This window comes from Perognathus longimembris, chromosome 15, assembly GCF_023159225.1.
Source record: "Perognathus longimembris pacificus isolate PPM17 chromosome 15, ASM2315922v1, whole genome shotgun sequence".
Taxonomy (NCBI): Eukaryota; Metazoa; Chordata; class Mammalia; order Rodentia; family Heteromyidae; genus Perognathus; species Perognathus longimembris.
Window position 1 is genome coordinate 27,614,747 of NC_063175.1, and position 128,273 is coordinate 27,743,019.

The window sequence follows — 128,273 nt, forward strand, 5'->3', positions numbered from 1 at the left end:
AGGCTAGCACTCTACCACTTGAGCCACAGCACCACTTCTGGCTTTTTGTCTATATGTGATGCTGTGGAACCCAGGGCTTCATGTATATGAGGTGAGCACTTTACCACTAGGCCATATTCCCAGCCCAGGCACAGTGAATTTGAAGCCAGCCTGCAGAGCTATATGGCAAGACAAAACAAAAGCTAGGATGAAAATAAAAGGGAAAATATGACACTGTTGAAAAACTGGAAGTACTCATCTGATTTATATAACTGTAATCCTGGGGCTGGGAATATGGCCTAGTGGCAAAAGTGCTTGCCTCCTATAACTGTATAACTGTATAACTCCTATCTTCTGTACATCACCTTTACAATACAAATAATAAATAAGTATATAAATGGTAAAAAAAAAAAAAACAGCCATTAACAGTTTCTTCTGGGGCTTGGAATGTGGCTTAGCAATAGAGCAATTGCCTAGCATGCATGAAGCCCTGGGTTCAATCCCTCAGCACCACATACATAGAAAAAGCTGGAAGTGGTGCTATGGCTCAAGAAGTAGAGTGCTAACCTTGAGCAAAAGGAAGTCAGGGACAGTGCTCAGACCCTGAGTCCCAAACCCCAGGACTGGTGAAGAGAGAGAGAGAGAGAGAGAGAGAGAGAGAGAGAGAGAGAGAGAGAGGAGAGAGAGAGAGAGAGAGAGAGAGAGAGAGAGAGAGAAAGGAAGGAAGAAAGAAAGAAAGTTTCTTTTGGGGTTGGGAATGTGGCTTAGTGGTAGAGTGTTTGCCTAGCATGCACGAAGCCCTGGGTTAGATTCTCAGTACTATATACACAGAAAAAGCTGGAAGTGGCACTGTGGCCCAAGTGGTAGAGTGCTCCCTTGAGCAAAAGAAGCTCATGGACAGTGTCCAGACCCTGGGTTCAAGCCCCAGAACTGGAAAAAAAAAGATCCAGTCTAATCTATAAGACTCTTATCTCCAATGAACCAGTAAAAATTCAGAAATTGAACTGTGACTCAATGGTATAGTGCCAGTCCTGAATGGAAAAGTCAAGCATGAGTACAGGCCCTGAGTTCAAGCCTCAGTACTGGCACAAAAAAAAGTAAAAATAAAAAAGGAAGAAAAAAAATGAAGAAAGCAGGCTGAGTATATGGCTAAGCAGTAGAGTGCTTATCTAACATGCTTGAAGCTCTGGGTTCGATTCTTCAGTACCACATACATCGAAAAATCTGGAAGTGGTAGAAACCACAGTGTCCAGGCCATGAGTTCAAGCCCCAGGACTCTCTCTCTCTCTCTCTCTCTCTCTCTCTCTCTCTCTCTCTCTCTCTCTCTCTCTCTCTCTCTCTCTCTCTCTCTCCAGTCTTGGTCGGGACTCAGGGCCTGAGTACTCTCCCTGTCTTCTTTTTGCTCAAGGCTACCATTCTACCTCTTGAGCCACAGTGACACCTTGGCTTTTTCTATTTATGTGGTACTGAGGAATTGAACCCAGGGCTTCATGCATGCTAGGCAATCACTCTATTGCTAAGCCACACTCCCAGCCCACAAACAGTTTCTTTTTCTTTTATTATTTTTTCTTTCTTTCTTTCTCTCTCTCTCCCTTCCTTCCTTCCTTCCTTCCTTTCTTTCTTTCCTTCTTTCTTCCTTTTTTTTTTTCTTTTTGCCATTCATGGGGCTTGAACTCAGAGCCTGGACACTGTCCCTGAGCTTATTTTGCTCAAGGCTAGCATTCTACCATTTGAGTCACATCACTACTTCCAGATTTTTCTGTTTATGTGGTACTGAGGAACTTAGTCCAGGGCTTTATACATGCGAGGCAAGCATTCTACCACTAAACCACATTCCCTGCCCCAACAGTTTCTTAACCACTTGGTTCAATCAATAATTAATGAAGTGTTTCCCCAATATTGGATATAGGAGAATGAGTTATACAGTGCTCCATTAGTAATTCAACTGGATATACCAGTGCCTCATGCCTATAAGACTTCTCAGGAGGCCAAGATCTGAGGATCATGGTTCAAAGCTAGCCTGGGCAAACAAATCCTTGAGACTTATCTCCATTTAACCAGCAAAAAGCAAAGAGTATAGATATGATTCAAGTGGCAGAGCACCAGCCTTGTGTAAAAAACCAAGAGTTCAACATCTTGAGTCCAAGCCTTAGTACAAACACAAAATAACAAAATAAAAAGTATTTTAAAGAGACCTTGTGCTTAGAATGCTCCACCTGGGGTAAAACCATAGGGAAGAAAAACAAAAGAAAAAGGCATAATTTCACAATTTCACATAGTACATTGAAAATAACAACAACCCCCTCTCCCCCCAAAAAACCCACTTAGTTACCTAACTTGGAGTTCATTTAGCTTAGCATCATCTTATGTGTTCATATATGTATATAGCTGTTGAGCTATTGTAATCAGCTAATGTTGGTACCCTGGATATTGTATATACATTTATCAGAACTAGGGAATGGAAGGGGAACATCTAAATGGAGAAACAAAGGGAAATAGACAAACCAATGCAACAGCAATGTTTATAAAACTATATGCTGGGGCTGGGAATATGGCCTAGTGGCAAGAGTGCTTGCCTCATATACATGAAGCCCTGGGTTCAATTCCCCAGCACCACATATACAGAAAATGGCCAGGAGTGGCGCTGTGGCTCAAGTGGCAGAGTGCTAGCCTTGAGCAAAAAGAAGCCAGGGACAGTGCTCAGGCCTTGAGTCAAGCCCCTGGACTGGCAAAAACAACAACAACAACAACAACAACAACAAAACTATATGCTGTAAACTCTTCACTTTGACAATAAAGGGAAAAAAAAGAATTACTAGGGACCACTAAAAAAAAACCTATATACTGTAAACTAACTGCATAACTCATGGGAAGGGGAGAGGGAAATGGGGAAGGGAAAGGGGAATGAGGGAGGAGGTAAATCAACAAGCACCTAGAGAAGGGCTCAGCTTACACGTGGAAGGCCCTCACCTACTTGGTCGTGCTGCCTGAGGTAGGAGTGAGCATGCTCAGTGTCTTCCACGAAGAACACAGCAGGCATGAGTGAGTTCACCACCTACCCCCATCTGGGCACAGGACCAAGCTCTTTCCCTGGAACTGGCAGCCATACTCTATTCTATAACCCTCATACAAATCCTCTTTCCACTGGCTATGAAGATGAGTAAAGAGGATCTGGCCCATCATCCAGGCACCCATGACCACAGCTGTGGTTTGTGCCATTCCTCTGAACCTGGACCAGAAAAGTATATGGGACCTTAAGCTCACCTTCCTTTCTTGTATCAAATGACAAGTAAACTGCTTTTGTATCCCTTTGCTTACAGCAGGAGATGGCTCAAATAAATAGTTTAAGCTTAGGTTGATTTAAAAAAAAAGAAATGTACTCACTGCCTTACATTGAAACTGTAACCCCTCTCTACATCACTTTGACAATTAAAAAAACTAATGTTAGACCTGCAAGTTTGGGTGAGATTAGATCTGTAATTAGAGAGACAAGAAGACTTCATTTTTACTTAGTCCTTGGCATTATATGTACATTTGCTCATTTTCAATATCAATAACAGGGCTGGGAATATGGCCTACTGGTAGAGTGCTTGCCTCACATACATGAAGCCCTGGGTTCGATTCCTGAGCACCACATATATGGAAAAAGCCAGAAGTGGTGCTGTGGCTTCTGTGGTAGAGTGCTAGCCTTGAGCAAAAAATGAAGCCAGGGACAGTGCTCAGGCCCTGAGTTGAAGCCCCAGAACTGGCAAAAAAAAATCAATAACAATTTCAAAATCAGAACTTGCAATGGGTTGGGGATATGGCCTAGTGGCAAGAGTGCTTGCCTCGTATACATGAGGCCCTGGGTTCAATTCCCCAGCACCACATATACAGAAAGCGTCCAGAAGTGGCGCTGTGGCTCAAGTGGCAGAGTTCTAGCCTTGAGCAAAAAGAAGCCAGGGACAGTGCTCAGGCCCTGAGTCCAAGCCCCAGGACTGGCCAAAAAAAAAGAACTTGCAATGACTGAACAATGAACAGTGGGTCTATTTAACAGCGATGCAAGTAAAGCCAGATGTATTCAGTTGCTGATTGTTCTTCCCTGTGGCTGACATAATCCTATGACACCTTTACCTCTGAACTATATTCTAGGATAAATCATAGCTGAAGCAAAATTATTCAAGCTGAAAGTACAGTTTTGGATTCTTGTGAATGCTTGATCAGTGTGGGAAAATTTCCCTCAAACTCACTCATGAGTGCTTTATATATCTTGCCTATAAAACCAGTATATCCAGTTAAGTTACTAATGGAGCACTATATGACTCACTCTCCTATATCCAATATTGGGGAATTACTTCATTAATGATTGATTGAACCAAATGGTTAAAAAACTGTTAATAGCTCTAGAGGCATGACCAAATTCAATAAATCCATCTTATCCTTAATTACTACCTCAGATCTCAGCCCTATACTTAGACCATTCTTATTTAGAGACTAGATATGACCCAATTCAAACCAGGAGAAAAGTTTTGCTGAGGATTTTTTTAAAGTATCCATACATTGAATATCTAATAATCATTCAACTTCCAGGTGATCCTCATGAGCTTGAAAATCTATCATCTTCAGGGGAAAAAAGGTTCCTTAATAGGTACAAAAAAAATAGATAGTTACAGACTTTTGTTTGTTTGTTTGTGGGTTTTTTTTTTCTTTCTTGCCAGTCCTGGGACTTGAACTCAGGGTGTGGGCATGGTCCCTGAGCTTTTGTGCTCAAGTCTAGCACCTACCACTTGAGCCACAGTGCCTCTTCCAGCTTTTTCTGTTTATGTAGTACTGAGGAATCAATCCCAGGGCTTCATACATGCTAGGCAAGCACTCTATCACTAAGCCACGTTCCCAGCCCCAATCCTTCTTTCTATTCCTTCCAGTAGCAGGGAAATAGGCATGTATGACCACACCCAACTTATTCATTGAAATAGCTCTCTAAAGTTTTGTCCATGCTGTCCTTAAACAATAGTTCTGATCGCAGCCTCTCAGGCACCATTATACCGGCTCCAAATTTAAATGAGTTATCTGTTCTTTCAATACTGGAGTTTGGGGAGGTGATTTATCTTTCAGACATAGGCCCCCAGAGGAGCATATCTAGAACTGATAAAGATAATAGCACAATACCTAAATTGCTGAACTTGGTACTGGTGGCACATCCTGCCTGAATGCCTCTCACCAAAATGACATCATTTATGAGGATATAGGTAGTGAATGTTGCCATGTACCACCTATATTCTCCCCCTTCCAGACACTCATTTCTGCAAGCCACCTAGAAGGATATGTGCTAATGACTCATAGCCAAGTCCTAGTCTAGGAATTGCCCAGTCTCTGAATCACTTCTCTCTTTAGAGAAGCTTGTACCCCACTCCTGGGAGTTACTTATGGGGGTCAGAGGCATGAGGGGCGAGGAGGCATAAAACCTCAGTGAAGCACAACTGAGGGTCATCCCTAGCTGAGCGTGGTAAATGATGCCTCCTCAATCAGGAGTATCCAGGCCCAAGGCCAGTCTGGGCAGTTATTGAGACACTATCTTAAAAGAGCACAGGCATGGAGCACTTGCCTTTTGTTCCGTCTCCAAAACTTAAAAGTCAATCTTGCTCCATTTCCCCCTGAATAACAAAGGCTCCTCAACACACATCAAAAACTCAATCTTGCTTTGAGAAAAAAAGTGTGACAGGGCAGCAGCTGCTAATTCAAGAAACAGAGCAACCTCAGGCATCCTGGAAGCACAACAAGCTCTATTCAGATCCATGTATTGCTTTTCAGTAAGAAAGAACACACATAGAGATGTTAGGGGTGAGTAGACATTGTGGTAGAATCTCTATTAGCATGGTGTAGTGATATGTGCCTGTAATCCCAGCACTTGGGAGAGTCCATCAACTGTTCTGCCCTAAGGTTAACAGGCAGCCATGCTTTTCAGGAAGTGATCTCACTGAATGTCCATCTTGCTTTCTAGCTGTTGCAATCAACGTTCTGTGCTCTGGTCACAGGAATTATGAATGGGGCCAGTGAAACTTTGTGGGGGAATTTCTGCCGTCTTAAGCAGTGGTGATCTTATCATTTTCCAAAGGAGAAGGCAAGCAAACAGAACATGAAAACAAGAAACAAGAACATGAAAACAGCTGAGAAATGGTGCTGAAAACCTTGGATGGGCAGCTGGCACTGCAGCTGGACTTGTGGCCACCTGAGCCACTATTTCTATACCATTGGAGTCAGTGTGAATCAGACTGTCTTTGCTTACAGAAAACAATGGAATGGTTGCAAATTTGAAACCAATTAGAGTCTTTGGGCTTGAAAAATACAAGTGCCAACTTCAGGTTGTTGTGTTTTTTTTTTTTCTCAAATTTTTATTATCAAACTGATGTACAGGAGGTTACGGTATCATACGTTGGGCATTGGATACATTTCTTGTACTGTTTGTTGCCTTGTCCCTCATGCCCCCCTCCCTCCCCCCCCCAGGTGTTCAGTTCACTTACACCAAACAGTTTTGCAAGTATTGCTTTTGTAGTTATTTCTCTTTTTTTACCCTGTGTCTCTCAAATTTGGTATTCCCTTTGAATTTCCTACATCCAATACCAGTAAACACGGTTTCCAATATACTCAGGTAAGATTACAGAGATAGTGTAGGTACAACCATAGGAAGGTGATACAAGAACATCATCAATAATAGAAACTACACATACACATAGGACGTTGAAAGTAGTTACAACTGTGATATATCACTTGTTTCCATAACATGGAGTTCATTTCACTTAGCATCATCTTATGTTTTCCTAAGGGTATAGCTATTGGGCCTTGTGATGCTCTGCTATGGCTTGCCTAAACCTGTACTAATTATTCCCAATAAGGGAGGCCATAGAGTCCATGTTTCTTTGGGTCTGGCTCACTTCACTTAGTATAACTTTTTCCAAGTCCTTCCATTTCCTTACAAATGGAACAATGTCATTCTTTCTGATAGAGGCATAAAATTCCATTGTGTAAATGTACCACATTTTCCTGATCCATTCATCTATGGAGGGGCATCTGGGTTGGTTCCAGCTTCTCGCTATGACAAATTGTGCTGCGATGAACATTGTTGTGCTGGTGGCATTACTGTGATTTTGTTTGTGGGCTTTTGGATAGATACCCAACAGTGGGGCTGCTGGGTCATAGGGGAGTTCTATATTGAGCCTTCTGAGGAATCTCCATACTGCTTGCCAGAGTGGCTGAACCAGTTTACATTCCCACCAACAATGAAGTAGGGTTCCCTTTTGGCCACATCCCCTCCAACAATTGTTATTATTAGTTTTCTTGATATATGACATTCTTGCTGGGGTGAGATGGAATCTCAATGTTGTTTTGATTTGCATTTCCTTTATGGCCAGTGATGTAGAGCATTTTTTCATATGTCTATTGGCCATTCTCATTTCCTCATCAGAGAAGTTTCTTTGAAGTCTTTAGCCCACTTGTTGAGGGGGCTATTGGTTCTTTGCGGTTTTGTTTTGGAAGAAGGTAATTTTTTTAGTTCTGCATATATTTTAGAGATGAGGCCTTTGTCTGTTGAATGTCCGGTAAAGATCTTCTCCCAGTCTGTGGGCTTTCTGTTTATCTTGAGAGCTATGTCCTTTGCCGTGCAGAAGCTCTGGAGTTTGATGCAGTCCCATTTGTCCAACCTTTCTTTGATTTGTAGCCTTTCAGGGTCTTTGTTAAGGAAGTTCTGTCCTGTGCCAAGGAGCCCAAGTGTTTCTCCTACTCCTTCCTTTAGTGTTTTCAGGGTGCCTGTTTTTATTTCAAGGTCTTTAATCCACTTGGAATTGATTTTGGTGCAGGGTGATACATAAGGATCTAGTTTTAGTTTGTTGCATGTGTTGAGCCAGTTTTGCCAGCACCACTTGTTAAAGAGGCTATCTTTCTTCCATACTATTGTTTTAGCTCCTTTATCAAAGATTAAGTAGGCATAGTTCTGTGGGTTTAATTCTGGGTCTTCAATTCTGTTCCATTGGTCTTCAGGCCTGTTCCGGTGCCAATACCAAGCTGTTTTTATTACTATAGCTTTATAATACAGATTGAAGTTGGGTATTGTAATTCCTCCAGCACTGTTCTTTCTGCTTAGGAGTGTTTTTGCTATTCTAGGTCTTTTATTGTTCCATATGAATTTCTGGATTGCTTCCTCTATTTCATTAAAGAATGGTGTTGGGATATTAATGGGTATTGCATTGAATTTGTAGATAGCCTTTGGCAATATTGCCATTTTGATTATATTAATCCTCCAATCCAGGAGCATGGGAGGTTTTTCCATTTTCTTAGTTCTGACTTAATTTCATTTTTCAAGCTTTTAAAGTTCTCTTCAAAGAGGTCTTTCACTTCTTTGGTTAAGGTTATTCCTAGGTATTTTATGTTTTTGGGGGCTATTGCAAAAGGAGTTGCTTTCCTGATTTCAGCCTCGGTCTTCGGGTTGTTAGCCTAGAGAAAGGCCGTTGATTTTTGAAGGTTTATTTAGGTTGTTGTGTTTTTTGTTCATTGATTGGTGTGTGTGTGTGTGTGTGTGTATCTGTGTGTGTCTGTGTGTGTCTGTGTGTGTCTGTGTCTGTCTGTGTCTGTGTGTCTCTCTGTGTGTCTGTGTGTATGTATGTATTTGTCAGTGTTTTGAGACCAGGTCTTGCTATGTAGCCCAAGCTGGCCTCAAACGTAACTGGCCTGCTTTGGCCTCCCAAATATTGGGATAATGGGCCTCCACCACCAGCAATTGAGCAAAATAAAACCTTTTTGGAAAATTAGACTATTTCGCTGACTGCAAGGTCAGAGTTACACTTATCCTCAAAATATGTCAAACATGACACATTATATTGAAGAGCATGGGTATATCCATATCCAGCTTTTGAATTGTGGATGTTAGAGCTAAGACCCAGAGAAATTAATTTATTTTTCTCTCTCTCTTGTTTCTTCCCTTCTCTATCTTTTGAAATCTTCCTGCCTGCATTTTGAAATTTCAACAGAGTAGACTTAGTCCAACTGGGGTCAGATAGCTGTCCTGAGCTAATAAACCGTGATTGGTGGTGAGGGAGGGAGGCTGGGTTCAAGGCCACTTCTAGGAAAGTGTTTAACTCTGTGATCTGAAGGGACAGAGTGGGTGAGAGGAGAACAGTGAGAGGAAAAGACAGTTCAGCAGGATTCCCATGGGTGTCAAAGCAAGGGAGTTGGAGAAGATAAAGACATTTGTCAAAATTGTGGGATTATTTATGGATCATTCTTTTAAATGCAGTGTTTTAGAACAGAAAATAGAGTGTAACAGTTAGGAAGGGAAACTTTGCTGCCACACACATTCTTGCCCACATCCTGGTTGTCCTATTTATAAGCTGCAGAGTTATTTAACTTCAAATGGAGAGAATAACACTTGTCTGACAGTGAAGGATGAAGTCAGCTGAACTGTGGCAAGCTTTGCACCATCAACTGCCCTATGAGTAGGAGCTGATAATATGTATACTTTTTTCTTTTTTTTTTGGCCAGTCCTGGGGCTTGGACTCAGGGCCTGAGCACTGTCCCTGGCTTCTTTTTGCTCAAGGCTAGTACTCTGCCACTTGAGCCACAGCACCACTTCTGGCCATTTTTTATATATGTGGTGCTGGGGAATCGAACCCAGGGCTTCATGTATATAAGGCAGGCGTTCTTGCCACTAGGCCATATTCCCAGCCCCAATATGTATACTTTTAAAAAATAATTTTATCGTTGTTAAGGTGCTGTCAGGTAATGAGTAAATTTCCTTTTTTGGACAATGTCACCCCTTCTTCATTTTCCCCCAGCTTCCCTCTTCCATCCTTGCCCACAAGTTGCATAGTTCATTTTCCACATGGTGTCCACTGCGCACCATGACTGCATTTGTTCACTTTTCCTCCCTCCATTTCTGTATAATTATGTACAATTTTTTAATTTGTTAAAAGATCATTTTAAAAAGTGTTTGGCTTAAGTAAGCCCCTGGGGGTAAATCCTCAGCACTGAAACAACATAAAACAAAAACAAAACTTAAAAAAAATTGGGGAGAAAAGGGAGCCCATAGGGCTGGGGATATGGCCTAGTGGCAAGAGTGCCTGCCTCATATACATGAGGCCCTGGGTTCAATTCCCGAGCACCACATATACAGAAAACGGCCAGAAGTGGCGCTGTGGCTCAAGTGGCAGAGTGCTAGCCTTGAGCAAAAAGAAGCCAGGGACAGTGCTCAGGCCCTGAGTCCAAGGCCCAGGACTGGCAAAAAAAAAAAAAAAAACAGAAAAGGGAGCCCATAACTCACACTTATAATCCTAGCTACTTAGGAGGCAGAGATGAGAAGATTGTGGTTTGAAACCAGCCAGAGCAGATGAATTCTCAAGACTCTTTTCTCTAATTAAATAGCAAAAAAAAAAAAAAAAGCCAGAGTGGAGATGGGGCTCAAGGGATAGAGTGGCAGCCTAGAGTAAAGAAGGCAAGTAAGGGGGCTGGTAATATGGCCTAGTGGCAAGAGTGCTTGCCTCCTACACATGAAACTCTCAGTTCGATTCCCCAGCACCACATATATGGAAAACAGCCAGAAGGGGCGTTGTGGCTCAGGTGGCAGAGTGCTAGCCTTGAGCGGGAAGAAGCCAGGGATGGTGCTCAGGCCCTGAGGCCAAGGCCCAGGGACTGGCCAAAAAAAAAAGAAGGCAAGTAAGAGCATGAAGCCTTGGGTTCAAGCCCCAGTACGGGCACAAAAACAAACTAAAAACATTGGGGGGGGGGGTGCAACAGTACTGAGATTTGAAGTCAGTGTTTCTCTTTTGCTAGATAGGTACTTTCTCACTTGAGCTATGCCTCCTGCTAATAGTAAATTTTAACAAAGTCAAAATGAGAAGGGTTGGAAATTCTTGCTGCTTTGTCTGAACCAAGCCAGAGATCATTGGCCCTGTGACCAACAGTGTGCCATCAGGCAATATTGTGAGATGTCAGGTGGCTTCCTGATATGGAGAGACTGTAGTACTTCAGTGGTATATTGATCAGTTGCAATGGAATGTTCTCCACCGGCAATCTGACAACAGCAGAACCATTAGTGACTTCTCCTCGAGAGCCATCTGGCATTGATTTTCTACTGTACTTCCTGAGGGTCGGCACTGTGGAGATTTGAAGTAAACAACAGTGGCTCTTCTCGTGCTTCTGTAATTGCTGACTGAGAAGCATCTGACTTTTCTACATTCACTTTGACAACACAAACATAGCTAGGAAGAAGTCTCTCCTAGGACATTAAAACAGTCGTCATTGTTGACGACTTTTCATGTGTTAGGAGTTCAGTGGTTCAGGTTTAAATTTTTTGTTTATGATTAAAGCCCTGCTCATTGTTAGAGCACCGGTGCTATGAAGTTCTGGGTTTTATCTCCACCAGTGCCAATTTTAAAAAATTAATTGGTTATTTTGTTTGAGCTGGGTGTCAGTGGCTCATGCCTATAATTCTAGCTACTTGCAAGTCTAAGTTCTGAGGATTGAAGTTCAAAACCAGCCCTTCCTTCCTTCCCTTCCCTTCCTTCCTTCCTTCCTTCTTTCCTTCCTTCCTTCCTTCCTTCCTTCCTTCCTTCCTTCCTTCCTTCCTTCTTTCTTCCTTCCTTCCTTCCTTCCTCCTCCCTCCCTCCCTCCCTCCCTCCCTCCCTCCCTCCCTCTCTTCCTCCCTTCCTTCCTTCCTTCCCTCCCTCCTTCCTATGTTTGTTTTCTTTCGTTCCTGGGGAGCAAACCCAGACCCTTAAACAGGCTAAGCATGTGATCCTGATCTACTACTGTGCTGCACCCCTACCCTAATCAGTTTTAATTAGTATATTAAAAAATTCTACACATTTATAAGCTACAGTGTGATGTTTCAATAGGTGTTACGTTCAAATTGGGGCATTTTGTTTGTTTTCTTTTTTTTTTTTTGGCCAGTCCTGGGTCTTGGACTCAGGGCCTGAGCACTGTCCCAGGCTTCCTTTTGCTCAAGGCTTGAGCCACAGCGCCACTTCTGGCCGTTTTTCTATATATGTGGTGCTGGGGAATTGAACCCAGTGCTTCATGTATATGAGGCAAGCACTCTTGCCACTAGGCCATATCCCCAGCCCCGTGTTTGTTTGTTTTCTGAGACCAGCTCTCACTGTGTAGCTCTAGCTGACTTCAAACTTGTGGTCTCAAGGTTGCATAGGATCCCCTTGCTTCAGCCTTCTGAGTGCTAGGATTATGGGCATGGAGTACTGTACCCAGCAGAGTGAATATATCTATTTCCTCAAGTATTTGTTATTTCTTTGTGTAGAGATGCTTTACCTTTAATTAACTAATCATCTTTGATGTTGCTCATACAAATATTCATAGCTTTCAATTTGACTATTTATTGATTTATTTTGAAGTTAATATATACAACTTGACAGTTTATATCAATATATTTTCTAATAGCAAGGTGCTCAGGCTCACACTGGTGGTTTGTGCCTGTAATCCAAGCTACACAGGAGGCTAAGGTCTGAGGACTATGAATTGAAGCCAGCCATGGCAGGATGTCCAGAAGACTTTTATCTTCAATTAACCACTAAAACTCCAGAAGTGGAGTTTTAGCTGTAGCACAAGTAGTAGAGTGCTATCCTCGAGCAAAAAGTCAAGGACAGTGCCCTGAACATACAAAAAGAATAAGAAAGAGGAATAGGAGAAGAAGGAGGAGGAAGAAGAAGAAGAAAAGGATGAGGAGGAAGAGGAGGAGGAGGAGGAGGAGAAGGAGGAGGAGGAGGAGGAGGAGGAGGAGGAGGAGGAGGAGGAGGAGGAGGAGGAGGAGGAGGAGGAGGAGGAAGTTGCTCAGTATAGTTACATTGGCATTTTAATAGTCTCTGGTTTATATTATATGATACAAGGGAAGCCAATTTTGTATTAGGATCAATACAAGAAGAAAATAGGTTGATCCAATTAGATCACATTATGTACATAAACTAAAACACAATTACTATCATATATTATCATATTGGATCCAATTACCCAAGACTTGAAGAAAGATTTATGGACTTAAGTTCCCTTCATAAGATCTTTCATATGTCCTTGGATATTGTGTTTTGTTTTTATTTTTTGATTATGTGAGACAAGGTCTTGCTATGTAGTTCTGGCTTACCTTTGGCTTGTAATCTCCCAGTGTAGGCCTCCCAAGTGTGTGCTCCACCCACCCAGGTTAGAAGTTGTGCTTCTATTGTCAATGATGAAACATTGCTTTCTGTGTAGTGAGCTGAAGTGAGGAAATGTTACACTTTTCTTTCCCTACTCCCAGTTGAAGTCTTAAAATTACTAAGCAGGATTCCAGTGTCAATTGATCTGGGATGTGGCTCCCTTCAACATATGCTGTCAGTTACAGAGGGACAGGGAATGACCCTAACTAGCTACTGAGCCACCTAAGCTGCAAAGGCACCAGTTATGAGAAGGCAGTGTTTTCCTACCATGGCATCTAGAGAGTTGCCACACAGTGAGTCATTGCTTCATCTAGACACGAGTTCATGGGTCACCTAAAAGTGGATTGTGTCTCACCACTTCCTCTATTCTGTCCCTCTTTTCCTGGTAGTATAAAGAAACAAAGGTCTAAATGTTAACAAGGAAGAAAAAAAAAGGTGGAACATAAGGCAGTGCCCAGTGTCCAAAATGTATTGGCTTTAACAATTTCTTTTTACAGTGCTGAGGACTAATTTCAAAGCTCTGTACAGGATAGGCTCAGCCTCTAATGATTTCTTACAGGCAATTGTTTATTTCAACCACTGAAGATAACACATGATAAGATATGGAATTTGATGTAATATCAAAAATGACACCCATAGATCTTAACACCTCCTTTCCTTCCTTCAGTACTTTATTTGTTCATTCATTCCTTCCTGCCTTCTTCCCTTACCCCTTCTATCTTTGTTTCCTTTTGCTGTAATAGGGATTGGAACCTAGGGCTTTATGCGTGCTAGGGAAGTGACCTACCACTTCAGACAAAGCCCCAAGCCTTACCTTTGTTCACTTATAAAATGGGTATAATATTTATATCCATTTTATCATAGGGATATTTTTAGTAATGTAAAATGTATGTGTTTTTCTAGGATTGAGCACTGATTATGCAGTAGTTTTGGACAACAGAAGTAAAATGGTTCTTTCAAAAACTGGATTGGGGGGCTGGGGATATGGCCTAGTGGCAAGAGTGCTTGCCTTGTATACATGAGGCCCTGGGTTCAATTCCCCAGCACCACATATACAGAAAACGGCCAGAAGCAGCGCTGTGGCTCAAGTGGCAGAGTGCTAGCCTTGAACAAAAAGAAGCCAGGGACAGTTCTCAGGCCCTGAGTCCAAGCCCCAGGACTGGCCAAAAAAAAAAAAAAAAAAAAAAAAACTGGATTGGACTAGATAATTGAGAAGTGGCAACACAAAGCTAGAAAATCAGATTTTTAAAAATCTGATGGGCCAGGCACTGGTGGCTCATACCTATAATCCTAGCTACTCAAGAGACTGAGATCTGAGGAGCTCAGTTCAGAGCCAGCCTAGGCAGGAATATTTATGAGTCTCTAATTAATCTCCTGTTAACCACCAGACAACTGGAAATGGCTCTGTGTGGCTCAAAGTGGTAGAGTGCTAGCCTTGAGTGAAAAACTCAAGGACAGCACCCAGGCTCCATGACTGACAAAATAAATAAATAAATAAACAAACAAATAAATAAATAAATAATCTGATTGGGTAGAAGCTCAGTGAAAGTGGAATCAGGGAGAAATTTTTGTTTTCCTTTTCTCTTTTGTGCCAGTAGTGAGCATGAACTCAGGGTCTTTTCTTGTTTAGTTTGTGCTCAAGGCTGGTGTTCTACCACTTCAGCCTCACCCAGCTTTTTGCTGGTTAATTGGTGATAAGGGTCTCACTTTTCTGCTGGAACCTTGATTCTCAGATCCCAGACTCCTATGTTGCTAGGATTACAGGCATCAGCCACACACTGGCACAATGGCTTTTTCTTTTCTTTCTTTCTTTCTTTCTTTCTTTCTTTCCTTCCTTCCTTCCTTCCTTCCTTCCTTCCTTCCTCCCAGTCGTAGGGCTTTAACTCAAGATCTAAGCACTATCCATGAGCTTTTTGCTCAAGACTAGCACTCTACCACTTTAAGCCATGGTACCACTTCTAGTTTTCTCTTGGTTAATTAGAGATAAGTCTCATGGACTTTCTTGCCTGGGCTCATTTCAAACCACAACCCTTAGATCTCAGCCTCCTGAGTATCTAGGATTACAGGTATGAGCCCAAATGGTACAGTGGCTGTGTTTTTCTTTTAGAGACATGCATAATTTCTTTCTATCTTTCAACTACCCCACTGATCTCTGGGTCCTTTTTTCCTGTCTCATCCCTATTCCCAGTACTAACCAAGTTTTTCCTAAACCTTGGAATGGCTGGCTCCATTTCATTCTTCTGAGCTCTGCTCTAATATCTTCATCCAAAAACCCTTCTCATTCCCTGTTTTTATCTTCTTCATGGTTCATATCTGAAATGATCCTGTTTATTTCTTTGTCCATTACTTACATTTTGTCATTAAAAGTAAAGACTGAGCTGGTGACTCATGCTTATAAAACTAGTTACTCAAAAGACTGAGTTCTAATGATTGTGTTTCTAGCCAGCCTGGGCAGGAAAGTCCATGGAGATTCTTATCTCCAATTAACTACCCCCAAAGCCAGAGTGGTATAACTATCCCTGAGTTCAAGTTCCAGGACTGGCACAAAAAAGAAAGGAGGAAGGAAGGAAGGAAAGAAGAAAGGAAGGAATGAAGGAAGAAAAGAAGGAAAGCAGGCAGCCAGGCAAATGGATGAACTTTATAAGATTATTAGGTACTACATGTGTTATTGTATTCTGCATCATTGCATGTAGTACTCATTGTATATGTGAGTTGTAGAATATGTATCACTATTTACATCTCCATGTGAATCTACATTTAACTCAAACTTTTTTTCCTTTTTTTGAAGTACTGGGATTTGAACTCAGGTTATTAATCTTTGTGATTCTGAGATAACTGGAATTTTGTTTGTACATTGAAAGTTGTTCTCACCAGACCAAGTCTGGCCCAAGTAAGCCTTCCTTATTTGCAGAGATCAGTGGATGATATACAATAGTTGATCCAATTTAAAAGGAGGCAGGCAGAGTAAAGAAGAGTACTCAAGCAGAGGAAAATCGAAGGAAACCTGTCCTGGGGTTTGAATTTGGGTCCTAGAAACTCTCCCACAAGGGTCTACCTTTTCCTTCGTGTAGTTATTTGTATACATTTTGAAGTAATGATAAGCAGTGTGTAGGAAGGCTCACCCCACAACCCAGCCCACCTACTTATCTTGTTTTGGAGGCTTGATAAGGATCTTTGCCTAACAAGGAGATCTTATCTAATTCCAATAAAGCTGGGCCACTTTCCTCAACTTGTGACAGTGGAGTAGGAGGCCAGGCTAGCTAGTCTTGAAGATTCCCAGGGCCCAGTAGGAGAGGTTTCAGGTTTCAGTTCTCCCAGGACTTCAGATCTTGCAGCCGGCTGCGTGCTCCATGCAGCCTCGGCCTCTGCCCCCGCGTGCCAACCCAGAAGCGCCCCAGTGAGTGCATTTCAAACCTTGGGCGGCGCGCTGGGCCTGCCCTCCACTGAGGTTGGGCGCGACGGCGGAGGAGGAGGCTGGCTTGCTAGGCTGCACTCGCTGGGCGAGCTAGGAGGCGACGATCACAGCTGGGCCTGGACTTCCTTCCTCCAACTGCAAGACAACACACCACAGCCGGCTGCCAGCAGCTGCCAGAGCCAGACAAGCAGCGATGGGCTCCCTGCTGAGCAGCGACAGCGGTAAATCCGCGCCCGCCCTCTGTCCACGGCCCCCACGGCCCCTGGAGCGCAGCGGGGACCCCGAGCTGCCCATCACATCTTTCGATTGCTCCGTGTGCTTGGAGGTGTTGCACCAGCCTGTCCGGACCCGCTGTGGCCACGTGTAAGTGTCAGGGCAAACTGAGCTTTTGTGCGCCTACACTTTTGAGGGTGGTGACCCAGGTGCAGATAGGAGTAAACAAGCCAGAGCTTTAGGAAACTGCTGCGGGATGGGGGTGAGGTGATGGGGGACCGGGTGGGGGTGGGGGGAGAATGAACCTGCAGGGGTCACGAGCCAGCCACTTGGAGGATGCACAATCGGAAGGTTATGCTGTACTTTGGGAAGCCTGCAGCGAGTTAGAACAGCCTCCTCCTGAAGCCCCCAGGTGCAGAGCTCCAGAGAAGAAGACCTAGGGGCCCTAGGACAGTGGGCTCCCTCAACCCCCTGATCCCGCTGGTCTGGGTTGAACGGGCTGAGTTTCCTTCTCCCTCCGGAACCTGGGTGGATTTTGTTTTGCTGGTGCTTACACATGTCCCAGAACTCCCCTTGAGGATGGTCTTGGGCAAATAGGATCTGTGCAAACTATCCTTACCCTCCCACCTACCCCTCCCTTCCGCACCCCTTTGCCTATACCCCCCCTCAAGTCAAGCTTAGAATCCTAGTGACTTTCTGTAGTCCTTAGAGTTCAACAACTGGTTAGGGTGGGGCACTGGACTGAACATTAGCACTTAGCCCAGCCACAAAGTGACAGGAGGTTGCATTCTACCTGCTTTGGGAACCACTTCCCCAAGCCCTGAAAATATACATGAAAATAACCTTCTTCAAAATCACATGCTCTTTAATTCAAGCTTGCTGTGAGCACAAAGCAATGGGTGGTTTCTAAGAAGAATTTAAGAAGCAAATTCCCTATATAAAACTGCCATGTACTGCCTGTTTGTGAATGACTGGGTGGGAGGTGAGTCTGAATTCATGGTCACTATTTACTTAGGTTGTCTTTGTGCTTCTGTGAGCGTTGAGTGTGTGTGTGTGTGTGTGTGTGTGTGTGTGTGTGTGTGTGTGTGTGTGTGTGTGTGCCTACTCCACCTCCACATAAGCACTCATACATAAATCAGGAGCTTAGCCAATTTAATGTCTAGACTGGGCAGGGGACTAACTTGCTTGCAGGGGCAATCAAAGCAAATGCACAAAATGCTTTCAAACGGGGTTAGGTGGTAGCTTTGGGCTTGAGAAGCAGTTTTCACCACTGGCCATGAGTGAGCTAGGATGAGAAATGTACCGCCCACATGATGTTTAAATAAAGAGTGCTCTGGGCATTATTTTTTTGGGTTTATTTTCAGGGTCTGTTTTGTTTTGTTTTTCCAACTTTGTACTTTAAAACTCAAGTCTTAAATGTATCCCTTTTATAGTTGCTGCTGTTGCTGCCCTGCTGTCTCGAGGTAGCACACTGACCTAATATCCAAAGGCCAGGAGAGCAGAGGTGCTATTGAGTAACTGGATAAGATGTATTGATTACTTAAGAGTAATGATAACCTAAGGACAACTACATTGAAACTTTGTTTTGTTGTTGTTATGCTGGGGATTAAACTTAAGACTGTTCATATTAGACAAGCCTTCTACTATTGAGTTTCATCTACAGCTTTTAGGTTTAATCTTTACTAGCATTAAACTTTTTAAACTTGTACCAAACATGAACAGAGTCTTGAATAGTCTTCCTATAGAATTGGAATGGGCAGCTTTGCATCACATGAGATTGTAACTTATTGTTTATAGTCTTGTTCCTCCTAAAGGATAATATAAATTTGCAAAGTATTACATGTTTTTGCTTAATCTTTCTTCTTTGTTAGAGTGAATAGGAAACTAGCCACTGGAAAAATAGTCATAAAATAGCATAACAGGGGCTGGACAAACTGTCTTCCCTCACTTAACTGTTCTTTGTTTTGACAAAGCTGTGTCCATTGTTCTGCCTGTGGGCAGAATTTCCATATTCCTCCTTTGGCAGTTACTTGGGCCGCTTCCACTTTATAAATGTTATCCAGAGTCCTTTTTCACTAGAGACAGTGAGTGTTGCTAACACTAATTGTACATTCTAAATGAATTACTTTTTCCTTTGGACTTAAAAGGAAAATTAAGCAATGAGAATGGAAGCTCTATTTTAGATTTGAAATAGGTTGTTTATAAACTTATTTCAAAGTGAACAAGCCTAATAATGACAACAATACCCTGAATGAATATGTACATAATAATTTATCAATTGTGTTGCGATGGTAGAAACTGAGTATGACAGGGAACTGGATTTGAAATTCAACTGTGAAGCTAGCCAGCTGCGTGTCCAAGTTGCTTAATCTCTTTGACTCTCAGTTTCTTTGTAAAAATGAAATTTTATAAACATTTATTTTATTCTCTTTGTGTGCACACACACGTGTGCGTGTGCACACACACACATACACACTCACCAAAGAACTAAATACCCCTGGCTGGCCTTGAACTTGTAGTCTTTGTGCCTCAGCTTCCTGAAGTTACTGGTGGTACTGGGAATATGGATGTGTACCACCCCATGCCTGATTTTTTTTTCCAGTCCTCAGTCTTGAACTCATGGACTAGGTGCTGTCCCTGAGCCTTTTTGTGGTCAAAGCTAGTGCTCTGCCACTTGAGCCACAGCACAACTTCCAGCCTTTTCTGAATAGTTTATTGGAGATAGGAATCTCACAGATCTTTCTGCCTCAGTTGCCTCAGATCTCAGCCTACTGAGTAGCTAGGATTATAGGTGTGAGCCACTGGAACCCTGTTCTGATTAAAAATTTCAAATATAGGAGCACATAATAAAGATTAAGGCTGGGGAAGTGTACCTCAGTGGCACAGTATTTGCAGCTTGCATCAAGATCCTGAATTTGATCCACAGCTCCAGAAAAACAAAATATTTTAAACAGGAAGAAAAGAAAGCCTCAAAATGAGTTTTCTATTTCCTTTAATCATTCCACAAACAAAGCACTCGTGAACAACTATTATTTCTTTTATGTCCTTCCTTCCTTCCTTTCTTCTTTTTTTTGTCAATCATGGTACGGGGCACTGTCCCTGAGCTCTTCAGGCTCAAAGCTAGTGCTCTACCACTTTGAGACACAGTATGACTTGCAGTTTTCCGGTGGTTAATTAGAGATAAGAGTCACATAGAGAAAGTGGTACTGTGGCTCTGGTGGTGGAGTGCTTGCCTTGAGCTGAAGAGCTCAAGGAGACAGCATGAAGGCCCAGTTCAAACACCACGACCGACCGACAACCTCCCCCCTAAACACACACACACACACACACACACACACACACACACACACACACACACACACAAACACAGAGTCACACAGACTTTCTTGCCCTGGCTGGCTTTAAACTATGATCTTCAGATCTCCTGCTGAGTAGCTAGGGTTAGAAGCATGAATCGCCAGAGCTCAGCTAAGTATTATTTCTTATGTATAAATTTATTTTGGAAACACACAGATTCACCAAAGATTAATCTATTAATTTTACTTATTTATTGGCACGGGTACTGGGGCTTGAAACTCCGGTATGGGGCACTGCCCCTGACCTTTTTTGCTCAAGGCCAGCTTTCTACCACTTTGAACCACAGCTCCACTTCCAGCTGTTTTGGTGCTTAATTGGAGATAAAAAGTCTCACAGAGTTTCTTGCCCAGCCTAGCTTCCAATGGTGATGCTCAGATCTCACTCAGCCTCCAGAGTAGCTAGAATTACAAGCATGAGCTACTGGGTACCTAGTTGTCATTTAGCTTTTAACACCAAGACCAGTACTCTACCACTTAAGCCACAGTTCTATTTGTGGCTTTTGCTGATTAATCAGAGATGAGTCTCAATGACTTTCCTGTACCAGCATGGTATCAGGCTGGCTTCCAACCACTATTCTCAGGTCTCAGCCTCCTGAGTAGCTAGGATTATAGATTTGAGCCATGGCCTCCAGCTAATTTTAACATTTCTAAAATGCCTCTGGTAGCCTTACTCTTTATTTACTTGCTTTTTTTTTTTTTTTTTGCCAGTCCTGGGCCTTGGACTCAGGGCCTGAGCACTGTCCCTGGCTTCTTTTTGCTCAAGGCTAGCACTCTGCCACTTGAGTCACAGCGCCACTTCTGGCCATTTTCTGTATATGTGGTGCTGGGGAATCGAACCCAGGTCTTCATGTATATGAGGCAAACGCTCTTGCCACTAGGCTATATCCCCAGTCCCCTTACTCTTTATTTAGATCTTTTATCTCCAGTGGGCTCTTTAGAAGTTTCATTTTTCATGTTCTTGTCTATTCATATCAACTATTTGTTGTTGGGGAAAGGACTGCCTATATTCTTATTTTCTGTTGTCTGAGAACTGGGCCCAAAGGAGGTAGATGGATTGGTTGAAGTTCTGTGAATTGAACTAAAGGAATCTGACTTAACAATTAGAAGAAATGGTAAACAGAATTCGTTGTCAGATTAGATATGGTGGATACATTGGAGAAGTAAAAAAACAACTTGGATATCTGTTTTGTTTTTGGCTGGTTCTGGGGCTTGAGCTTGTGGCCTGAGCACTGTCCCTGAACTTTTATGCTCAAGGCTAGCACTCTACCAGTTTGTGTCACAGCTCAATTTCCAGCTTTTTGGTAGTTTATTGGTCTCATGGACTTTCCTGCTGGGGCTGCCTTCAAACCATTATCCTCAGATCTTAGCCTCCTGAGTAGCTAGGATTACTGGCATGAACCATGAAGCCCAGCCAACTTTGTGTGTGTGTGGGGGGGGGGGTGTTAAAGATGATAAAGAGAGACTGTGATTGACTCAGGAGGAAGTTTATGAATTCAAGAATGAGTTTGATAAATACAACCGTAAACTGATTAGGAGATGTACAAAGGGAACTTCCCCAAAGCTCTGATTTGGGGAAATAGCCAGCGGGTAAAGGAATTACCTCAAGATTGAGAATGGATCTAAGTACCACAAGTCCTGTTAGCCCCAAAAAGACAGCTCTTCTATGTCACAGGATGTGCCTAATTTTCCATAAATGAAACTCTGTTAAGGGCAATTCTAACATTTTTTTTCAGGTAAGTAGATTAAATGTTCCATTTGTGGTCAAGTAGGAGCAGTAAAGCCTGCCTCAAATTGCTGGTTGTCTAAGTAGAGTCTGACACGCTTCCTGATGAGTAGTAAAGGGATCCAGAAATACGCACCAGTGCTTTCAGATTCTCTTTCCCTCCCTCTCCCTCCCAGTCCCTTTTTTCTCTTCCCTCCTCCTACTCTCCCTCTCTCTCTCTTTCCCCAATACCTCTCTTCAGCAAGAGCCTCTATCCAGCGTGCTAAGCAAACACTCTGGGACTCCCAGTGTTTTCATTCTTGTACATGTAAAATCTTTTTTAGACTAAGATTGAATCTTCTTTTCTATTTATTCATAGGTGCTTCTTGCCTTATCAGATTTATCTACTATCAGAGAAACCATAACTTGCATGTCTGTATTTATGTGTATACGTATATCCCACCCACCCCCATCCCCATGTTACTTGGGCCTACAAAACTGACAAGTTAACAGGATAAAAGGCACACAAGTTTGTTACATGCTCATCATAGCATCATAGAAGAATGACTACTCAATCACTGAATAAGATTCAGAAATTTGTACATTTTCTCCATATGGAAGAGAAGTAAAGCCTGTAAACACTTTTATGGAGGCAGCTTGTACAGAAGATGAATGGGGCTGAAAAGAACAAATAATCTGGTACAAAGTTTGTCTAGACTCTGGTGTGGTGTCAACTCTACTTCTTTCCTATGGATTAATCTACAGGTTCTGGACTTGAATTAGATATGAACTTCACAGAGAATTCTTCTTCTTGCTTTAGAAGGAAAGAGGCTGAAGGCTTAGGTGGAAGCCAGACAGACTAGTTCTAATGCTTCTGTAGTTCATGGTACTCAGCATGTCTGAATACTATGGGTCTTGCTTTCTGTGCTCCAAATGTGTGTGTGTGTGTGTGTGTGTGTGTGTGTGTGTGTGTGTGTGTAGAAAGAAGGAGAAAGGGAGGAGGATTTAAAGAATTAATTTATATTAACTACATCTATAGAATACCTTTCACAGTAACATCTAGATAAATGTTTAATTAAATGAGTGGGCCTAATAGTCAAGTTACCATAGGCTAATTCACATACTCCCCACTCACCCCACCCAGACTGGGGTTAGAACCCAGGGCCTTGATACTTGTTAGGTAGACACTCTATAGTTTAAGCCCCATCCTCAGTCTTTTTTACCTTAGTTATTTAAAAATAGAATCTTGTGAACTTTTTGTTGTTTGTTTTTGTTGCCAGTCCTGAGCCTTGAACTCGGGGCCTGAGTACTGTCCCTGGCTTCTTTTTGCTCAAGGCTAGCACTCTGCCACTTGAGCCACAGCACCACTTCTGGCTTTTTCTATATATGTGGTGCTTCACTTTACCACTAGGCCATATCCCCAGCCCCTCTTGTGAACTTTTTATAGTTCTCTGGACTGTCACCTTTGTAGTTAAGGTTATAGATGTGAGCTACTACTCTGATTCTATTACATCTATTAAGTCAGGTGTGTGTGTGTGTGTGTGTGTGTGTGTGTGTGTGTGTGTGTGTGTACTAGGGCTTGAACTCTTGAAGTCAGGGCTTGGCTCTATTTTGGCTCAAGGCTAGCACTCTACAACTCTCATTCACATATTGGGTTTGTAATTTTTTTTACAATGATTTTCAGATGGAGCCCCATGGCAAGTCAAAATTAATTCCCCTTGTACAGCTAATTTGATGCTAGTAAAAAAAAAAATGTGGAGGAAAAGAAAAAAAAAGCCGGGTGTCAGTGACTCACACCTGTAATCCTAGCTACTCAGGGGGCTGAGATCTAGTAAGTCAAAACCAGCCCAGGCAGGAAAGTCCATGAAACCCTTACCTCCAATTAACCAGCAAAAATCCAGAATTGGGGCTGTGGCTCAAGTGGTAGAGTGCTAGCCTTAAACCACAAAGCTCAGGGACAGTGCCTAGGTCCAGAGTTAAAACCCTAGGACACACACACACACACACAGACACACACACAGACACACATACAGACACACACACACAAAGTGGTGGAACAACATGGATATATAGATTAAACACAAGTCATCCATGTTCCTGATGCTAAAACAATAGTATATAGACTAAAACAAAACACAGTGAGGGGACCATTACCCCATAGCATCAGTCACTTGATGATAGCAAGTTCTGTGTGTAATATGTAGGAATCCCATGCTAGTCTTGAACTCTATAAAATTTCTCTGTAGGACTGAGACTCATCTGTGCCTGTACTGGTGAGAATCTTAGAAAGATGTGGTCCAGCTGGCCCACAATTTTCCCACTCTGATGGTTAGATTGCTGTGCTTGCCTATCAGTGTTATTACTATCATAGACAAACTCAATATTATTGATCTTCCAGATTATGTGTGTTCTAACAAACAGAAACAAAATGTGGCAGATTATTTTCCACCAAGATTCTGCTTAGCTCCTGCTTATGACATCTTGAATCAGCAGTGCTGTAGAATTGTGCTCCATCTCAGATCGACTAAATAAGAATGAACATCTTAACCAGTACCTACCTGATTTTTGTCCTTAATGTTTAAGAAACACATTGTCTTGTTTTAATTTTCACTAGGATTTTAGGTGAAAGGAGATAAGATTTTCCTTAGAAGGTAAAATGTGTAATCAAAGCCAGACACTTTGGAATATGATGGTAAGTCCCAGCATTTGGGAGGCTGAGCCAGGAGAATTGCAGGTTCAAAGCCATCTTGTACTACATATGAGGACCTGTTTCAAACAAAAAATTAATTGAAACTTCATTGTACAGCTACTTTTGCAAATTAAAAAAAAAATGAAATCAGTGTGTAGTAGTTCAAAGATATGCAATTTTTTGAGACTGAAAAACCAACTCTCAGGCTGGTCCTTTTGAATGTTACCTTGTTGAATTCATAAACACATCAAAGGAAATCTTGAGGTGTCTATCACGGTGGGAGGGCCTAAGCTCTAAGAATAGCTCTGCTTGGGCTTGTCCAGTATGGTCCATGGTTGGAAAGGGAGTGTGTGTGTGTGTGTGTGTGTGTGTGTGTGTGTGTGTGTGTGTGTGTGTGTGTGTGTGTTTATTTTGTAGTGGAATATTTTACTTGCGCTTTTACCTCTTTGATAAACAATAGTACCCAACTTATTTTATTTCCATTTTCATGCATACCACAGCGCTCAAGGTTTTAATTTACCTTGATATTGATGAGTGTGTGTGTATATATACACACACACACATATCCCACCCCATACACACAGAGCTTTGGGTTATGAACACTGTAGAAGGTTTAGACCTACCACACTGTTGACAACAACCACTTCCCATACCACATTTGGAGAAATAGCACTGGATACTTGTTTTCTTTTTCTAGCTCTCCACTCCAGGGATTGCCTTTCTTTTTTAAATCCATTTAAGATTTAGTTTTACCTTAGAGGATTGGGTAGGTGAAGTCTACCCAGTGTTCTCAGCTGTCTTTTTCTGCTTCCTTCCAATATTTTTCTGGCCTCTTCCTATAAGGAGATTCTTGGCTGATTACTTAATTTAAGGAAACAAAAAAAGGGGAGGTTCATAAAATAACAAGTAAGGGTGAGATAATTAGGTTTCCAGCTGGTTTCAGAGTTCTTTGAGTCTTTGTGTAGTTCCTGACTGATTTCCTCATGGAGAGCTGCAAACTCAACAGGGGCCCAGTTAGTAACACAGGCCAGGACCCCAACTCCTGTGGCTTCCTCAGAATGAGGTTCCAGAGTTTTAGAAGTCTGGTATCACTTGCCTCACAAGCAAGACCAGAAAAATTGGATTTGTGTGTAAAATCTGATTTTAAAGTAATGGCAATGCATTTAGAGGTTTTGAAAACGTTGAACTTTTTTTTTTAATGCAATTGACTTCGATCCATTCTCTGCTTTTATCTTTCGACTAATTTTCTTTTTGACCTCATCTTTTCTGACTCATCACTTCTCGGCCACATTATGGAGGTGAAAGCAGAACAGACAAAGGAAACTCTTATCTCCTTAGGCTTGTGACCCTTTCCTGTAGTTAGAGAGACAACAGACCTCAGCACTGATGGCTCATGCTTGGTAATCCTAGCTACTCAGAAGGCTGAGTTCTGAGGATTGTGGTTTGAAGACAGCCCCGGCAGTAACTTTCCTAAAACTCTTCATCTCCAATTAAGCAACAAAAAGCTGGAAGTGGAGCTCTGCTTCAAGTGATAGAGAGCTGGTCTTGAGTGAAAAAACCAAAGGCACGGTGCCCAAGTTCTGAGTTCAAATCTCAGTACTCGCACTAAAACCCCTTACAACACCATCCCCAACAAAAATCAAACAGAAAATGAGATGATCTTTATTTACAAATGGAGACTCTGCCCCCAAAATATTCTCCTTTAGACAAATAATCAGAGCTCATTGTTATTTGGACTTTACTGTTTACTGAGTAGCTAATACATGCCTGAGGCTGTATAACAGGGAGGCAGATTTCTTAATGATTTTGTACTATATGTTTTGTTCCCACCTGTTACTGACTTGTCATTAGAGGATTTTCATTTTGTTTTTCAGCTTTCTTGCGGTGATGCAATATATAATCCATACCATGTGTAATGGGCTGAATTGTGAAGATTGTATATATACCTAGAACTAACACCACCACAAACAAGATCTAGAACAGTTAGTTTCTTTACCCTAAGAAATTCCCACTTATCGTTTGTGGTCAATGCATTTTCTCAACTGCTAGTCCCTGGAAAACCTATTTGTGTCTTTCATCCTGTTTTGGAATCATGCATTCAGTAGTCTTTTGTGTTTGACTTAACTTCACATAATGAGGTATGTATTTTATGTCATTGGATAGGTTTGAACTCCCTTTGCCTATCTCAACTGGTTTTTGCTGGTTCAAGGCACTATTCTGTCTTGAATCAACTCTTGTTGCATATCTGTACATCTTCAATTCATTCTTCACATGGAACCCAGAGTGACCTATATAGTATAAATGAAATCATGTCAGTCACTTGCTTAAAACCCTCCTGCCTTCCCATTATTCTTTGACTTGGCCCTTTTTTTTTCTCCCTCCCTTCCTTCCTTTCTTCCTTCCTTCCTTTTGCCAACCTGAGGCTTGAACTTAGGGCCTAGACACTGTCCCTGAGCTTCTATTTCTTTTGATCAAAACAAGCACTCTACCCCTTGAACACTACTTTTGCCTTTTTCTATTTATGTGGTACTGAGTCGTCTAACCCAGGGTTTCATGCATGCTAGGCAAAGCACTCTACTACTAAGCCACATTCCCAGCACCTTTGATTTCTTTTGTTTTGAGACAGGATATCACTAATCAGCTCAAACTGGCCTCAAACTTATAATCCTCCTGTGTTAGCCTCTTAAGTGTTGTGATTACAGGCCGGGTGCCCTGTGCCTGGCCCCCCTTAACAGGGGACTCCTCTGTCCCACTCATTCTGTTTGGTCTGTGCACAATTTTCCTCTTTTTGAAGCATTTATGATTTACTAGTCTTTTTTTTTTTTTACCTGCTTGTTACCTCTCTTTCTATTCTAGATCTATGTGAGAGCCAGGACTCTTAGAGCTACAATTTTCTCTGACATGTCAAATGCTGTCTGGAAAAATTAAACTGCTATTAAAAAAAACTCTGCTTTTGCCCAGTGCTAGTAGCTCATGCCTGTGATCTAAGAAACTATAGATCTAGAGGATTGTGATTCCAAGCCAGTCCAGATAGAAAAGTCCAAAATAACCGGCACAAAAAGCCCTGCTGGAGGTATGGTAAAGTGGTTGAACTATTGTGAGGCCCTGTATTCAAACCCTAGTACTGGACAAAGAAATGCCCAGGGATTTATGGTTCAGTAGTAGGGAGCTTGTTTCACAAGTTTGAAGCTCTGAGTTCAAAACTCTCTGCCTTCCACAAAGTTTGACTTTGAATGCTTTATGGATAGATTTGAGGAAAATTTGTGCAGATCGAGGGGATTTCTCATCCCCATCACAATCATGAAATAACTCCTCTTACTAAAAATGAAAACAAATTCAATTTTAAAAAGATTTAGACTGCCAGGTGTTGGTGGCTCACACCTGTAATCCTAGCTACTCAGGAGTCTGAGGTTTGAGGATCATGATTCCAAGCTAGCCCAGGCAGAAACGTTTTTGAAACTCTTACCTCCAATTATCCACCAAAATTCTGGTTTGGGGTCTTTTCTTTTTCCGCCAATCTTGGGCCTTACACTCAGGGCCTGAGCACTGTCCCTGGCTTCTTTTTTTGCTCAAGGCTAGCACTCTGCCACTTGAGCCACAGCACCACTTCTGGCCATTTTCTATATATGTGGTGCTGAGGAATCGAACCCAGGGCTTCATGTATAGGAAGCAAGCACTCTTGCCACCAGGCCATATTCCCAGCCCCTCAAATTCTGGAAGTAGAGCTGTGGCTCAAGTGGTGGAGAGCTAGACTTGATAAAAAACACTTCATATACAGAGCCCAGGCCCTGAGTTCAAGCCCTGGAACTGACATTAAAGAAAGTTAAATTTTCTGTCATTTGTCTTTTCCAAATCATTTTGTGCTTTCTCTGTGTATTAAAAGTTATGAAGTGCAAAGGTTTTAAAGTTATATACCTTAAAAGTTTTTTCTCTATGTGTTAAAAGTTATGCACTGGGCTGGGGATATGGCCTAGTGGCAAGAGTGCCTGCCTCATATACATGAGGCCCTGGGTTCGATTCCCCAGCACCACATATACAGTAAATGGCCAGAAGTGGCGCTGTGGCTCAAGTGGCAGAGTGCTAGCCTTGAGCAAAAAGAAGCCAGGGACAGTGCTCAGGCCCTGAGTCAAAGCCCCAGGACTGGCCAAAAAAAAAAAAAAAAAATGTTATGCACTGTAATCTTTTTCTCACAATGAATTTGGAATGCCTTAAAATAAATATTACTATTTTCTTCTGTTCAAATCATATTCCAATGTGTGTGTGTGTGTGTGTGTGTGTGTGTGTGTGTGTGTGTGTGTACTTAGCTTGAGCTCTGGGCCTGGTGCTGTTCCTTAGTTATTTTACTCAAGGTTGATGCTCTACCACTTGAACCACAGCTCCACTTAGTGTTTGGATGATTCATCAAAGATAAGAGACTGATATACTTTCCTTCCTAGGCTGGCTTCAAACCTTGATCCTTAGACTGGCCTCCTTAATAGCTAGGATTACAGGTATGAGCAACTGGCTTCAGGCTGGTCAAACTAAAATTAAGTCAAATAATACATGGCTAATTATTATTTTTATTTTATTTTATTTTTTATTTTTTTTGCCAGTCCTGGGGCTTAAACTCAGGGCCTGAGCACTGTCCCTGGCTTCTTTTTGCTCAAGGCTAGCACTCTGCCACTTGAGCCACAGCGCCACTTCCGGCTTTTTCTATATATATATGGTGCTGAGGTATGGTATACGAGGCAAGCACTTTACCACTAGGCCATATTCCCAGCCCTACATGGCTAATTAAAGAAATAATAAATACAATAAATAATTTCCCCCAGTTTTTAATTATGATTTTTTTTGCTTCAAACTTACTACCGCAAGTAACAAGTTTGCAGCTTTGCATCACCACACCTAACCTATTTGGAATAATTTGCATGTACAGCTAAGGTGTATGTGGGTAACCAACCTGGAAGTCCTAATACCTTTAACATTTTGCTGTATTTGTATCTACCATGTTCCTATTCATCCAACAATACATCATATGTTTATGCATTCCTGAGTAGGCTACATATTTTAGCATATTCTGTTTCATAGACTGGCATGTATAATATTAACCATAATCTAATATGTTATGATTCTTTTTGTTTGAGTGTTCATTTTGCAAGGCTGGAGACTAAACTCATACCAGTCTGCATTCTAAATTGGTAATCCAGTGATGAGCTATATCACCAGGTCCTCCTTGGTTTTGTAAAGCAAATTACATGCAATTAAATCCACAGATCATAATTGTATTGTATATACTGAGTTTTAAAAAATCTTTATATATACGGAATATTTTCATTTCTAGTTTCCTTGTGCTCTTCCCAGCCATTCTCTCTCCATATTCACTCAGAAGCAGCCACTGTTTGTTTTTCCTACCATACCAATTTTGCTTATTTTAGAATTATATAGACGAAACTGCTTTCTTTCACTTGATGAGTCTCTGAAATTCATCCATGTTGTTGCATGTATGACAAGCTTGTTCTTTTTGATGCAATGTAGCATCCCATTGTATAAATGTGGCCATGGCCATGTTGTATTTTCTCTATTTGTTAGTCTCCCCCAAATGAAATGACTATAGCTACCTGGCTAGTCTACAAGATTTGCAACTAATGGTCTCCCATAATGCAGCAGCATCTATAACGCTCACTTGACTTTGAGGCCAGGTGTTGTACTCAACTATAGAGGTTGGAAGTTGGTGGGGAGTTTTAGTGAGAGACTGGATTTGGGGCAAATAGGGAATGTGTACCAATGACTACTTACTACCCTATGGCTTGAAACTAGTATTTGTCTCCTGCTTAGATTAGCATAAAACTTGAATACATTGTGTGATGAAGGGAGAAACTTAGTTGCTCAAACCAAAATGACATCTGCTTGCTCCTAAATAATGTAAACAAATATGTCAGGTCAGAAGCCTAGGTGGTATCCTTAGAAGGCTAATTTCATCTTAAGGCCAAGGATGTAGCTAAGTGGTAGAACTAACATACATACCTCCATATATACTCTTTCACATACTTCATCTTGTTTGGGGTAAATGCATGCAAGTGCCTGTGCTGATTCCAAAGAAGTCTTACTGGAAAGGTAGGTGATCCTCTGGGAAGTATAACACACACACACACACACACACACACACACATACACACACACACACACACACACACACACACACACACACAGTGGTGGCTTCTTTATGTCTTTCAGGGAAAGTGATGTGCTCTTGCTTTGTTTGGGGTAGATTCTGCCGTTCCTGTATTGCTACCAGTCTAAGGAGCAATAAGTGGACCTGTCCATATTGTCGGGCGTATCTTCCTTCAGAAGGAGTTCCAGCAACTGATGTAGCTAAAAGAATGAAGTCAGAGTACCAGAACTGTGCCGAGTGTGACACCCTGGTATGTAACTGCTCATGGTCATTGGTTACCAGCTCAGGTCCTTGAGAAAAACAATCATTTCACCTATCTATGTTTTGGAACACCCCCCTCCCCCATCCTTCCTACCTTTTCAAAGTGTTTCATCCCAGACTTGTTCTGTTTCATCAGTTTCAAATGTGTAGGCTGAAAACAGCAAGCCTCTGAACTACTATTGCCTGATTTTTCAAACAATTGCTTTCATTGACTACCTCTATTTCCTCTTCTTTCCATTACTTCCATGGCTCCCTGCTCTTGGTATGTTATTGCAGCCCATAAATGAAGAAGGTTATTATCAGATCCTGTAGCATATTTCTACCTATACGATTCTGCACTTTGTGGAGTTTATTAATCACTTCCTTCTTGCAATTTTCTATCTTTGGTGTCATACTGTACCGTCCCAATCACAAAGTATAGGGTCTTGAAGGCCATATTATATAAAGTTTGAGATTTAATCCTAAATGCAGTAATAAGCCATACAAAGAAGGTACCATTTACAGGGACAAATTGGGTTAAATCTAAATTATAGCCCTGCTATAGTTTTCTTAGTACCCTGTATTTTCCTTTATACTACTTACTGCTAGTTTCTGGGTTTTGGCTAGTGTCAGTTATTCTCATTCAATTTGAGTTCCATGAGGGTAACAGGGTGTTTGTTTTATTAATATCTGTGTTCCCTGTTTGCTTGCCTGCCTGCCTGCCTCCCTCCTCCCTCCCTTTCTTTCTTATTTATCTTCCTCCGTCTCTCTCCTTCCCTCACACTTTCTTAATAAACTTGGAACATTTACTAAATAATTAATTGTTTACTACCACTATCTGAGGCAGTTACACACACACACACACACACACACACACACACACACACACACACACATCCAGACAAATTAAATCCAATTCCTAGTGTCTATATATAGGGCTATTCTGGTGCCTCTGCCGCAGGAAGTTGGAGGCCAGTTAGGGTGTAAGCCAGCCACCTTTGCTCCAGCCAAAGGCCCCTAAAGAATTTATTCTAACTGTGGTAGAAGTAAGTCTTGTGTGCCAAATGTCAAACATCTGAAGCTCCTTAGCATCCGAAGGTGACATCTTCTGCTGATTCTGGCTGCCAAGCCCTCCTTTTGGGCAAGGACCCCATTCTTTTCCCCAGACTACTCTCCTGCTGCCTTCTTACCCTGGATATATAAGTGCTCACCTTCCCAATGTCTGCTCCAGGCCATGTCCTTAGAGACGAGGATGCCCGTGCTGTGTAGAGCCTCCTCCAACACTCTACCCACCCAGCACTTTGAAAATTAAGGGTTAGATGCTTTTATTTTACTTTATTTTGTTTATTATTAAGTACTTGTACAACATTTATTATGAGTTATTATTAAGTAGCTGTAAAAGGGGGTTACAATTCTGTACATATTTTAAAAGTTTATATATATTTATATAAAATATTTAAAAATATTTATATATTTAAAATATTTGATCATTATATAAGATTAATGGAATTTATGCATGGTCTTTTGTAGATTTGGTCTAAGTTGTTATTTCTTTTTCCCTTTTTAAAATTATTTTTAAGTAGTTGTGCAGAGAAATTGCTATTTTAAAAAGCAGTCTATGAGCCGGGTGCTGGTGGCTCACGTCTGTAATCCTAGCTACTCAGGAGGCTGAGATCTGAGGAACATGGTCCAAAGCCAGTCCGGGCAGGAAATTCCATGAGACTCTTATCTCTAATTAACCACCAGAAAACTGGAAGTGGCACTGTGCTCAAGTAGTAGAGTGCTAGCCTTGAGCTGAAGAGCTCAGGTACAGCTCCCAGGCCAAGAGTTCAATCCCCACAACAGACAAAAAAAAGGCACTTATGAATATGATAAGGTCTAAGTTATTAATGTAGGCTTTTGTTTGCCCTTTTTAAACTAAGGGAAAAATAATGTTCATATTACAAGGTTGGTGTAAAGGTAAGTACTTAAAAGTAGCTTTTAGCATTGTATTTGGAATGCTCTAAATGTGAAAAACAAAAAGTTCTGCACAATCTTAGTAACTATTTACTATTATTTTTGTCGTGAAGTAAAATTTAACATTCAATTCCTTATCCCACATCGATAGAAAATTATCCTTGGCAGATAACTCTCTTCCCTTTTTTCCCCTTCAAACTCCTTAGCTTTATGGCTGATGAGTTATAAGGATTTGAATTTATCTTTGAAAACTTCTTGGTCTCTTTCCTTTTATGCTTTTCCTTAGTTCAGGAATACTGCCTATTCCTCAATTATAGCTTTAGACTATATTATCCATACCAGATGCCCATGATATACAGCCTGTCCTTAATATTCCAATTCTTACATCAAATGATTTCCTACTGATCCATGTATCCATTTCCTCTGACAGCTCATAAGCATTTTAGAGCAGGAACATGGTTCATATTTTTCTGTAATTTCTAACAGTGTCTTACCTCAATTTGTGCATAGGACATAAATTTATCAATCATTTGTCAATACATAGTCCTCAGGTTGCTGATTTTTCTGAGGCATGCTTATCTTTGAGAAAAAAAATTCCACAGTTTCTTGTTTTTTTAGCCCAGACTGGTCTCTAGTTCTTACTCCTCCTGTGTTATCTCTTGAGGGCTGAGACTGCAAGTGTTCAATTCCATATCTGCCTTAGAAATTTTTAATGGCAGAAGTAGTAAGGGAAACCTGCAAAGAAGGATGGCAAAGGTTGTAAACATACTTTAAGACAGCACCTAGATCAGTCCTGGTTATGTTCATGCTGAATATTTGTGAAACCAGGGTTTTGTTTTTACTTTCCCAGTAGTTAATTTTTGCCTTCTTGTTAAACAATTATAAGTTTCCTTGACGTGGTAGATTTCTTGTTCGAGGTTGCACTTCCGTAGCTTGGGCAAAACGAAACAGTGGTTGGGCCAGCACACCACAGCTGTACAAAGCTTCCTCTAGCACAAGATCTTATCAGAGTTCCTAATGAAACATTTAGTAGAGTCTGTTTTATGTTTGCAACAGATCCTTCATGGTTAGGACCTCTGAATGTATTTCTGGAAGAACAAGGGCTTTTTATTCTGAACTGATAAAAATGGAGTTGCAAGAGCTGTCTTTTATGTTTGCTCTTAATAGGGCCATTAAGTATACTGTGTATTGTGAATTCATGTGATAGATACTATGGGGTATGTTATAAAGCCATGGTGTTTATGTCGTTGCCAAAGACAAGGGCTTTTGTTTCATTTACTATGCATGCATCTGTACTTCACACATTAATTTTCTTACCTTAATTTTTAATTTGTCTCTTCTTCCTTGTTAGCTTTTGCTTTTTCCTCCTCCTTGCTCTTTACCTGATTTTCTTTCCTTTCTGTTTTACCAGTGCCTAATTGCAAAATGGCACGTGAAATAATTGTTATTATACATCCTTTCACTCTAAAAAGATTTAAAATATGTGCTTTTAGGAAAAAACATATTTAGAAATTCAATGTTTGGGCCTTCTAAATACTGGCAAAACTTAATGCCTTCACTTTGTGATACTGTATCATGAATGCATCCATTTACTCAGCTGACCCAGTGTGATCTCACTTGAAAGTTATAAAGCTGGATCCCATAAAGCCCCTTTTCAACAGAGAGTTTATTTTGAATTTGTCTTTATGTAGGTTTGCCTCAGTGAAATGAGGGCGCACATAAGGACATGTGAGAAATACATCGATAAGTATGGACCACTACAAGAACTTTCGGAGACAGCAACGAGGTTTGTTTTAATATAGTAATGCAATGCTAAATTTGATATGTTCATAAAGAAATTAGTGGCTGGAAAGTTGAGCCTTTTAAAAAATTATGTAAGTATTTATGTAGTTAGGTTTAGGCTCTTAACTTTAATAACCAGGTACTAGTAATGATTTGATAATAGCAATTATTCCCAAAGACTTTTCCTTCTTGCTTGCACTGGTGGCCCATACCTTTAATCCTAGCTACTTAGGAGTCTGAGATTTGAGGATCATGTTTTAAAGCCACCCTGAGTAGAAAAGTCCTTGATCTCTTATTTATTTCTAACTAACCATTTAAAAAAGCAGAAATGAAGTTGTAGCTCAAGTTCTAGAGCTCCAGTATTGAGCAACAAACCCAAGTGAAAGTGTGAGGTCTTTAATAAGGTTCCATGCATGGTACATGCATGCGTGCATTCACATGCACACACACACACACACACACACACACACACACACAATTTTTTTTCTTTCCACTTCACAATCTTCATGGAGGACTTAGTCACATTGGAGACATTGGGGCAACTTCCTCAGGCAAATTTGTACTATTAAGGAAGATCCAAAAACAGAATACAGAAGAGTTACACTCTGCTAGCCTCTTTCGGACAAGTAGATTGCTGACGTAGGCAGTGATTACAGGATTATTCATGTTTATTCTCCCATCATCTCTTCTCACTTCTCTTTCTTGTTTCACTTCAGAGGGGAGGAAGTGGCATGTCATACATGTTCTAACAGGGGAAGGGCAGGCCAAGGACAGGGGTCCTGATTCCTTTGCCAGGTGTATGATTACACTTCTTTTCCAAGGGGAATAAGATGCTTCAAATATTCTATAACTGTTTCTCTGCTCTGTCCCCTGAGGATGAACATTTACAGTTCTCATAGGGAAAACTGCAGGCATAGCACAGTTATGAGGACAGGAAAAATAGATTAAAGCAGAAGAAGAGCCAGGATTAAAGCCATGTGTGGTGATTCACACCTGAAATGCTAGCACTCAGGAGGACGAGGCAGGAGAATTGTGAGTTTGAGGACATCCTTTACTAAGTAGCAAGACTTGAAAAGGAGGAAAGAAGAAACAAAGGGAGGAAGGGAGAGAAAGAGAAGAAAGGCTAAATCCTTGTACTTCTTTTCATCTCCAGTTAAGTACTCTAGCTGTTATTGACTTTAGTAATGTTTGTAATTCTATGCAATTCCCAGGTGCGTGTGTCCATTTTGTCAGAGGGAATTGGATGAAGACAGCTTGCTGGATCATTGTATTACTCATCACAGATCAGAACGGAGACCTGTGGTAAACTTTATTACCGTGTGTGTGTGTGTGTGTGTGTGTGTGTGTGTGTGTGTGTGTTGCTGAGACTGACACCCAGGGCCTTACCCATGCTAAGTAAGAACTCTATCACTGAGCATAGTATTAAAACCTCAGGATTGAAGTTTTAGACATAGTCATTCTTACTCTATTTTTACTGTTCCAACAAATGGTCCTCATTCAAAATGGAATCCCTTTAAGAAAATAGTTACCCTCTCCTGTCATAGTAAATCAAAATATTCCCATTCTAAATTGAAGTTTTTCAGTATTTTGCAAAAAAACAAGAACAGAGTTAAGAAAGTTCATTGATTTAAGAAAAGTGGTTTGTAGGCTTGGAATCTTGTAACTTGAAGGGTAAAGCAGGAGGACTGATTTCAAGTTCAAGGCCAACTGGAGTTGCACAGTATGGAAAGGATGGAGGGAAGAAGAAAAAGGGAGGGAAGAAGGAAATTAGGGAAGGAGGGAGGTCACTTTTAGGAAACTTGAGTCAGGCATGGAGCTACATGCCTGTAATCCTAGAACGTGGAGGGCTGAGGCAGGAGGACCTAGAGTTTCAAGCAAGGCATGGCTACATAAGAACAACAACTTGTTTTTGCTCTTGTGTTTTTATTGGTGGAGGAGGCAAAGTGGGAGTACAGAAAGGGGACAATAGAGGGACAAATGCAATCATGCTATTCATTATATACTATGAAGAAAATGAGCTTTGGAACTTATGCTCAAGGACAGGAGGGGGAAACTGGGGAAAAGCAAAGGAAAGAATGACATTGCCCAAAAAAGTAATATACTCATTACCTGACTTAGGAAATGGCAACCCTTCTGTATACTACCTCAACAACAACAATATATATATGTATATATATATATATATATAATACACACATGTATATTAAAAAACAGAACAACAACAAAAGAACAATCCTGGTATTTCATCTATTCTGGCTTTCTTTCTGAAGGTTTTTTTCTTTCTTTTTTTTTCTTTTTTGCGGGGAGGGAAGTTGGTTTTGGGGATTGAACTCTGGGCCTGAGCACTGTCCCTGGGCTTCTTTTTGTTCAAGGCTAGCACTTTACCACTTGAGCCACAGCGCCACTTCCAACTTGTTCTGAGTAGTTGGTTGGAGATAAGTGATTCTCGGACTTTCCTGCTTGGGCTGGCTTCAAACTATGATCCTTAGACATCAGCCTCCTGAGTAGCTAGGCATGTGAGCCACTGGTGCCCAGCTCTGAAGATTTTTTTATTTCTTTATTTTTATCTATTTTAATTATTTGTAGTGCTGGAGAATGAATCCATGGCCTGTACATACTAGGCATGTGCTTTACAAAGAGATATATCTCCATTTCTGAGACTTTTTTTTCTTTTCCTTTTTTGCCATTCTGTGGTTTGAGCTCAGGACTTAATTCTTGCAAGGTAGGCACTTTTGCTTGAGCCACAACTCCAGCTGGAGACTTTCATTTTCTTATCACATGGGGATTACTTTTTTCTACCAGTGGCCTTTCCAGGCCTTATACTTTCTTTAAAATTCCAGAAAGAAAATTCCAGTGCGCCGTTGGCTCATGCCTGTAATCCTACTCAGGAGACTGACATCTGAGGATCGTGGCTCAAAACCAGCCCAGACAGGAAACTCTGTGAGACTCTTATCTCCAGTTAACTACCAGAAAACTGGAAGTAAAGCTGTAACTAAAAGTGTAGAGCTCTATCTTTGAGCCGAAGAGTGGCCAGGCCCAGAGTTCAAGCCCCATGACCGGCCCAAAAGAAAAAATATTCCAGAAAGAGAATAAATAGATCATAGATCATATAGGAAAGTTGATCATGTAGGAACAAGATCATATAGATTAAGTAGATCATGTAGGAAAAAGGCATATAGAGAGACTATTAGTTCCTTGTTCTAAAATTGTATACTAAGCTCACTAGTTGCTAAGTGGTGTCCTGGGACAATGATTTATGTTTTCTAAGATTGTAATGCTGTCACTAGAAGGATTTTATCTCTCAGCTGAGAAACCTTGACTTCCCTTCTGTGTCTATACTGCAGTTGATTAATATTTCTCTTACCCAGCAGTTAAATCAGACTACAGGGATGGTCAGAAAGGAAAAGTAGAAGAAACACAAATCATTATTGGAAATCACTGAGTACTATCCAGGCTGGTCACTATGTAGCAATGTGCTGGCTTGAAACCGTGATTAAGGCATCCTGCTAGTCTGGTAAAGACTGTAAAATAAAACTTCCCAAGGCCTTTTGTAGGTACTAGAGTAAGAAAAACATTACTACAAACTAAGTAGTAGGTCTAAAGTTTCTTGCTTATTGCCCTTTAATAGCGTCTCTTTTTTTTTTTCTATAAGAGATGGCATCTTTTTCTTTGAAATAGTTACCAGTTATCTGAAGTTTGATAAACCCTTCTAATTGCATAACCATGGCATTCCATCTGAAAAAGTCCCAATAAAGATAAAGCAGGCGAGGAATGGTAGTCTAAGCCTCTAACACCAGCTACTCTGGAAGTGAAGATCAGGGTCTGAGATTTCTGCCGAGCTGGGCAAAAAGTTAACAAAATTCCAACTCAACAAATAAAGTAGGTAAAATTCCAACTCAATAAACTAAAGTAGGTATGATGCTTTACAGCTGTAATCACAGCTACAAAGGAAATACAGGTAAGACCTTCATGTCCCATTGTCCACCTATTCAAAAAGCACTATCGAGGCTGGGAATATGGCTTAGTGGTAGAGTGCTCGCCTACTATGCATGAAGCCCTGGGTTCTATTCTTAGCACCACATACAAAGACAAAGCTAGAAGTGGCCACTGTGACTCAAGTGGTAGAGTGCTAGCCTTGAGCAAAAGGAAGCCAGAGACAGTGCTCAGGCCCTAAATCCAAGCCCTAGGACTGGCAAAAAAATAAAAAAATAAAAATAAAAAAGCACTATTGCTGAAAAATAAAGCAACATGGGCTGAGGGACAGGGGGGTGGGTGTGGCTCATGTATTAGAGTACTTGCCTTCCATAGACTACTATGCTCTGAGTCCAAACCCTAGTACTGCCTCTCCCAGCCCCCATACCAAAAAATAGATGAGGCCAGCATAGTATGAATATACAACTGTATGTTTTCTAATATAAAGTATTATCGTCTGGGAGCACTGGGGAGAGATAAGAAAATATGTACTGATGTTGGGAAATTGGTTGCAATTAGAGTGTCAGTGAATGTTTAGGTAACTCAGGTAATGACCAGTCTTTCTCTCACTTACCCTTGTTTTTCCCCTTCCTGACATTACTCTCTTCTCCCTCAGGCCATATCTCACATTTAAGGAAACAAAAATGAGTTTTTTGAGTCGTCTAGACTTCAGTCCATTGTTTCGCTGTGGCTCTGTGTTGGCAATCTAGGTTTGCATTATCTCTGTTCTCCACTGGGTTTCACTGAGCTCCTTCGTGGTAGAGACAAGCGTGCAGTCATGTCTGCATATCTGGCTCTTGGCATGGAGCCTGCAGATTCTGATAGATCCTTCTTGCTAAGTTACTGTATGCCAGTATTTGCATGAGCTGGTCTTGGTCTGCAATCCTGATCTCCACTTCCCAAGGAGTTGGGATTATAGGTATGGAATCATCATGCCCAGCTCATGTAGCTAACATTTTTGATATGAGAACAGATAGAATGTATGTAAATAGGTAAGGAATGTATATGAATAAGTAAGTGCATTCACAACACAACACTGAGATATGGCCAATAGACTCATGAAAATAAAATTCACTCCGGACAGTTATTTATATTTTTAAGTTCTTTCTTTTCTTTTCTTTTTTTTTTTTTTTTTTGGCCAGTCCTGGGGCTGGAACTCAGGGCCTGAGCACTGTCCCTGGCTTCTTTTTGCTCAAGGATAGCACTCTTGCCACTAGGCCATATCCCCAGCCCTATTTTTAAGTTCTGACACTAATAATCATTAAAATGTTTAATGAATTCTTGGTCCTGTGTCTTTTCCAGTTTTGTCCGCTTTGCCGTTTAATACCTAATGAGAGTCCAAGCAGCTTCAGTGGCAGCTTAATAAGACATCTGCAAGTTAGTCACACGTTGTTTTATGATGATTTCATAGTAAGTATATTTTCTTTCTTTCACGTTTTTATGCTGTGTTAAGCTTACCTTTGTAACCCAAATAAATAATAGGGAATAATAGGGAAAATATGTATATATATATATATATATATATATATATAACAAAGTTTTTGTTTTTGTGTTCTTTTTTTTTTTTTTTGGCCAGTCCTGGGGCTTGGACTCAGGGCCTGAGCACTGTCCCTGGCTTCTTTTTGCTCAAGGCTAGCACTCTGCCACTTGAGCCACAGCGCCACTTCTGGCCATTTTTTGTGTATGTGGTGCTGGGGAATTGAACCCAGGGCCTCATGTATACGAGGCAAGCACTCTTGCCACTAGGCCATATCCCCAGCCCCTAAAACAAAGTTTTAATCATATAAAAAGGTAGATTGGTTAATATATTGAATATATGTATATATTCAAAATGTAGCATAAATAACCACCTCATGGCTGATCTTGTTATATTGAGAGTTTTTCGAGATGGAAGGAGCTTGCCAAGCATGCAGGAAACTTTTGCTTTACTCTCTACTACTAAAAAAAAAGATGGAAGAAAATTTATATAAAATATAGGTAGTTTTTAATATTTATTAATGTATTTCCCATTATTACAACTGATAATAGGGCCCCAAAACCAACATAGTTTTTTGGTTTTTTTTGCCAGTCCTGGGCCTTGGCCTGAGCACTGTCCCTGACTTCTTTTTGCTCAAGGCTAGCACTCTGCCACTTGAGCCACATGCCACTTCTGGCTGTTTTCTATATATGTGGTGCTGGGGAATCAAACCCAGTGCTTCAAGTTTAGGAGGCAAGCACTCTTGCCACTAGGCCATATTCCCAGCCCCACCAACATAGTTTTTGTTCTATACATTGCCATGTAAGATAATTCAATAATCTTTAAGTTCCTTTCAGCAAAAGAGTATTACTTATTTGGGGGAGAAAAATCTTGTCTAGTCTTAATATTTCTTACTTTTACCTACATGCAAGCATGCTTCCTGGTCTGTCCATTGTGATTGCTTAGATTAGACTTAAGGACCTTGGGTTCTGACTTAGGTCTAACAACTTAAACCTAACTTAATAATAATAATAATTTCATATACATAATATAATAACAAATAATATAAGAATAATAACTTAAATCATTGAACTGTGCATCCCTGAGGAAGGCATTTAGCCTTTGAACTTCAGTTTGTTCATTTGTTGAGTAAGGACTAAGAGAGCATCTCGTTCATTCATTCATTCATTCATTCATTCATTCATTTATTTTTGCCAGTCCTGGGGCTTGAACTAAGGGCCTGAGCACTGTCCCTGGCTTCTTGTTGCTCAAGGCTAGCACTCTATCTCTTGAGCCACAGCACCGACTTTTGACTTTTTCTGTTTAGGTGGTGCTGAAGAATTGAACCCAGGGCTTCATGCATGCTAGGCAAGCGCTCTACCACTAAGCCACATTCCCAGCCCTGAAAGCATTTATGAGGAATAAATGTGAATATATATATAAAGTAATTTATCTGCGCAGTTAAGGCATAGAATAAAATCAGGTTGGGCCTGGGGAGAAAGTAGGGTGAGGTTATTAGGACCGTTTGAAGAATTGAGTAAGGTACATGACAAAGGCCACATATTCTCCACTTCATCCCTCTAGTGGTGTCTTTTCTAGTCCCTAATCCGTATTCTGGCCTGTATGTTCTCACTGGGCAACATAAATGGGATTTCTCTTTGTCTTAGCTCTCTGAGATGGTCTAGAAGCCAGGTGTTTTCCATATCTGTTCCAGCCACTCTGTTTAGTTAACCCTCAAGTTATTCTAGACAAAGTATGACTGCTAGTTAGCCAGGATGATGACATTTTGATGAGAATACTCTCTAGCTACTTAAAAACCATATTCTTAGGTAAGGAAGCAAGCTTAAAATAGTTTTCTTTGCCTTTAGTTTTTGACTACCTGAGCTACCATTGTATCAAGCGAAGCACTTTATGTATATTGTCTCATTTATTTCTATAGCAACTTCTGTGAGGTTATGTTTGTTTTGAAATCCCTAAAGCTCAAAGGCTAACAACTAATTGCTGAGGCAGTTGCATGAGCCATCAATACCCAGCTCACATTCCAATTTCTGAAACACTCTGGACAGCATGTATTTCTAATGATTTTTTTTCCTTTGTTGTAGGACTTTGATATAATTGAGGAAGCTCTTATACAAAGAGTCTTAGATCGGTCACTTCTTGAATACATGAATAACTCCAACGCCACATAATTTTATTAATAGGAAAGGAAAAAGGATCATTCAATTGTACCATTTAAATGCTGCTTAAACAATTGGGGAATTGCTTATGGAGGGAAATTGTCAATGTTTGATGGAGAACAATGTAATGTATGTTTGTGCTTATTGTTATACTGCATTAAAAACTGTATTAATCTTGATGGTTCTGATCTGCCCTTACGTTCTTGAGTTTCCTAGACATGTAACAAGAAATAATCTCAGGCATTACTACATGGGAGAAGCACAGACTGAGTAGGAAGATAGGGAGGATTTCCATTTGCAAAAGGAATGGCTCAGTCTAGTGAATGTTATGTATCAGTAACTACCATCATGGTTGGAAAAGGTAATTGATCTTTGTTCTATTGTAAAAGATGAAGAACAGAACAAAATATGGAGAATCAAGAAAATAGGAAATCTGCTTCAATGCTCATGTTCTCATTAATCCCTAGTAGAATAGCATGAATTACCTGCTGGGAATAGGAAAGCAAAATTTTTGAAGTCAACCAAGTCATATTTCAACCAACAAAATTTTTGTGTCCGAAATGTGTACTTAACTCTGACCTTTTTTCACTTGTGTGCACATAAGCCATTAGTATATTATTTTTAAATATTTGTAGCTTATTGTCTAGAGATATGTTCATAGTGTAGGCAATTTCTTAGGGACTGTCATTATTTACAGTAAAAGTACTCATGTCCATAATTTTAGTGGAAACTTTAAGGGCTTTATTTTTAATTTCAACTTTCAAAAAATACATAAAATGAAACACAAATACTGAAAAATACAAAATTTATACCATAATGAATTATTTCAAGAAAAATCCTAGAATTCTGAATTAGAATCATAGAATTCTGGTAGTCACCCTATTTATCTCTGGTCACAATTACAACCCCACAGAAGCAAGCACTACATTGATTACAACAATAATTGATTTCTCATATTTTTATTGTTTTATCATTTAGTGATTATCTCCATGTCTTAATCTTACTTATTTAAATTTGTTTTATTAGCTGTGGTTTTTTTCCTTTATTGTCAAAGTGAAGTACAGAGGGGTTAGAGTTTCATATGTAAGGCAGTGAGTATATTAATTGTTCAACTTGTTACCTCCTCCCTGATTTTTTCCCCCGCCTCCCTCTTCCCCCTTTCCCTCTCCCTCCGGTGAGCTGTACAGTTGGTTTACACCAAATGGTTTTGTAAGTATTGATTTTGGAATCGTTTTTCTTGTTTTTCCTTTGTCTCTTGATTTTGATATTCCCTTTCCCTTCTCTAGTTCTAACACACATATATACAGTATCGAGGGTACTCAGATGAGATACAGTGATAGTGGGGATACAACCAAAGGAAAGGAATACAAGAGAAACAAAAAAATTAAAAAATACTATTGTTTTGACAGCTGTGGGGCTTGAACTCCGTGTCTGGGAGCTGTCCCTTGACCTCTTTTGCTCGAGGCTGACACTCTACCACTTTGAGCCACAGTGCCACTTCCAGTTTTCTAGTGGCTAATTGGAGATAAGAGTCTCACAGATTTTCCTGCGTGGGCTGGCTTTGAAACACAGTCCTCAAATCTCAGCCTACTGAGTAGCTATAATTACAGGCCTGAGCCACCAGCACCTGTCTAGATGTGTATTTTATGGGGGCTGAAGGCATAGCTCAGTGGTAGAACCTTTGCTTTGCATGTACAAAGCCCTGGGTTCAATCCTTAGTACCCTAAAACCAACCAACCAATTAATCAATCAACCAGCAATCCAACCTCAAGATCTCTCTCTCTCTCTCTCTCTCTCTCTCTCTCTCTCTCTCTCACACACACACACACACACACACAGTCTCTGTCTCTTTGTCTCTATTGCAGTAGTGTGAACCCAGTGTGCTAGGCAAGTGTTCTCTTACTGAGCTCCATCCCTAGTCCTCTTTACATCTCTATTTTCATTTATAGGTACTTTCTTCCTTTTCCTTAACATTTACCTGGTAACAGTATGGCCGTTATGATCTTTCAATATCCTCCCAATCTGTATTTTCCTGGTAGTACACCTACAGCACAATTCAGAACATTCCTTTGTATATTGCTCCATGGGTTTTTAGACTGGAGCAGACCCAAGTTTGGGCCTTTTGGCAAGAATATGTATGTGTCAGGGTATATATTTTCATTAGATGGCACCTAATGTCCAGCCTTTTTGTGTGTGTGTGTGATGCTAGCTGAAGTTAGTATTCAATACTATCTGGATTATACTATCATTTCTGTTTCATTTATATTTACTTTTTTTTTTTTTTGCTGGTCTCTGGGTTTGAGCTCAGGGCCTGGGCTGTTGCAGCTTTATGGTGGTTAACTGGAGATAAGAGTCTCATGGATTTTCCTACCCAAGGTGGCTTTGAACCATGATCCTCCAAACTCAGCCTCCTGAGTAGGTAGGATTACAGATATTAATCACCTGAGCCCAGCTCTGGTTGCAATGTTTTTAATATTGTTACAAAGGTGATGTACAGAGCAGTTACAGTTACATAAATCAGGTTATGAGTACATTTCTTTTTAGACAATGTCACTCCTCCAAGCATATATATATATACACACACACACACATATATATACATATACATATATATATCTTTTTTGGTCAGTACTGAGGCTTGAACTTGGGGCCTGAGCACTGTCCCTGACTTCTTTTTGCTCAAGGGTAGCATTCTATCGCTTGAGCCACAGTGCCATTTCTGGCTTTTTCCATTTATGCAAGGCTGAGGAATTGAACCCAGGACTTCATGCATGCTAGGCAAGCACTCTACCACAAAGCCACATTCCCAGCCCTTTCCTCCTATTAAAAATATAGTTGTACTACATTAAACATTTTCGGAACATTAGTGTAACATACTCTACTTTATTCCTCTTACCTTCCCCCATTTAGCTTTAGTAGCAATATATTTAATATTTGTCACTGGTTTGTATTTGATGGCACTGTTTTTCATGCTTGGCTCTTTAAAAACATATAGGATATGGAATAGTTTTTTCATCTTGAAAGAAGCAATAAAGACTAAGGAGATCAAACTCCTGTGAATGAAATGTTATTTGTCTTGGGTTAGATTTTTAATTATAATCATTAGTAATCTTCCTTGTTCCTTACACATAAGTACACTTATCACCAAGTCACAATTTTTCTATAATAAATTATTCACGATTTCTTAAAAGTATTATTCTTATTTCTCCATCCAGGATAAAGTAATTGGGAAAATGTAAACTAGATGAAATCTAACAGGCCAAATTTTTGATTTGATTTGATTTGATTTTTTATTGATTTATTTGGTGGTGCTGGGGATCAAACCCACAACCTTGTGCATGTTAGGCATATGCTCAACCACACCCCTTGCTATGCCTTCCAATTTAGATATTCATTCCTGCTATACTTCCCAAGTTTGATATTTATTTCAAACATGTTTTTCCCAACTGCTAACAAATAAGCAATGTCTTTTTCCAATACGAATATATTAAAAAATCAAAACCTGTTGAGCAACAAGAGCAAATGGAGAATCTTTTCGAAATAATTATCACACTGAAAATCTAGCCCCTGAAAACTAGAAGGACATTTTTCTAAGCATAAGTGCCTATTATCCGGAAAATATTTCTTAATTTAGTGCAACAGAAATATTAAATTGATGCCTTCAAAGCTAGAAAAACATTGCAAAACTTTAAAAACTGTGTTAGTACAGATTGAAATTATCTGCCACCATTAACCTCCATGCAGCAACAGTCTAAATGCTGTGTGAGTTTCTTAGGAGCATTTTGCCACCTACAGGACAAATTAGGTGCTGGCCACCTGAATGACTTCATTTCTTTAGTGGTAAGAGCAGATATTCATAGTTTCACTGTGCCTTTAGCCTTTTATAAAAAGGACTTTTAAGTCCGTTTCCTTAAAAAGTGAAAATCAATATTTGAATCTGTTGGCTACCAACAAAAGCAGTTGCTTTGTGGTTATATCTCTGTAATACAATATATGGCTTTATATAAGAGAAAGGCTAATTTCTTTGCTATCCTTCAAATGCGAAATTCGCCTGCCCCTAAAAAGACCGTGAGGCGTTCCTCCAAGATTCTAATGTGTAGGTATAAGAACTGGATTAACTGCTAATCCATGGAGGTAGAGTTGCAGGTGAGAGCCCCAGGAGATCTGTGTTCAGCGATGTACTTTCACTATTGTTACAACTGGCTGCTACATGTCTCCTTCTGGGCTGAGCTTACTCCAGTTTTTTTTTTTAAGTATTTATCATACCAGGATTTTTATCTTCCAACATTGGAGGTATTTTTATTTTTTAATTAAATTTGGAGGTATTTTTAAAAAGTACTAAGTGATTAACTGTTTCATTCTCAACTTCAAAAAAATGTATGTTGACCAGAATTTAAAATGTATAATTTTTTCTTTTGAAAATTGTATTATTATGAGAAATAAATGATGGCAGGACCATTTCTTTCATTAAAATATCTATTATGTTAATTCTTAAATATCTATATGGGTCATTTCTTTATTACACATGTGTTCCTTTTTTTCTTTTTCATTTTTGGCTTTTTTATGGTGCTGGGAATTGAACCCAAGGTTTCATGCATCCTAGGCAAACATTCTACCAACGTGCCTCATCCTCAGCTCTGTAACTTTTTTTGGATGTGTCTGTATACATGTGTGTGCATGCTAGTACTAGGGCTTGGACTCAGGGCCTGGCGCTGTCCCTTAGCTCCCGCCCCCCCCCCCTTTTTCCCCCCTCAGCATTAGTACTCATAGCTCCACTTCCAGCTTTTTAGTGGTTATTGGAGATCAGAGTCTCACAGACTTTCTTGCTCAGGTTGACTTTGAACTAAGATCCTGAGCCTCAGCCTGCTGAATAGCTAGGATTACAGGCATGAGCCACCTGTGCATAGTTTAATATGCTTTTAAATTGCCATAATTTATCAATAGTTGTCACAAACATACACATTCATTTAGATCTGTAGTTCCTCCTCTGTAGATAATTTGTTTCCCAGTAGACATTGTTAATATCTAGAGATTTGTTTGGGTGTCATAATTGATAAATGTACTATTGGCTTGGGATCAATTGGTGCACAAAACAGACCCTCACAATAAAGAATCATTCTATCTGAAATATCAACAATGACAAGGTAATGCTGAACACTAATGTTAGAGTTGCTACTGGTTCTGCTAGCAAGGGCTTCATTATCCTTTAAAAGGTAGGATGAAGGGACTAGGGACTTAGCTCAGTGGTATATGTTTTGCATGACTATAGCTGTCATGTAAACCTATGTGTCATGAGTATATGAGAGGATTTTAGAGCTGAGTGTAGTGGCACATGCCTGTGATCCTAGACTAGAGAGTGTGAAGCAGGAATATCAGGAGTTCAAAGCCAGCCTAGACAATGTAGTGAAACTTTGTCTTAATGAAACAACACATAAAAAAAAAGGTTTTTAGATTTTTCATGAGGCATGCTGGTTTTAAAGTGCCTTCAAAATAGGTACAATTACTTTCTAATTTTAAAAGTTTACAATTAAGTTCATAGAAACAAAGAATGAAGGCTAGGAATATGGCCTAGTGGCAAGAGTGCTTACCTCTCATACATGAAGCCCTGGGTTCAATTCCTCAGCACTACATATGTAGAATAAGCCAGAAGGGGCGCTGTGGCTCAAGTGGTAGAGTGCTAGCCTTGAGCAAAAAGAAGCCAGGGACAGTGCTCAGGCCCTAAGTCCCAAGCCCCAGCACTGGCAAAAAACAAAACAAAAACAACAACAACCAAAGAATGATCATTTCCAAGGGATAGGAAGAGGAAGAGAGGGGAGTTATTTAATGAGTATGAATTTCAGTTCAGCAAGATGAAAACATCCTGCTGAACCTATTGTACAATATGGTAAATGCAATCTATAGTAGTCCAAGGAAGAAAGGAGGGGAGGGAGGGAGGAAGATGTTGATGTTAAATTTTGCTTTATGTTTTCACAATTTGAAAAAATTAAACCAAGTATCACACAAGCACACACATATATGTATACACACACACACACAGAAACACATATATATATTTCTGTATCCTCCAGTTTAGGAAATTATAACTGTCAGTGAAAAGGATAAAAGAAATGTTATCCTATTGGCAAAGCTCTTAAGGTTTCAAAAATAAAGCATTGAAATATAGAAGCTAAACAATGCTAATACCTGTTGCTATGTTTTTACCTACTAGCCTCTCCTCAGACTTCTGATAAAGCTTAAAGCAAACAGTCTTGTTTTCTTTCTTTCCTCTCATTTGTATCACCTTTTAGATAGTTATTGATCTACTCTGTGAGTCAAGAGAGCATCACCTCTATTTTAATTACTTGCCTTGGTCAGGCTCTATCTCCAGAGTAAAATTCTGAGATAGCTTTTAAGGTGTGAATTGAAGAGGGAGCACAATTCAGATTATAGCATCTATCATAGTAAAAAATTCCTATCTCAATTGAAACTAGGGCTTCCTACATATTTGTCAAATACTCTTTGACTCACTTCATTTCTATGAATAAGTTTGAAGTATTTACCAGGAAAGTGTGAGATTTTGGCATTTGGAATCAAAAGAAATGAATTCAGTGGAATCCACACTGCCCAAAGCCGTGTGGGTGTGCCTTGCTGTCTCCCTCTGGGTAAGCATGGACATTGCCATGGATACTGAGGATGGAATTTAGTTGGTAGGTAATATAATGTTGATATTTTAGAGAAGCAGAGATCTCTGCCAGACCAGTCACTTTCCTGCATCCACAGTACCTTGTGTCCAACAGGATGCACTAGTATTCGTGTACCCTCTAGAGTAGTTAGTTGTTAGTACAAAGAAATACTATAGATGTTGGCTAGCCTTGGTTCTTTAATTTTATCAGGCCTACTGGCTTAAGGGTTTTGGGGTTGGGTTTTAGGAAGTTCCCCTAAAATGAAACTGGCAGACAGGTCAGTATTGTAGGCCTGTGGTTCTTTAAAACTTATGTTCTCATTTCATAGAATACCTCTGGCCATTTCCAGGTTCTGATGCTTTTAAGAAAACGTGAATTACAGGATTGGGGCACACTTAGTGGTAGAGTGTTTGTGTAGCACATGCAAGACTCAATCTACAATCCTGAATACACAAAAATGAATTGCAAAAGAACGAGTTCTCATCCTGCTATAGAATTTGAAGTATTTTCTTTTTCTTTTTTTTTTTTTTTGGCCAGTCCTGGGGCTTGGACTCAGGGCCTGAGCACTGTTCCTGGCTTCTTCTTGCTCAAGGCTAGCACTCTGCCACTTGAGCCACAGCGCCACTTCTGGCCATTTTCTGTATATGTGGTGCTGGGGAATCGAACCCAGGGCCTCATGTATACGAGGCAAGCACTCTTGCCACTAGGCCATATCCCCAGCCCTTGAAGTATTTTCAAAGACATAGATTAAAGTCTTGGTCCCCACTTTGTCCCTTCTGGGATTTAGTGGAATATTTAAGAGGTGAGGCAGCTGGGTGTGGTGGTACATGCCAGCAATCCCAGCACTCAGGGACAGAGGATGGCAAGTGCCAGGCAATCTTGGGCTAGAATAAGATTCTGTCTGAAAAAATAGATCCATAGATGACAGATAGATACATTGATAGACAGACAGACAGAAAGGTAGATAGATGATAGAGAAATCCAGGGAGATAAAAGGAGATGAGGTCTATTGGGACTTTTTCTTCTTTTCTACTTTACATTTGTTCTACTAACTAAACACTTCCCACCATTATGGGCTATCTCATACCATAGGTCCATAAAGCTACAGTGCCAAATGATCAGGGAGTGAAACCTCTCCAACTAGGAGCCAAAATAAACTTTTAGTCTTTTGAAGTTGACTATCTCTAGTGTTTTGTTATAGTAATAGAAAGCTCACACATATCATCTATCCCCAAATAAGATGATCCACCTTAAGGTCCTTTTAGATGGTCCTCATATCATTAAAAATGTCCCAGAAAGCAGTATCAATAAGCCAGATTAGCTGATAATCAAAGTCTCATCCCCAGCTCTCTTGTCTCAATAATGCCCATTGGACTCAGTGGCTCACTTCTTTGCTTTATTCACTCTTTCCAGTAGCAGATTTACATGTTGTATGGTTTCTCCCCATTTGTCCATGTTCTGAATGGAAATTGTATTTGCCTTTCTTTGAGGTATATAACAAGTAGTTGATACGGATCACATGGCTTAGTAGATTATGAGATGTAAAAACTGTATCAGGGGCTGGGAATATGGCCTAGTGGCAAGAGTGCTTGCCTCATGTACATGAAGCCCTAGGTTCGATTCCTCAGCACCACATATATAGAAAAGGCCAGAAGTGGCGCTGTGGCTCAAGTTGGCAGAGTGCTAGCTTTGAGCAAAAAGAAGCCAGGGATAGTGCTTTGGCCCTGAGTTCCACCCAGGACTGGCCAAAAAAAGAAAAAACAAATAGAACTGTACCAGATTAAGACTCAAATAAAGGAAAAACTAAATTTGTTGTAAATACTGCGTTGGAAAAGAGTGATCTCATGACTGCCTGGAAGGAATTTTGAATTGTCCTTATGCTGGAATAGCAAATGTATGGAGAGCAAAGGCTGGAATAATGGAACTTTAAGTACAGAAGGAGGGCTGTATGTGTATACCCAAAGGTTGTTATAACCCAGCATTCATGAGGCTGATCCAGGAGGGTGCCCAGTTCAAGGCCATTCTGGGCTACATAGTGAGGTCCAAGCAAGCCTGAACTACAATATTCCATCTCAGAAAACAAAATAAGCTGGATGTTGGTGGCTCTTGCCCATAATCCTAGCTACTCAGGAGGCTGAGATCAGAAATTTGTGGTTCAAAGTCAGAACCATGAGATGCTTATCTCAAATAAATTACCCAAAAGCTGAAAGTAGAGCTATGGTTCAAATGTTAGAGGGCTAGAGTTGAGTAAAAAAAAAACAAAAAACAAAAAACAACCAACCAAAAAAGGTCAGGGTCATTGCCCAGGCCCTGAGTTCAAGCCCTAGGACAGAAAAAAGGAAAAAGAAAAAAAAAAAGCTTGCACTTAAAAGCTAGTATCAGGCTTCCACTTCTATGTTATGATGAAACTAATCTTGTTATAGTTACCTCTCTAAAACTGACAGAACGAGTACCCAGAGAATGTCAGTGAACATGTGGAATGAAAGGAAAGGGATGAGGGGAAAGGAAAGATGTTTGGTTTCAACTTTTTATCTGTTTTTCAAGATTAAAAGAACACAAAGAAAAATTGTAATGTGAGTTGACTTGTTGAAATCTCTTTGCCATCATTTGCCTTATCTGGGGCTCTGCCTCTTGGGACAAAGAAGCTTATTCACTGAAACAACTTCAGCTGTTCTCAGAGTGTGTTTCTTTGTTATTTTGCTTTCTTTCCAGTGATAGCTTTTCTTGTTTGTATCAGGGTGAGTAAAAAAATGGCTGTCCAGGCCTCACAGCTACTGTGTTAACATACCTTCCAAGTTGATGTGCTTAGTAGAGACTAACTAGAATGTTGGAATCTGTTTCACATTCCCTGGAGACAAAGTGTGACTGGCAAAGATTGGGACAATCTGTTCTAATCAACTATATCACAGAGGCTAGGTTTCATAGGCAAACAGAACCACTGGAGCTACAAATAGGGAAATCATTAAAAATAGCATAGATTCGGGGCTGGGGATATGGCCTAGTGGCAAGAGTGATTGCCTCATATACATGAAGCCCTGGGTTCAATTCCCCAGCACCACATATACAGAAAATGGCCAGAAGTGGCGCTGTGGCTCAAGTGGCAGAGTGCTAGCCTTGAGCAAAAAGAAGCCAGGGATAGTGCTCAGGCCCTGAGTCCAAGCCCCAGGACTGGCAAAAAAAAAAAAAAAAAATAGCATACATGGAGCAGTTCATAGAAACACTGCTGCTGCTGAAATGAAGTTCAATGGCATAAGGTCTGGAGTATAGCTCAGAAATAGAGTATGTGGTTAGCATATTTAAGTGTGCTTACCATGGACGAGGTCTTGGGTTCACTATTCAACAAAGCAAGTGAGAGAGATGGGGGCAAAGATAGGGAGACAGATTGAAAGTTAAATGGCATGTGACATGAAAATGTATATTCATAATGACATTGAGTTGAAATGTGTCCCAAACTAGGAGGAAATAAAGAATGAAAATTTTTAATTTTGTCTATAATTTCTTTAATCTTCACTTTGAATTCCCATTTGTGCTAGTTTCTCTGTCTCTCTCTCTCTCTCTCTGTCTCTGTCTCTTCTTGCTTTTCTATTTATGTGGTGCTGAGTAATGGAACCCAGGGCTTCTTTGTACATGGTAGGCAAACAGGCTACTGCTAAGCCATATTCCCAGCCCAGGAATCTCTTTTACAATGTTTCCTACTTGTCTCCTTTTAAAATGCTGACTCAGCTCAGAAAATGGGACAAAACCCAATAAGGAAGGTAGAATAGATAGTTCAGTAAAGGGTGTTTAATATGGGAAACTAGTTGAAAAGATTTGGAAATGCCAAAAAACAAGGTGTGACGGTGAGGCAAACACAAGGAAGGAAGGGCTCGCCAGTAAAAAGCAAGACATGGATGGAGGTAGGGCTGAAAGTCTGGACAAGCCAATGCTAAGGAAAGACTGAAACCACTGCTAGAAGCTGAGAGAGAAGACCACTTTGGCCTCTTCCTTTTTGGTCTCGCTTCAGAACCTCCCATTGGCTAAACATAGCTGGAAGTCATCGAACTTCCACTTATCTGTGGTTGGGGTGAGGAGAAGGTCTTGTGCAGGAGCTCAGTCTAAACCAATGGCCTATATTTAACACCCATGGACAATATAGATGACAAATGCCAGAATTGAATCAACTTGTCTCTTAACTTTTATTTATAGAATTCAGATTATGTTTGAATTATGTTTGTTGTAAGAGACCTGAATGGAACTTTTCTCCCCTAAACTGAAGATAGGAATCTCCTTTTACATCGTTGTGTTCCCGCTTACAGATTTATCAATTGGGTGGATTTATCTAGGAATTAAGGGCTCATTTAGAAAACTCCAACATTTTAGCACATGTGCTGCCAAGGAAAGCACAAAAACGAACATTTAGAGAATCCTGATGAAATGTTTCTGATTTCTTCAAATCAAAAGCAATCAGCGCCCCCCCCCCCCCCACCGTACCCCCAACACCTCTGAAGTGTTAGAGGACTGTATCTGCGTATGAGAGTAGTCAGCATATGTAGAAATCATTCATACTGTATTTCAGGAGAAAGAATTAAAATTCTGGAGACCGTGTTAGTCATAGCCCTGGCTGGCCATGAACTCCCATCATCCCGCCTCAGCTCGTCTTGGGGTGTGCTAGGATTACAGACATGTATCACCTCACACGGTTATGCAATCTTTTTAATCCTTTCTCCTGAAAGATTAAAATTCGCATAAATAAACAGTCCCAGAACAGATCTGGACAAGATCAGAACAGTCTACCCGGGGCAAATGGCGAAGATCAACCCCCCTAACTTTAGGGCTATCTTTAGAGGAGAAAAAAATTCCTGAAAAACTGGGTGTATTTGATAGGAATAGTAAATGGTAAGGCACCGGTCGAGCGCGGCCGGGCCAGGCGGGTCGCTGGTGGGCGGCGGACACCCTCGCATACGTCACAACCCCAGCAGGTGCACGCCCCTGTTGCTACGCGGGCCCCCCCCGCCTCGCAGGTCCCGCACCCGGCCGGGGGCCCGTGGTCCCCCTGCGTTCGGCGACTGGCCCCGACTGGCTGCAGGCAGCCGCGCGATGCCTCGGGAGAGCCGCGGGCGAGGGTGGGAGGACCCCGGTGCACCGTGAGCCGGGTCAGGCCGGGTCCAGAGCAGATGAGGACTGCGTGCGCCCCTCTCCATTTGCCCGGCAGCCTCAGTTGCGAGGGCAGAAGCCAGGCGGCGGCACAGAGCCACCTCCCCACTACCGGGCCAGGGAGACTCAGCTCGACCCCCGGCGCCGCTCCGGGGATCTGAGGTGACCGTCCACCCTCACAGGGAACCGGCCGCAGGGGGCGCAGTCCGTGGGGGAGGCGTGGCGGCCGGAGCCAGAGACCAGGCCTGGGACGGGGGAGAGGCGGGGGCCAGACCGCGGGGCAAAGCCCGGCCGCCCACGCTGAGGGCCCGGGGGCGGGCCTCTGGGGGCGTGGCCTAGGCGGGAAGCCCGCGTGGAGGCGGGGTGAGGTGGTGTCCTAGGCGTGAGGGGCTGGTCCAGGGCTCGTGTGGTCGGCTTGATGGAAGCGACAGCTCAGCCAATCGCTCCTTCCGCCGACCAGGCCTCCTCCAAGCCCCGCCTTCGAACTGTGACCCCCGTGGAGACGAATCTGAGGCGTCCACACACCAGGCGCGTGCGGCGTTAGCGTTTCCGCGTTCGGCCCCGCCCCCTCCCACCCCACCCTGAGCCCCGCCCCTCCGAGCCCGGCTTCAGGGCACGCCCCCTTCCTGGCGCGAGCGGCTTCCTGAAGCTCGAAGCTTCCTCACGCGATTCCCTTCCCCCTCAGGGAACGCGCCGGGAGTCGGGCCCGGGGCCGCCGCCGCCTCTGCGGCCGCTGCTGCCGCCATCGCCTTATTCCCCCACCCCCACCCCTCGCCATGGCCGAGGACCTCTCCGCGGCCACGACCTACACCGAAGATGATTTCTACTGCCCCGTCTGTCAGGAGGTGCTCAAAACGCCGGTGCGAACCGCGGCCTGTCAGCACGTGTGAGTAGCCGCCCCGACCCCGCGCGGGGCCGGGCAGACGTTTAGGCCCGGTCCCGGGTTCGGGCTTCGGCCTGGCTGGAGCCGAGCCCGCCGCGGCCTGTCCCGAGAGCCGTTTTCCCCGGCGGGCCGTTCCCGGCCCTGAGCCGCAACCTTCCGGGCCGGGTCCCTCCGGCTTCAGCCGGGGTCCTCGGATCCCGTGTTCACATCCCCCCCGCAGCGGTCTGGCCCTCTCGGCGTCGTCTCCGGGCTCTCGAGGCCTCTGTGCTCTCTGTCAGGCCCGGGCGGAATCATAGGGAACGTGGAGCCTTTGTGTTTCCTAGCAACCCAGTGAAGGCTGGGTGTCGAGTGTCAAACCCGCTCGGTGCTCGCTCACCCACTTGCTCCATGATCTGCTGGCTTTAAAGTGATCCCCTTCCCCTATCCAGAACGCTGAACCTTTCAGCCCTGCATCCCCAGGCCAGCCAGGCATGCATTCTGGCTCATGTAAAATTCAGTAGTATATTAGAATGTTTTAAAACAAGTTTCCCTCCCCCTCTCATGTGTTAGAACTGACATTTCGGAATACTGAAGTGATTGTTTCCCTTTGTGTTAGTTACCCTTCTGTTTCTTATTACTCCATTACTACAGGAGTGGAAGGAAGAAGAGTTCTTTTAAGAGGAATGGTCTGAAGATGTACTAACTGGGGGTGAGAGCGGACCCAAAGAGATTAGAGGAGGTGTCATAGTGCTGCTTCATTTGGCATATTTATTTATAGAAAGAACTTTGATCATATTCTAGACTACTAGTGTCAAATGCTTGAAGGAAATTTTCTGGATGTGTATAATGCTTTTGACAAACTTGGCTGATGACTAGAGTCCCTGGAGAACTTTCCAAGTAAACATACCAATTCTCAGTCTCCATTCCAGTTTTACCAAAGAATTTCGGGCAGGTGGGACCTGAAAATCAACACACATGCGTGCACACACACAACACACTCTTGAACGTTTTTTGTGCTTGCAAACAATTGAATGTTCAAAGAACTGAACATTGTTCTAGATTTTCTCCTTTCAACTCTATTTTTAAGAGTTGAGGTTTTACAATTTTGTAAAGAATTCATCAGGCTTGCTGGTGCCCACTGTGTTTCCAGCACTTTGGATATAGGAAGGTTAATCTTGAGTTTGAGGCTAGCTGGGCTAGTGAGTTCCAGAGACTATTTGGCAAGACTGTCTAAACAAAACAAAAAACAAAATTGATAGAATTTTGGGTTCCTAACAATTGCTATTACTACAGATCATTTATTACTCTTCAGTTTCTTAGTCTTTTTTTTTCTTTCTTTTTTTTGGTGCAAGTACTAAGGCTTGAACTAGGCCTGGGCAGTGTCGCTGAGCTTTTTTTGCTCAAGGTTAGCTCTCTACTGAGCTGCAGCTCCACTCCTGGATTTTTTGGGTGGTTAATTGGAAATAAGAGTTTTACTGACTTTCTTGCCCCAGCTAGCTTCAAACCACCATCTGAAGATCTCAGCCTTGTGAGTACCTAGGATTACAGGTATGAGCACTAGTGCCTGGCTTTGCTTCTTAGGTTTAACTTCACTATCCACTCACATCTTATTTTGTGTTAGTTGTGTGAGCCAAGAATATGTGGCTTTTAATAATAGAAATTACATCAATTCTGTTTTTCCTAATTTAAGGAGACAAATTACAGTCTGAAATTCCTATATTATTTTTTTTCAGCAGATGCAGGTTGTTAGGAAAGTATTTCAAGCTCTCTAAGATGCAAGGTGTGCATTTTTGCCTGTAATCTATCAGTATTTACTATAATAACTTTATGCCTTTACTGTATTTAGACATTTATAAGATGGACTGTAGGAAAGACTCAAGTGTTAGAGGGCCAACTGTGAGTGAAAAGCCCATCATCATGAGGCCCCTGAGTTCAAGTCCTGGTATCAGCACAGACAAATACAATTTAAGTTCTGTGTTGGCAGTGAGTGGAAAGAAAAGAAGGGAAGGCTGACAAGGTGAGGGGACATTGTAGAAGCTGCTAAGAATATATATATATATGCACAGATCTTTTCTGGAAAGAATCATCTCAATTGTTCTTTGGGTCATTGACCTCATAGAACTCATTTTAATATTTAGGAGCCCTAGAATGTTGAGGCAGATTGCTCTAATCTACTTTCTTTGTGGTACATTTTAAATTAAGAACTATAGTTTGATCTCAAGGCTATGGAAAAGAGAATGGAGATTTTTTTTTTTTTTAACTCAGGACTTTCTCAGTGCATTGGGTTTCTACATGACCAAAGAATAGTCCTCTACCTTGACTCTCCCCTACAGTTCTGGCTGCTGAAAAATAAAGTAAAAGTAAGAGGAGGGAGAAAAGTCTATTTGGAAGGATGGTAACAGTGGAATGTGGTCTTGATTGGTTGGAAAGAGTTTGTTGAGGAAATAGCCCTAGTTCATGGGTATGTCAGGTAAAGCACGTTACCACTGAACTACCTCCTCTGTCTGCAAATAGAATTATTTTTAAGTTATATTGTTTACTATGTCATTTGCCCTTCTTTTTTCACAAAGGAAAGAAACTGTTCCTTAAAATAAATTTATACTTTTGCCATAAAATCAGGTGTTTTTTTGTTTTTGTTTTTGCTTTTAAAATTTTTTGGCTGGGGCTGTTGATTGAACTTAGGGTCTTATGTATGTAAACCTGGTTTTTGGTCATAGAGTGGAACACCATAATGATTTAGGGTCTACTAAAAAATAGAAATAAGGGCAGGGAATTTGGCCTAGAGGTAGAACGCTTGCCTCACATACATGAAGCCTTGGGTTCGATTCCTCAGTACCACATGTGTAGAAAAAGCCAGAAGTGGTGCTGTGGCTCACGTGGTAGAGTGCTAGCCTTTAGCCAGGGACATTGCTCAGGCCCTGAGTTCAAGCCCCAGGACTGGCAAAAAAAGAAGTAGAAATAAGTCTTTGTTGCCCTGACGAATGACAGATAATGATTTGCCCACTGACTATCCTCATAAAAGGACCAAATTCATTATCATTATGATAACTTTACTAAAATATAAATTCCAGTTTAATCCCATTCATCTCTTCAAACAATAGTTAGTGGCTGTTCTGTATTTATTTATTTATTTATTTATTTATTTATTTATTTTTGCCAGTCCTGGGGCTTGGACTCAGGGCCTGAGCACTGTCCCTGGCTTCTTTTTGCTCAAGGCTAGCACTCTGCCACTTGAGCCACAGCGCCACTTCTGGCCATTTTCTGTATATGTGGTGCTGGGGAATTGAACCGAGGGCTTCATGTATACAAGGCAAGCACTCTTGCCACTAGGCCATATCCCCAGCCCCCAGCTGTTCTGTATTTGATATTAAGAAAACTAAGTGCTCTTTCATTGGAAACTGTTGATAGTCTAATCACAAGACCTATAAATGAGTGTAATGGATATATAACTCAGCTTAGGAGTATATGGATATCGTGGATGAAGTTAAACTTTAGGTCAGAATTTCTATTCAAGGCTTCTTGGGGAATACCCTGAGTAGGTTTATATTATATGCAGAACTAAGAGTAGTAATAGAGAAATGACTTTGTATCCTGATTAAAATTTTTCTGGAGCCAAGAATGAGTGTTACTGTGATGGACCCAAGAGATCAGCAAGGACTTACTGTGTAACCCAATGAATTTTTCCTGAAAGCTATTGAGACTTAATCTAAATTATTTTGGCTGCAGAGCATGATTTGGTTTAGAAAATTTACATTGGCAGTAGTGAGTTGTGATATGCCTATCACATTGATGTCAGGGAAGAGAATGATTAGACCTTGAAGGTAATGATAGTGGGAATGAGAGAAGACTCCTGATACTTTAAGAACATTACATGAAATTTGATGATTCTATGTCTTGTAGTTAGATGTATATCTTTTTTTAATTACTTTATTGTCAAAGTGACATACAGAGGGGTTACAGTTTCATAGGTAAGGCAGTAAGTATGTTTCTTATCAAACTTGTTACCTCCCTCATTTTCCTCCCACCTTCCCTGCTCTCTAGTCCCCCCCCACCAGTTGTACAGTTGGTTTACAGCATATTATCTTCCAAGTACTGCTATTGCATTGGTTTGTCTTTTATCTTTTGTCTCTCTATTTTGATGTTCCCCTTCCCTTCTCTACTTCTGATAAACCAATATACAATACCCAGGATACCCAAATCAGTTACAGTGACATCAGGGGTAAAACATTGGGGAAGAAAAGACAGAAGAAAAAGGCATAATTTCACATAGTACATTGAAAATAACAGCAATGGTAAAGCACTTATTTCTATAACTCATAGTTTGTTTTGCTTAGCATTATCTCATGTGTTCATATGTACATAGCTGTTAAGATGTATATTTTGTGTATAGATCTATAGTAAGTATAGATAAGACAATAAATGTAAATCTAGTCACTGAGGGAGGTAAGTAAATTGAAAAATATCAGGCCCATAAAGAACAAAATTACGTAGAATATGTAATTTAAATATTAAGCAGCAAGAAATGCAGCCTTAGAAGAAATAAACAAAAAGGGAAAAAAGTCCAGAATTGAACATGGCAGTGGAGACTGAGTAATAATTTTAAGAAAAAAAAGTCGGTTAGATGTATTAGTTATCAGATACAGTATCTTGAAAAAATATGTAGGCAAATTAAAAATTAAGGTTGATCATATATTTAAAGTAGCATTTCAAAATAATGTTTGGAGTTGCCTAGTGTTAAGGTATTATTTCTTTTTTGGTCTCTTTTTTATATTAGAATTTTTTTCTTTTGCACATGAATATGCTATATTTTAATCAGACTTCTGTTGTTACAGTTACTTTTATAAAGGGATATAACTTTATCAAATCTGTGCTATTTGTCTACTGTATTGAGTTAATTTTATTTATTTATTTTTTTCTGGTCCTAGGGCCTGGGGCTGTCCCTGAGCCTTTTGTCCTTAAGGATAGCACTCTACCACGTGAGCCACAATACCACTTCGGGCTTTTTCTGAGTTTATTGTAAGGAATTTGATCAGCCATGTATGGTAGTGCACATTGGTGCTAAGGCCAGCACTGGAGTGGCTGAGGCAGTGGAATTATGACTTCAAGGCCACTCTGAAATAATAGGGAAACTTTGTCTCAAAATAAAATAGAATAAGGGGGTAGGGAAAAAGAAGGAAGTCCCAAATAATTTTTTTGATATTGCTTATGAACATAATCTTTTGCTGTTAAATATAGTGTTGCAGCACCTAAAGTTGTATAGTTGTCCTACTGTATTTTTCAGGAGTTTCTTTCCAGTATTTTTTTTTTTTTTTTTTTTTTTGCCAGTCCTGGGCCTTGGACTCAGGGCCTGAGCACTGTCCCTGGCTTCTTCCCGCTCAAGGCTAGCACTCTGCCACTTGAGCCACAGCGCCGCTTCTGGCCGTTTTCTGTATATGTGGTGCTGGGGAATCGAACCTAGGGCCTCGTGTATCCGAGGCAGGCACTCTTGCCGCTAGGCTATATCCCCAGCCCCCAGTATATATATATTATTTTTTTGGTTTATCCACCTTTTTGATTACAATATAATTTACCTAAACTTTCCATTAACAAAACAGAATTCTGGCACTACAGATCAACGGTGTCAGAAAAGGCTTAGTGGCTGGGGATATAGCCTAGTGGCAAGCGTGCCTGCCTCGGATACACGAGGCCCTAGGTTCGATTCCCCAGCACCACATATACAGAAAACGGCCAGAAGCGGCGCTGTGGCTCAAGTGGCAGAGTGCTAGCCTTGAGCGGGAAGAAGCCAGGGACAGTGCTCGGGCCCTGAGTCCAAGGCCCAGGACTGGCCAAAAAAAAGGCTTAGTGCCTCCTTGTTTGTGTTTGTGTATTTTGTTTTAATTGCATGAGCACTCTCGATTTTTCCAGTATTTTGTAGGAGCCTAAAGCTACATGTTGTACCAAATTCTAGTTTCTGCCTGTTACATAGCAACTGGAACTTTTATGTGTGTGCAGTTTTTATTTGCATTTATTGGTGTACTAGAGGGTTAAATTGTGACATTTCTATACATTCATACAGTGTACTCCAGTGGAACTCAACCCTCATTCGTCTCCTTAAAACAGTTTCAATTAAAACAGTTTCAACAGGTTTTATTGTTCTGTACTCATACATGCATATAAAGTATTTGACTACATATAGTATAAAGTCATACAGATAGCATATAAAGTTCTTTGACTATATTCATTTGTGTTCAGTTAGCCTCTGCATTTGCCCTCCTTCTACTTTATAGTTCCTAACAGAATCTATTTTACTTTTAAGTCATTCACTTTGTGTGTATGAATTGTACAGTTTTGTTGTGGTATTTTGTAGGGCATATCTTTTAATTGGTTTTACCCCCTCTATTCTCTTTTTCTCTGTTCTATTACCCCCTATTGTTTGACACTGTTAACTGAATTTCTTTTTGCTATCATCATGCATATATGCCTTATATTTTGATATTCATTAACCTCTTTCATTTTCTTCACCTCTCTTAATTTTCCTGAAAGTCACAGTTACAATTATATGAAATATTTTTTATGCTTTCCATCCATAAACTAAATATCTTTTTAATTTTTTAAAAGTTATTAGCATAAATTAGTTGTACAAAGATGGTTATTTTATATATCTCCATGTTCAGTGTACCCTGATCAAACTTACCCATTCCATCATTCTGTTCTAGCCCCTACCTTTTTTCCTTAACAAAGCAATTATGCAGTGTGACTATAACTTTGCAGTCTGTGTTGTAAAGAAAAATTAGCACAGCTTTCTTTTTCCTTCTTTACAATTTCATGGATAGAAAAATTTGTTCTTAGCATACAACTTTTTGTCTTTCCATTATAAGAACTTTTACCTTCTCACTTAGAGTAAGAATTTCATCATTTCTTTTTGTCTTGTTCAAATTGCCAGCATCACTAGTCTAAGTTTGGAGGCAGTGATAGAGTAAAATAAAGATTGTTTTTTTTCTTTTTTAAATAAAAGCATTACTATGGTAGTAGTCTTATAAGCAGGATGGCAGTTGATTCACATTCCAGTCTGGTCAGTGTGAAATTTTATCATATAATTGAGAACACTGCCATTAGTCTGAGGATGTAGCTCATTGGTAGTGCTTGTTGCCTTGCGTGTGTGAGGAGGCCCTGTATTGTATTTCCAGGACTGCTAAACAAACAAACCCCACAATTTAAAATTTATGAATTGCTTATTTCTGGAATTTTCTATTTAATATTTTCAGAATGTAATTATCTGTGGGTAATTGAAGCTGTAGAACAAAACTATAGATAATGGGGGACAGCTTAGTATATATCATTTCATATGTGTTTTTCCTGTAAGATAAACTGACAATTGTAATTGATGGGGTCAAAAATAGCAGATGCAGTAGGGTGCTGATGGCCCATATTTATAATTCTAGTTACTCAAGAGGATGGGATATGAGGATAGCAGTTTGAAGTCAGCCTGGTTAAGGAAGTCCGTGAAACTCTTACTTCCATTAAACCACCAAAAAGCCAAATGTGGAGCCCTTCCCTTGAGCACAAAAGCTCAGGGACAATGTGTCTAGTCCTTGCTTGCATGTGCACACACAAAAAAGGCAGATGCAAGTGAATTTGTCAACTATATCACATAGAGTGGTTATAGCTCCAGTGAACTGCTTTGTACATGGGAAACTATTCCTAGTTATGAATTGAGGACCATGGCTTTTGGGATTTAACCTTTTAAAAAAAATTTATACTAGAATAAGATAAAATGTGCACTGGAGGCTCATGCCTGTAATCCTAGCTACTCAGGATGCTGGAATCTGAGTGAAGACTGTGGTTCAAAGCCAGCCTGGTCAGGAAAGTCTGTGAGACTCTTATCTCTAATTAACCAACAACAACAACAACAACAAACCCCTGAAGTGTCCTGTGGCTTAAGTGGTAGAGCACTACCCTTGAGCTGAAGAGTTCAGGGACAGCACCAGGCCCAGAGTTCAAGTCCCACAATGGACAAAAAAAAAAAAAAGATTAAATGCTGGGAATATTGTGATAAGCACCTATGTATGATTTCTGTCCTCTTGGAGCTGAGTATTGCATATACATATATGCAATACATAGTATGTGCATATATATACATATATATGCTTTCAACATTTAGAGAGACATAATTACAGACTCATAGTGGAGGAGATAAAGTAAAAAACAATGAGGTGTACAAGCTCTAGTGTATGTTGATAGGTAAGTGGCTAGTCAGCACATTCTTGAGGAAGTGATATTGATTAGATTTAATTGATGTATAGATGTTAGTTTGTAGATGGTTTGTTAATGTATAGAATATTTTGTGGCGAGGAAACATTTGGGACCAATATAATAAGGAAAGAACATGCAGTGCTTTTTTTTTTTTTTTTTTTTTTTGGTGTGTGTGCGCCTATTCTGAGGCTCAAACTCTGTGTAGGTGCTATTGTAAGCTTTTTTTTTTTTTTGTTCAGAGGCTAGCACTCTACCACTTGGGTCACAGCTCTACTTCTGGTGTTTGTTGAATAGCTTTTGGTGATTAATTGGAAATAGAGTCTCACGGAGTTTCCTGCCGGGAAAACCTGATGTCTGGTGGCCCTAACAGTGTCTAGGTTAACCAAGTTACTTTAAGCAAAGTTCACAAGAGGCTCTCCTGGCCTCCACCTGTTTCACTAGCACATTAGCAGTCTTTGACCAAGAATCAGCTGCATGTGATGGAGTCAGGCAGGAGTGAGGCCGTCTTCCAGGTTGGAAGAGATGGACTGGATCTGAGCTAGCTGCATCCCTTGGATGGATTATCACATCCTTCTGGGTTGCCTGCAAATTTCTACACAGACTGGTTAAGAACATTTGAAATCTCCCAGTATTTTCCTGGTTATTGCTTTCTGGCTTAGGCTGGTTCATACTTTAGATGGACCTAAAGGATGACATGCTGGTTATATGTCAATGTATTAGTCATACTTGTTTGCACCCATCTGATGAGGTGTTTTTTTTTTGTTCGTTTGTTTGTTTTGTTTTGTTTTTTGCCAGACCTGGGCCTTGGACTCAGGGCCTGAGCACTATCCCTAGCGCCACTTCTGGCCATTTTCTATATATGTGGTGCTGGGGAATCGAACCCAGGGCTTCATGTATACAAAGCAAGCACTCTTGCCACTAGGCCATATTCCCAGCCCCTGATGAGATTTTTTTTGCTGGCGGGGGGTGGAGGGGGAGGGCTTGAGTGTAAAATGACCTGATTTTTCCTTTGGCTTGTGGAATCTGGTGATCTTAGAATTGCCTCCAGGAAGGTTAACTGTGACTTCACCCTCAGCTACAGGGGGCTGAGTAGTTTGCTAGATTAGGCTCATAACATAGTTTCCATTGATAAGATTTTTCCTTTTAATGAACAGAACACTTGATAGTTACCTTCTTTAGTCAAAAAGCAAATAATTTTGACTCCATGATGACAGTTTTTACATATTTCATACATAGACACAGATATATACACAGGTGTAACACACGCATACACACTGTGCACATAGGTTTTATAGTGCACAAAAATGAATTTCAGCTGTAGACCCTTTTGGAATTCTGGCAGTAAATGACTTTATTTTGCCCAATATTTTAGAACTATGTCAGAAAAACAAAAACATTGCCAGCAACAAAATTCTTCAGATTACAAAATGGTGAAGCCACATTTTGAGAAACCACCTTAGTCCCAGTGAGGAGCTGAAGTGGGATGCCACTGTGACCGGAAACAGGCCAGGAGATAGGACATGAACAGAGACACATGGTATGGCGTAATGGCACCTGAGCTGATACCATGATTCCAAGATGGTGCCTGTTAAACCTAATATTCACCAGGTGGTCAATGCTAGAGAAAATAAGCAACTAAGCAGGCAGAGGATATGAACAGACATGTGGTATGGTTCTACCATGTAGTCAGTGCTAGAGAAAATAAGCAACTTTTAGATATCTTCGCTGACAAAGCACACTATATGGTCGGGCCTCTGTTTCCACAGCCTGTGAAAAGAGGCAGCTTTGTTAACAAAGTACGTTATTAGGCTGGTATGACTTGGAGTTATATAAATGAATTCTGACCATTTACTATTGCGGTGGCAAAAGGTGAGAATATTTTGACCAGGCCTCATTAGAATAGCAAGAGGTATTCCAACTGAGTGTCCTGGCTTGGGTGTGACTTGCAGCACCCTATCAAAAGTGCATGATAGAGAGTCTGGTGAGTAAATGAGAGCTTACTAGACAGAAGCAGTGCCCTGACTTACCCCAGTGTCCTTCAGAGAGAGAAGGCCAAGCCTCCAAAGCCAAAGTGTCCTTGGCTTCGGAAGTGACTGGGCCCTGGGCCTGAGAAGTTCTCTAGCTTGGTACCATGAGCAACAGAGAACCTGAAGAGCAATTTCATTCACCAGGTATCGAAGTAGTGTGGACATGGATGTGGAGGCCAGCAATGGTATTGGTGAAAAGTCTTGCGTGGCAACTCACAGCAGTTTGGTTCATGGAAAAAGGGCCATCCGAACTGGGATTTTCCTTAGAAAAAACAGAAAAAAGGAGAAAAAACAGGGGAATGCCACCTGTCCTGACTCAAAGCCCCTCCTGGGTTTCAGCACCAAATGTAAGGTTTGCTGGAAAGGAAGCCCACCACATGGTTTAAGCAAAGAAGAGTTTATTGAGGGGAGAGTGAACTGCAGGCCCACACAAGATGGAGGTGCCAGAAGACAGGGGAAGGAAGAAGAGAGAGAGGGAAGATGTATATTGAGCCAGATTATATATAGGGAAAGGCTGGAGGTGGGACCACAGCTGGTATGGACGTGATCTCAGAGCCTGAGGAACCTCTCACTGTCTGAGGAAGGTATGACCAAGGTGGTCCAGGTTGTGACCTCAGCGGATGAAGTGACCTCAGAATTTGGGTCCTTTGCTGACTCTCAGACAGGTGGCTGACAGGTGATTACTGATTTCAGGAAGGTAAAGAATGGGGGAAGGGCTGTTGACCCAGGCAGACCTAACACTTTCATTGCTAGAAAGATCTGTGTGATTTTCTTTTCATATTAAATTTTGTGAGATTTATTCTGGAATCTAGGATATATATTCGGCTAGCCAGCCATTATTCAATTTAATACCATCTGTAATTTTGTGTATGTGTGTATATGTTGGTGTTTGAAAACAGGTCTTGCCTGGGTGCTACTCTTTAGCTTTTCTACTCAAGGCTAACATTCTATCCCTTGAACCACAGCTCTACTTCTAACTTTTTGCTGGTTAACTGTAGATAAAAATCTTGTGGACTTTCCTGACCAGTCTGGCTTTGACTCATGATCCTCAAATCTCATCCTCCTGAGGATCTAGGATTATAGGCATGAACAGCTGGCACCAAGCCTGCCATCTGTTTTATATTAATTTTTGTTTAAGATGAGAAACTTAGGTTGAGTGTGTGTATACGCGAGTGTGCACATGTGCCAGTGCTAGTGCTTGAGCTTCAAGGCATGAGTACTGTCCCTGAGCTTTTATGCTCAAGACCAGCACTCTGTTACTTGAACCACAGCTTTATTTCTGGCTTTTTGGTGATTAGCGATAAGAGTATCATGGACTTACTTGCCCAGTCTGACTTCAAACCAGGATCATCAGATCTCTGCCTCCTGAGTAGTTGCAATTACAGATGGGAGCCACCAGTGCTTGGCTAGATTGAAGTTTTTGTTAGTTTTTGCTGGTGGTGTCCAGTTGTTTCAAAATTGCTTATGAAAAAGTGTTTCTTCCATTGAATTGCTTTTGCACCTTTGTTAATAATTTTTGCTCCTTAAGATTTACTCTTAGACCAGAACAGAAGCATCTTCAGCCTTCTCAAAGAGGAGGCAGGCAGAGGCACACTGCTTCCTTGCCTCCTGCTCCCCATGTCCTCTCTCAGAATGAGACTAAAGCCAGGAGCTGGTGGCTCACACCTGGAATCTTAGCTACTCAGGAGGCTGAAATTTGAGGATCAAAGTTCAAAGCCAGCCCAGGCAGAAAAGTCCATGAGACTCTGACCTCCTTCCAGTTAACTACCCAAAAGCCGGAAGTGGAGCTGTGGCTTAAATGGTAGAGTGCCAGCCTTAAGGAAAAATGCCAAGGGATGGTACGGGGCTGGGAATGTGGCTTAGTAGTAGAATGCTTGCCTAGCATGCATGAAGCCCTGGGTTCAATTCCTCAGTACCACAGAAAAAGCCAGAAATGGCGCTGTGGCTAAGCCTTGAGCACAGAGAGGCTCAGGGACAGAGCCCAGGCACTGAGTTCAAGCCCCAGGACTGGCAAAAAAAAAAAAAAAAAAGAAAAAGAAAAAAAATGCCAAGGGATAGTTCCCAGGCTTTGAGTTCAAGCACTGAGATTAGCACAAAAAACCAAGGCAACAGAATGGGCTAAGGCAGTGTGATTAGTGGGGACTGTGGGAAGGGGGGAGGAGGCGTGCAAGGGCTCATGGTAAACACCTGGGGCAGGTGCAGAGTAGACGCCATGATCTGATTGGATGTCAGCTGCCATTACTAACGGAGTCATCATTATGTAAAAGCAACATGCATTCCTAGGGGGTCTGGAGAAAGGAGGGTAGAGAGGGCTGGGACAGCCATGGAGGGGTTGGGACTCAAGGTAGGACCCCCTGGGAATTGTATTGGCTGGAGGGGGCTGGTATAAGAGATAGCATAGCCTTCTTGTGAAATCTGGTAGAAACTTAATTTTTTTGTGCTAGTACTGAGGATTGAAATCAGGGCCTGAGTGGTATCCCTGAGTTGTTTTACTCAAGTCTGGCCCTCTACCATCTGAGCCATAGCTCTATTTCTGGCTTTTTGGTGGTTAATTGCAGTTGAGTCTCAGGAACTTTCTTGCCCGACTGGCTTTGAATCTCCACCCTCAGATCTGAGCCTCCTCAGTAGCTAGGATTCTAGATGTGAGCAGCAAGCAGCTACCTAAAAATAAATAAATTTTGCTTTTAACTAGAATAAAATATACATTTATCATTGCAAAAAATTATTCTTAATGGCTTATGTATGTAATCTTAGCTACTCAGTAGGCTGAAGTCTGGAGGATCATGATTCAAGGCCAGCCTGCCCAAAAAGGTTTTGGGACCACATCTCAGCTAGTAAAAGGCTTGGTATAAAGGCCCTTACTTGTTATTTTAGTTACACAGGAAGCATAAATAGGATCATGGGAACAAACATGAATTTGAGACTGTATTCAAAAAGCAGTGAAATAGTGGAGTGCCTGCTTGTCAAGAACAATGCTTAAGTTCAAACCCCCGATTTTTTTTTAAAAGATACATTCTTGCCGGCCTGTTTATTGTTTGACATACTTCTGTAGAGCAATCATCTTAAGGCCCTTTTAATTAGTTTATGTTAATTAATTCATTGTTTATTTTAACTAGAATTGTTTATGTTTACATTTTTCTCTTTAAAATTTGTACCTTTTATTTATTTATTTTTTATTTTATTTTTTGCCAGTCCTGGGCCTTGGACTCAGGGCCTGAGCACTGTCCCTGGCTTCTTCCCGCTCAAGGCTAGCACTCTGCCACTTGAGCCACAGCGCCGCTTCTGGCTGTTTTCTGTATATGTGGTGCTGGGGAATCGAACCTAGGGCCTCGTGTATCCGAGGCAGGCACTCTTGCCACTAGGCTATATCCCCAGCCCAAATTTGTACCTTTTAAATAAGCCTTATTAGTTTATAACCTTATACTGTTTATGATGTACAGAAGGGTTATAGTTACGTAAGTCAGGAAAAAAGTACATTTCTTTTTGGACAATGTCACCCTCTCCTTTTCAATGTGCTGAGCTACATTTCTTAAGCATTTAAGTGAACATTTTCCAGTATATTTTGTACAATATTCACCTTAATAACTTAATATAATATTTGAAAAATTTGTATTATGCAGTTCAGCTAGTTTTGACATGTAATATTGGGGAATTAATTTAGGATTCTTTTCACTTAAGTTTTTTATTTTGTTTTTGCCCTGATGGGGATTAAATTTAGGTCTTTGCACATATTAGGCAAGCACTTTACCATGGAGCTACATTGCCTGCCCTCTAACAGAAGTTTTGTTATCTAAAGTGATCATTCTGAGGCTTGAGCTGTAGGTCAGAGCTCTCCCTTAGTCTTTTGTGCTCTACCACTTGAGCCACCCTTCCCTTCTGGCTTCTGGATTTTTGCTGATTAATTGGAGATAATAGTCTTACAGGCTTTCCTGCCTGGGCTGGCTTCAAACCCTGATCCTCATATATCTGCCTCTTAGCCACCAGTGTGAGCCACTGGTGCCCAACTTAAAGTGACTTCTTACTTTTTAAAATTTGTGTATGCTTTTAAGTCTTTATTTTTACAGCTATTCTATTACCAATATTTTCAAAACAGTGTGCACATATTGGAACATGGTGGATTTGTGCCTACTTTTAGTGAAAAAAATTTAGCATTTGAACTAAAATTTTTATGCATACCTGACATGTAAGGCACCAAGGGGGAAAAAGTTTTGTCACTGAGGTAATTGAGTCAGTGAGGAGTAATTTTCCACTAAATACAATATTTTCCTTTTTGGAAAGCATAAACTTAAAAAAACAAAAAACTAAGGCTGGGGATATAGCTCAGTATTGGAGTCCTGGGGTGTGACCCAATTCTAAGCACTACAAAAAGAAATTATAGTATTTAACCACAATCTCAGCTTCTGAGGAGGCAGAGGAAGAAGGACCAGAGTTAGGACCAAGGTTCCAGGCAAGCCCTGGCAAAATTACAGACCTTATCTCACATATAAACAAAAGGGCTAGAGGTATGGCTCTAGTCCTGGGCATAGTTTCCAGTACTAACCCAAAAAATTACCACAATATAATATATATAGCCTGTCCTATAACTTAGGGCATGTTATCTTCTTTGATATATTTAAAAGAATTTGTTGAAAGAATGACATTGTTCCATTTGTAAGGAAATGGAAGGACTTGGAAATAGTTATACTAAGTGAAGTGAGCCAGACCCAAAGAAACATGGACTCTATGGCCTCCCTTATTGGGAATAATTAGTACAGGTTTAGGCAAGCCATAGCAGAGCATCACAAGGCCCAATAGCTATACCCTTAGAAACACATAAGATGATGCTAAATGAAATGAACTCCATGATATGGAAACAAGTGATATATCACAGTTATAACTACTTTCAACGTCTTATGTGTATGTGTAGTTTCTATTATTGATGATGTTTTGTATGACCTTCCTATGTTTGCACCTACACTATCTCTGTAATCTTATCTGAGTATATTGGAAACCGTGTTTACTGGTATTGGAAGTAGGAAATTCAAAGGGAATACCAAATTCGAGAGACACAGGGTAAAAAAAGAGAAATAACTACAAAAGCAATACTTGCAAAACTGTTTGGTGTAAGTGAACTGAACAACTGGGAGGGGGGAGGGAAAGGGGGGGAGGGAGGGGGGCATGAGGGACAAGGCAACAAACAGTACAAGAAATGTATCCAATGCCCAACGTATGATACTGTAACCTCTCTGTACGTCAGTTTGATAATAAAAATTTGAGAAAAAAAAAAAAAAGAATTTGTTGAGATGCTAGGGATTGGATTGAACCAAAAGTTCAATGCAAGGCTAGTGTTCCATGTAGGGTTCATTTGAATCTAGGGTCCAATTCTAGGCCAGTATTCTACCACTGAGCAATCCCTAGCTGAGTTAAGCTTTTTAAACGCTTCAACCTTTTTTTTTTTTTCCCCTCATCAGTTATAGGACTTGAACTCAGAGCCTGGGTTTTTTCCCTGAGCTTTTCTGTTCAAGGCTAGTGCTCTACTACTATGAGCCACAGTGCTACTGAGTTAAGCTTTTTAAAACTTTCTTATTGATACTCTTTAAAAAAAAGTGGTTTTTTTTTTTGTTTTTTGTTTTTTTTTTGGTACTGTGGCTTGACTACAGGGCCTGGGCACTGGCTCTGAGCTTCTTTTGCTTAAGGTTAGCACTCTACCACTTGAGCCACGCCACCACTTCCTGCTTTTTCTGTTTATGTGCTACTAAGGAATCAAATCCAGGGCTTCGTGCATGCTAGGCAAGCATTCTACCTCTAAGCCACATTCCCAGCCCTTCTTATTGGTACTCTTAAGATAACTGATAACCATATTAACCAAGAGGATTGTGAATAACTATAGTTTATTTTTAAATATTATCTATGTGTTCCTAGATAAAGCCAAATTTATCTTTAAATTTTAAAAGCAGTTGGGCTGCTAAGATTTGGTGTATGACTTAAAAAACCTGTTCCATACCATTTCTGTTATCCTTGATTTATGACTTTTGCATGTCTATTCATAAGTAATGTTTATGAATACATAAAAATGTTTTGAAGTTAAAAACCCTATGGGCCTCCTAAATAGAACTATTTGAACAAATGTGTACCATATTTGGCTATACCTGGAGCACTGTGTACTGTCACTGGTTTTTAAAGTATTGGCTTAGTGAGTTGTTTATTACAAATTCAGAAATAGTAACTGTTGCTGAGTGTGTGAAGAAAAAAAAGAAATAGTAAGTGTTCAGAATTTTTCTCGTTAAGTTTTGCATTTTTTATAAAAACAATTACATGTTTCTTGGAATTTATTGGAATAATACTTCATATATTTCATTGTTAAATATTGTTAGTAGGCCTTCAGCTTTTTTACAGCTTTGTAAGGGCAGGAGATAGACATCTAGTTTTCATAGGTATGATGCTTCACATGAATATAAATGGCAGAGCCAGGATAATTTTGTTACATAGTGATACTGAATTCTCATACTACTTCACTAAAAGTTGTAAAGTGGACTTGTGTATAGTTTTCCTTACCTTTTGATCTAGTTTTATTCCCTGATTTATTTTTAAAATTTATTTTAAAATAAAATTTAAAAATGTACATATGAGTGAGTAGCTTGAATTACTTAGCATAAATACATATCCATAGTCACTTGTTTGTGTTTAATTATAGAAATGAAAAGAGTAAATTTTTCTCTAACATGTCACAAATATTTGATTCAGTTTCTGTAGAAAATGTTTCTTGACTGCAATGAGAGAAAGCGGAATACATTGTCCCCTGTGTCGTGGAAATGTGACTAGAAGAGAAAGAGCATGTCCAGAACGGGCCTTAGATCTTGAAAATATCATGAGGAAATTTTCTGGTAGTTGCAGATGCTGTGCAAAACAGGTAAGTGTGACATAGCTCTTTGAAAGTTATAAGCTGGAATGAATTCTGGTAAGCTTTGGTTTGAAAAAAAGTCATTTTAAAAAAGAAAAACCTGTTTGTACATTTATTGAAAACAAATTGAAAGATAAAAATCTGAATTTACCATAATTCTTAGCATGTTATTTTCTTCGAAGTAATCATTCATTACTTATGGAATTAACCAAATGAACACTTACCTCATTTTATGGTTACAGACTCAACTCTCAGGTATTCTTTTTGACAGTAGCATCATTATTGCAGCTTTGCACACAGAAATGTTAGTAGTTTGGACAAATCAATTTATGTAATCAAAGTACCCTGTAGCTGTCCAGTTATGTATTTAAGAAACCACAAAATGTTTGGCAAAAGACTTATAAGCTTTAAAAAACAGGTGGGAGAACCAGGTGTTGGTAAGCAACTCTAGATTTTATTGTTCTATTTTGAGGAGTAAATTAGTAAGGCAAATTAGATTTTGAATGGATTCACATGTTTGGGTTTATTAAAGATTTGTGTATGTGTGCATATGTGCGTGCGCACAACAGGTATCAGTACTGGGGCTTGAACTCAGAGCCTTGTACTTGGCATTTTTGCTGAAGGCTGGTGCTCTACTTGAGCCAGGCCTCCACTTCTTGCTTTTTGCTAGATAATTGTAGGTAGGAGTCTCTTGGATTTGTCTCTGCCAGGGCTGTCACTGAACCTTAATCCAGATCTCAGCCTCCTGTATATCTAGAATAATAGACATAAACCCCAGACACCCAACTTGTAGATACTTTTTCTAACAGCCAATAGTCATTGAGCACAATTTGTTGCTATTTCATTCATTCACATGTCTGCTTTTCCATCTCTTTGAGCAGTGTGTTCAGCAGACATTGCAATGAAGTGAAACTGGGAAGCATACTTTGGCTTTAAACTTATGGCACTGTCCCTGAGCTTCTTTTGCTCAAGGTTAGCACTCTACCACTTGAGCCACAGTGCCACTTCTGGCTTTTTCTGTTTATATGGTACTGAGGAATCAAACCCAGGGCTTCATGCATGCTAGGCACACACTCTGCTACTAAGCCACATTCCCAGTCCTTTACGTTCCTTTTAACTGTCACATTAGTTAAAAAAAAACCGCCCAGTAGTAGCATAACATAATCTCTTAGCCCTTAAAAAAAATAGTAGTAGTATTTCAAGTATAAAATTGTTAATGTTTTTACAATAAATTTATGGGACGTAGCCTCTTCTCCATGGTTTGTGCATCTAAGTACATTGCCTGTTTTGAGCTCCTATTTAATAATTAGGTAATTATTTTTCTTTAAAAAAACCTTTTGTTTAAATGAAACATTTACCTATTTTTATCTTTTGTTAACATCCCAAACCTTTTCTATTTTAAATTAAAAGTTACATTTTAATCAATAATTTACAGATTAAATTCTATCGAATGAGACATCATTACAAATCTTGTAAGAAGTATCAGGATGAATATGGTGTTTCTTCTGTCATTCCAAACTTTCAGATTTCTCAAGATTCTGTAGGGAACAGGTAAGCAACATTTATTTCTAAAAGCAACATTTTAATTTTATTAAAATTGATATTGTGAGTATTAATGATTTTTTATTGTATGTATGACTGTTTAAAGTAAGTGATCCCATCAGAACTACAGCATTTGCCTCAAATGGCATATAGAAATTTATATCTAGGAGAATAAACTCGATGATATAGTTAAGCTTACTCCATTTACAATCATTTTGAGAATCTACCTTTGAAAATAAATTAGACTTAAGAATTCAAGGCTCTTTTTCTCATTGGCTTTGTAAATAAAATTACTTGAAAACCTGAAAATTAGAGGCAATTCTTTTCAGTAATGTATTTGAAAGCAGATTTTGTATGTGTGTGTATGCGCGCGCGTGTGTGTGTACATGCGTGCACGTGTGAGCGCTAAGTCCTGGGGCTTGAAATCAGGGCCTGAGCACTCTCCCTAAGCTTCATTTTATGAACTTAAGGCTAGTACTCTACCTCTTGAGCCACAATACCACTTTGTCTTTTTCTGAGTGAACTTTCCTGGCCTGACTGGCTTTGAACTTTAATCCTCAGATCTTGTCTCCTGAGTATCTAGGACTATAGGCATGGGCCACCAGCACCCAGCTGAAAATAGATGCTTTTATTGCTAAGAAATAGAGTTCTTTGAAATTTTTATTCTGACATATGAAAGTCAAAACATGGCATTACTAAATTCTTAGCTCTATTTTAGTCTCAGTTTTTTTAAACATTAGGTTTTGACTTGATTTATGTCTTATAACAGATTTATGCATATTAAACTACGTGAAGGAGATGTGAATGGCCAATACACATATATGTGATTTTAAGAAGTGACACAATAAAAACCCAGCTACCCACTAAAATAGGAAAACAAATAGGAGTCCTAGGATCCCTGTAGATTTGAACTTTAAGCTCACATAAACACGGTTCTCTCACTAGCATGATTATTTCTTTGTTTTTCTTTATATGTAGGCCTATGCACAACTCTGTGAAGCAAGGCAATTTTGCTACTATTATAGAAGCTCCTAGGAAACAATATATTAAGCAGAGTCAATAAGGTTTTATTTTCGTCACTTTTTATTACACAAGTTGCTAATTTCAGTAATTTAACTATCTTCTTTAGCACTCTAAATTCATCTTTCTGCATTAATAAGTTCATTTGGTAACGATCTTCAGTAATTTTTCATGTTGCCTCATGTGCAAAATTCTTTGAGAGTCTCAGTATACTTGACTTATTGTTATTAGATAAGTATGAAGTTACTCCTTCACTCTTATTTTTCACCTCTATAGTCTCTCTCCTCATTACTCCAAGCCATACTTATTTTCGTCTCTTTTAAAAGGCTAAGACAAAGTGTTAACTACTCTGTGAAATCTTTCCCGACTCCTAGAAATACATTTTATATCCCAGTTAGACCCTATAAATTTTATAGTTTGTTTTCTGGTATATCACCTTATCTAGAATGGCCTTCTTAGTCTCTACTCCTAAATAACTAGGATTACAGGAGTGAGTTATCAGTGCCCAGCTAATGACATTCTTTAAAATACATGAATAAGAAACAAGCATTCATATCTGAGTATGTTTGAAAAGTAACTAACGCTATGATTAACAAAGATATTTGAAGTTTGGACTTTTAAAACAAATTAGACTAGTCTTTATCATTAACAGTTCAAGTTAATGATTTTTTTTTTTGGCCAGTCCTGGGCCTTGGACTCAGGGCCTGAGCACTGTCCCTGGCTTCTTCCCGCTCAAGGCTAGCACTCTGCCACTTGAGCCACAGCGCCACTTCTAGCCATTTTCTGTATATGTGGTGCTGGGGAATCGAACCTAGGGCCTCGTGTATCCGAGGCAGGCACTCTTGCCACTAGGCTATATCCCCAGCCCAAGTTAATGATTTTGAATGTACTTTTAATACACTTTAGTATTTTTGATATTGACATTGTTCCTCTGTGCTTCTTAAGTAACAGGAGTGAAACATCCACCTCTGATAACACAGAAACTTATCAAGAGAATTCAAGGTAAGCTTTTGAAAACCATTTTAGTAAATAAATATTTATCACAGTATCAAACAATATATGTATTTTTCCTTTGTGGTATTAGAGATAGAATCCAGGGCATTGTGCATACTAGGTAGGTAGACTCTCTACCACTGATCCCCAATAAGGGGTGATTTTTATTTTTATTTTTTGGCCAGTCCTGGGGATTGAACTCAGGGCCTGAGCACTGTTCTTGGCTTCTCTTTTTTGTTGTTGTTGTTGTTTGTTTGTTTTTGCCAGTCCTGGGGCTCAGGGCCTGAGCACTGTCCCTGGCTTCTTTTTGCTCAAGGCTAGCAATGCCAACTAGAGCCACAGTGCCACTTCTAGCCTTTTCTATATATGTGGTGCTGAGGATTCAAACCCAGGGCTTCATGTATACGAGGCAAGCACTCTTGCCACTAGGCCATATTCCCAGCCCCCAATTTTTTTTTTGCTAGTCCTGGGCCTTGAACTCAGGGCCTGAGCACTGTCCCTGTTTTTTTTTTTTGCTCAAGGCTAGCACTCTGCCACTTGAGCCACAGCGCCACTTCTGGCCATTTTCTATATATGTGGTGCTGGGGAATCGAACCCAGGGCTTCATGTATATTAAGCAAGCACTCTTGCCACTAGGCCATATTCCCAGCCCAAGGGGTGATTTTTTTTTAAGTTTTTATTTATTTATTTATTTATTCAAATTTTTATTAGCAAACTGATGTACCGAGAGGTTACAGTTTCATATGTTAGGCATTGGATACACTTCTTGTACTGTTTGTTACCTTGTCCCTCTTTCTGTTACTGTGTTTTGTTTGGAGAAAATCTATGTATGTATGTTTGTGTGATCTTCTTCTTGTCTTAGCATCCCAAGTGCTGGGACTGTATATAGGCACTACGTAGCCTACATCAATGGAAGCCTTTTAAAAGTTTTATATTTTTGTATTCTTACTTAAGTAGTTGTACAAAAAGATTTCAGTTCAATATGTTATTAACACACAAAAAAGCTTTAAGGTCCTAGATACAAGGTTTTAACACATAGGATATTTAGATTTGTGTGTATATGTGTGCCAGTATTGGAGCTTGAACTCGGGGGCTTCCTGCTTTCTCTTAGCTTGTTTTGCTCAAGGCTAGTGGTTTTCACTTGAGTTGTACCTCCACTTCCACCTTCTACTGGTTAATTGAATATAAGAGTCTCTTAGATTTGTCTGCCTAGTAGCTAGGATTACAGGTCCTAAATGGATATTTAGAATTGTCATGGAGCAACAGTAACATACAGTTTCCTCTGAGGTAATGATTATAATTAAGTTTGGACTTATTTAAAATAGCAGGGGTTTTGTTTGCTTTTTTTTGTTTTTTTTTTTTTTCTGTCGTTGCTGTTTGTTTCTGTGGAGGTTGAAAGTGTTGAGATAGGATAGGGTCTCTCAGTATGTAGTCTACAATGGCCTTTGTTTCTTCTGACTTTGCTTACCAAGTATTAGAATTACAGATGCATACTTCCATACTCAGCCTGGTTTTTGTTTTGGGCTGGGCAAGTACTTTGAGAAAAATGAACTGAAATACTTGTACTGTAAACTGAGGTGATCTGCTGCTAGATGATTTGCTGAAAACATTTTCCTAATGAGCATTTTTTAATAGTCTTAGCAATTGGAACTTTTTAAAGACAAACCAACAATGATTGGCTAAAAAATAGGAAAGCCTAATTTTTATGTTAGTTATTTTGAATTAAGTACTCTTCATTTAAAATTGCTTTGTAGTTCTGGGCATCCTACCTTTAAGTGTCCCTTGTGTCAAGAGTCAAATTTCACCAGACAGCGTTTACTGGATCACTGTAACAGTAACCACCTATTTCAGATAGTTCCTGTGGTAAGTACACATGTTTAAGACAGTTTTCTAATTAAGCATGTTTATTTCACTATACATGCACACAGACACACACACACACACACACACATACACACACAGGAAGGATGTTCATTTAAATTTAGATGGGACCTTATCAGTTGCTTTTTTGTCAACAAGTTATGACTATGAGCAATGTGAGATATTTAAAATTTAGTAACATCTACCATAAAAAGGAAGATGCTTACTGTGAAGTGATATAGAATTGTCTGGAGAAGACTGGTTATTGAGCCTTGCAGAAACTAATTCTATTGGGTCCTTTCAGTTTCTTACTTTATAGGGTAGAGACAACTGGATCCAATGAAGTGGATGTGATGCAAGTGAAAAATAATCATAAATAAAAATAAAGCAAATAATCATTTTTAATTGTGTCCTTGCAGAATCTTTTGTATGATGCATAAAGCTGAAAGGAAAAAAATCGTACTTTCTCTTTTATGCATACATACTCTTGTATGTGTTTGTGTGATATTGGAGCCAAACTGGGCAAAGTGCTCTAACCACTGAGCTATATCCCCAGACCAGTACACATCTTTTTTATGACATTTTGAGGGTGAGTTATAACATGATAAGGCCTTTTTAATGGATGACATAGAGTTCCAACATTGTGTTAATGGTTCTAGAAGAATTTATTTTGAATGCAAGTCCCACAGATAAGTTATTTTTAACTGTGATTATGGAACAGGGGAAAGTATAGCTATAAGAGGTACTTCCTTTTCAGGTAAACATTGCTGTATGAAAATTCTGTCTTTATAAATAGGCCAGATGTGGTATACACCTACAGTTTCAACACTTGGGAGGCAGAGGCAAGAGGATATTGAGTTCATCCTGGTATTGCAGTGAGATTGTCTCAAAAAAAAAAGAAAAAGAAAAAAACAGAGCTGGAGATAATTCAGTGACAAAGAGCTTGCCTGGCTAATAGAAGGCCCTCAGGTCCATCCTGGGTTTCACCGCCAGCACCACACCATAAAAAGAAGAAAAAATTTCTGTAACTCAGGGAGACATGCCATGCCCTTTTTGCCCGCTAGAAGGAAAGGATCAGTTTCTGTTATGCAAATACAAAATTCATATAATTCATTATAATATTTCAGTATTTCCTTCTTTCTATTTTTTTTCCTTTTTAATAATTTTTTGAGATAGGGTCTTACTTTGTTGTCCAGGCTGGCTTGGAATTCTATATAGTCTAGCGTGCCTTCATCTTATGATCCTTTTGCCTACCAACTGTTGGTATTACAAGTATGTACCACTGCATTCAGCTCTCCTCTCCACTATTTAAGATATAGTTCATTCAAAACTTTAAGGACACATTTAAACTAATTTACTTCATTTCTCTTTTACATGGAAATGAAGCTAATAATTATTATATAGATCAAATTGATTATATACATTTTGTATTTTAGGCAGTTAATGACAATTTTTGTTACAAAAAGATATATTTCATTCAAAACTTTAAGGACACATTTAAACTATAATTTCATTTCCCTTTAACATGGAAATGAAGCTAATAATTATTATATAGATCAAATTGATTATATACTTTTTGTATTATAGGCAGTTAATGACAATTTTTGTTACAATTGATATTATTAAAGGCTGCATATGGAGTTTCTGTTCAGTTGTATAATTGGAGATTTAAGTGGTAGAATATCTAAGTTCTCCTTTATTATATTGTATTATATGTTATTATCGTTCATCTAGGTAGTTTGCTTGGAAAATGACTTAGTCATGAGATTTGACTTATAGAAATGAGTTTTACGTGTGAGCATACCTCAGTGTAAATTTGATTTCAGACTATTGCAATAAAACAAATATTACAATGTGAGACATAACATTTATTTCCAAGTTCATATAAATGCAATTATATTTCATTGTGCAATAGTACTAAGTCTAAAAATGTATGCTAGCTAAAAAATTTTTTACTAAAAATGTTAATGATCATTTGAGTAACTTGGAAAAATGGTGCCAATAGACTTACTTGAAAAGGGTTGTTACACATCGTCAAAATGCAATAAAGCAAAGAACAACAAAAAATATATGCCTCATGTTTTTAGTAACAAAAGCTTGCGTTTTAATACTCTTGGTAATTATACAATGTTTGACTATTTTCCCTGTTTTTTATTTAAAACAATCTGTTTCCCATAGACATGTCCTATCTGTGTATCTCTTCCTTGGGGAGATCCTAGCCAGATTACTAGAAATTTTGTTAGTCATCTAAATCAAAGACATCAGTTTGATTATGGAGAATTTGTGGTAAGTGAATTCTTGAAGATTAAGAAAATACTATTTACATGTTCAAGTTAAATTAATTTTGTAATCTAGATTTGAGTTTTGTTGTATCATAGTGGTTGGATGTATAACAAGATCTTTGGTGCTTTGTTTCACTAAAGTTTATTATTATTTTTATTACTAAGTAGTTGTACAAACAGGTTTCAATTCCTTAAGTCAGGTTATGAGTACAGTGTGTCTTGCTATCAAAACTTTTATCATTTTTCCCCCGTTCTCATCCCATCCCTACACTCCAGGTAAATTTTGTTTTATAGACCGTGATCAAAGTTGATTTATTTGCTAGAGAATTAATTGAAGAGTACATCCCCAGATTAACAAAATTATGATTTATATTAAACTATCTAGAATTAAGGAATTATTATGCCTACTTAAAAGTAAAATAATAACATACAAAAGAGAATGTATTAGTTTACCTTCAGTAATTTGGTATTTTTTTTTCCTAGAGAAGACTTAAATTATCTATTAAATCAGGATAGTAGATTTCTTATATCTAGAATAGGAAATATATATTTGTTTTTAATAAAAGAACTTTATTATAGACAAAGCTAGGTTGCTTACTTAGCAAGGTGAATGGGGGAAGTTAATAGTATGTAAAAAAGGTTCAATCAAAGCAAAAGTGTCTCGTTGATTTCTACTTTTTTTTTTTTCTTTTCAGTGCTGTGGCTTGAACTTGGCCTGGGCACTGTCCTTGAGCTTTGAACCATGACCCTCAGATCTCAAGCCTTCTGAGTAGTTAGGATTACAGGCCACCAGTGCTGGGCCATATCTTATATTTTAAAGAATATTCTTTATTATACATAACTCTCCTGATTGTGTATAGTAAATGTCATGATATATAATGTGAACAAATTTTAATAGTTACCTATTTTCTTGTTGGCTTTTTTTTTTTTTTTTTAAAGAATCTTCAGCTAGATGAGGAAACCCAATATCAAACTGCTGTGGAAGAATCTTTTCAAGTAAACATCTGAAGTCTATAGACATCTCTGCATCTTTGTACCTGCAAGTGCCATCTTTAAGGGGAAAACTACATGAAGTCACTGTTTCAGTAACTTGATATGTATATTAATAAAGTAATTCAGTCTATTGTTTGTTTTTAATTGAAAAATAAAAATGGGCCACCTTAAAACTTCATCTTCTTGACAAGTTACAAAACAAAAGTTAAGATATTTTATAAGTATAAAAAGGATTATATTTCATTAATGTAAAAAGGGAATCCCTTATGTTTTTTTATATTACATATTCTAGAATTTTTTATTATGTTGCTTTTAAAATTTGATGCAGTTCTTCCTATTTACTATTTTGTGTACATGCAGTAATAGATTCTAAAATATATGATTGATATAAACCTAACAAATCTGAGCCAGTCATCAGAGTTGCAGAATGGAAACTTGAAGTGCTAAGTAGATTAATCCAAAGGAATTTTTTTTAAACACAGATTCTAGCTGAAGAATTCAACTATAAGCAAATTGTATTTATATAGCATTTAGTATTTTTGAAGACTAGTGATATTTCTCCCAATAATTTTATCTCTGAAAGCGCATTGTAAAGCTACTTCCTTTTTGTTATAGAAGGAAATACCAAGAGAAAATTTTATTTTGTGCACAGTTGATTATTTCAGTCTCATATGACTAAGATATACTAAGCTATGTAATAGTTCTTTGGCCTCAAACTTTTCAATAGTCAGTGTTTCTCATTAGCTAAAATGAAACTTATTAGAAACTTAAAATTGTTGATACTGTATTCTGCAAATACACTTAAATAAAGAGATGCATTCATAGCTAAAGATATATATGTATACTTTTATGTGTATGCATATACATGCACATATATATGTATACACACATAACTTCGCATGCAGTTTTTCAGGTTGTATACAAAATTTCTATTAAGGGCTTAAAAATGGACTAACAGTAGGTTTCAAGTATTTATCTGATTTGATTAAATTTTGTATGTCACCAAATTTTTAAAAAGTCAGATGTTAAGTGGTATAGTTGGCTGCTACTACACCTTAAAAATTAAGTTTACACACACAAATATTTGCTTATCTATGGTGCTCATTTGTTACTCTCAAAAATAATGTGTGACTGATGTAGTGAGATAGATTTTGCCAGCCACTGTTTCACTACTTTTAAGTCAAATCTAGGTTTGTTCTTAGTATTTAGTAACAGGTATTATAATGTATCTTGTAGGTGGGCCAAATAACAGGATAAAAGATGAAGAATGGTTTTGCTGACATTCCATATTAATATACAATGTTATGCTTTCTTTAAACACAAAAGAAAAATCTCTGAAGTAGTTTGCTGCTAATATATACATATATTGTATAAAAAGGTATATTTTGGTTTCCTTAAACCCTTGTTGACTTTTCTACAGTGAACATTTTTTACTTGATTTAATAAAAATTTAATTTTGGAAGTGGAGTTTTGTAAAAATGCTTTTAGTCCAACAGTTATGACATTATTTATAGATAGTAATACAATCACACACAAAAAGCCATACATCTTAATGCCTTTGTTCTGCATTCTAAGAATGGTGTTTACTGTGTGGCTCAGCATTTTCTCTGTGTTACTTGATTGTAATTTAAAAATGGTTGTATAATCAACTCTTTTTCAAAAGAGTCTCTGACAGTTTTTTTCCAGCTTAAAGCAATAATTTAATAGATTCTTTTAAAGTCGGATGTATCGAGTATGTCAATTTAAACCATTCTGGGCTTTGATTGTAGAGATCACCTTGTGTTTTGAAGTTTAGTGTATGACAAATATTTAATAGACTTTTGTGTGTCTTATATAGTTGATTTTCATAAGGAAAGCTGATTTTCATAGTGACTTTTCCCCTACTTTTCTCTGGGACCTCAGTATGGAAATAATTGTTTAAAATCTCCCCTTTTTGTGTCAATGAATTGGGAATAGGGATAGACTTTACAGTTTTATTCATGGAAATTAAATTAATAGAAAAAATTCCTTATTTAAATATTGCTTATAGCTGAGTCAGGATAAAGGAGGAAAACTATTACTACTCTGGTAAATAAACTTCATAATACCACTTAGAAAGCTATTCTCTCAACAAATTACAGTTTGTGTGGTTAAACACAGAGTCTTATTTGAGATGTATTGCTTTATTTTTCAATTAAAAGTGGTTTTCTCCTAGTTGTGTGTCTAAAGTTTTGTCTAGAGGCATACATATGATTTGACTTTCAATGTAGAAAGACACTAATATTGAAAACAGCTTTTGCACTTTAGAAGGTGGATAGGTGAAAGTTATCACATGCTTATACTACTATTTATTGGACTTTTGTATAAGACTTTTCAAGTCTATTTCAAAGATTAATAAGCACATTATAAATTGTCCATGGAGCAAGCTTTTAAGACCTGTTAAGTCAAAAGTTTATTGGTTAGTAAGCACCTTTATGTAGAAGAATTCCATCTTGGGGCTCAAGAGTATATTGCTGCTGCTGAGTATCAGTGGCTCACACCTATAATCCTATCTACTCAGGAGGCTGAGATCTGAGGATCGTGGTTCAAAGCCAGCCTAGTCAGGAAAGTCTGTGAGACTCTTATCTCCAATTAACCACCAAAAAAACCTTGAAGTGTTGATCTGACTTAAGTGGTAGAGCACTGCCTTGAGCTGAAGAGCTCAGGGACAGCACCCAGGCCCAGAGTTCAAGCCCCATGACCAGGAAAAAAAAAATGTATAACATCCTACTGAACTTTTTGGTTGAGCATATGTAACAAGATTTAGAAGAGTATCAGGGACTTTGGGACAGTGGATATTATAACCCACATCTATGCTCTAGCCTAATGGTTGTCCTGTCTTGGGGTTTAAACAGGGCAATCACTGCACTGCTGGCCACTGAGCTCTTAAACCATCTTAGGGTTAGTTGTTTAACAAATATTTCCTTCCTTTTTTTTTTTTTTTGTGCTTGGGATTAAATTCAGGACTTTGCTTGTGCTAATAAGCATTGTGCTGTACTGCTAACCCCCAATCCCTGTATAACAGTGTTTGGAAGAGTATGATAATGGAAAGGACTTTGTGGTAGCGCATGCCTGTAATCCAATCCCTAAGAAGGCTGAGATGGTTGGAAGCCAGCTGGAGGTAAAACAGTGAGACTCTGAAAGGGATGACCTTAACCAAGATGCATTGTGTGCATACACTGACATGTTGAATTGAAACCCCTTTGTACAACTACATAAAGATAGTAAAATTAAGAAGAAACCAAGAGCTACACAGTTAATTTTTGCTTGTAGGTCACTTTGTCCATACATATCACTATAGATTTAACTTATTTAGTTTTGAAAACATTCCTACTTGAAATATCATATGAAGACCTATTTGGGGGAAATAAGTTTTTTTCTGATTTCAATTTTTTTTTATCATAGTGCTATAAAACAACCAAATCTTGTTAACTTCAACTTACTAGGAAGGCTATTATGAAATTACATATATATAATGTAAAGTATGTAATACAGTACACACACGTAGAAAGATGCAGGGTCTCATTAAGTAGTTCATGCTGACATAGATTCTACCACTCAAGTGCTGGTAGTACAGGCATGAACCAACACATGCAGCATGAACAGTAATTTTTAATTTTGTTATTTTTGTCTCTATTTCCTGGAGTTCATTTCCATAAACGTATCATCAGAAGTATGTAGTCATTGTACCTTGAACAATATTTTAAACATTTTTGCTCTCAATGATTAGTGACTTGCAATAAACTTCCTATGAGTCATAGCTTTTTTGTTTATAAATAAGATTAATGAACACAACTTCCTGTTGACAGGAACTACTCAAACATTAGGCTTCTTAAAATTCCTAAGTTGAGCTGGGTGCCAATAGCCCATACCTGTAACTTCTCAGGAGGCCAAGATCTGAGGATCACAGTTCAAAGCCAGACCAGGCAGAAAGGTGATGCCTTTCTATCCCAATTCATGATCAAATTATGGGAAATGGAGCTCTGGCTCAAAGTGATAGAGCAGTAGCCTTGAGCACAAAAGCTGACAGCATTTAGGCCCTGAGTTCAAGTCCCCCCCTCCCCCCACCTCCAAGGCTAGCACTCATCACTTGAGTTATAGCTCCACTTAAGGCTTTTTGGTGGTTAATTGGAGTCTTGGACTTTACTGGCCAGACTACTAACTTTACTGATCAGGCTGGCTTCAAAACTCGATTCTCATATACCAGTCTCTTGAGTAGCTAGGATTACAGGCATAAGCCACCAGTGCATATGTGAATTATACAAAGGTGTTTTATTGTGATTTCCTCTAGTAAACTTGGATTAAATTCACTCCCACTTACTACTTCATACCTTCACTTAAAAAAAAATAGTGCCTCTAGGTACACTTACTTAAATCTTAGCACTATTTTTTTTTCTTTGTTTTGTTCCTTATTTCCCCATGTGGTCAGTTTCTCAGTTACAGGGTACAAGTCCAAGGCTACAATGATCCATTTAAGCAATATTAAATCATTTGTGGCAGTGTAATAATAAATCTGGCAGTGGCTCAAAGAATAGAGGAGTGCCTAGTAAGTACAAAGCAAGCCCCAGTACAACCACACAAATAATTAAAAATCGTTTATGTAAGATGCAGTGAAAATACTGAGGTGTTTTTTAGGATGTGGATTTTTAAGTTCATGGCCAGACTGCACTCTGTAACTATATTTTTACCTCAAAGGAGTGGCGGTGGGGACTGGGAGGGAAGCAGGGGAAGGCAGATCTATTGTACTATTTCAGAGCAGTTAAAAGATGAGTGTGAGCTTCAGGACACTGATAAAATCAAATGAGTTGCAGCCATTCAGTGGTAAGGGCAGATATTTCAGCTCTATGGGCAATAATGGTGCACCATGCTGAAAATGCAGACAGCAATATGAGCAGTTGGTGCCAGTTCAAGAAAGGTAATACCTGGAATCCTATGAAACCCTTTGTTCACTTTTCCAGTCCCAGCTCACCACTGTCTCTAACTTCAATGTTTAGCCTACTTGTTAGAGGTATACTCAAATAGAAGAACCCAGTAAATGTTTTGAATATTATTTGTTACTGTTGTATTTTGTCAGTTGTGACTTGAACTCTGGGCCTAAGTGCTGTCTCTGAGCTCTTCAGCTCAAGGCTATAGCTCTTTACTACTTGAGCCACAGTGCCACTTCTGGTTTTCTGGTGGTTATTGGAGATAAGAGTCTCATGGATTTTCCTGCCTGGGCTGGCTTTGATCTTCAGATCTCAGCCTCCTGAATAGCTAGGATTACAGGGATGAGCCACAGGCACCTGGCTCAATTTTTTTTTAATATCAGATTTTTCTTTTACTTGTCTTTTTACTTCTTCACTCAAAACTGATGTTCTACCACTTGAGCCACACCTATACTCTGGCTTTCTACTGGTTAATTGGAGACAAGAGTCTCAGATACGTCTGCCTGGGCTGGCTTTGAAACTTGATTCTCAGATCTCAGCCTCCCGAGTAGCTAGGATTGCAGATGTGAGCCACCACCATTGGCTAGTAACTTTTTATTCAGAATAGAAAAGCTAACTAATCTTAAACTGTTCTTGAGATTGGTATTGCAACTACAATTTGTGTTGTATTGGCCCTGGGGTGCCACATGTAGGTAAAAACTGAAAACTGGCTGGCTTCCCTTTGTAGTACATGAGAAAAGACAGTCTAGCCAAATGTACTTTTCCTGATCTTGTTATCAGCCATGTTTCAGATGTTTTCAAGGCATTTTGTGGCTGTGTGTGTGTGTGTGTGCGTGCGTGCACGCGCACACATGTGTGCTCCACTGCTGGGGTTTGGACTCATGGCTTGATAGGCATTCTATCACTTGAGCCACACCTTCAGCCTGTTTTTGACAAGGTCTCACTATTAGCCTGAGCTGGCTTTGAATTTGCTGAGGTATGAGGTTCTAATAACTAAAGGACTATATTTTCAGGAATAGAGTTCAGTGCTACTACAGAAAATAAAGTGGCTACACAGATACAAGGGGGAGAGATAGGAGATTTGTTTTGATGGTAATGTTTGCATGGTTTTGGACACCTTTCTTAGCCTATACCCCTATGGTTTCTGAGGCTTGAAATAATATACAAAGTGCTTGGGTTTGAACCTGCTGTCTTTACTGTTACCAATACTATTCTGCCTACTGATTTTTTTTGCCAGTCCTGGGGTTTGGACTCAGGGCCTGAGTACTGTCCCTGGCTTCTTTTTGCTCCGCCACTCGAGCCACAGCACCACTTCTGGCCATTTTCTATATATGTGGTGCTGGGGAATCGAACCCAGGGCTTCATGTATACGAGGTGAGCACTTTTGCCACTAGGCCCTATTCCCAGCCCCCTACTGATTTTTATATGTGGCAAGTCCTACTTCAGTTTCTGTAATTTTGGGGGGAATGTTGGAAGTGTTTGGTTTAAGACAACAGAACCTAAAGGATTGTTAGTCATTATACTGTAGTTCCAACTTTCATAAGAAGATATGAGACACTGAAAATTAGAACTTTTAGGAAAACTAACCAAGATGGAAGAAGCACCTGATGCTTCATTTGCTAGGTTTGTGAGTGCCAGGAGTTTGGAGTTAAAAGGCAGACAGCAAGGCCACTGAGAACACCTACATTTATGACCCACAAGGTGGCAGTCAAGAACTATGTCTTCACCCACAGAGCAGTTGGAGACAGCAGCTTGGAATAGGGCCAGGGACAACAGGGAGCAGCTATATTGAGGCAGAGAGAACTGGCAAGGGAGGAAGACTGATTTGTAATCTCTGCTGCACATGTCTTCACAATTGCGTTTTACATGTGAAACAGGAGAGGTGCATGTACACACATGCAGAATCAAGTTTCACCTAATGCACAGTTCATGAATTTTGCTCTTGAGAAGCATTAGTCCCAGAGTGGTCTGCTATGTAGGAGCTTGCTTCCTGTGGCCTCTCTCTGCCCAGTATGTCTTTGTAAGCCAATTAAGGACATCCAAGGGTAATTTTGTTTGTTTTTTCACCCACTTTAGGCCCTCGCCCTCTTATAAATAGCTACTCTAGTTCACTTACTAAAAACACATATGAATGTATCTCATAGATTATGTAAATCATTTTATAACTATGTAATATATACTGATTCATGGGGAGGGTTCACTGCTTTCTCACACAGTAAGGTTAACTGAATTGATGGGAAATAGGGAAAAATCTGGAAAAAGGAAGGTGTGGATGGAGTAGCTGAGCCAATATTCAACATAAGCCTGGCACTGGTGGGTCCTGCCTGTAATTCTAGCTACTCAAGAAGCAGAGACCTAGTGAATATCAGTTCAAGACTAGTCTAGTATAAAAATCCTCAGACTCCATCTCCAAAATAACCAGCAAAAGGTCAGGATGGAGGTGAGGCTTCAGTGGTAATGTGTGCAAGTCAAGCAAAACATGGGGTACTGAGTTCAAACCTCAATATCATCATAGGCACAAAGTCTAAGTGCTACGCTCTAAACTAGGAGAATATAAGGGCTTACCAAACCATGTATACACTACTTAAATTAGAACGACAGCACTCAGTTGAAAACTATGGACTGGGGGGCAAAGGGTGTCTTATCCTGTTTTCAAGGATCTTATCACTTAGTAGATAAAGACAATATGTCCATAACATATTCATCAAAGCACAGAAAAAAAAACCTGCAGAATATTGGGAAGGAGGAAGTCTCCATGGAGGGAACTAGAGTTGGTCTGGACTTTGAAAGCTGAAACAAGCTAGATAATAACTGGAGGGAGAAGTGCTCTTCTTATATATGACCAGGAGACAGGAAGGTATGCTCAGGGCAGGGTAAGACAGCCAGAGTAGACAGCACAAAATTATTCAGGGTGTGGTAGGTGAGATAAGAAAAAGTCTTACATGAGGCAGATCAAGGACTCTTGGAAGCCAAGCCCAAAGAGTCTGTTCTTTGCTCCAGAGGAACAGAAGGTCTTTGTACAGGGAAATCACCTGGTAAAGAATAAACTTTGGAAATCTTATGTAGAGTGTATTAGTCTGTATATTATTAAATTTTACTATTTTGTTTGATTAAAAGTAGCATCCAGCTGGGCACCAGTGGCTCCTGCTTGTAATCCTTGCTACTCAGGAGGCTGAGACCTGAGGATCATGGTTCAAAGCCAACTCTGGGCAAGAAAAAAAATTCGAGACTCTTATTTCCAATTAACCACAAAAAACATAGAAAGTGGTGCTGTGGCTCAAGTTGTAGAGCGCTAGCCTTGAGCAAAAGAGCTCAGGGACAGCACCTAGGCCTCAATTTCAAGCCCCAGTGCCGGCACACAGACACAAACATAGCATCCAAATACCATAAAATACAACCTGTGGCTACCATGTACATATAACTGTTCAGGTATATGAGTCAATGATTTGTCATATACTTAAATTGGATATATATATATATATATATATATATATATATATATATATATATATTTTTTTTTTTTTGGCCAGTCCTGGGCCTTGGACTCAGGGCCTGAGCACTGTCCCTGGCCTCCTCTTGCTCAAGGCTAGCACTCTGCCACTTGAGCCACAGCACCCCCTCTGGCCGTTTTCCATATATGTGGTGCTGGGGAATCGAACTGAGAGCTTCATGTGTAGGAGGCAAGCACTCTTGCCACTAGGCCATACTCCCAGCCCAAAATTGGATAATTTTTTTTATCACATTTTAAATGCACTTGGTAGTTGCTCCATGTGTACTTGCAGACAGAGTGAGCACAGTGTGGGAGGAGATGATGTGTGCATCTGCAGGAGGACTGATGGAAGGAAGAACTTCATTGAGATTTCGTTCAGTTCAACAAATATTTGTTGAGTAGATATTTATTGGGCTAAGGATTTACTGGTTGCTAGGCATATGAAAAGAAAAAGGCAGGTCTTTTAATCTAGCAAAAAGAAGTAAGACCTGAGAAAAAGGGATACAAATCAGCTTCAAGCTAACCAGGAATAATAGAGACTTTCAAAATTGAGGGGGGCGGAAAAAAACTACAGGACCAAAACCAGTATAATGAACCAGCAAGGGAAAAGGCCATATCCTATTATAGCACAATTAAGACATTTATACAGAATTTTCTTGGTGAAGCTTTTTTATCTGGATATTATTAATTTGGTTCCATAACAGTCACTCCTACCTTTCTGAAGCAGGGTTTCATTATGCAGCCTGGACTAATCTCAAACTCATAACCTTTCTATCTCAGCCCCCCAAGTCCTAGAATTATACATATATGCCACCACACTCTGCCACACCTGTCCTTATCAGTCTTAAAATATATACCTCAAGGATAAATGGAAGTTTGGGGATAACTCCTGTATTGTTGCCTTAAACTTGTATAATCTGGCTTCTAAAATGTTTCTGGAAACTTCTCTTAAATGTCTCCTCTGCTTCTGTTAGCTTTTATTTTTTTGATTCATCCTCTAAACAGACACAGAATAATTTATCTAAAATAAAAAAAGCTAACTCAAGAATTGTGAAGTATGCCAGCAGTTCTAGCTACTCAGGAAGCTGAGGCAGGAGGATTGTACAAACCCTGAAGTTCAAGAATAGCATGGGCAATGGAATTGGATCCTGTGAAATACCTATATATTTTGTGTGCATGTAAACAGGTCAGGAGAGTTTCCTGCTTAAATCTTTAAGAAGTTTCCCATCCACTTTAGAGCCCATTCCGCTTGATGTCTTAGGTTTGACATGTGTGGTTCCTGGCTGCTCTTCTTCCCCCACCTTTCATTTATTCCATGTTCAGCATTAGTTTCTCTCCCAGAATCCACTACTCTGTCCTCACATACACATAGTCTGTCCATTCTAGATTTTTCCCCCCCGACTTTCCTGTCTAAAAGTCTAAGCTCCTTCCCTTACCTCTGCCATGCTAGTTCCAAATGCTGTAAAATTCCAGATGATTTTGTCTGCTTTGGTCTGTTGTGGAGCTTGAACTCAGGGTCTGGGTGCTATTTCTGAGCTCTTTTGCTGAAGGATAGTGCTCTACCACTTTGAGCCACAGCCCTACTTCCAGTTTTCTGGTGGTTAATTGGAGATAAGAATGTCACATACCTTCCTGCCTGGGCTAGCTTTGAACCGTGATCTTCAGATCTCAACCTCTTAAGTGGCTATGATTACATGCTTGAGTAACCAGTGCCCAGCGTCTTTTTGGTTTGTTAAAGTGAGTGTGTATCTAATACCTTAGAATCACATATCAATAACCCATTATTTGTCCACTAGTTTACTTTTTGAGCTAGATTCTTGATATGTATCTTTGGTTGGTCTCAAATTACCACCCCCCCCCCTCTTTTCTCAGCCCCCTCAGTGCTGGGATTATAGGTATGTACCACCATGCTAACTTCCTATTGGCTTTAAATGTCATCTTCATACTCTAGTAGAAGTTTATATTTGGTTCTGTTTGAGGATGTTGTTTGAGGATTTGTAGTATTTTATTAATCTACCTATTCCTGAGTTGTTTACTGTATTTATTATTAATTTCAAGTGGCTTTTAATATCTAAGTATGAAGATGAAGTCTCTTTACTTCCACTGACAGTCTTATCTGTCAATTCTTTGTCAAAATATTTGGTACCAATTTTCAATGTTCATTTCTTTAATTCTAGAGAATTATTTTTTCCAAATTCTTATCCTTCAAAAATGTTTCAATTGAACATAATTATAAGTGCCGTTATAATTATAAGTAACTACGATAATTGATTTTTTAAAAAAATTTTATTAGTACATGCCTGTAATCCCAGTTACTTGGGAGGCTGAGTCAGGAGAACCATGGTCCATGGCTGTCTCTGAGCCAATATGCCAAATAAACTAAAGCAAAAGGGCTGGGGGGGGGGGGGTGCTAAGTGTGACCCAAGTGCCAGAGTACTTGCTCAGAGTGTACGAGTATTGCAAATAACAAATTCTGTTTTGTTGTTTGATGATGATGATGATGTCAGAAAGAGGAGCAGGCAAACAGAGGGACAGGCATGGCAGTTTTTTCTCAGTGTAATGACTATTCAAGGTGATGAAAAGAGGGGGGTGGTGCTATTTGAGACCAACCAAAGATACATATCAAGACTCTAGCACAGTTTCTAGAGGTTTTGTAGAAAACCAGACATACATTATTTCTGATGGAAAGCAAAAAAGACTTCTCTAAACATGCACATTGCCTCAATATAGTCCCTCACATGAAAAGATTGTGTATAATTTTATAATTCTTTTTAAAACAATTTGGCTGTAACTTTTAATCTTTTATTGTGTTTTAAATTTTTTTCTATTGGGCTGGGGATATGGCCTTGAGCAAAAAGAAGCCAGGGACAGTACTCAGGCCCTGAGTCCAAGCCCAGGACTGGCCCAAAAAAAACAAAAAACAAAATGGGGCTGGGAATATGGCCTAGTGGCAAGAGCACTTGTCTCGTATACATGAAGCCCTGGGTTCGATTCCCCAGCACCACATATATAGAAAATGGCCAGAAGTGGTGCTGTGGCTCAAGTGGCAGAGTGCTAGCCTTGAGCAAAAAGAGCCAGGGACAGTGTGCTCAGGCCCTGAGTCCAAGGTCCAGGACTGGCAAAAAAAAAAAAAATTCTATTGTTATTATATAAAGCTGATATACAGAGGGGTTATAGTTACATAAGTCAGGTGGTAAAGAGTACGTTTCTTTTTTTTTTTTTTTTTTGGCCAGTCCTGGGCCTTGGACTCAGGGCCTGAGCACTGTCCCTGGCTTCCTTTTGCTCAAGGCTAGCACTCTGCCACTTGAGCCACAGTGCCGCTTCTGGCCGTTTTCTGTATATGTGGGTGCTGGGGAATCGAACCCAGGGCCTCATGTATACGAGGCAAGCTCTCTTGCCACTAGGCCATATCCCCAGACCCGAGTACATTTCTTTTTTAACTGTGTTACTCCCTCCCTTGCTCTCAGGTATTCCCTCCTATCTGCACCCACAAGTTGTACAGTTCATTTTCAACATAGTATCTAGTGAATACCACTCCTGCATTTGTTCACTTTTTGGTCCTCCATTGCTGTCGCCCCTCTTACCCTCCCAAAGACAGACAAACAAACAAACAAGACAAAAAGAAAACAAAAACAGCAATGAAGAAAAAAACCGCATTTCCATTTCCTGGAGTTCATTTCCATAAATATTATTTTATATGATCAGATGCACATAAGATGCACATCCTCTCCTCAGAGTATCTTCTTTTGGTCATTGTCATTTAAAAAAAAAATCATGCTTTTCTGAGATTTCTTCCAAAATGAGGAACATCTGATCTGTGATTTTTTTCAACTGCAAAAATATGTATGAATATTAAATGTAACAACCAACGAATCTGACATGATCCTTGGCAGAATGTTTAATTAGACAGTTATTGATTTTGTCTCCATAACTTTATTTCTAGTTGAAAGCAAATAATTTCCCCTGCTAGGCCTGTCTCAGGCATTTCTGTAGACAGCATTGTTCACACGCATTGGCCCCGGGCCCTGTTTCTATGGTGCTAATGGATAAAGCAGCTTGCCCAACGTCCTCTGCCTTGATGGTTTGGACTGCTTCCGGGAACTGTCAGGAAAACACAGCCTTCCCCTTCATGAGAATTCAGTGCAGGGTCTGTCCAGGGACGAAGGGCTCACTGGAAAGAGGCAGCTTTCACCCTAAAATGCTTTTGGTCCATGGAGTTCTTTGTTAGTCTAATGAGGCTCATTATGCTGATTTCTTCTCAGAACAATATTTTAAAAGCACTAAATAAAATACAGAGGAGAACCAATTATATTGAAATACTATTGGCAAAGGAATAATTTTTAAAATATAGTAGTACATGTGTTTCTTTATTCATGTATTAAAGGGCACCAACTAGCTGGAAGCCTATATACTACCATAATTTCGAGGTAGTATTGCATATAAACAATATTTTGAGATTTCGGACTTATTGCGATTTTATGTGAAAACATTTATTTCTATTGTTTACAAGGCCACAGGTGGTTGCTCTGACTTGTTGATTGTTTTCATAAAAAACCATGCTACATTGTAGTGACAGCTTAATAAAAATAGGATGTAATTGTGTGTCCTCTCTAACTCATAGAAGCCCCTGAATTCTTTCTGATTCTGGACTCCAAGTCAGATCAAGAGCAAGTGAGTGGTTCCTCTCCCATCAGAAGTCACTGTCGTGAGAGGATTTCACATACTCAATGACTCTCAAGCCTGACAAAAATGGATTCTGAACCTGAATATTTGGCTCTGTGAGTCCCCAGCACCACGATTTCCCTGCTCTTCTGAGTAAGTGCTCTTCACTGCTTCACAACATTTGCTGTGCTAACAGTGCTTTGCAATCTTCAGTTCAAAGCCAAAGAGCTGTGACTGTGAGTTGTGCCATCCAAATGGCTCTGATGCTTCTCTCTTCAGGTACTTAACCTTAGGAACCCTCCACCTCCACCCTCCACTACTGGAGACCATCCATGGAGATCATCCATGCTAAGCAAGTACATCTGATCATAGAGCTACATCCCAGCCCTGAAGCTTTAAGTTTTTCTATACAACTCATTTCATCTTTGGTTCATATTTCACACCAAACCACTTACCAACTCACCTTCTCATTCATATGAGCAAATGTAACCATATATTTAATAAAGAGATTAAGCTGAGGAGAAATGTTTGGTGATGATAGAGAGACACCATTGGAGGGAGGAGGGGGAAAGGAGTAAATATAATGAGTACCATATGTATGTATTTACACATTCTATATGTACTATATATAGTATATATGTGATAAGTATATATGTGGAGAGACACCATTGGAAGGAGAAAGGGGAAATTGTACTATATTATGTATATTATATATATACATAATATGTGCATATGAGGATAGTATAATGAAACCCACTAAACCTTTATAAGGAAAAAGAGGAGGAAGAAAGATAGCTGGGTGGAGGTGGCTCACATCTGTAATCCTACCTACTCAGGAGGCTGAGATCTGATTATCTCGGGTCAAAGCCGGCTGGACAGAAAAGTTGGTGAGACCCTTGTCTCCAGTTAACTACTCAAAAATGGGAAGTGGAGTTATAGCTCAAAGTGGTAGAATGCTAGCCTTGAGCAAAAAAGCTTGGGGACAGTGCCCAGGTCCTGCACTTAAGCCCCACAACCAACAAAAAGAAAGGAAGGAAGGAAAGGAAGGAAGGAAAGGAAGGAAGGAAGGAAGGAAGGAAGGAAGGAAGGAAGGAAGGAAGGAAGGAAAGAAGAAAGGTTAATACACTATAGGCCAGGCACCAGTGGCTCATGCCTATAATCCTAGCTACTCAGGAGGCTGAGATCTGAGGATCACGTTTGAAGCCAGCCCAGGAAGGAAAGTCTCTGAGACTCTTATCTCCAATTAACCCTCAGAAAACAACAAGTGGTGATATGATCAATGGTAGAAAGCTCAGTGATAGGGCCCAGGTCCTGAGTTCAAGCCCCACAATTGACAAAAAAAGTAATATAGACAGGATGAATTTGATCAAGGTACGTTATTCTATAACTACCACAATGAAACCCCTTTGTTTAGCTAATTAATGCTAATAAACAATTTTAAAAGGAAAGTATGCTGTAAGAATGTGCAGAATCTATAGCTTGTTTCCCTCTTTAAATTCTCCCCATGTTCATGGCCTCATACTGGCAAATAGCTAGATTAGTGCCAAGGATTCTCTATAGTGGGGTCAGCCTAAGACATTTCTGGCATAATTAAAACAGATCAAGTCATTTCTCTGTGAAATATGCAGGTTATGTTTGGCTTCTGACTCTCAGGCCCGACATGTTTAATACTAATAATAGAATTGCCTCTGGAACTATGGCCATGGTTTCTGTGATAGTTTATTATCTTTCTTTCTTTTCTCTCAGATGAAGATAGAGCAGTGTTCTGTACTTTGTTTCATCAAAAGATTAAAAAACAACCGATGCCCTAATTCCTTATTCTTTTGTGGTCTAGGCCTTGGTATAAACCTTTGGAATGCTCCAACTTCATGAAAACCCTCTTGTTGTTTTTTTTTTGCCAGTTCTGGGGCTGGAACTCAGGGCCTGAGCACTGTCCCTGGCTTCTTTTTGCTCAAGGCTAGCTCTCTGCTACTTGAGCCACAGAGCCACTTCTGGCTTTTTCTATATACTTGGTGCTGAGGAATCGAACCCAGGGCTTCATGTATACGATATAAGCACTTTACCTCTAAGCCATATTCCCAGCCCCATGAAAACCCTCTTAATGGCTTAAATTAGGACACTTCCACTCAGAAGCACATGCTTTTCTTTTCCTTTAATTATTAATGAAACCGGGTGTGAGTCACATCTCACCTGTCCATGCTCCCCTTGCCTTTCTGGCCACTCAGAGCAAAGTCAACAATTTGAACACCCACAGCAGCACCTGTCAAAGCAGAAGTCCCGGCCCACAGCAGCTGAGTAGTGTCATGAAGCTCATGTTCACTGGGACAGGAGTCAGCTTCTCATCATGGAGGGAATGGGAAAAATCCAGGGTTTGTAACATTATTCCATCACCCGCTCCCATCTGTACACACAGTGTACAGTGCACAGTGGTGGAGCTCTCTCTTTTCCCTTACTCATAAGGCAAGAGGTAACCCAGTAAATCTTGTCAAAAACCAGCTTTCTGAAGTCTTTCCTAGGGAACTAGCAGGAGAATATTCTCATCAGCTACCATTTGTTTATTAGTTTACTTGGGACTGGGTCTCACTAGAGGGACCCTGGCTAGGGACCTCAAACATGAGATTTCCCTGCCTCAGATTCCTGAGTGCTGGAATTACACCATGTCTGGCTTCCTTTTTAATTTTCTAGAACTTTCTAGACTGAGATATAGACAGTGAACAAGTGCTTCCTTTTTGGACTACTTGCCTATAACCTATCTTACAACACAAATGAGACTGTGAGTCCTTAGAGTGGACTACAATAAATTTTCATTCAAAAATTAAATTTTGGAATTTTTTGCTACTGGAAATGATCATTTCCCCAATAATCATAAACTTTTCTGATGAGATTGGTGGAGCTATTACCCAAGTGAGTCATCTAATATGATATAATTCAATGTATTAAGCTTTGGAAGATCTGAATAATTCGGTAAATCTGGATTTTCTACAAGTCAAAGAAATGATGCTCTAAAACTCACACCTGGTACAGGATCCATTTGAATGCAAGAATATGAAAAGTTAAGTGATGGAGTTTAAGACACTGCAGCTTGATAAATTTGGGTATAATACTTAAGTAGGGCAGTCACAGTGATCTAAAAGCTTATAAAGACACTCCTCCCATTTCACCTACATTCCTTTTTGAGACTCTATTTTCATCTTATTCTTTAAATGACGATATCTTGCAATGAATTTAATTTTGAGACAGATGTAAGAACCTACTTGCTTTCTATTAAGCCAAATATCCAGTCAAAACAATGGTATTCTCATAATTTTTGTTTTTAATATGCATTATATTTTCATTATATTATGTATGTTAATATATAATAGTATCTTTATAATTTCTATTTTAATACATTTAACATTTTCTGTTTTAATTTCTTTTCTCTCTCTCTCTTTTGGTCAGTCGTGGGGCTTGAACTCAGGGTCTGGGTGCTGTCTTTGACATCTTCAGCTCAAGATTAGTGCTCAACCACTTGAGCCACAGTGCCACTTCTGGTTTTCTGGTGGTTAATTGGAGATAGGAGCCTCACAGACTTTCCTGCCTGGGCTGGCTTTGAACCTCGATCCTTATATCTCAGCCTCTTGAGTAGCTAGGATTATATGCATGAGCCACCTGCGCCAGGCTTTTGTTTTAATTTCAAAAACGGTAAGACAAAAGGTAAAAGGCAAAGCAAATGCAGCAGCAATACTTACAAGACATATGCTATAAACTAACTGTACAATGCGGGGGTGGGAACTGAGGAGGAGGGAAGGTGGGAGAAAAATGAGGGAGGGAGTATCAAGTTGGACAAGAAATGTACTCACTGCCTAATGTATGTAACTGTAACCCCTCTGTACTTCACCTTGACAATAAAATTAAATAAATAAATAAATTACTCAAGAGAAAAATTCTTTAGTGTTCTGTTACTTAATTAAATATTTTAAATTGTTATTATAAAGATGATGTAGAGAGGGCTTACTGTTTCATAAGGCAGGCATTGAGTGCATTTCTTTTTTTGTTTGTTTTTCTTTTGCTGGTCCTGGGGCTTGAACTCAGGGCCTGGGAACTATCCCTGAACCACTTTGTGCTCAAGGCTAGCACTCCACCACTTGAGCTACAATACCACGTCTAGCTTTTTCTGAGTAGTTTATTGGACATAAGAGCCTTGTGGATTTTTCTGCCCAGGCTGGCTTTGAACTGCAATTCTCAGATCTCAGCCTCCTGAGTATCTAGGACTATAAGCACGAGTCCCCAAAGCTTACCTGCACACTTCTTTTTTGGACACTGTTACCCCTTCCTTTGCTCTCTCACAGTTTTCCCCTCCCATCCCTGCCCACTAGTTGTATGGTTCATTTTTATCAGTTTTTGGAATGAAAAGGGCCTCAGGACAAAATCATTAGGGGACTGTCAAGCTATTGGCAGTGGCAGGGAATGTATCCTGACAGGATGGGGCGGGAACCAGACACATCAGCAAAAGGCTTGAGACCTTTTGTATTCACTTAAACATCAGTGAAATAAATCATGCATTTCATCTTTTCCAATAATACATGTGGTTAAAGTAGCCCAGGGTGAGTACTACTGAGATTCCAAAGCTGAAGCCCTGAGAACAGTGGGGAGAAGACTAGAGGTATTTCAAATTCCCTTTGCTTTCATCTAGCAAATTTCCTCCTGCTTAAACCATTCCATTGACCTTCTTCTACCTTAGAACACATGGTGTCAGTCAAGGTTCTCTCCCAAAGCAATGGGCCTTACATCACTCGTGTTATCTTTCTCTTGTTGCATGGTGGGTAATACGTATTTTGGAACACATCTGCCATTCATGGAGGCCTAGGTGACTTTCCTCAGAAGGCACACACCAAAACCAAAACCAAATCAACAACGGCAAATGAAAAGCCCCATGGAGGGGCTGGGAATATGGCCTAGTGGCAAGAGTGCTTGCCTCGTATATATGAGGCCCTGGGTTCGATTCCTCAGCACCACATATACAGAAAATGGTCAGAAGTGGTGCTGTGGCTTAAGTGGCAGAGTGCTAGCCTTGAGCAAAAAAGAAGCCAGGGACAGTGCTCAGGCCCTGAGTTCACGGCCTAGGACTGGCCAAAATAAATAAATAAATAAATAAATAAAAATAAAAAAAATAAAAGAAAAGCTCCATGGCAGGATGGTGTGCTGGGCACCGAGAAAATGCCACTTTCTACTTTGTCTCAATTAAACTTTTGTGATCCTCTGTATGGACTCTATACCTAACTCTGCCATCTTAGCTGATCCAAATACTCACTGCTACTCTCAGATGATTTAAAAAATATTGATAAGTGTTTCATTTTTTTTTGTTTTGTGTGTATATGTGTCAATGCCCAGGTTTGAACTCAGGGCCTAGGCACTGTCCCTGAGCTTTATTGCTAAAGGCCGGTGGTGGCTCCTTGCGCCATATTTCCAGATTTTTGCTGGTTAATTGGAGATAGGAGTGTTATAGACTTGTGCCCAAGATGGCTCTGAATGGCAATCCTTAGATTGCAGTTTCTTGAGTAGCTAAGACTATAACCATGAGCCACTGGCATATGGTTTAAATCTTTCCTTTTTTTTTTTTCTTTTTTGGTTAGAGTTTATATTTAGGTTCACTGCAACAATGATTAGGAGGCAGAAAGTTTCCATATTCCCCCTTCCCTCACATGTGTAGCCCTCCTTCCCTTCCACATGCCCCATGAGAATGGAACATTTGTTTAGAACTGATGGACTTACATGGACATGTCACTGTCGCCCAGAGTTCACAGTTCACAGTAGGGCCCACTCTTGGTGGTATAAATTCTCAAGGTTTTGACAAATGTATGATGACATGTATTGACCACTGTAGTGTACAGAATAGTTTCACTGTCTGTTCCCTGCTTGTTCATCTCTCCCTTACCCTAACCCTTGGCAAGCAGTTATCTTCTTCCTGTCTTCACAGTTTTGACCCTCTCCAAAATCTTGTACTGTTGGAATTATACTGTATGAAGCTTTTTAAAGCTGACTTTTTTCTTTTTTTTTTGAGAATGTAAAACGTTTTTTGTTTTATTAAAGAAAAAAGTAAACACAGGTTTTGAAAATCTTAGGACAGTATTAAGCAGTGGCTATGGTAAAATTCATAGCACTATGGATAAATATATTTAAAAAATAAAGATCCAAATTTAACACACATAGTAAGCTAATGCTTATATATATATTCATACATATACATTCTTTTGTTATGACATATTAACATGAAAAGCACACTATAGGTTCCAGAATATTTTAAAGCTAAAAATTGATTAATGTAACATATCAACAGGTTATTATAATATCAACTAAGGCAGAAAAAGAATTTGAGAAACTCACACTCATTGATAAAAATATTTACAATGCTTAGAAACATGGGACCTGACTTCACTTGAAGAAACTTGACTTCACTAGAAAAACCACAACAGATGCCATGCCTAAAAGCAAATCAGAGGAAAGTATTCCTTCCCTGATTTTGGACTGGATATATTGTTATTCAAACAGTTTTTTGTTTTTTTTTCTTCAAATTTTTATTATCAAACTGATGTACAGAGAGGTTACAGTTTCATACGTTAGGCATTGGATGCATTTCTTGTACTGTTCAAGCTGACTTTTTTCATTTAGTAGTATGTATTTATGGTTTCTCCATGGCTTCTCAAAGTCTAATAGCTCATTTTTTAGCACTAAATGATATTCTTGTATCTAGAGACACCACAGTTCATTTGTTTTCTTAGTGAAAACATCTCAGTTTATTCCATGTTTTAGCAATTACAGATGTTTAGGTTTTTGTGTGGCAATAAGTTTACAGAGAGGTTCTATTTCAAAAATAGCTAGCACAGCTGAGTGCTGGTAGCTCACACCTGTAATCCTAGCCACTCAGGAGGCTGAGATCTAAGGATCATGATTCAAAACCAGTTCAGGCAGGAAAGTCTGGGTGACTCTCAATGTCAACTAGCCACCAAAAGGTTGAAAGGGGAGTTGTGGCTCAAGTGGTACAGTGCAGCCTTGAGTAAAAAACTTAGGGACAGTGCCCAGGCCCTGAGTTCAAGTCCTGTTCCAACACACACACACACACACACACATACACACACACACACACACACACACACACACACACAGAGCAGCTCAGCAGTAGAGCATCTATTTAGTAAGTATAAGGCCCTGAGTTCAAACCCAAAAAGTTCAAAAAGAAAAACAACAACAGCAACCAACCAAAACAAAACAACCCAAACAAAAACAAAAACAGAAAGAAAACAAAAGTTATGTCTCATGTGGTAATTCAATATCCCTGTGATATCTGAGTTCAGTCTTAATGTGTGCTCTTCCCTGTCAAACTGTTTTTCGCATTTTTGTATATTTTTTTCTTGCTAGCTGGACATAGGGTGGTAATTATGGCAAGAAGCTTTGGGGAAATGTGCTCTAGTCCTGTGATTAGGTCTCCGTGCTTTGGTGAGCCTGCTTCTCGGGACCATGAAGTTTGTATAGTGCTCCTTAGGTTCCCCAGCCCCACTCCTTTAGCTGGGGCAGAATGGCTAGAGGGGGCTAGAGGGGACTAGAGTTGTCTTTTCTTTTTTCATCTCAGTGGAAGGGTATGGCTAGCTGGAGTTGGATATTTTTTCCTTTCCTTCATGTCAGTGATGTTCTTTTTTTTTTTTTGCTGGGCTTGGGGCTTGAACTCAGGGCCTGAGTGCTGTCTCCAAGCCTCTTTTTTTTTTTTTGGCCAGTCCTGGGCCTTGGACTCAGGGCCTGAGCACTGTCCCTGGCTTCTTCCCGCTCAAGGCTAGCACTCTGCCACTTGAGCCACAGCGCCGCTTCTGGCTGTTTTCTGTATATGTGGTGCTGGGGAATAGAACCTAGGGCCTCGTGTATCCGAGGCAGGCACTCTTGCCACTAGGCTATATCCCCAGCCCGTCAGTGATGTTCTTTAAGGACATTAGGTTCGGCTTGAATAGGTTTTCCTGAAAGCAGACATTGTTAAGAAAAACATAACATGGTGGCAGTTTTCATACTGGTGTCTTTCCTCTTGCTCTGAAGAATCATGAGTGGATTTTTCTCTGATATCCATGGACTATGTATGATATAGCTCACACTAGTGTGTCTCCCACTCTTACCTGGTAGCTGGTACATCTAGAAGTTTTCATCACTCAGATTTGTTCATATAGACCCTCCAGTGAATCACAGATTCCATTTCCACCATTCCCAGCCCAGATGTTGACTCCTTGCCATGGTCGCCTCTCTGTTGTGATTGTGGATTCAACTGTGAGTCTCTAAGGTGAGGAAGCAGCAATTTGCTCAATAACCTCATTTCTCTTATGGATCTAAGAAGAGTTGGTGGCTTTGTTAGTTTGCTCAGCTTTTAAATCTGTTGCTAGGACAGACTATGGACATCTGACAAGCTGGGCAAAAACTGGAAGCCCCAAGAGTGACTTTTTAAGCTGTTAATGTTTAAATACTGACTCATTCCCTCAGGAAGCTCTCTCTGTCTCTCTCTCTCTCTGTCTCTCTCTCTCTCTGTGTCTGTCTGTCTTTGATTTTTTATATAAGTCTGATTTGACCCAACAAAATGATGACAGTGGTCTACGTGTGTCCAGGCAGCCCACACGGACACATTTTGCAAGAAGGCACAATAAGCACAGCAATATGTGTTTTTGTTGGCTGTCAGACTTCTCTGCCTGACAGAGACAAGGGAGACTATGAGAACACTTCATGGATGGACATTGAATTTCAATAGTTCATCCTCATTTCTTTTGACAAACATTTACCTTACACTTAACCACGTGCCAATGAAATGGAATGCCAAAATTCAACAAGACTGGTTCTTAGTTACTCAGGAGAGGCCAGTGTGTAAATAAATAAATAAAATCCTGAGTAAGAAATGCCATACATACATGCAATCACGAGGCAGGAGAAGGGCGATTCATCTCTTCTTCCAGGTGTTTGCAGGCATGATGTCCAGGGGCAGTGAACTGGACTTGCGTTGGAGACTGTCAGATCCCATGAACAATTCCACGAAGTAGGTATATTTATCAGTTTAGGAGCAGCCTCGAATGTCGCTATTTCCATTACAGAGTCAACCAGTACCCATTCTAGACCTGTTCCAGCCTGGAGTAATTTCATTATAATAAGAAGCAGCTGAGTTAGGTTAGGCTTGACAAACTCTACAAGCCACCTAGAAGGAAGAAGAAAAGAAGTTGTTTACTGAGCCAAACGGCAGCATGTCCCCCCCCATAATGTTCCTTTGTAGGCTGGCTTCTAGCAGAAGATACTTCTGTACAACAGATACCCAGATACCAGAAGTAAGGTTATCATTTTTTTACAGATTAAACTTTTCCACACTGCCATAGTCAGATGACTTCTTGAAATCTGAAGAGTTGCTCCCGGTCCTTGGATATTTCTTTAGCATAAGAGATAGGACTATTAGCTGGAAGCATGACAGAGTGCTTGTCTGAAATGACAAAGCCCCAAGTGCAAATAATGTACTATAAAGAGATGACTGTTGTCCTTCATACTTATTATTACTGTAGTAGATCTTTGCCTTCAGCATGGGGTGTGGCAGTCCAGTCAATTGTTTTAGGATAACAATATTGACATACAGTGTGACCAGTAGCTACCTCATAAACAGGCAATCACAAAGAGTTTGAAAATAAAGGAAGTGAAAATAAAATAACTGGGTGTTAATATTATATGTCATCTTGTTTGAGCTCTAGTACCCAGGTATTTGGTCAAACACTAGCCTAAATGTTAAGGTGTTATTCATTTTTGCTTCTAGATGAGATTAACATTTCCTTCAGTGGACTTTGAGTAAGGCAAATTATCCTGGTACTGTGGGTGGGCCCCACCCAATCATATGAAAGACTTAGTGATAAAAAGACAGGTTCCTAAAGGAAGAATAGTGTCTGACAGTCAACTAAGTCCCTAGGTACTCTAGCTGTACCTTCAACTCCTGGTTAGGTCTCTAGCCGACTGCACTTCCTCCTGCAGATTTTGGATATGCCCACCACTACAATCACGTGAGCCAATTCCTTACATTACCTCCTCACTTCCATCTTTCTCTCTCCATAGCCTACTACTCTCTCTATACAACCCTGAGTAATATAGTAACCTGTCACAATCCTGAAAGGGGTGTAAAAGATGCTAATTTAGCTGAGGGAGGAATTTGGAAATCTGTGTGAAAAATGTGATTTAGTCAGATCAATCCCAAGTAATGCAGTTGTCATAGGAGCTCTCTTGTTTTTTTTTTTCGTTTTTTTTAAATTAAATATTTACTTATTTATTGTTAAAGTGATGTACAGAGGGGTTACAGTTTCATACGTAAGGCAGTGAGTACATTTCTTGTTCAACTTGTTCATTTCTTTTCAAAAGTTACTATTATTATCTTTAAGTAGTTGCACAAAGGGGCTTCAATTCAACATGTCAATTCATGAGTATAGCGCATCCTGAGCTCCTGTTCTTTAGTTGGGCATTTGTATTCTTGTGGTTGCCCAGGGATTTCTATAATCCACATTCCTTCTTTCCCTTTTTTCCCCCCTAGATTTATTTCATTAACATACCGGTAGTTATATATAAGGCTTCCTGAAGAGCCTGTACTGGAAAATTCAGGCCATAACTTACATATGCTTTTTTTTTTTTTTAAAGGGAGATTCAGGTAAAGAAAATGTGCCTTGTGAGAAGAACAGGACGCCTTTTAAATCTCTTGTCGCAATCTCTATACTAATTTCTGTTAAAAGGCTGTCTACATTCATGGTCTGCTATCCTCAGTAATAGCATGTACTCCTGTTCTATGGGGAGTTTTGAGAATCTTATTCCTAATGGTGCCAGAGGACTTCCGAGCAACATATAAGTCTTATCATCCCAAGCACTAGGACAGAGAGACTCCAGATACCTTAATGAAGCTTGTAAAGGCTTTCTAGAGGCTGGAGAAACAAGAGTACCCACTCCAGTAGTCTCAGTGACAATACAGAAAAGACTGAAATATAAAGGCCTCCATTTGTTGTAGGTTAACATATACTATATTTATTATATATAATATATATATATTCATTGATGACTCAACTTTTCATGAGATTTCTAGTCAGGTTCAGACCTTATGCTGTAGTTATAGTTTAAAATAGATTCCAACATCCAGGAACTGTTGCTTCCTGTTCTTCCTGCTTCCTACTTTCCTTTAAATAACAGCTGCCTGTCCCAACATATTGATGAAGTCAGGCATTTCAGCTCCAAATTTCAGTTCACAAAACAAAATGTATGGAATCTGGGCTTGCTTTATTAAAGGGTTTCACTTTATTTTTGTAGCAGTAATTATTTTAGGCATTCATCCACATAGGAGGTAGAAATTTCAATCAGTTAATTCAAGATAAACTATGTTTTTTCTCTTCAGACACGTGATCTGTGTGTGTGTGTGTGTGTGTGTGTGTGTGTGTGTGTGTGTGCGCTCATCCTAGAACTTGAACTCGGAGCCTCAGCATTGTCCCTGAGCTTTTATGCTCAAGGCTAGCACTCTATCACTTAAGCCACAGCTCCACTTCCAGCTTTTTGGTGGTTAATTGGAGATAAGAGTGTCATGGTGACTCTCCTGCCAGGATGGCTTCAAACCACAACCCTAAATCTCAGCCTCCTGAAGTGGCTAGGCTTACAGGTATGAGCTACCAGCACCCAGCAAGTGCCTTATTTTAAGAGTCTCAAGACACAGGGAAGAGCCCATCTGAAGAGCTCAAATACACACACATATATACACATATTTCTAATTATATATTGACATATAATTAGCTTATTACTTAAATAGGAGGAGATTTTATTGTTACATGTCTACACATTTATATAATATTCTCCAATCAACCTAAACCTAACCCCCTCCTAATTCTCTATTGCTCCCACCCTCATCTATCTTTACAGGTAATGTTTGAAAACTAGTCTCTGGTCATTTGGTTGTCATCTTGGAAAATCTGCTATGGAGAGTCCTTGTTTATACTCACGTGGTTCTTCAGCCCTGGTGACGTTCTTTGCTATTTCTGTGCCACTCTTGGCTCCACAGCAGTTATTTTCCCCTTAAGACATGTTCTCTTCTTTGCAGTGATAATGCTTCCCTGTGGCTCTATCCAGGAAAGAACCATTCTAAACCTTGCCTTTTAATACTTTTCCTAACCCCTGGGGATGTGAATGGACTGCCTATACTCAAGCAGCATCCTTACCTAACCAGCAGTGGTAAACCTGCAGGCTGAGGGCCATATAAGGCCTATAAAATCATCTGATAAATGACAGGGCAAAGCCAGCTGCTGATGGCTCACACCTGTAAACCTATCTACTCAGGAGGCTGAAATCTAAGGATTTCAGTTCAAAGCCAGCCCTGGTAGGAAAGTCTGTGGACTATTATCTCCAATGAACCACCAGAAAACCAGAAGTGGAGCTGTGGCTCAAAGTGGTAGAGGGTTAGCCTTGAGCAAAATAAAGATCAGGGATGTGCCCAAGGCCTGCGTCCAAGCCCCATGATGTACACACATGCAGACACACAGACACACACAGACCCATATACAAATACACACACACAGACACACAGACACACAGACAGACACACACACACACACACACACACACGGCACGCACATAATGCATCTCATTGGCTTTCTGAAGCCATCTGCTTGTATGGTAATTTTGTAAGGCCTAAGAATAATATAAAAATCCAAATGGACCTTGGCACAGAGAAAATTCCTTACTCCTGATGCCACATGTCTTTTCCTTTTGATTAGCATAGAATTTAGCCCAGAGTGGGGCAAAGAGCAAGCTGGAGAGAGCAGAGGAAAAAATGTAGCAAATGAATGAGCATTTCAAAATTATTATTCTTTGTTAGGTTTGTGGGGACTGAATTGGTATGCTACAGTTAAGAGCGAGGAGAAATAAACAATATTTTTTTTAGAAAACCAGTGGCTTCCTACCTTCTTCATACTAACACTGTCAGTATTTACTGGGTGAGAACTTCAGGTGTGAGATAAGTCGTCATTTTGCTCTTTTACATCTGAATTTCAACTATACCGATTCCTGGGCAAACAAATGAACTTTTTTTTTTTTTAAAAGACAAGGTCTCACTATATGTTACTCAGTTTTCCAAGTTGAAGATTATAGTCATGCACCATCATATCTAGCTACATTAACAGACTTAATCATGAAATAAAATTGTCGGCAGTCAAAACATTTTATTAAATGAATAATGAATGGTAAAACACAGTGGACATAACTGGATATATTTATAGTAACATAGAGCTGTGTGAACAGGAGGAAGGGCTATATTAATATTTATTATTAAAACAAGATTAAAAATTAATTTGATACTTCTTTTGCTCAGTTGATATCCTAATAGTCTTGGGGAATAGCATGTATACATCAGAAAATGTGTTTCTATAACTTTTACCCAGGAAATTACCTATAGAATATTATTAGAATAGGATAGAAAGAATTTTAAAAAGACAAACTCCAGGGAGGTGGACTTTAACTCCTTGATTGAGGGTTGCTACAACAGCAAGCTGACCTGCAAGATGGTTCATTGAGATCAAAGGCTATACGTTATGATGTTTGCCAGTTAAATCGTCAACTCTACTCTGAATGTCATAGTTCGCAACTTTCACCTGGAAGCTGGGACATGGATTTCTGGTGCCTTCCTGGGCTTCTGTGCTTTGGCACACTTCTCCTAGTTTCTGGCCTGGTAAGGAAACAATATACATAAAATAATTAGAAAAGCCGGGGGGAACTTCATGCTAATTATTAAAGAACAATTGTTTATTGGTCATTTTTATATATTTCAAAATATTAATCCTCAATGAATGTCTTTTGGGACTTCTTTGATTTGGTCTTCTTTTTTTGTGAGTAAGGATTGGTAAGATAAAAGCTAGGAGAGTCAGTCCCGCTAGAAAGAGAGGAGGAGATACTGACACCAAATCAGGTGTTTCTTCAAGAATCATTATTGTGATATTTCTTTTGAGGATGTGAATTTTGAAAATTATTCAGTTTTGTTGCTCAATGCAAACCCAGATTGCTGCTAGATTAACTTGAGCTGTGAATGAAAAGACTGATGAATGTCACAGGCAGTCAATGGAATTTCCCTTCTTTATCTTTATCACTTTAAACAAATCCTCCAATAATGATAGATAGCTTCTTCTACAAACCAGCCCAATGTTTTATATAAGATTTCAAATATCTAAGGGAAAATTTTATTTGTGATTTTTAAATAAGTTATATTGAGCTGATGTGTGACTACCACTTAATCTGTGTTTAAACTGTAATTAGGAACACACACTGCTAACTTTATTCTGCAAGTGCATTGGCATTCTTCTGAGTGCAAGCTCATTGAGCAAAAACAAGGCATTTGCTAAAGTCAGAGATGAGTCAGAGCTCATTCCCCTAGCTTGTTGAACACTTTAAGAAATAATATATTTCAGCATGTAGGCTGTACTTGAATATAACTGTACTTTACACTCATGTGACAATATTTCATTTTACAATGGGCCTCACTTCATATCATATAGGTCCAACAACAATACTCATGGAAAGCAAGTGTTGAGCATATTTTACAGATGGTCTAAGCACAAGGAATTACCATTCCTTGGTGAAAGCAGTAACAGTCCCCATCTACTGTTTACTAATTCCAGCCACTTAAAAAATTAGATTATGCTAAGAAATTTCTCAGATGGACTCAGTTCCTACCCTCCCACCCCACAAATTGGGCTTGTAATTTGACTTTGATTGAACATTTGTGGAAAATCAATTACTCCTTAGTAGTTAGGATTAAAGGAAAAGTTATCACTGTTCAGCAGAAAGCATAATTTTGAAAGCCACAACATACACTCACTTTTTATTCTTAGATATTTGATGTTGTCTTCCAAAGCAGAATCTTGGAAGAGGCATGAAAGCAAAATGTGATTGATGAGAGCTTGCATAAAATTTCCTTTCAACATTGGGACTACATTTTTTAGATTCCCCCCATCCCCACATCATTCTATAGATCCTTCAGAAGTTCAGTTTGAAGTGAACATTTACTTGAAGGTCTTATACACTTGACTTCTTTTTTTTTTTTTTTTTGGCCAGTCCTGGGCCTTGGACTCAGGGCCTGAGCACTGTCCCTGGCTTCTTCCCGCTCAAGGCTAGCACTCTGCCACTTGAGCCACAGCGCCGCTTCTGGCCGTTTTCTGTATATGTGGTGCTGGGGAATTGAACCTAGGGCCTCGTGTATCTGAGGCAGGCACTCTTGCCACTAGGCTATATCCCCAGCCCTACACTTGACTTCTTATCAAGTTGTTTTTTGTTTTGATGCCAGTCCTAGGGCTTGAACTCTGGACCTGGGTGCTGTTCCTGAGCTTCTTTTGCTCAAGGCAAGTGCTCTACCACTTGAGCTAAAGGGCAGCTTCCAGCTTTTTTGCAGTTTATTGGAAGAGTCTCATGGCCTTTCCTTCCTGGTTTGGCTTCAAACTATGATCCTCAGATCTCTGCTTCCTTAGTTTCTAGGATTACTGGTGTGAGCCACCGGTGCAGTACCTAGCTCTTGTCATGCTTTTTATGTTGGTTTCTTGTTTGCTTTATCGTCGTTTATTTGGCAGGCAATTTCAGTTTCTACATGAAGAAAAAATACCATCTTAGCCTCAAACTTAGTTACAGTGGATATCAGTCAAAAAGCAATAAATAATGTTAATTAAAAAGGAAAAATGTGTAGTTAAAAATTGGAACCAGGGAAACCATTCATCTCATGGGCACCATAATAATATTCTTAATGTGTTTGTTTCCCAGCCAACTCCAGAAAACTTTGGTGAGTCAATCTTGAATTTTTTTCTAATTATAGAAAAGGAAGGTTATGTGGACCATCAAACAATAGGAGAACCTAGAGCATATTTAATTCCAAGCCTAGTGTGTAATTTCACATGCTGAATTGATATGATTGCACTGAACTTTGATCGAGCATTGGCTTCCTTTGCTTCCTCAGCAGAATAAATGGTGGTATGGGAAAGCCCCAGGGCTGGGATGGACATGTGGACACTCCAGAAAGTCTTGCTATTACTGTTTTTGCTGTGGAGTGTAAAATCAGATGGACCTGTTAATACGGTCTGCTTTCATTTAATTGTACTCTGGGAGATTTGCTCATAGTGCCTACCTCGTCTTGCAAATTAAAAGAGGACTCCAAGTTTAACTTAAGAATTTTGCTGGAGAATCCCAAGGTATAATATTAGCAAAAAATATGCACACTTGATTGAATTCAGGTGGCTTGACCATTTTTAGACATCTATTTTGTAGTCTAATCATTCCTCTGATCTTCCAAATTGGTTTTGATTATTTAAATAATAGCCAGTTTCCTATTCTTGAAATCACTTGACTTTCAAAGGATGTGGCTAGGACAGAGTATATATGCATAAGCCTTGGCTCATGGGAAGTTCTCAATCAACTAATCAATTGAGATGTGTTAAATCAGGACTGAGCAATCACTTGCCTGAGGCCAAATGAACTTATTTGTTTTGATTATGTAATTGATAGAAATTTTCTCTTTTCATAACAGATTATCCAAAGTGGTTCTTTTTTCTTGTTCGTTTTTTTTTTCAGTCAAAGATGTAGATGAGGGAATCGATCGGGACATCTTTGATATCAATGAAGGTCTGTGGATATTTCTAAAATCATCTATTATGTTTAGAGTTTGAAATTAACTTATTAACATGAAATTTCATTTTTACTCTTAGATTTGGGATTGGATCTCTTTGATGGGGACATCCATCTTGCTGGGGTAAGTTGCTACAGTACAACACACAGTGTTCTATAGTCACAGGGCTGAATGTGGACTAGCTGAGAATGAATGAGCAGCATGGGTTCTCCTAGGCCCAGTCAGCTCAGAGGGCACAGAATCATGGTGGCACATTTTCTCAATGAAAGGGCTCATATAATAGTGTCATCATCTTTTCTTACTTGGATTTCTGTGTGGTTCAATCCACTATTGCCCACCACACATGTCTCGGTCTTATGGGTCTGATTGATTTTCATTCCTGGAGCAATATGGGACATTTCCATTTTAAAACAGAACGTCGCCAATCCAACCAACACAAACACAAGTCGCACAGCCAGCATATCTGAGCTTGGAACCACAGCAGCTACTGTTTGCTGTGTCCTAAAGGACATCCCCCATGTTGCTTTACTCCTGCTCTTTCTTATCATTCCCTTTCTGCTGTCATGTTCTGACTACTTTATCTGACACACATGCCTCCTACTTCCCTGTCCACATCTCCTCTTTTAATATGTCTCCACAACTCTTAAATTCAGCCTGCTTTGTCTTCTTTCATATCATCGCTTCCTATTAGATTTAAACTCAATGCGAGTAAAGATCCTATTATTTAAATAATTATTAAAACGGGTCCTGTTCTTGAGAATGATGCTTATTTTTAACAGTGTTTTCATTTCTAAAAATCTACTAATATTTATAATTAGGTTTCCAATAGCCTTTTTCTTTTTTGCATTATTCCTCCTTCACTTTTATCAACAAAATTAATGATTGAAACCAGTCATTTCTTCCTAAAGAGAAGTAAGATGTATACACATAGTTTGGGCTAGCTGGGAGAGCATAAGCTGCATCTATTTCTGGATGCACTATTGATTGCTTTTCCTAATTCATTTAACTAGAGCTTTAACATTAATTTTTGTTGGCAGGCACAAGATAGAAATTCCATCATTGGAGAAGAATATAGATGGCCTCATACCATTCCGTATGTTCTGGATGACAGCTTGGGTTAGTATATACCTTGGGCTGTCCACACCCACTGTAGGCTCCTGGAAGCATGTAAGCACAGTGGTTGCAGGGCAGGCCTATGTGACATTTAAGATTTTGTTTTTTGTTCCTCAGTGTAGCGATGCATATTTACTGTTAACAAACATGAATAAATAAGACAAGTAAATAAACAAGTAAGCAATAAATAAACAGGTATGTGAACAATTAAGGTATTCTAGATGGGTCTAGTGCTGGTGGCTCATGCCTATAATCTTAGTGACTAAGGAGGCTGAGATCTGAGGTTTTTCATTTGAAGCCAGCCTTGGCAGGAAAGTCCACAAGACTCTTTTTTTTTTTTTCCAGATTTTTATTTTATTTTATTTTTTAAATTTTTTTAAATTTTTATTGTCAAACTGATGTACAGAGAGGATACATTTTCATACATTAGGCATTGGATACATTTCTTGTACTATTTGTTACCTCCTCCCTCATTCCTCCCTCCCACCACAAGACTCTTATCTCCAATTCACCACATGAAAACTGGAAGTGACACTGTGGCTCAAAGTGGTGGAGTGCTCTCCTTGAGTGAGGCCCATTTCCTAAATAATCCTAAAAATCCTATGACTTAATGACCTAAAAATTGTAAATGCTTCTTCTCATATATTCCTGGGTTTTGGACAATATGTAGATCAATTAAATAAAGATTTATGAAGAGCCTAAATGCTATGACCTGAAAGACTAAGAACTCCTCTTTATTTTAAAGCAATCTTTCCCAATATGTTCCAATTAAAAAAACAACAAACCATAGAACAACCAGCCAGACAAAATTGTAGAATCTGGTATTTTATTACTAACATTTAATTTTATCAAGTCAGGAATTTAGCATCAAAGACTCATTATTTTTATCATTATCATTTTATAAATGACTACTAATTTAGTATTGAAAGGAAGGAGCAAACCTGATTGGTGGGACATTTTAAGAGCTCTAAGTGCATATTGGAGGGGTGTTTAGATATAATGCATGTGCATCCGGGCCCACATGACTATACACCAGGGCTGTCATGAATATTGTGCAAGTTGTATGCCCTGTGTCAATGCTTGGAAAGGGGCCCTAGTAGGACTGACATTAGGGGTGTCCTGTCCACTAGCAGACATTTGTCTTTTTTTGCATAAGCTTGCTGTTTAGGCACCTGACCATCTGGCCAGGGGAGGTAACTCTCTAACTGGCACAAAGGCACCACGTGGGCTAGTATGGCCTTGGATAATAAGAAGTCCTTTAGGCAGGTGGCCCACAGTGCACAAAGGCATTGAAATTTAGATTTGGAGCAGGAAGTTATTGTCATTGAGTAGGTAGGTGTAACCTGGATTGGAAAGAACTTACATAGGTGTAATGGTAAACTTGGCATGTGTACTGATAATGAAGAGTAGAACTGTCTACTGTCTACTGAATTGCCAAAGAGAACTTGGCATGTCTACTGATATTAATATCTAGTTACTCAAAATACTCACCTTCTTGTGGAAGTGAATTATAACCGCATCCTGGCTGTCCTTATTGGTACTGCAAAAAAACAAAAACCAACAAACAGTAGGGAAACTACTAGAAGGCTACTGAAGGAATTCATGACTCCACAGGTGGGGAGAGACAAGAGTGGATAGTTCAGAAGAAAGTGTGTATAGTAAAGAGATGTCTGTGTCCAGATTTTGGTCTTGGGTGATTGGGTGAACATAGTGTCTTCAAGAAGGATGGGGAATAGATCTTGAAGATGGTGGAATAGCAAAGTGTGGTGGAAGTCAGTTTCTGGTGTGTGTAACTTAAATTGCATCAGTATCATTGTGGTTGATATCAGTGTTGGTTAGCTATTCTAGATAGTAAAATATTTCAGGATGTAGGAGGTGGTTGAAATCATATGTGTGGATGAGTACTTCTCACATTACCTTGCATAGAACTGCACAGCCATAGACAATGGGATCTTACAAAGTTATCTAAGAAAGTTTTATTGAGTGAGTGGATGGCTATACATGGAACTCAGCTGGGGAACACTTGTTTTAGCATTGGTGTAGAAGGAAGGTCTGATTGAAGTTATTGAGAAAAGAGGGATGGTCAGAAAATAAAAAGAAAAGAAGAGTAGAGAAATTAAAAGCAGGGATAATTTAACAGAGTTATAGGCTATGAAAAGTTCATGGTGAAGAAAGATTTTTAAATATTAATTAGTGGGAAGTAGCTTATAAAATATTACGTACACGGTGACTTCATTTTTTTTGTTTGTTTTGTTTTGCCAGTCCTGGGGCTTCAACTCAGGACCTGAGCACTGTCCCTGGCTTCTTTTTGCTCAAGGCTAGCACTCTGCCACTTGAGCCACAGTACCATCTCTGGCATTTTCTAAATATGTGGTTCTGAGGAATCGAACCCAGGACCTCATGTATGTGAGGCAAGCACTTTATCACTAGGCCACATTCCCAGACCCCCTGACTTCATTTTTATTATTTTTTTTGTCAGTCCTGAGGCTTGAACTCAGGGCCTGAGCACTGTCCCTGGCTCCTTTTCACTCAAGGCTAGCACTCTACTACTTGAGCCACAGACCCTCTTCCGGCTTTTTCTGTTTATATGATGCTGAGGAATTGAACCCAGGGCTTCATGCATGCTAGGCAAGCACTCTACCGCTAAGCCACATTCCCAGCCCCGGTGACTTCATTTTTAATAAACATATATTTGTAAGTGCAAAATATGGTAATGATGACTGATTATTCCCGTGCTATGGTTTTAATTTTCCTTCCTTTTTTATATGACTTTTCTAACTAATTGGCAATAAATAGACATTATTCATGAGGTTGCCAAGGCTGAGCTCTGCTTTTTGTGATTCGTGGCTTTGGTGGTTTTACCTATGAGACTCTTGATCTAATCCTTAATCCTGCCTAAATAGTGACAGTGTAGTAATCATCTTTGACTATCTAAGCAGTGGTTATTTAAAAAGGGAAGAAGGAGCTGGGCAGCAGTGGCTCATGCCTGTAATCCTAGCTATTCAGGAGGCTGAGATCTGAGAATCACAGTGCAAAGTGAGCCTTAGCAGGAAGGTCCATGAGACTCTTATTTCTAATGTACTTTCAGAAAAAGTTGGAAATGGCACATAGCCCTGTGGCTCAAATGGTAGAGCACTAGCCTTGAGCAATAGAAGCCCAGGGACATTGTCCAGGCCCAGAGTTCAAGCTCTAGGACTGGCAAAAGAAAAAACAAAGGAAGGAAGTGAGGAAGGAAAAAAAATGAAGACATGAAAAATGCTCATTGGATTTTAACTTTACCTTTATTTTCTCTTCTTATCCTCCCAATACCCCTACAAAGTTAATTTTATTTCTTTCTTCAACACCTAAGCTAAACATTGAGCAACTGGACACAAAGGCACACCACTGCAATCCCAGAACTAGGGAAGCCAATCAGAAGGATCTAGAGTTGGAATCTGGTTTGGGCTATACAGTGAGCTCCTGTATCAGAATTTTTAAACAAAAATTAATTAAATTGACAAAAACTATTGTTTGAAAGTAAGCAACAAGCATAGGGGAAAACTTAGCATGTTTTTCCTGAAGTCTATATATCCCATTTGTGATGTTGCTCTGTGTGTATCTGAACCAGCCCCCTCCTCCGGATCTCCTCCAAGCTTCTTTTCTTGCATGTTGCTGCTTTCATGCCGTGGCTTATTTTGAGCTCCATATCTGTCCAACTTTTTATTTCCAAAGCCATGGTTTTGAATTACTTTCATCCTATAGTTAGCTGCAAATCTCATGACAGCTCTCCCTAGAAAATAACACTTTGTAGATACAGATAAAGATATATTCTCTTTGCGCACTGTTTCAGGGTATTTATGGATCTTCTGATATCAATGTCCTTAGATTAAAAGCCCCATTGTGATGTTTTAAATGCATTTGGTCACTTCTCAGATGAAGCCCAGGGTAGTGATTATTCATATTGATTGACCATGATTCACTGTATGTGTTTACTGGGATAAAGAAATATCCCTCTTACTGTTTAGTAATGCACCACTAATGGGCTCTAGAGAAATCGGAAGCAAAATAAAGAACCTGAAGGATAATCAGATACTTGTTTCTAATTCTCAGTTGAAACTAAAAAATTTAAGAATAAAATACTCAATACCCAGGAAAGGACTGAATTATGATCAGCGATATTTTACATGGTTTCCATGGTATATGTCTTAATAAGTATATTTTTGTTTGTTTTCTTCCTTCAGAAATGAATGCTAAAGGAGTTATCCTCAATGCATTTGAACGTTACCGTCTAAAAACATGCATTGACTTCAAGCCTTGGGCTGGAGAAGCTAATTATATATCAGTATTCAAGGGAAGTGGGTAAGTTCAAGGGTGAGTTTTAAGGCTTATAAGAAGATTGTTAGGTCCAGGATATTTTTTACATTATAGCAATTGTCAAAGGCCTTGGCCTTTAGGGTGGAGCCATACTTTCCACTGTTTGTTGAGACAGTGGAGCCACTTTTCATTGCTGAATAGGACAGGTAGATTTCATTTATTTAGCCTAGTATGCTCAAGCATCTGGTTTCAATCCCCAGCAAGACAAACATAAAATAACAAAATGAAATGAGATAAAAAATAATGCATTCAGGGGCCTGGCAATATGGCCTAGTGGTAAGAGAGCTTGCCTTGTATACATGAAACCCTGGGTTCAATTCCCCAGCACCACATATATAGAAAATGGCCAGCAGTGGTGCTGTGGCTCAAGTGGCAGAGTGCTAGCTTTGAGCAAAAGGAAGCCAGGGACAGTGTTCAGGCCTTGAGTTCAAGGCCCAGGACTGGCAAGAAAATAATGCATTCATACAAGCAACCTGACAAAAATGTTAAAATAAGGTGAATGGGAGTGCTTACCATTAATCCAACAGCCTTGTTGAATTTTACTCTTTTTATAACTGGGCGCACATTATGGTCTACTTTGTATGTATCTCTGTATATTTGAGTTAAATGTCACCCAACAATGCATACTACTTGAATTAAGAAGCTGATCCTATCATTTGCCTGACTGAACTGAACAATTCTGAACTGCTTCTGTCCCTCAAAAAAGCTCTGTTGATGGTTGTAGGCCTAACAAAGATGATCTCAAAGACTTTGAGATCCCTAGGTAAAACCAGGACTCCGGCGACCAGAGGATGACTGGTGCCTGTGTAATATAGGTGGTGTAAGGGCAATTTCTCCAAATATCATCCGGCCTGCAGTGTTGCCCCTGCTTTCCTCAGGTCTGAGAGAAATGCAGCTTACAGATGTAACAGGGAAGGATATAGTGGTGATTTTGCACTTAATCTCAGTGAGCATGACTGTAACATCCTCTTCCCCTTCTATAAATTCCATAAGCTGCTGGTCCTCTGTAGGAAACAGGCATGTTGGGGAGCAAGACCTCTCCATCGGGGCAAACTGTGACAGAATAGCAACAGTTCAGCACGAGTTCCTCCATGCCCTGGGCTTCTGGCACGAACAGTCACGTTCTGATCGGGACGACTACGTCAGCATAATATGGGATAGAATTCTGGAAGGTACATTATTTCTTGTTTCATTTTTTAGTTAAAGACTGAGTGTGTGTCCTTGCCTACTATCTGTGCCAACTGTTAATGATTGAAAAAACTCTGATGTTTTGATGTCTTACTTTATTTAGCCTCTGACTTAGTAGAAGTGGAAGCAGCTGAAAATTGTTGGGGTGCTAGTTCCCAGAACCCTAGGACTGTGGTTTCCTTAGAAACTAGTGTCTCTCATAGTATATCCAAAATTAAACATAATTTATAGCTAGTCACACTACTGTACCATAATAAATGTAAAGATTTCTAGAATTAGAGAATTTTTAGCTTTAAAACAGTTTCAACTGATGGTCTTACTCTTGAAGGCTTTCACCATCTTCTCTTTAGTAGATACTTTTGCCCATACTTGGCAACACGTTGATATGCTTTAAAGACAAGGCATAGTCATTGTATGAACAAAGCCACCTGATTTAGTTGTGATCAATTGGTGTGATAATAAGTGGACTGGAATCTTCTCTAAATGTTTTTTTTATTTAAAAACTTGAATAGTTTAAATTGATAAATCATAATTGTATGTTTATGGGCTACAAAATGATGATTTGATAGATGTACCTAATGTAGAAAGGCTAAAACAACTAGCATAGCTGTCTCCTCACTTAGCATTTTTTGGCAGTAAAATATTTGAACTACTCTCAGCAATTTGGAAACCTGTAAGGTATTATTATTGAATACAGCTTTCATGATTTAAACACATCTATACACATCTGAGTAACCATGGATTCCCTATGTCAATCCTTTCTAATGACATTTGTCTACATTACATTCCCAGATCCCATCTTACTATTCTTCCTGAAGTCTTCTTACTTTCATCTCTGCTGTGGATACTCTCAAATTTCCATCATCACTGACTGTTTCAAAAACTCTCTCTCTCTCTCTCTCTCTCTCTCTCTCTCTCTCTCTCTCTCTCTCTCACTAAATTAGTTATACAGGGAAGGGCTGGGACATCCCTACACAATGTATCTAAAACAAACTCACCCATCCTACCACTCTTCCTTACCTCCTGTCTACTTTTGAAACAATTTCTATTTTCATACATGTAAACAAACTATTTCAATCATATGTATCCTCATTTACCCTCTCTGTTCACTTTCTCTCCTCTTGATAGCAACTTCTCACCCTGGGGCAGAGCCTGTTTTACTGTCTTGTCATTCAACTTTGTGTGGGGGGTCAATACCACTATTTATTTGTTTATTTTTGAGATAGGGTTTCCCTGTGTAATCTGAACCTGGCCTGAAATTCCTATGCATCCCAGGCTTGCCTTAAACTTATGATTTTCTCTTGCCTCTGCCTCTTGCCTCTTCAATGCTAGAGTTATATGCATGCCCTACACCTGGCTTGATGCCACTTTACAGGACTCTTCTCTCCATTAGAAGTTCCCCTAGACCAAATCAACTGTTCTTATCCCAACTTTGGGTGGCTATGGCTCCATATGACTGTTGATATCATTGATCTATTACATTGTAAGGCAGGAATATGTACATTTAAGATGGATTGCTTGTTGTAAAGTTTGCTCTAGTTTATTATAGTCTTTATTTCTGATCCGAGTTTTATGAATGTCAAATAATTGACAATTTTATATATCATTTAGGCAGAGAGCACAATTTTAACATCTACGATGACAAAGTATCAGACTCCTTGAATGTTCCCTATGACTATACCTCGGTAATGCACTACAGCAAAACGGCATTCCAAAATGGAACAGAGCCAACAATTGTAACCAGAATCTCAGACTTTGAGGATGTGATTGGCCAACGAATGGACTTCAGTGACTATGATCTCTTGAAGTTGAATCGACTGTATAACTGCTGTACGTGAAGGTTCTTCAGGGTACCTTGTCTTTCCTTTGGCTCTGTTGGAAAAAGTGATCGGTTATGCATTTTGGGTTTTCTGAGCACTCAGATCCCAACCTGCAACTTGGATATAGCATTTTTCTTCTCACATCACAGGTCTGACCTTGAGATCCTAAAATAATGTTGAGTTTCTAGTTGGAATGTACCCAAGGCAGGTGGTCAAAGCTGTTAGTGATTCAAATACCAACCAACCTGAAGAACAGACAGGTTTTCAACGAAAATGTATATCGTTGTAACAGAATGGAATAAGTTCATCTGGGTTTGGGTTCAGTGATTTGAATGATAAGGGGAATGTAGACTCAGGTTTCTACAAATAGATAATTAGAAGAAAATATTTGGTACAGGCTGGGCTTTCAGATTTGCATAATCATTTCAGCAGTAAGGCTTCTGCAGATAAAGAAGAGGTCTAAGTCTCCATCTCTCAGAATTTACTAGGTGTTCCCTTTAATGCCAACCTGACAAACTTCATACTTCGGTGATAACCTGTTTTTATTACTTAGATTACCTTGTTATATGAGTATTCATGATTTCCCTTTTCCTTTTTTAGCATCTTCCTTGACTTTTATGGATTCATGCAATTTTGAACTAGAAAATGTATGTGGTATGGTTCAAAGTTCAAGAGATAGTGCTGACTGGCAATGGGTTTCACAGGTTTCCAGGGGCCCCACATATGATCATTCCAACATGGGCCAGTGCAAAGGTAACTGCAATGAGATTCTTCTAGATTTCCAACTCAGTAGCAACTTCTTTTCCTTTGCTATGAAAGACTTGGATTTTCTCTCTCTTTTCTACTAGAATGGTAAATGATGATCAATTCAGTTGTTACAAAGAATAGGCCTAGTGCATTATGAAGACACGGCTAATATCTTTGCTTTTATTCTCAAGGATATTTTTCCTTGTACAAATCAGAGCTAAATTGTGTGAGGAATCTACCAGTGTAGATTACTTTCATCTCTGCTGTGGATACTCTCAAATTTCTATAATCACTGACTGTTTCAACAACTCTCTCTCTCTTTCTTTCTCTCTCTCTCTCTCTCTTAATTAGTTATACAGGGAAGGGGCTGGGGCATTCCTACATGATATATCTAGAACAAACTCACCCATCCTATCACTCTTCCTTACCTCCTGTCTACTTTTAAAACAATTTATATTTTCATACATATGAATAAACTATTTCAATCATATGTATCCCCATTTATTCTCTCTGTTCACTCTCTCTCCTCTTGATAGCAACTTCTCACCCTGTGGCAGAGCCTGTTTTACTGACTTGTCATTCAAGAGAGTAAAGAGGACAGAGCCGAAGAGGACAGCCCGTCCTGAAAGGACTTTTATTTCAGGAGCAATGTTGTCATTTTCTAACAACTTATAGAATACAAGAGACCCTAACGTATCACTAGCACTAGGCCATGAATTAATTTCAGACTTGTAGCTGGATATGATATATGATTTTTAATAAAATACTTGAAGGGGCTGGGGATATAGCCTAGTGGCAAGAGTGCCTGCCTCGGATACACGAGGCCCTAGGTTCGATTCCCCAGCACCACATATACAGAAAACGGCCAGAAGCGGCGCTGTGGCTCAAGTGGCAGAGTGCTAGCCTTGAGCGGGAAGAAGCCAGGGACAGTGCTCAGGCCCTGAGTCCAAGGCCCAGGACTGGCCAAAAAAAAAAAATAAATAAATAAAAAATACTTGAAGAAGATATTCCAGTGACTATCCTTTTCCATCTCAGTTTTGTTTTAAACAAGTCATTTAACTCCAATGTTATGTATTTCCTCATTTCTAGCAGCAAATATATGAAATTAGACTTCAGAACTTTAAGCCATTGCCTGAGAGTTTAATGATCTGCCCAGGGGTTAAGGTCTCTAGTAGTGAAAACATATTTTTCTTTTTCTGTATCATTGAAAATCCATGTTGATAGTTGACAGTGGTGCCATATAGACACAGAGAGGTAGATAGCGAAGAAGGAAGGAAAAGGGGAGAGAGAGAAAAACCAGGGGGTCAGAAAATGGTCACTTCAACCTAGTCCAGTGTACTTTTCACCTGTTTATGAAAGCTAACAATTACAGTAAGAAATCAAGGAGATGTTGTCTTTTTTTTAAAACAAGTAACATACCACTAAAATTTTAGTTGCATTTTGTTGCTGAGACGAAGTTTTTTTTTAATTCCTTTTCTGGGGCTTGAACTCAGGACCTGGGTGCTGTCCCTGAGCATTTTTGTTCAAGGCAGGTGCTCTACCACTCTAGCTACAGCTCCACTTCTGGCTTTCGGGTAGTTAATTAGAGATAAAAGTCCCACAGACTTTCCTGTCCAGGTTAGCCTCAAACCTTGATCCTCAGATCTCAACCTCCTGACTAGCTAGGATTACAAGCATGAGTCACTGGTGCCTGGAAAGAATGTGTAATTTATAAAGAAAAACTTAATTTCTTGCAGTTCTGGTTGTTGGGAAGTCAAAAGGCATGGTGCTGGCATTTCCTTAGCATTTGACAAAGGCCCTCTTGCTGCAATGAAACCTGGCAAAGAGCAAGTGGGCTAGCTCAGATCCCTTTTCTCATAAAGTCATTAATACCAGCATAGGAGCTCACTCTCATGCCATCTAATTACCTTCCAAAGGCCCTCCAAATGCCATCAACATGTGAATGTTTGGGGACCAATTTAGATCATAGTAACTGCCTATGTTGAGAATTTAGCAAATACTAAATATAAGGTGAAGGAAATGAATTCATATATTCAAATCAGAATTACTATTCTTTCATTAAAGCTAATTTAAAACGTTGAGAGTTACAAATGGAAGCAGAGAACTGGGAAGGTCCTTTGACATTCTTGAATTAGTTATTATGATTTCAACCTTTTCCTAATGAATGGCATTTTAAAATATGAAAATGTACATCTTGGCCTGGTGGTTGCTGTGTTTCGACTATCATCTGAGAGTTTTGTTAATTTTTTCCTATTTTCCTCCCTTTCTCCCGTCCTATCTTCCTTGCCTTTTTCTTGCCTTCCTTTCTTTTGGTCAGCTTCGGGCCAAACAATTTCAAAAGTGTTCAAGAAAAAATGGGCAGGTTGGCAAGACCCTGTTTTCCTGGCTGTCCTTTCTCTTGTCTTCACCCAGTGGGTCACTTTTCCAGAAGTACTTAGCAGTTATACCAAGGTACAATTGTACAACAGTATAACAGCTCTTACCTAGCCCTGTAAGCTCTCATTTGGACATTAATTTCCATTTTCCTTTAACTTATTTTCAGAAGGAGGACAACTTTCCCCGGTATCTTATGGGTGATAGCTGTTTCCACTTGGAGCTGGTCTTAAGGCACTTGAAAGACATTTCTTTTCCTTCCTTCCTTCCTTCCTTCCTTCCTTCCTTCCTTCCTTCCTTCCTTCCTTCCTTCCTTCCTTCCTTCCTTCCTTTTCTTTTTTTTTTTTGCCAGTCCTTGGCCTTGGACTCAGGGCCTGAACACTGTCCCTGGCTTCTTTTTGCTTAAGGCTAGCACTGTGCCATCTGAGCCACAGTACCACTTCTGGCCGTTTTCTATACATGTGGTGCTGGGGAATCGAACCCAGGGCTTCATGTATATGAGGCAAGCACTCTTGCCACTAGGCCATATTCCTAGCCCTAGATTTGATTTCTGTTCTGTTAAATCAGTTAGCAATTCCAAAGGCTAGCCAGATATGTAGCTTAGACTCCTTATGACTTATGACTGAGTTAGGATTAGTGCAAAGAATGTTCCACTTAATGGATATACATCTCACTACCCAGTATGTTTTCTCTCAATTATCCTCTTTCCTTTTAACAGGTTCTGGGTTCTTTATGCATTTCAACAGCAGCTCTGTAAATGAGGGAGCCTCAGCAGTGCTGGAAAGTAGAATATTCTACCCTAAACGAGGATTTCAGTGCTTGGAATTTTATTTATATAATAGTGGAAATGAAAATGACCAACTGAACATCTACATTAGGGAGTATTCTGCAGGTGATCAGAATGGCATTTTAACTCTCATAAAGGAAATCAAAGGTACAGTCTTGGCATTCTTGTTTGGGTTCAGAATGAGGCAATGCCTTCACCTAATGGGACAACTTAAAGCAGGCAGGGATAGTTGACTTGCTAGTTCTCAAATAGAAGGTGATCTTCTTGTTTGATAAGGAAGCTGCTATGAGGGGTCTCTGTGGGTGTTATATTGTGTGATACAGCTCATAAAAATTACAGTGTAAACCAGCTTGGACAAAATTGGAAGGGTTATCAGCTCGATGTAGCTAGACTGTGGGATAGATGAGGGATGAACTGGTCCTAGGAGGACCTGGCCAGCCTTTGAGCTTTGTTGGAGTCTCTATCTTTATATCAGAACAGACTGCTATTCTGGTCTTTTTTTGGCTTCCAGTTTACCTCTTATCAACAAGAAACTCTTCCTCTAAATTTTACCTTTACGAAGAAATCCTATAGGCTGGGAATATGGCCTAGTGATAAAGTACTCACCTCGTATACATAAAGTCCTGGGTTTGATTCCTCATCACCACGTACAGAGAAAACGCTGGAAGTGGTGCTGTGGCTCAAGTGGTAGATTGCTAGCTTTGAGCAAAAAGAAGCCAGGGACAGTGCTCAGGCCCTGAGTCCAAGCCCTAGGACTGGCAAAAAACAAAACAAAACAAATTCCACGAAAAGTCTGGTAACTTGAGCTAGCCTCACTTCTGTAATCCTAGCTACTCAGGAGGCTGAGATTTGAGGACTGAGGTTCAAAGCCAGCTCAGGCAAGAAAATCTGTGAAACACTCATCTTCAGTTAACCCCCAATAAGCCAGAAGTGGAACTGTGGCTCAGAAGGTAGAGAACCATGAGCATAAAAGCTCAGAGGTAGTACCCAGGTCCTGAGTTCAAGCCCTAGGACCAACACACACACTCAGACTGTAGTGACTTATACTAAAGGCAACTGATAGAGCAATTCCTGAGTGGGGAGTGAGTGCTCACACTTTGTATCAATCATGCATCAGAGAAATGGGCCAAGTTGACCGTTGAAGCAGATGGCTTACAAAGTTCCCTGAGGAAGAAAGGGATATGAGCTAGCAAATGAATTACTCTGCTCTGTGTATTGACTGCTTGGCTTGATGAATTGAGCAAAACCTACAGCAAAATGAGCCTACATTGTGCTATGTGTCATGTCATTCCTCTTCTGTTTAGCAGTGAGAAACAATCTGAAATACAGATGTTGTTGTTCTTTGAATGCCTATGAACAATGAGACCATGAAACTTTTTTGTTTTGTTTTTATAGTGATTTGGGAGTTTGAACTCAACTTATATATAAAAGTAAATATGTTAGAGATGTAGATGTGAAAACATTACATATGCCTCATTTGTATTAATGAAAACATTATGTTTTATTATGCATATTAATATAAGCTTTGGAGGGAGATCCTTACTATTAGTAATCTGTAGGTCTATCATGGTAGACAGGAACACAAAAGACACTGAGGAATCACAGCTTAACTGATAATACTGAAAATAATGAAATAAAAACTCTTGAAAGTTTTTGCTCAGTCTAGCATCCATCCACAGACAATGGCATTTCATATTTTAATTATATTTTTATTGTCTTTAAGTAGTTGTATAAAGAAGTTATCACTCAACAAATCGGTTTATGGGTACAGTGCATCTTAATTGATATAACCCCTTTCATTACTCTTCCCCCATCCTTCCTAACACATCTCCTTACTTCAACTGTCTTAGTTCCATAGCATTCCACAATTTGGATATTTTGAATTTATTTTCAAAAAATTGTGCTGCTCATTAGTTATTGATATATTGATGTTTTAAATCATTGCATTAACTGTTAGTTTGACATGAATTTCTCATCTGTTGTCTATCTGGAAACTTCTGAAGGTTCTTCTTAGAAGATGTGATATAGGAGAGTAATATAAAATGACATACCACATAGTGCTAACTTGTGGTGTAAGATAATAACTTAGAATGAAGTGGGGGCTAGGAGAAAAGAAGTGATACCAAATATCAGATAAGACCTTTTATTGTATACCAGTACTAGGGATTGAGTTCAGGACCTGGATACTGTCCTTTAACTTTTTTGCTCAAGGCTGATATTCTAGCATTTGAGTCACAGCTTCATTTTTGGCTTACTGATGGCTAGTCAAAAATGAGAGGTTCATGGATTTTCCTGCTTGGGCTGGCTTTGAAATGTGGTCCTCAAGCCTCCTGAGTAGCTAGGGTTACAATCATGAGCCTTCGATGCCCAGCTCAAATATAATGTTTATAATGTTGGGTTACTACTTAGTGATTTAAGGAGTAAATACTATGATTTAGGCTTTCTTGGGTCTTACAGATTTCTGTTTAATACCACTACAAAGTTGATTGAAATTTTTACATATGAAAGAAGTATTACAACTAAACTATGAACATATTAAGGGAAGTACTAGATGAACATTGACAGAATCTTGGATATAGATGTTAAAGGTTAACTTCACCAACATATAATGGCTGGAGACACACAAATTGAGCATGAAGTACTCATGGACACTATTGCTTGTTTACCCACTTCTGGAAAAGGCTATCAGATCGGAGAAACAACTGTACAATCATTAAGATATCCCAGAAAACAGCCTGACCTCACATAAATGCCGTGAAGTAAATCATTCTGGGCTGCAGAAGTTTGACAAAGGAGAAAACGACTTCATACCTGTAGGAATTAAATAGCTCTTGGGTAATCATTTGACTATGAGGAGACCAATGTTGAGCATGTTGAAGCATAATTCATAGTCTTTTCTCTTCTTCTTAATAATGACTGTCTTTGCAGAAATACCCATTGGAAGCTGGCAACTTTACTATGTAACACTGCAAGGGACCAACAAATTTCGAGTGGTGTTTGAAGGACTCAAAGGATCTGGTACATCATCAGGTGGTCTGTCTATTGATGACATTAATCTTTCCGAGACACGTTGCCCGCATCATATCTGGCATATAAGGAATTTCACACAGTTTGCTGATAGCCAAAATGGAACTCTATATAGCCCTCCATTTTATTCTCCTAAAGGTTATGCTTTTCAGATTTACTTGAATCTAAAATCTTTGACTAATGTTGGCATATATTTTCACTTGATCTCTGGAGCCAATGATGATCAATTACAGTGGCCATGTCCTTGGCAACAAGCCACAATGACACTCTTGGATCAAAATCCTGACATTCGACAGCGTATGTCCAACCAACGGAGTGTAACTACAGACCCATTTATGACCACTGGTTCGTGACTCATTTTCTTTATTGCTAATGCACAATCATTGTTCTAGGGGGAGACAGATGATTTGGGAATGAGGGATTGCACAGTTGAGCACCTGGGGAATTAGTAACCTGTGTTTTCTGAATGAAAGATATTTTGGGAAAAGAGTTTCAATGGTTGAAGATACAGTCTGCAAACAACAACTGTTAGGCATGTCAGCCAGGATGTTGAGGAATAGAGAAGGTGCTGACTGGAAATTAGAGACCATCCCTAAATCTCTAGGGTTATATAAGGTATGCTAGATATACCTGCATATTCAAATAGAAGGTTTGGTTCTCATTAGTTACAAGACCTTGAGCAAATAACTTCTTGGAACTCCTCCTGTCCTCAGCTATAAAAGCAGGGCTGTAATAGTACCCCACAGATTTGTTATGAGGATTAGGAGAGATCAAGAATGGAAATCTGGGGCTGGGGATATGGCCTAGTGGCGAGAGAGCTTGCCTCGTATACATGAGGCCCTGGGTTCGATTCCCCAGCACCACATATACAGAAAACGGCCAGAAGTGGCGCTGTGGCTCAAATGGCAGAGTGCTAGCCTTGAGCAAAAAGGAAGCCAGGGACAGTGCTCAGGCCCTGAGTCCAAGGCCCAGGACTGGCCAAAAAAAAAAAAAAAAGAATGGAAATCTGGGGGGCTGGGGATATGGCCTAGCGGCCCTCGTATACATGAGGCCCTGGGTTTCATTCCCCAGCACCACATATACAGAAAATGGCCAGAAGTGGTGCTGTGGCGCAAGTGACAGAGTGCTAGCCTTGAGCAAAAAAGAAGCCAGGGACAGTGCTCAGGCCCTGAGTCCAAGGCCCAGGACTGGCCAAAAAAAAAAAAAAGAATGGAAATCTGCTGAGAAAGCCTGGTATGGATAGGTCCTCTGATGTGTTCTCTTCATCCATCTTGCCATGGTCATGCTATTGTGAGGGGGAAACACAAATGAATAAGGCTTGGTTTGGGTCAGAAGGAAGAAGTTGGGCAGTTGCACTGGAATGTTGGTGGGAAGGTTATGTAAATGGATTGCAGCATCTTTCTAAAGGGTCTTGGGAAATTTCCTAGTGGTGATATCATTCTACATCTTCCCAATCTCAAAAGAGAGTCACATCCAGAAAACAGTGATCACACTTCAATTATGATCATCTTTTGTCTCACAGAGACTAGCAGAGGAAAAAAATAGAATTATAGCAAACTAATATTGCTAAATTTTTAATTTTACAAATGAAAAAGAATGGACCAAAGAGCAATATAAATTGATTTAAAAGCAATCTTCACAAAGGGAATTAGAGATAAATTAACATTCACAATTTTTCACTCTTTTACCAAAATGTTTCTCTCTGAATGACAATGAAGTGTCATTTAATTCAGTTAATGCAATAAATTATTTTATGCTAATATTAAAAACTTCCAGGTGCTGGTGGTTCATATCAGTAATCCTAGATAAGGAGGCTATAATCCTACTAAGGAGGCTGAGATCTAAGGATAGTGGTTCAAAGCCAACCCAGGCAAGAAAGTTTGTAAGACTCTTATTTCCAAATTAGCCACTTCAAAAAGCCAAAAGTGGAGCTATGGTTCAAGAGGTAGAAAAGGCTAAGGAAGGGGGCTGGGAATATGGCCTAGTGGCAAGAGTGCTTGCCTCGTATACATGAAACCCTGGTTTTGATTCCTTAGCACCACATATATAGAAGTGGCACTGTGGCTCAAGTGGTAGAGTGCAAGCCTTGAGCAAAAAGAAGCCAGGCCCTGAGTTCAAGCTCCAAACTGGCAAAAAAAAAAAAAAAGAAAGAAAGAAAGAAAGAAAAAGAAAAAGCTAAGGGACAGCATACCCTGCCCTGGGCTCAACCTGCAGCTTTTTTTTTTTTTTTTCCATTGGTGGGGCTTGAACACAGGAGGGCCTTGGTGTTGTTCCTGAGCTCTTTTTGCTCAAGGCTAATGCTCTACCACATTGTGTCACAGTACCACTTCCAGTTTTTCTCATGGGTAGTTAATTGGAGACGAGAGTCTCACAGGGCCT

The 128,273-nt window shown here is 39.7% G+C and overlaps 3 protein-coding genes across 6 annotated transcripts in view; all 3 read left to right on the top strand.

Annotated features, from left to right (window-relative positions):
* The first annotated feature begins 16,512 nt into the window (after positions 1-16,512).
* Rnf125 (ring finger protein 125) lies at positions 16,513-43,293 on the top strand. The gene is made up of 6 exons (XM_048363489.1): positions 16,513-16,923; positions 30,768-30,921; positions 34,559-34,653; positions 35,861-35,951; positions 39,924-40,031; positions 42,180-43,293. Exons 1-6 carry the CDS (start codon positions 16,754-16,756, stop codon positions 42,264-42,266), a joined length of 705 nt encoding a protein of 234 aa, XP_048219446.1. The 5' UTR covers positions 16,513-16,753; the 3' UTR covers positions 42,267-43,293.
* A 10,736-nt stretch (positions 43,294-54,029) lies between these two features.
* On the top strand, positions 54,030-80,870 carry Rnf138 (ring finger protein 138). Of its 4 annotated transcripts, none has more exons than XM_048363255.1 (8): positions 54,030-54,211; positions 54,735-54,935; positions 71,894-72,059; positions 73,486-73,601; positions 75,558-75,614; positions 77,360-77,468; positions 79,644-79,751; positions 80,687-80,870. In XM_048363255.1, the coding sequence occupies exons 2-8, from the start codon at positions 54,826-54,828 to the stop codon at positions 80,753-80,755; spliced, it is 735 nt and encodes a 244-aa protein (XP_048219212.1). In that variant the 5' UTR covers positions 54,030-54,211; positions 54,735-54,825; the 3' UTR covers positions 80,756-80,870. The 4 variants fall into 4 exon arrangements, with proteins under 4 accessions (XP_048219212.1, XP_048219214.1, XP_048219216.1 ...); XM_048363257.1 differs by lacking the exon at positions 54,030-54,211 and adding an exon at positions 55,563-55,650 and having other exon boundaries at positions 54,848-54,935; XM_048363259.1 differs by lacking the exons at positions 54,030-54,211; positions 54,735-54,935 and adding an exon at positions 56,441-56,459.
* A 28,655-nt stretch (positions 80,871-109,525) lies between these two features.
* The window catches only part of Mep1b (meprin A subunit beta), a 24,538-nt gene continuing 5,790 nt past the window's right edge, over positions 109,526-128,273 (top strand). The window contains exons 1-10 of the mRNA XM_048363264.1: positions 109,526-109,646; positions 110,432-110,482; positions 110,566-110,609; positions 111,524-111,602; positions 115,820-115,937; positions 116,946-117,124; positions 118,752-118,970; positions 119,561-119,713; positions 122,799-123,014; positions 125,796-126,239. Coding sequence (XP_048219221.1) covers positions 109,526-109,646; positions 110,432-110,482; positions 110,566-110,609; positions 111,524-111,602; positions 115,820-115,937; positions 116,946-117,124; positions 118,752-118,970; positions 119,561-119,713; positions 122,799-123,014; positions 125,796-126,239 — 1,624 coding nt within the window. The remainder of the gene's footprint in view (positions 109,647-110,431; positions 110,483-110,565; positions 110,610-111,523; positions 111,603-115,819; positions 115,938-116,945; positions 117,125-118,751; positions 118,971-119,560; positions 119,714-122,798; positions 123,015-125,795; positions 126,240-128,273) is intronic.

Excerpts from the sequence above, each read along its gene's own strand:
- Rnf125 (XM_048363489.1), top strand. The coding sequence starts at position 16,754 with ATGGGCTCCCTGCTGAGCAGCGACAGCGGTAAATCCGCGCCCGCCCTC. Across the intron at positions 35,952-39,923 it reads GATCAGAACGGAGACCTGTG|TTTTGTCCGCTTTGCCGTTT; the intron begins GTAAACTTTATT and ends TGTCTTTTCCAG. Across the intron at positions 40,032-42,179 it reads TGTTTTATGATGATTTCATA|GACTTTGATATAATTGAGGA; the intron begins GTAAGTATATTT and ends CCTTTGTTGTAG.
- Rnf138 (XM_048363255.1), top strand. The coding sequence starts at position 54,826 with ATGGCCGAGGACCTCTCCGCGGCCACGACCTACACCGAAGATGATTTC. Across the intron at positions 72,060-73,485 it reads GCAGATGCTGTGCAAAACAG|ATTAAATTCTATCGAATGAG; the intron begins GTAAGTGTGACA and ends AATAATTTACAG. Across the intron at positions 77,469-79,643 it reads TATTTCAGATAGTTCCTGTG|ACATGTCCTATCTGTGTATC; the intron begins GTAAGTACACAT and ends TGTTTCCCATAG.